Here is a 144,179-nt window from a genome sequence, read left to right on the forward strand (position 1 = left end):
AAATGTAGCAGTGCCCATGGGGGCTTAGCATAAGTCCTGTGACTGTGTAGAGCAGTAGAGGGGGAGAGTGGGGTAGAGAGGAGTGAAGAACAGGTGGGGAGGACATAGGGAGCAGTAGACTCCTGGTCCTAGAGGAAAGGAGAGTGCTAGAACCTGGAGGACCGAACTGTGAGACCAGGAAGTGCTGGCCAGAGAGTAGGACCTGGATCAGATACCAGAACTGAGGGGAGGGGGGAGGGGGTCAAGAGAACGAGCCTCATTTATGAAGTAAGTTTGAGACCAACTTTAGTTTCATGAGAGTAAAAGAAAGGGAATAATGAGGTTTGTGGGTAGTGCCCATATTGGTGGTAAGCCCAGGGGTTGACTTGGTACCCTGGGCACGGACAGCTATGGTGGGTGCAAAGACATTGGAAAAGCCCCAGAACCCTCCGTGCTGAGGTGTCAGCAAATCCTCAGGGGCACTGAAATGTTAATAGGATGCATGCAGAATGTTGGCACCGTTTTGCCTGACTGGTAAAGTTTGGTAACGCGCCTGTAATATCACCACCACTCTGAGACTGAGGCAGAAGGATCTCGAGTTCAAAGCCAGGCTAGGCTACAGGGCAAGGCCTCGACTCCAGAATGAAAGAAGGAACCGAAGAAAGCAGGTATCCGCTCCAGTGGTTCATGCCCACGTCTCAGATCAGGGCAGCAATGTGTTTACCCGAGGGAGCGGCCACAAGGGCACCTTCCACTGAGTCTAGGTGAAGAAAGCAAACAGAACTTTCGTGAGGGAGCAGATGTTGCCTGGGTGTGGGAAAGCAGTGACGTCACAGTAGCAGATCACAAAAAGTCTGGGTGACACTACCTTTGGGATGGGTGAGTTGAAACAGACATGCAGGGGACAGAATGTCACCTCTCATTGTGAAGCCTGTCCCTGAGAGCTGAGGTGGGAGACATTAAAGGGCGCTCCCCATTCTTGCTTTTCCATCTGACATACAGATGATGGGAATGTTTCGGGAGAATTATATACAAAGAAGGAAAACCTTGGGCTGGGAAGATGGCCCAACAGTTAAGAGCACTGACTGCTCTCCCAGCCATCCAGAGTTCAATTTCCAGCCATCACATGGTGGCTCATAACCACTGTAATGGGATCTGATGCCCTCTTCTGTTGTGTCTGAAGACAGCTACATGTACTCATATACATAAAATAAATAAAATCTTTTTTTAAAAAAAGAAGGAAAACATCAATTGAGTATGTAATTACTCTTGTCTTAAACCAACCAAGAATGAAAAGAAGGTCGGTCTTGGGGAGGGGAGAGGATTTTTTTGGCAATGGTAGATTAGAGCTTGGGGCAAATCATCCATATAGATGGGAAAGGGGGAGCAGAAGCAAAGGCCACAGGTGGGTAGAGTTGAGTTGAAGCCTTTCCCACCTGTGGAAGTAGTGCATGGGGACTCGGTGATTTATAAGTGGATTTTGTTTGCTAACTAAGATTCTTAGCTTCATAAAATGCTAAAGTCGGTCCACCTTCTGTAAACTAAGTTTAAAACAATTTAAGTGGTAACATCCTTTTAGGTAATAGGCTTGACTTTCCAAATCCGGGGTCAAATTCTAGAGATTAACTTATTCATCAGTTACTGCTTAACACTCGGAAGCTGGAGAGTAATATTATCCCTGAGTGCATCTTCAAAGACCCACAAGTAAAAAATGTGTTAATTAGTGGGCATTTTTTAAAAGATAGACTTCAATATTGTGTTACATGGTTTTCCTAAATGTCAAGGTGGGGCCCCCATCCTGGGTTATTGTGAGGCATATTTCTGCAGACAAGTCAAGAGAAGTGTTAGCTGGTGGCTGTCTTGCCCTGGGAAGGATGCACATTCTGCAGCTACTAGACCGTTGTCATGCCCTCTCTTGTTTCGTTTTAGTGACAGCTATATTGTGCGTGTCAAGGCTGTGGTTATGACCAGAGATGACTCCAGCGGGGGATGGTTCCCACAGGAAGGAGGCGGGATCAGTCGCGTTGGGGTGTGTAAGGTCATGCACCCTGAAGGCAACGGACGGAGCGGCTTTCTCATCCATGGCGAACGACAGAAAGACAAACTGGTAATGACAGACACACATCGTGGCAGTTAAAATAGCGACGGCTGATTTCTGTACATAGGTTTCAGCCCATTTCCCCTTGATATTTTTAATATGGCCTTCCTTCCCTTCCCAGTCCAGTCTGTTGACCACGTACCATGCAGAGTGCCAGTGGACAAGGGTATTTTTGACCATTTGCCTGCATCTTTGATTAATCAAGGTTATAACGGGTATTTATTTAAAGCAAAAGTATGTTCTGTATTATTACAAGTCCTATAATGACAAACTGTAGAGTCAGGGTAGAAGATAACGTGTGCGAGACTATCACCTCACATTGGCTCTTTCTAAATAAATGTTTGTATGAAAGATACCAGAGCTGGGGCTGGGGAGATGGCCCAGTGCTGTGAGAGTGTCTACAAACCTGAAGAACTGAGTCGGATCCCAGTACCCACGGCCTTTTAACATTAGCACTCTGGGAGACAGGATCACCAGGGCTTAACAAACCCAGTCTTAGCTCCAGGTTCAGTGAGATGCTCCAGGGAATAAGGTGAAAGGTGACAAAGCAGGGTATCTGATGTCTCCCTCTGGCCTCCACTCACAAAGCACACGTACATGACACAAACAGGTACAACCGTCATGTCATAAGCAATTAGTGAAGTGTCCCCGGTAAAGGATTATAAGAGTCAGTAGCAGGACACTTCCGTAAGTAATTGTGCATGCTTGTAGACAAGTGCAGTGGGGGGAAGCGATTCTTACAGACAGCAAGGGCGAGTACCAGAGAGTCTTAGATTATGTTGTGTAGGTTTATGACAAGGAGAAAGGAAAACCATCCAAGTCCAGTTTATTCTTCTTTGGGGGGTGGGGGTGGGGGGAGTACCAGAGCTCAAACCTAGGATTTCATGCATGCTGAACGTGCACTTTAACCCTAACTGCACCCCCAGTGCGAGTTAGCCTAGCTGCCCTTCTTGCTTTACTCTCTTGCTCAGGATTGAACCCAGAGTCTTCACGTGGTGGGCAAGCACTTCCTCTGTAGAGCGCTGCGTGTCCCCGGTCCTAAGCCTCCTTGAGATTGATTACTCTAAACATAATTACTTCCCTTTGGAAGTATATGTTGAGAAACCTACAGTGTCTGAAAATGTGATTGGTGATAGAGGATCTCCCAGAGGAAATGTAGATGGCTCCACGCTCTGTTGCTGTCACATTTGAGACCCTGGAATGTGTGAAGTGTGTATAGATAGGTCTCTTTTTTTTTTTTTTTTCCCCAGCCACTTCTTAGGATTAAAGAAGATTACCAAACAGATAAGACAGAGGGGTTTGTGAATATCACGAATCGAGTAGCTGAAATGGCACTTCACACTTGGTTTGTTTCTAAGAATTCTCTCAGTATAGGCAGCACTATAAAGAAAATGAAGTGGCCAGGTACGGTGGTGCACACCTTTAATACCAGCGCGTGGGAGGCTGAAGCAGGCAGACCCCTAAGTTCAAGGCCATCCCAGCCTGATTTACACGGCAAACTCTAGACCCGTCAGGACTATAGAGTAAGACCCTGTCCCAACAAACCAACACCACCACCCTCATCAATCAATCGATTTATTTTTTTAAAGTAGAGTAACAGCCGTGTGCCTGACACATACCCCTGAGTACAGTGCTGTCCCTTTAGTTAGGTGACGCTCACGAAAAGATTCCTTGTTCTTGGGGACCATGTTGCTACAGCATTACAGATGCCAAAACCAAGACAGAGAGAGGCACACTGCACTCCTGTGCGTTGTGTCATTCCCACATCGTTTATCGGTTTGTCAAGTGCTCCACGTTTCTCTCACAGCCATTTACGTTAAGAACCTTCCCATGTCGCTCACACTTGAGTGGCGTTCTGCTCTTCTCCTTAGTGACCCCGTAGTACTATGCAGACCCATCTAACCGTGTGTTTTTTTTTAAGAACATTCTGTGTCTTTTAAGAAATCATTGCCTGATTTTCACAACCTTTGGTATATGGGATGCTACTAGTGTGTGAGATTTTCCTTTAACATTCTGAGGTAATATATGTAAAATCTCTATCAGTTTGGTAGAATGACGGTGACCTCCTTTGATTACTTGTGGCCTTATATGGTTTCCTGCTTGTTAAAAAAAAATTGTAACAGGCCACCAAGCGTCACGGCCTGAGTTCAGTCCCCAGCACCCACACCGTAGAGGAGAATAGATTCTTGTAGATTGTCCTCCAACCTCCACATGTGTTTAATGACACATGCGTGCAACACACACACACACACAGAGACGCACGCATGTACACATGCACAAGTGCACACACATCAATAAGTGGTTTGGTTCTTTTCATTATGACTGAATTATCTGTCAGTGTCGCTTGCATATTTATCTATTAGCACTTCACTCTTGGTATGTGTGGTATTATAAAGGTATTTATTTTTACCAACATACTAACCGTTGATATATTTTGATAATTTGTCTCTTGGCTTTCACACTTTTGCTGATATTCCTCTCCTACAGAATTTCAGTAGGAATTGTTCCTCTTACCTCCTCCTTGTAGTCTGAGTTACCAGGCTGTCTTTACGTGAAGGGTCCTGTATCCTTAGAGCCGTTTTTCCTGATATTCCTCTGGCTTGATGTAGAAAATGTCATCTTAGAATAGTTCTCATTTCTGGCTTTTTGAGGTAGCCTCTCCTGTAGCCCAAACTGGCTTGGCAGCTAAGGATGACCTTGGATTCCTAATCCTCCTGTCTGCGCCTCCCAGATTCTGGGGTTACAGACACGTGCCACCATACCCAGTTTCTTTTCTTTTTCTTTTTTTTTTTAATTTTTTTTTGAGCCAAAAATTTATTTATTCATTTCTTGCACTTGAAGGATTGACTAATCCTTAACCACTACACGACACACCCAGTTTCAAAACAGCTGTTGAGACTGTCTAACCAAGCCCCTTCCTTTTAAAACTGCATTTATGAACTCGTGTCTTCCCAATGACTTAGACATAGTAAGTACAAATCCACCTTTTTTATCCAAGGGCTGACATGAAAAATGTCAGTTATATTCATACAGCAGAGAGAGAGAGAGAGAGAGAGAGAGAGAGAGAGAGAGAGAGAGAGAGAGAGAGAGAGAGAAAGGGAGAGAAAGGGAGAGAAAGGGGAGGGAGGGAGAGAGAGAGAGAGAGAGAGAGAGAGAGAGAGAGAGAGAAAGGGGAGGGAGGAAAAGAGAGAGAGAGATTGTGAGATTGTCTCTACCTTATGAGGTAGTGCACTGCTTCCTAAGTGGCAGCCAGCGTGGGCCACACTCTGTCACCTCCCATGGAACTGTGGACCAGCCTCTGTTTCTGAGGAATGCCTTCTTCCCACCTTTTGACCCACCTTCAGATTTCTCCATCTCTCCAGCCCTCTCCCTGTTCCCTTGTAAGTGTGTGACTCTGCTTCTGTGCCCTGTGCCCTTGTGTCCCCCCCTGCCCCACCCCCTGCTTGTCCTTCTTCTTCCTAACCCCCCACTTTGTGTTTCCCCCTGATTCCTGCCCCACACCATTTGCAGAGACAGTGGCCTCTCCTTGATCTCCCAGCTTCTGTAAGGCAGTGAGCCTCTGCGGCAGCTCTGAAAGGTAGTGGGTTGTTGAAGGAAGCCCCTTTAAGAGGCGGGGAGAGCGAGGTGAGGGGACTGTGGCTAAGCTCGGATGGAAACTTAGTTTCACACAGCTGGGGTGTGCATGAAGTGCTCTTCTTTTTTCTTCAGTGTTTGTGGAGGGGCTCCGAGGTACTGTGCGTGTTTTAGTTATGCATCGGAGCCTGCGAGCCCATTTAACTGATGTGGCTTCTACATAGATATGTTAACAAGTTAATTAGTCATAGGATTTATGGTAGTAGAGAAAATCAGGTTGTCCAGAGAAATTATATGTAAACTAAAGATTTGCAGCCCTGCCTAGCCAGGCTGACCTCAAACTCTTGGTTGATCCACTTCCCTCTACCTTCCAAGTACTGGGATTAAGGAGAAACTGCACTAAAAAAAGACAGGGGCTCAGGTAGGCCCGGCCGGCCTGGCCTCTTAGGTGCGAGTGACCTTGAATGTTTGATTTTTCTGTTTCCATCCTCCAAGAGTACGAGCTTGCACTGCCGTGCCCACTTTATTTGATGCTGGGGACCCGGGGCTTGTTGGACGGTAGCGAGGCATCCTTCAGCTAAGCTACGCCCTCAGCCCATACCTTTTTTATGCTCCCTTCCATGAAAGCCTGCTATTTAATCCTTCGCCGGAGTGAACGTCTTACACCCAACTCCATACCATCATGAGTTGGTTGCCTGGAGAAGAGAACATGCGGGTTTTCTGGGGTTAGTCCGGTCTTCCGGATGGTGACACGTTTTATCCTACGGTATAAAAGAAAGACATTTCTTTTAGTTTTACTTTCTTTGTGGGTAGAAAGGCACAGAGATTAAGTGACAGCCCCAGCCCTTTCTCCTTTGAGTACATAGCCTTTACTGGCCTTGAACTTACTGTCTTCGTACACCAACTGCCCTAGTGCTAGATTACAGTCATGTGCTACCATAGCTGGTCCACACCCCAGTACATATGTACACATACGAAAACATTCTCTCTCTCTCTCTCTCTCTCTCTCTCTCTCTCTCTCTCTCTCACACACACACACACACACACACACACACACACACACACACACACTATTTAATGGCATTGTGTGTGTGCTCTCACACACACGTGTACATGGTGCATGCACACATGACACACTGCATATTTCAAAGTCAGAGGACATGAGGCTCAGCGGAGAGGACCTGAGTTCAATTCCCAACACCCACATGGCAGTTCATTCCCATGTAACTCCAGTCCCAGAAGATCTGACATGTGGCACCCAGACATACATGCAGACAAAAACACGTGTCCGTGTGAAGTAAAATAATAATAAAAACAAACTCGAAAAACGTTTAACTATTGGCAGGCTGTCCAAAATTCTGACTTTTGTTTTAACTTGCAAGTTCAAATCTTATTAAGGGTGGGAGACTGCAGTTGCTTCCTTGGAGGTGGCAAAGTTATTTTCTCTGCTCGTTTTTCAAGAAGATCTCTGACAAATACTCAATTAATCATCCTTAGTCTGTTGGTTGATCATCTAATAAAAATGGTGATGATTCACTGAGAGAGCAGATACAGCCTGCCTGTAATCACTTGAGACACGGAGGGAACTAGATCACGAGTTTGAGGTTAGTCTTAGCTATTTATGAGATCCAAGGCTATCCTGGACTACATGAGACCCTATCCCAGAAGGGGGCTGGGGCGGGGGTGGTAAGAAGAGAAAGGAAAGGAATTATTTGAAGGTGCTCAGGTCACAGCTAGACATCACATTGCCAGTACGTTGACAGTCGCCCTGCTTCCCTGGTCGGAAGAGGGAAGACTTAGAATCCCCAGCCTCTGCCAGCTGTGGGTCTGTGCAAGCCAGGCCTTCTGCGTCGCTGCTGCCAAAGCAGTGCTACAGAAGGCTGAATGGCGTGTGTGTATATTCCATCATGCCGTGAAATAGAGGATAAAGGGCATTCCTGAGTAAAGAAAACTAGCATTGTGCTCGGTGGTGGCCTTAAGCAGCACCGAGCCACCAGGCTGCCATTTTCACATTGCTGTGCAGTGTTTATACCCCCATCCCACACCCGAAGAAATCTCCACACAGAGAGAAGATGGCAAACATGCTTGTGTGGTACTCTCTCGTTTCAGACTCCCAGAAAGGAGCTGGTGGTCTAGGGAGGCTCCCAGAGCGCCACAGGCCAAACCTGGGGAACTGTTTATGTGTAACAGGATAGATGGTAGTGGTGTTTGTGAAAGGGGTCGTTTCTATGAACCATGGTTGGGTGAATTCACATCTGAGTAGAGGAACACCACACAGCCATTGAACCCCTTATCTCTAAAATATCTATGTTCTTTGTTTGGTTTTTCCTCTCATTTTTTGGTGCTAAAACTCAAATATAGGGCCTTAGGCATATTAAGTGTATGCTTTTGCACTGAGCTGCATAGATACAAACACACACACACACACACACACACACACACACACACACACACACAGACATGACCTTTTAAAAAGTATTTTCTGTTTATGAGTGTTCTGCCATTTGCATGTGTGCCCTGGTAACCAAGGAGGTTAGAAGAGGGTGTCAAGTCCATTAGAAATTGAAGTTATGAGCCACCACGTGGATGCGGGGAGCTGGATAAGGCACACTTTTAGGAAAGACAGAAGACAAGTTGCAGAAGGAAGCACTTATAGGAATGGCTAAACTAAAATACAAACTTCTGTGTGTATGTGACTAAAGCAGGCACAAGAGGCCGGTGAGGTAGGCGACAGGTTTGAGGAGACGCTGGGTAAGGCATGGGAGAAACAGAAGGCTGAGGTCTCTGGCATCCATAGACATTATCCAATTCTAAGGCTGGGGCAGGGGCTCAGCCGGGAGGGTACTCACCTACCATACGCAAAGCTGTGGGTTCCAGCATGTGCATGGCATGAACCAGGCACAGTGTGACACAAGCTGGAACCCCAGCACGCAGGGGGATTTGGAAAGCCATGTTCAACTACATGGAGAGTTCAAAGCTAGTCTGGATGAGAGAGACAGAGACGGTGATAACCAAACAACTAATTTTTTTTTTTTCACTCTGAAAATACGGGAAAAAAACTGAGTCTCTCTATTGGCAAAACCATAAGGTAAAATAGTAATGTTTAGTTCCTAAAATGGATGGCATTTGTTAATTAAAGCCTGGATTACTTGGACTTGCCCAGTGTGGAATGAGGCTGGGCTGGCGTTTAGTCCCTGCGATATTCTTAGGGGAAAATGACCATGATGAGCAGTTAAAATAAGAATTGTGAGGGGCTGTCCCCTTTCAATACTGCGTTATAAAATTAAACTCATTGCTGCTGTTGATAAGCCAATTTGAGTAGCGTTATTAATACAGAGTGAAATTTGCACTGTTCTTTAATCTAGATTTATCCTGATTTACATAAGCCTTTACCCTTGCCCTTCACCTGGCATAGATTAACAAGTTCCACGTGTGTTAATGACGGACTTTGGCAAAACAAGATCCCAAGGCTTAAAACCCAGCGAAATCGCTTTGGTGTTTGTAATAGAGCTATGGGAATGAATACGGTTTGAGACCGTTTCTAATGAGAACATGAAGTTGATATTTGCCCGACTGCAAGGCGTCTCTTCTATGAAATGACATCAGCTCTGGTGCCTGTCAAGCAAGAGCTCTGAATTAGATGGGCATATCTTGCCATCTAATTACGCGATCAAGATTAAACCACAAGACACTATTAGAGAATATTAAACCGAGCGCTGAGTGATTGTGAGTGTGGGGAGAAGAACTGGGTAGGGTATGTCCCGGGGAGGGAGTGTGAGCTATTGATTTTTCCTTCCTTAGTGTTTTCACACCACGTCCCTCTTCTCGTTGCTGACATTGCTGCAGTTCCCATCAGCACTGGGTTTAATACAAAGATCAGAAGCCATTCCTTAGACTCAGTTGTTAGGAGCATGGAATTGTGCTGTTAGTAATAATACCACCAGAGGAGAGCTGCAGGGACTACACACATTGGAGGACACAGGAAATGGGCTTGGTGACTACTGAACGGAGAAACAGGAGGTGAGGATAGCCGGGAGTTCTGAGCCAGCGGGAATGAGCAGACCGGTTGACCTTGCCAAATAGGAGAAAGTCAGGAGAGATGAACTCATTCCCCACTTGTTGTGTTCACTGACACCGGGACAGACACCCACTGGGACCAGGAGGGAAGACAGACATTAGCACAGGCCTCCCAACACTTCAGGGACAGGAAGAAGAGGAGTGGTGTGGGGAGACAGTCAGTGAGCAGCAGGTGTCAGTGGGTCAGTGGGTCAGCGGGTCAGCGGGTCATTTCAGGTGGAAAGGTACACACGTGGAGGCCAGGGTCGGTTGCCATCAGTGATGGTTCTCGATCGGGTTTACAGCAGGCACCATTAACGTCTGTCGCATAAGTAACCAGCCTGTGTTTCAATCCTTTAGGTTGTATTGGAATGCTACGTCAGAAAGGACTTGGTCTACACCAAAGCCAATCCGACGTTTCACCATTGGAAGGTTGATAATAGGAAGTTTGGACTTACTTTCCAAAGCCCTGCGGATGCACGAGCCTTTGACAGGGGCGTGAGAAAAGCCATCGAAGACCTTATAGAAGGTACTGGGTTTGCCACCACTGATGGGGCTGTGGAAACGGTCCAGACTACTTTTCACTCTACTACAGTCTGACATCTTGTATCTATGACTTGTTTGTGGGAGGGGTTGGGGTCATTGGATGACAAAACTTTGCAGACGCCCAGAGTGAGCAGTTGCGGGATGGGGTGTTCAGCTTGAATGGCCTAGCTGGCCGAACTGTGTCCTGAACCATAAGCAAGCAGGCACCTCTGAGTGTCCCCATGGGTGGCCTTCATCCGTTTCACCTCTTCAGTGGAACACGGGGCTCTAGCTGCCTTTGAGATATTTCCTGTTCGGTTTAAGTGGCTGATCTGTAACATGAAAGGTACCCAAACTAAAACACCCATACATGTGCCTTTTTTTTTTTTTTTTTTTTTTTAAATTTTTAAAAGAAATTTAAGCCATGCCTGTGATTTGAATATGTGGGTTTACATAGTAAGAATTACTTGTACACGAACAATAAGTGATAGGATTCTTTTTTCTTTATTTTTAAGACCAATAGGATTCGGGCTGGAGAGATGGTTCGGCCGTTAAAGACTAGGCTCACAACCAAAAATATAAGAACAGTAGGACTCTTGTGCTATTTCAAATTATTATTTAAATTTTAAAATTGGATAAAGCGCTGGGTGCTAGGGCACACATCTGTAATCCCAGCACTCAGTGGGCAGAGACAGGAAGATCTCTGAGTCACAAAGTAAGGTTCTGGGGCAGCCAGGAGCCAGGACTACGTAGACACCCTGTCTCAAAACCGGAATAGGAAAGCGTAACGTGAAACCGAGAGACGACTCACCTGGTCAAAGCAGGATGTGTGAGTCTCACAACTGAATCATCCCTGGAGTCTGCAGAGGAGGGAGGGAGAGCAGGGACTCCCTAACTTGTCCTCTGACCTCCACACGCAGGCACTGTGGCACAGCCAGTCACACCTGTCATCACAAACATGCTAACAATAAATAAAATAGAAGAAAAGTAAAACAGAAAGTGCTTTTAAAATATACTTAACAACAGCCTCCAGCCATTACTAACAGTAATGAATTATTTCGTACAGGGGAAAGATTTTTAAGAGGGAAAGCACCTTGTTACTGAATGGAGAGGTGGCTCAGTGGTTAAAAGCACTCGCTGTTCTTCCAGAGGACCCGGGTTTGATTCCCAGCACCGTTGGTTCATGACCATCTCTTACTCCAGTTTTGGGGGATCGTCTGCCAGCCTCCAGGGACACCAAACACACAGTTAGTGCACAAACATAGATGCACACATACACGCACAAGCTTTAAGAAAATAGTGAAAACACTGTATCATGAAATGGTAATTCAGCCTGTTTTTAACCGTTAGGAGCTATGCAGAGACAACAAGGTCAATCTGCTAAAGGTAGAAAAGGGCTGTTTGTGCCTGGGGGTGCGGGCTCTGTGCAGGCTGTGCCCCATGACCCCAGGCTGGAAGGGCCTTAGGCCACAAACATTCAAAATTTTCTGCACTATTCAGTTACAGATCAGGATTCAAGGTGCAGGGACCCTGAGGCCTGGGGACGCCAGAGTCAGATTTGGAAGAAAGGGTCACCAAAGAAGTTTCCTATGCTTAGGGAATGAGATGTGAGCTAGGAGGATGGTTTAGTGGGTAAAAGTGCTGACCATCAAGCCTGGTGACCTGAGTTTGACTACTGGGATCCACGTAGGAGAAAGGAAGGACCGACCCCACAAGCTGTCCTCTAACCACATGGATGCTGTGTCCTTTTTGTTCTCACGCACCTGTGTATGCACACACAATTTTATCCGGTTTTGTTTTTTTTTTTTTTGTTTTTTGTTTTTTCCCGGAGCTGGGGACCGAACCCAGGGCCTTGCACTTGCTAGGCAAGCGCTCTACCACTGAACTAAAATCCCCAACCCCAATTTTATCCATTTTTATAAAGACTCTCTTTAGCTGTATCTATTGAACTGACCTCTACATTACAGTCTCCTATTAATAGGAGAACAGGGTAGGTATAAATTTTGGATTGACCCCTACATTACTGGTGCCCATTAGTGGGAGAACTGGGGGTTGCTGACCGACTTGCATTCTGGATAAAGAGGTAAGCCAGAACGTGGAATTTGATCACTAGATCATTTCATGGTGTGATTAGCTGCATTTTCTAGCAGAAACCTTAATTTTGACCTGGAAAAGCAAAGCCGGGTGGCTGGGAGCACAACCCGGCTCCCACAGTGTGGCCAGAGACAGTGCAGTGCCTGAATTCAGAACCGGCGTGAGCTAGTCGGTCAGGATGTCCTTATCAGTAGAAACTTCCTTATCAAGGAAGCAAGGCCCAGCTTCTCCTAGGCTTAGCAGGTCTAAGTGAGAGGTCTGTAGCCTTTCCCCTACTCTGCTGCTGGGACCTTCGTCCGGTCGCCTGGCTTCAGCAGAGTGGGAAGGCTCTCCTCAGTTCTCCTCCATTGTGCTTCTTCAGCCTCTGTGTAAACGCTAGGATAACGGGAACCACAGCAGGCAAAGTCCCGTCATGGCTGGAGCCAAGAGGAATGAGTTAGAGCATTGAGTTCCCATGGATTATATGTCGTGGTGAATGGACTGAAAAGTAGTAAGTCTGGGGACAGTTCGGTGGTAGGGAGCCTCTGGGGTCAATCGCTGGTACCGCCTTTTTTTTTTTTTTTTTTTTTTTTGGTTCTTTTTTTTTCAGAGCTGGGAATCAAACCAGGGCCTTGCGCTTAGGCAAGCGCCACCACTGAGCTAAATCCCCAACCCCGTACCACCATCTTTAAAGGCTGTGGATGTGACTGGGGTAGAGGCCCTGCCTAGCATGCATAGCTTCCAGAACAGGAAAACCAACCGCCACACTTAACTGCTTTTTAAACGACTGAGGTCAGGTATCCACGGCTTGACTGATTTCACTGCATCCTCGTCTTTTCAGGTTCGACAACCTCCTCTTCCACGATCCATAACGAAGCTGAGCTCGGAGACGATGACGTTTTTACAGTGAGTTTCCTTCGCCCTTTGGTTCTCGTTAGGTGATGATGGCTCTCGGAGAAGTGGCCCATTGAGCACACTTCCAGTGTGGCGTTTGCTGTGTGGCTGTTATTAGAGACAACTCTGTCGTCCCAGCTTTTCACGTTCTGGTCTTGACCCCCTCGCTCACGCTTGCAGTGATGCAGCCCACCGTGAAGGCCATAAGTGTCCGTCTAAGGGCTCCTGGCCCTCACAGGGCGGGGCATCTCCTCTGGTTTGCCCAGGACAGTCCTGTTGCTGATAGGAAAGCCAAAGAGGGCAGGGGAGGCACGCGCAGCACTAGCGAGAGAGTCAGCATGCTGACGTGGAAGGCACAGTGTCAGGTTAGCGTGTAGATAGCGCTTTGGTTATTGAATGTAACGGGGACAAAACGATCGCTCCACTTCCTTCTCCATGGAGCTCCTGTGCTTCCGAAACATGAGGTTGTTTGCTCATCTACTGGGCTTGGAGCAGTGAGTGGTAAAGAGTGGCATCGTGCCTGTGCATGCACAGCTCTTCGTCCAGTGCTCTAAGTAGAGTATCCTAAGAAGATATGAAGAGAGGGTTGCTCACAGGTCATGGTTATTTACAGGCCATCATAGCAGGGAAAGTCACTGCGGCAGGGGCTTGAGACAGGTCACATGGCATCCGCCATTGAGAAACAGAGGCAGAGAGCCATGGCTTGGCTGACTTCATGCTCTGTTTAGTCCAGGACCCCAGCCTGGGAGTGATGCTGCCCACGGGTCAGATGGATCGTCCCTTCTCATTAATATAATGAAAATAATGCTTCAGAGCACAGCCAGAGGCTAGCCTGAGCTGTATGCTCCTAGGTACAGTCAGTCTCTTACCAGTGTAGTGTATCACTCAGTATATTATATCAGTATATCACCCTAAATTTTTTTTTTGTTATTGTGTTACTCTCTGTGCATGCCATGAAGGTAGGCGTGGGTACCACAGCGTTCTGTGTGTAGTCTGTTCTCTCCCACCACCTTTAGGTGGGGACCGAGGGATCAAACCTCGGTCTCTAGGCTTGCATGACAAGCACTCTATTGGCAGACCGTCATCTCACAGACCGGCATTGAGTAGTCACCATAAGAGTGGCAACATGCACCTATACAAGGGCCCATGTACACACAGAGAAATGTTTTACTGATCCAGTTCAATGTAAATTCTCCTATACTCTTACTGCTCAGTCGGTTTTTACATCTGTATGTTTGTCTGTATACGTGTGTGCGTGCGCACGGACACTGCATGTGTCTGGGTGCCCTTGGATGCCAGAGGAGGGGAATCCTATCTCTTGGAGCTATAGTTACAATGGTTGGCAGCCACCGATGTGGATGCTGGGAACCAGACTCCCAAGAGCGTACTTGCCCACTGAGCCAGCCCTTCTTTATCACACATCCCCCTTTAAAAAATAATAATAAAAAACATCCACAGAGGTAGATAATAGTGTGACCAATCTATTCTGGTCGTAGTCATTATACAGCTTTCCAAACCCACAAAATATGTAACAGCCACACTGGGCCGTAAGGAAAACCGAGATCCGGGGGATAACATGCTGGCATAGTTCACTGACTTTGTAGTTGGGATTTTGTCTTGTTCTTTTGATTCGTTTGTTTGCTTTGAGAAAGGGTTTGACTGTGTACCCCTGGCCAACCTGAAACTTGCTTTGTAGTCTAGGCTGGCCTTGGACTCGTAGAGATCCACCTGCCTCTGCTCTGCCTCCTGGTGCTGGGGTGAGTTGAGGGCGTCAGCACACCTGGACAATTTGTTGATTTTTAACAACGCAGTCTGGTGGGCGACACTGCTAATAGGAGAGGCTGCATAGTATGAGGCAGAGAATACATAGGGAATCTCGGTGCCTGTAAGTCAGTGTTGTTCATAAACCTAAAATGAAACAGGAAATAAAGTTGAGTGATGGTGTTTGAATGTAATAAGGCCTCGTCTACACCACACGATGACAGCACTGAGGTTTCATGATGGCGTCTGGTGTCTCCTTTAATTACCCAGTTGCCCCAAGACTCCCCTTTTGTAAGCTGTTTTTTTTTTTGTCTGTTTTAACTTCACGTTTTCAAATACTGGGAGTAGTTGATTATATTCGATTCCCTGTATTTATTGCTCTGTGGCCATCAGTGGGTCAGACACTGCTTTGGGGACTGTACAGGTGTGTAAGGGAAGGCACCAGTGGTCACAGTCAACAGCAGGGTGTACAGAATTGAGCTTGACCCACAAGAAGCCTAAGAATGGGCAGAGCACAGACCGCGGAAGGGTAGTCCAGTCTACATATAAGTCAAGGCCTCAGAAAACTCCTCACTATGGACCCGTGCCTGAAGAGGACGTCACGGACATCTACACAGGATTCTGGAAAGGGGTCTGGTCTAGGGAGCTCTGGGTACAGAGGGCGAGGCAAGAGTGTGAGCATTGCATGTGGCGCTGACAGGAAATGAACGTGGCAGTCCTTCCTTGGTGCTGCTGGTGGATAAGGCTCTACACAGGCTTCCCCCAGTGCTCGGAGCAAATCCTCTCAGCAGTTGGCAGGTTGTTTACATCTGTTCTTTTGTCACGTTTGGGGAGACGGACGACAGCAGGCAGGTTAAAGGTGGTTTCCTGTGCTCTAGAGCAAACTCTGTAATTTGCAGCTGCTTCCCACCTACCTGCCAAAAGTGATTTATAGGCAGAGGCAAGGCTGGAGAGGGAAGGGTGACAGATGACAGAATCCCGCTCGCTCCGCTTGTCCTTTAAGCTGCAGGGGATTCACACGCTGCTCCCGGGGAAAGACTGACTCTGGAGCAAGACGCCCTTAACAGATTGCATTCCGTGCAGACCCTGTTTATGGGGTCGCTTGCCTCTTTGCAAACACGGGCCTATTTATAACAGGCCGTCTCCATTCCGAGGCCGTCGACTGTGGAAAGACAGGAGGGCGGTAGGAGCTGACGTACCAGATTTCCCATTCACTGCCGAGCCCCCTGTAACTACACATCCTGTCCCAAGACAGCAATGGCGTCTGAAGTGTGAGACAAGGAGACAAGCAGTGTTTTACAGTCCCAGTAGCCAGCCGCTCCCCGGGTGTGTGCAGCGCTCTGAGACTTGTTTTGGAAGACAAGTGGAATTCTTATCAGAAAGGGTGTAAATACCGCTAAGCATCCCCTTCTTCTGATTCTCGGATTTTTTTTTCAGAGGCGACCATGTGTGTTTGGGAAACCCTCAGAGTTATAACTGAAGAGTTTAAGCATTCCCGTTTTCTGTCTCTGCCACCGGGGCCAGAGGTTTCCTTAGTTCTCAGCATTCCTTGGGACATGGGGGGCACAGGATGCTATGGACACTGTGGGTACTTAACGGCACACACTGCTTGACTTATACACTGGGGACACCGTTGGAGTGCCCCCCAACCACCCAAGGGTTCACATGTTACTGCTTAGTCAGCCCCCGGTGTGGCGGTGTTGAGAGTTGGTGGAAGTAGGGCCTGGTAGGAAGCTGCCCTCGGAAGAGATTGATGCTACTCTTGTGAGACCGTGTTGGGTCTCTACCGTTATAGTCTTCGAAGGTGGGGCCCTCACCAGAGCCTACCCAGTGTGGCTCTATGATTTTTTGAACCATGAGTTAAAGAATGCTATACGAAGCAGCCAGCCTCCGGTGCTCTGTTTTAGTAACAGAGAACAGTCACCTACGTAGAATAGACCTAGACAACGGAGCGTACACCTAGCTGCCCAGTGGAATGGTCATATGACCTCGTGGGCTCACAAAGCATTGGCTTGACTTTGCCGGAACACTTTCCCCAACTGTCGTGGTTGTCCTCGGAACCAACGTGTCTTATTCGAGTCTCGGAATGAGAAGCCAGGTTGTCTTTCCTGCAGGAGGATACCTGCTTGTACATAGTGTTGACCTTGGCAATGTGGCTGTCTGTCCCCCCCCCCCAGCCTCCCCTCTATTTCAAGCCTGTGTTCAAACCTGTGCTTGTCCTGCCAGAGGCCTCACCAGAAACGCTTGACTAGCTGCTGCTCTGTCTGTTGTGCTAATTCTGGGGGGGGGGGGGTTTGTTTACAGTGTGGGTCTGTCTGTCTGTCTGTGTCTATGTGTACTTGCAGATGGCAGGAATCAGAGGTAACTTGTGGGACTCAGTTCTTTTCACCATATGTGTTCCGGGGATGCAGCTATGGCATGGAGCACCTTTATGAACTCTATAAAGGATTGAAGACACAGCTCCCTGGTGGAGAAATCACTGGCTTGCGTGAGGGCCTGACTTCTTTCTTTAGCCATGCCACTTCCCAGCTGGGAGACTTGTATTCAGCCGGTTCTGCCAAAGTCACTTTTGTGGCAGCCTGGCCATTCTCCAGGAAGCCTGTGTGAGCTTGGGCTACCAACACTTGAGCTGCAGGAACACACTTACCGGGTTTGCTCTCCAGCTGACTTCCTCCTTGGACCTCTGCAGAGCAGAGCTCAGAGACAAAGGGGTTGAAGCCAGAGAAGAAGAGCTGGGTGATGGGAGGAAATCTGAGAGGTTTTATACGTTACGTTGGTCATGGTGTTTTACCAGAGCTGTAGGACGGTAGCTGATACAGGAGTCAGCACACGGGCCTGACCGTGCAGTGTCTGGGAGGAATGTGGAAGACTTTGGGACTGTGGGCTGGACAGGTTGGTTGGATGCTCGAAGCAAAGCTTTTGGGCCATCCCAGTAAGAGCTTGGAAGACAGCAGTGCCGGGGGCAGTGGAGGCTGTGGAACCTTGGGAGTTGGACTAAGTGCATTTTTACATTATGATATGGCCATGCGTTATGGCCATATCTCCATATGGAGAGGCAGTGGAGTGGACTGGTTTGAATGAGACGTTCCCCCATAAGTCTTGGGCTTTTAAATACTTGGTCCCCAGTAGCTGAGAAGTTTGTAAGTCTTAGGGGGTATGGCTTTGGTGAGGAAGCATGTCACTGGAAACAGGCTCCGAGGTCTTGAGAGCCAGAGTTTCTCTGTTTCCTGCTTTTCAGTTTGAGATGTGAGCTCTCAAGTGTTTGTTTTCTATGATACCTGGTCCTGACGTCCTGTCACAGCAGTAGAGAAGTAGCTAGCTAATCCAGACATTTTACACCTTGTTTCATTTCTTAAAAAGTAACCTCAAAGATTTTAGCCTCGTTTTACAGATGTGAACTGTGGGGAGTAAACAGGCCACCCTGACTAAGATCTTATACCTACTGTCTTAGTTAGGGTTTTATTGCTGTGAACAGACACCATGACCAGGGCAAGTCTTATAAAGGACAACATTTAACTGGGGCTGGCTTACAGGTTCAGAGGTTCAGTCCATTATCATCAAGGAGGGACCATGGCAGAATCCAGGCAGGCATGGTGCAGGAGGAGCTGAGAGTTCTGCATCTTCACCTGAAGGCTGCTAGGAGAAGACTGGCTTCCAGGCAGCTAGGATGAGGGTCTTAAAGTCTATGCCCACAGTGACACACCCACTCCCACAAGGCCACACCTCCTCCTAGTGCCACTCCTTGGCCCAAGCATATATAAACCATCACACCTACTAATTCGCAGAGAGAGCAGCACACCAACCTAGTCTGCCTGAGCAGAAAAGACCCTACTACGCTTAACAGATCCTTCCACTGTGTTTCTGCTGGTCAGCGCCTCATGTGAGGCATACACTTCCCGTTGTTGTATGTCTTTTGTAGGCTCTACGTGTCTTAATTAGACATCTTTATTACCAAATGGGTATTGACACTGTGTCAGTGGTGTGCAAAGGTAAGGTTATTTCTGAAGTTACATGTGCAGGTGACTAGGGCTGTGCCCAGTCCCCAGCCAGGGATATTAATGAATTGACCCTAATCCCGCTGTCTCTGTTGGTTGGTTGGGAAACCTATTAATAAAGCTGCCTCTCTCAAGAGCCTCGGGTCCCAGGCACAAGTAATTAGAACTCCGCTTCTAGCTTCTTGGATACAGAGCCTCTGTTAGTTCACTGAAACCTACCCAAGAGCAAGGCGGATTAGGGACAGCCTTGATGGATGGTCAGGTCTTGATGTTGACGGTAGCACAAGTCACTTGGAATACGTAAGGGTCTTCCCACTTATGTGTGTCCATGCGTGCTTTCTAGGGTACTTTCCCTTCACTCTGGCAGTCATGGGGTGTGCTAGGTGACCCTGTTCCGAGGTGCATGTCCTTGTCACATTGCCACTTGGCAAGGTCCGTCGTCTGATAGACTAGACCGGAAGTAATTTGTGCCTTCGTCGTCTCTAGCCTTGCCTCTGCCCTAGTTTCCTTCCTTCCTACTGCTGTGGTAAATACCATGAGCAAAAAGCACTTGAGAGGACGCAAAGATTTTTACTTGGCTCAAGCTTCCAGATCACAGCCCATCATTGAGGAAAATCAGGGGAGTGCAAGCAAGAATTTGAAGCGGAAACCACGGAGAAGTACCGAAATACCGTCTGCTGGCTTGCTCACAAGCTCACAAGCCCGGGGAACTGGATTGCCCCCAGTGGGTTGAGCCCTCCTCTGCCAGTTAACAATCCCCAACATTGATGACCACAGGCCAGTCTGTTCTGGGCAGTCCCTCAAATGGGGACTTCTTTTTCAGGTGGCTGGCCTGTAACGTTGACAGTTAAAGCTAACCAGTGCCCACCACCCTCGTCAACCTGACACACAAACCTGTCTAAACTGTAACCTTGTCTCAAGATCTTCTTGCGTTTAGGATCACAATATAAAATTCAATACAGCCTTAAATCTAGATTCTCTTAGCTCTGGGATCCTGTAAAACTAAAAATAAGTTTCAGACGTATTCCAAAAGGGAAGAACCAGGGCATGCATTAAAAATGATTAGGTTAAAAATAAATAAATAAAAACCGGCGGTATAAGTGGAAAATCCTGCATCCAGCTTCAGGAACTTAGTCCTCTATGGTCTGCTGGCTCCAACGGGCTCCACTTCTCCAGCTCCGCGGTCAGCAGCCAGCACGGCTTGTCTTAGTTGGCTCCACTGATACCTGCTGCTCTCCTGGAATCTAGTATCCTGGGGTCTCCAAAGCACCTGAGGCCCCACTTTCACCAGTGGCCTCTCCGATGCTTGCCTCAGTTACTCTACGTGACAGCCTCACGCCTTGAGCCCGGTACTACCTAGACAGTGCTCACGTACGGTTTGCCAAGTCGTGCTCCCAAGTACAGAATACAGCCTGCCTCCCGTGGACCAGCTCTGTGGGCACTCGCTCTGAAGACCAGGCTAGCCTTGACCTCAACAGAGATCTGCTGTCTACCTCTGCCTCCCGAGCGCTGGGATTAAAGGAGTGCACCACCAGCACCCAGCTAAGAAATAGTTTTCTCTTGGTAATCGCAGCTGACTTCTCAGCTTGACCTGCCAGCCAGGCAGGCACAGGCTCACCTCAGTGGTGTTGATCTCTTGTTGATCACTGTTGATTCTTGAGCCCCAGATGATTGGCACACATGTATTTTTAGCCAAAGGATGAGAGTAACACCCCCTCTCCCAAGTCTAGATAGTGTCTTTGTTACCCTCTGAAACCCCCAAGGACCAGGACTCCGTTGTCCATGTTTCTCAGAATTCTTAGCTTCCAAGATCCCACAAGAATGACCCATTACATTTTTAGTCCTCACCAGGAAAAGGCGCTTCCAAGATCCCACAAGAATGACCCATTACATTTTTAGTCCTCACCAGGAAAAGGCCAATTCCTGAGGATCAAGGACAGCCAGGGCTGCATAGACAAAACCTGCTGTCTCCAGGAGGAAGTTGGGAGTGGGCTTTTATTTCCGTTTAATATATATCGCTTCGTCATGGTGTCTAGAAGCCAAGGTCACAAATGGATTGGCCCTGCTGAGTCACACCAGAGTGGGCAGTAGGAACACCAGAGTGGTCAAGTATCTAGCCTTCTCCCCTGGCCCAGTACTATTTGACATCTTAGAAAAACCATCTTGTCTTCCCAAGGCCTTGCTGCTGGGCCTCTCCAACCATTGGGCTAACTACCTCAGGTTGAGACAGTCTGGTCATTCTCATGTCTAAGGTAAACTCAAGGTTGGAAAACCAGGCGTGTTGGTTCATAGTCTATAATCCCAGCACTTGAGATGTAAGGTCAGAAAACCAAGCCAGCATAGGGAGAGGGAGGGAAGGGGAACAGAGGCAGAGAGAGAGGGCTCAAAGGTTAAAAGCACCTCCTCCTCCTCCCCCTCCTCCTCCTCCCACTCCCCTCTTTCCACCTCCCCCCCAGCACCAGCTAAGGCTGCTGCCTCAGAACTGCCCGCCTATAAGCTCCAAGGGACCCAGCGCCCTCTGCTGGCCTCTGTGGGCACCTACACTCACATGCACATTATTAAAAATGAAATAAGCTAGGCCCATGGAGGCCAGAAGAGAACATCAGATCCCCCCAGAATTGGAGTAATAGGCAGTAGAAGCTGTGTTGATATGGGTGATAAGACCCTGGGTCTTCCGCAAAAACAGCAAGTGTGCTCAACCCCTGGGCTAGTTCTCCAGCCCCGAGCACACGCCTTTAATCCAGCACCGGCGAGGCAGAGGCAAGTCTGGGCTATGTAATGAGTTCCGGGCCGGCCAGAGCTCTGCAACCAGACCCTGTCTCAAAAATAAATGCATCCTTAAAAGTAAATTACAGGGTTCAGTAGGTCCAGAAAGATGTCTCAGCCAGGAAATAGTGTTCTGATTAGTACTAGCGTGTTAGAACGTGTGTGTGTGTGTGTGTGTGTGTGTGTGTGTGTGAGTTTTCATTACATGTGTGCTCGTGTGCGCTATGGCAAACAAGGTCAAAGGACAAGATTTGGGACTCATTTCTCGGACTGTAGGTTCTAAGAAGTGGCATCTCACGCTCCAGGTATTTTATCTACTCAGCAGGGCTTGTTGGTTTTTGGTTTTTTTCCACGAACCGTTTCTTTATTTGCTTCTCTCCAGACTGCCACAGACAGTTCTTCTAATTCCTCACAGAAGAGGGAGCCGAATACAAGGACAATCTCCTCCCCCACATCGTGCGAGCACCGGAGGATTTATACCCTTGACCCGTACCCCATGGATCTTTACCACCCCGACCAGGTGAGCAGGAAACACAAGGAAAGATGCCTCTGGCCTGGCCTTCTCCCTTCTCCCCAGCCCAAGTCACTTCTGCCCGCCTCCTTTCCCCTTCCCCATGGCACGGGTTCTAGCAGCTTTGCCTCACCCTGTGTGAGCTCTGCCTGGCTTAATCCAAATCACCCCATGAGGGAGGGGGTGAGCATCCCTAGTTAGTTTATCAGTGAGAACTTGACCTGTGGGGTGCCAGGGGAAAGGAGATCCTAGGCAAGAATTCTGCTAGGCTCCCTGTGTTCCTCCCTCCCAGGGGCCTCCTAGCTGTGAACGCACAGGGCCCCAGGCAAAGCTAAAGAATGCTGCACTCCTGCTTGCGCCCCTGGCATGTGTGCTCCAGAACCAGTCTTGCTCAGGGAGATGTAGCTGTGGTCTGAATTCAATAATTCAACAAATATTTACTGAGTGGCTGTTTTTGGAATGAAAAGAAGCAAGCACTGGGCAGGGAGATTTTGTTTTGTGCTGTTGTTGTTGTTGTTGTTGCTGTTTTCAGATGGTTTTACTATGTGCTTTCTAGTATTTTGACATTAAAATGTGCTTTTATTAGCTGGTCATGGTGGCATATTCCTTTAATCCTGACTTTGGGAGGCTAAGGTAGGCCAGCCTGGGCTACATGATGAGCTCCAAGCCAGATTGAACTAAAAGTGAGAGGCCCTGTCTTTTTTTTTTTTTTTTTTTTCTTTTTTTTTTCTTTTCTTTTTTTTTTTTTTTTTTTTTTTTCCGGAGCTGGGGACCGAACCCAGGGCCTTGCACTCGCTAGGCAAGCTCTCTACCTCTGAGCTAAATCCCCAACCCCGAGAGGCCCTGTCTTAACAAACAAAAATTCAGCAACAAAATGCTCATTTTAAAACTAGGCGTGGTAGGACAGGCCTGCAATCCCAGCACTTGGAGGATATTGCTGTGTGATACAAATACCTTTTTTTAAAAAAGCAAGAAAGAAAGGGAGCCAATTGTGGTGGAAAAAGCCAGCAGGCTTAAGGCGCCAGGTCATTTTGTATCTACAGCCTAAGGAATAGTTGTACTCAGATCACCTTTACCTTTCTATACAGTCCCGAGTTCCTGCCTAGGGAATGGTGCCACCCATAGTGGGTGTGGTGTATCTCTCTCCCTAATCAAGATAAACCCATATAAGGCTATCTATCTCTCTGGTGATTCTCACCAAACTGACCTTTGAGATCAACCATCAAGGATGCTTGTAGGAGTCAAATCTGATCAGTATCTGGAACCTTTTTATCTTTTTTTGCATTTGTGCGGCTATTTTTTTTTTTTTAATCAGATTGCAATATCAGTGCAAACTAGTGAACCTCGAATGCTGTTTTCTTTTAAAAATATTTTTCAGGGGGTTGGGGATTTAGCTCAGTGGTAGAGCGCTTGCCTAGGAAGCGCAAGGCCCTGGGTTCGGTCCCCAGCTCCGAAAAAAAGAACCAAAAATATATATATATATATATATATTTTTTTTTTTTTTCAGGGTTGGGGATTGAGCTCAGTGGTAGAGCACTTGCCTGGGTTCGGTCCTCGGCTCCGGAAAGAAAAAATTCACTTTAAAAATATTTTTTCTTTTGTAAAGGGGCCGGGAGGCATCCCTTACGGCAAAGGCGCTTGCCGAGTAATAAGCCTAGAGACCTGAGTTTGATTCCCCAGAACCCACATAAAGGATAGAACAAGAGAACCATCTCCGTAGAGTGGCTCTCTGACCTGTACATGTGTGCTGGGGAATGCACACCCACAAAATAAATAAGCCGAGATGAGGTCTCACTATGTAGCCCCAGCTGTCCTAGAACTCACAGAGATCTGCCTGCCTCTACCTCCCAAGTGCTAGGATCAAAGCCACACGTGGCTCTGATTTTGTTTTTAAGCACCAGAGATTGCTGGGCATTCAGTCCATGCCTTTAATCCCAGCACTTAAGAAGAGACTGATCTCTGGGGTTTAAGACAGCCGGGTTATACAGTGAGACCGCGTCTAAATAAATAAGCAACTGTCATTTGCACGGTGAGTACACCCAATATAAAAACGAGTACAGAACTGCCGGCCCGCTTTTAGAGATCCACACAGCATCTGGGAGCAGCTGACCTGAGAGACAGGAGGTGGGGATTCGAAGTAACGACTCTTTTTCCTCTTCGGGTAGAAAGGTTGGACTTACCAAACTGTACTCCGCTTTGAACCGGGGCTCTCCTGTCGCCCAGGCTGGCAGAGAACTCACTGTGTAGCAGAAGATGACCTTGCTCGCTCCACCTCCCGTGTCCTGGCCGTGGTCTCCGTGCGGGATTTAGGGGGTTCTGAGGACTGATTGACTCCAGGGCTCTATGCTGCTGGGTAAGAATTACCAGCCAGGCTCAAAAGTGCTCGCAAGGCGGGCCGACCATCCTATGTACGCGGCCACTCGGACTGGAGGCTCATAGCTTAGGCAAGCGAGTAGATCTGGCAAGTTTGTTTCGGTTTCCGTCTGTTCCGAAAAAAACGCACTGACGGGAGAGTCCAGGGATCTTTCTTTGCGGCTGTCAGTGGCGCCCCGGGCTGTAACACTGTCTGGTTTTTTTTTTCCCCTGAACAGCGTTTGCCGCGGTCCTACCCCCAGGTCACCTTTCCGGAAGATGATGAAGAGATAGTACGCATCAACCCCCGAGAGAAGATCTGGATGACGGGTTACGAAGATTACCGGCACGCGCCAGTCCGCGGCAAATACTTGGACAGCACCGAGGACGCAGACTCCTACGTGCGCTTCGCCAAGGGTGAAGTCCCCAAACACGAATATACGTATCCCTACGTTGATTCTTCGGACTTTGGCTTCGGCGAGGATCCCAAAGGCAATGTGATCAAGACCCAGCCGCCCAGGGCCAAGTCCCGTCGGCGGAAGGAGAACGGCGAACGGTCGCGGTGCGTGTACTGCAGGGACATGTTCAACCACGAAGAGAACAGAAGGGGCCACTGCCAAGACGCGCCCGACGCCGTGAGAACGTGCATTCGCCGGGTGAGCTGTATGTGGTGCGCGGACAGCATGCTGTACCACTGCATGTCCGACCCCGAGGGAGACTACACCGACCCTTGTTCGTGCGACACAAGCGACGAGAAGTTTTGCCTCCGGTGGATGGCACTAATTGCCTTGTCTTTCTTGGCTCCTTGTATGTGCTGTTACCTGCCCCTCCGGGCCTGCCACCACTGTGGAGTGATGTGCAGGTGCTGTGGTGGGAAGCACAAAGCCGCTGCGTGACTCGGTTTCCTTCCTCTCCCCTTCTCCAGCCACAGCCCCAGGCGTCTCGTCTCCTGCGTACAGCCCCACCCCCGCCCCCATCTTCTCCCTGGCTCCCTTCCAACTCCAAAAGGCAAGGCCAATCAGAGGAGGCCAGGCTCTGGTCCCTTGGTGACATCATTCCAAACCTGGGGTAGCTGCCACCCCCCGTGTCGCAGTGTTCTGAGGAAAGGAGCCTTCGGCATAGACTCGTGTATTTTTCCAGCCTATAATCATGCTGTCTTTCCTGAGTGTTGGTTTCCAGCCCCCTCCTCCCCACCTTTCTGGTTCTGCTGTCTTGGAGGGGTTTATTGATTTCCCCCCAACCACCCACCCCTGCCCCGTGACCTTTTTTTTTTTTCTTTTTCTTTTCTCCCCATTGGGCTTGCCTGTCGCTAACTAGCATAGGTCCCTCAGAGATGTGACCGAATGATGAAGCCATCACCCAGGATGTTGTTATTCGAGGAGATGAGCTAGATAACAAGTCTGTACCATAAAACAATAATACTTTTAACTCCTAAAGCCAAATCTCCCGTGATGCCCAGGGGGTGGGGGGTGGGGGGGCCCTTAATCCGCCATCATCTCTTCCCCGCCCCTCCCCCCAACACGAACCCATTCACTGATTCAAAACAGTCACCTTTTAAATGACTTTTTTGAGCCTTAACTCCAGATTTAACTTGTGAGAATCAAGAACAAATCCCTCAAATTGCTTTGCATCCTCTTGGACCAGGGCTTGCAAGGGGATTTGGGTTTCTATGAGCCTGCCCAGTTTACCCCGTAAAATAGAACTTTTTTAGAATCCCCGTCGCCACTTCTAAAATCCTAGCAATACTTAAGAGTAACACATCAGCGAGATAAGTTTTATTCGTTATTTTACAAACCAAATCGGTTCACGCAATTACAAACCAGTGTCCTGTGAACAAGTTCCAGTTGGAAAACACTAAAGTTGTGGATAGAACCGTAGCCATTCCCTGCCCCCTACACTGTTTTACATTATTCAGGGGGGCATTTTTAAATACCATCGATTCAAAGAGCGGTGGCTTGCTCTTTTTTTTTTAGGCGAATGTTTTTGTTTTGGGGGCTTTTGTTTTTTAGTTTGAGGCTCAATTCTTTATTTATACTTGAAAAAAAAAAAAACAAGGCCATATGTAAAGAAAAAAACCCTTTCAATGCCTAAGTGTCTTTTCTTCCACCACTCCACACCCACACTTGCCACTTGGGGTGCACAGATAAGGGTAGGTCACCAACTGATTATGCCTGTCTCCGAGCCATACAAAAGGCTTCTAATTCTTGGGTGGGGGGGGTATATATATATAAAGGAATAGCCAACTCTTACTGAAAAAAGACAAGCAAAAGTGGTTACCTATACCCAGCATGGTACAATCTGAATTTCATGGGGACTGTAGGGGACAGGCTTGTCACCACTGGCCGTTCTTCCTATAGCGATTAACGGTGGAGGGCCGACTCAGTCCCCTTTAATCCCTAAACCGCCCCCTCCCCCTTATTTTTCCAGTCTGTCAATCACTCTGGGAAAATGCTAGCCATGCATACCTTCCTGGCAATGTTTTCTGCTCGCCTGACAGCCTGCCGTGTTTCTTCAGACGGATCATCGGTGTAGATAGAATCAGCATGCTTCTGCGTTCGTTGGGAGGTGTTTTTCTTTGTTGGGATGACTGGTTGGGGCTGTCGTAGGAAAGGTGCAGGGGGCTGCCATCTCCGCCATTGTGGAGAGAGGGGTCTCCATGCTAGGAGACTCTAGACTGCCTCCAGCCAGCCTCCAGTGCTGTGGAGAGACTGTCCCAGCCTGAGGGACTCTCCTCGGGCCCTCTCACCTCTCTACAAAGCACAACACTAATCTGTTTCCTCAAACCTCTGTTCAAGTGCCCCTATTTATTTTGATAAGAATGCGCATCCCTGTCTGTCGCCCCCCGTGGTGTGGGGCGCATCCCTGTCCAGCGCCCCGCGGTGTAGCGCGCTCTGCCGTGTCCGGCGCCTCGCGGTGTCCCGCGCCTTGCAGTGTCGCCTCTGTCCTCGTTTGTGCTTCCCTCTTCCCTTGCTGGTTCCCACCCTCCTAAGAGTTATGCTAGTGGATCTTACTCCGTGCATCATCGTCTTTTGGTTCGTGAAGGCAGCGGTTAAGGGCACAAAGATAGCCATGGGGACATTTATGTAAATACGTTTAATTGCCACACTGCAGCTGAACGGTGTGTAGTATTTTCCCAGTCAGCTTTGCCATACTGACGTCAATCATTTGAGAGAAATTATTCAGATTTTATTTTTATATCCGTGGTAACAAAACCTAACCAAAAGGTTTCCTGTTGAGAAGTTTCCCTGACTCTTATCCCAAGCTATTCGCTCACATTAACAAATTAAAGTGCCTGAAGCAAAATTCATTTACCTGTACACTAAAACCCCTGTTGTATTGATTTTTTTTTATAATAAGCCTTTTTACCTCTGTAAAAAAATATATATATACAAGTGTATGATGTACATTTTAGTTCTTAACTTTTTTTATGGTTTCTAATATGTATGACCAATGTAGCCATTGCTTTGAAATGTACCATGTAAATATAAACACATCCTATCAGACCATTGGCTTCGGGGCATTTGTCTGTCCTCACACACAGGACGGGATGGGGTTGCCTTCAAAGAAGAACATGAGATGTGGGTCTTTTTTTCTGAGTCCCTTCCCATCTGTGGTTATATTGGTGGGGGAGGGACAAAATGGCCCCTCCCTACACAGGGAGAACACAGTTCCCTCCTAGCCAGTCTTCCCTCAAGCTCTCCTGAGGGAGAGAGGCTGTACTTCCTTTGAGCTGTTTTCCACTGGGCCCAGCTGAAGCCCAGTTGGAGGTGGGGATGGGAGGCCGCTCTCAGAACACAGCGGAAGACTGCACCAGCCCATGGTCCTGGGGCAGCTCCTACCTCACTTCCCCAATGGCTCTTTTGGGTACCAGAAAGCTACAATGGCCTCCCCAGAAGAAAATAAAAATAGGTATTTTGAGGATTACAGAGGAAAAGTGGTTTCTTCATAGAACTTACTGGTGTTCCTTTTTAAAATGAGGTTTACAGAATACCACCATCCCCATCTTATTAGTTTTAACTTTCCCCAGAAAGGAGGGTGTTTTTAAGCCACTAGTAGATATCAAATGCAAGATGGGTGCTCAAAGTTAGGAAACAGGGATCTTTAAGGTTCCTCCAAGAGCTGGTATGGGGGGGCATCCTGAACCCCACTTGACCTACGCCCTTCCCAGTGTTCTACAGTCCTTTCCCCCTTTCTAAGGGAGATGAAATCCTACCACCTTATTTATTTCATTCATGTATTTATTTAGTAAGTTTTATTTTTATTTATATTTGGAGGTTTGGGAGGGGTTGTTTTTGTTTTTTATTTTATATGTTGGTGTAAATATATGCACGTGTCCATGGAAACCAGAAGAGAGTTGATCTGAGATCGCCTGGAGCTGGAATTGTAAGTGGTTGGGAGCCACCCGGGTGCTGGGAATTGAATCCCAGTCCTGCAGACAGGCATGGACACTTAACCACTGAGCCTCCTTTTTTTTTAACCCATTGTCATTTCTGTCCACCCCCTACATCTGTTGAATTTATTCAGTTATATAAAACATGTCCTTTTAAAGTGACTTGGGAATTCTGAGCCTTGAGACAGTGACTGCAGAGCCACTCGGCAGTTAACTCACCACCCTGGGACTCGCCTGCAGTTCTCAGCATCCCCATGGCAACTCATAATCCACAGTTCCAGGCCATCCGTGGGCGCCAGGCACATATCAAGTACACATGCGTACGTACAGGCAGAACACTCATACCCAAAAAAGTAAAAATCTAAAACAAAACAGAAGGGCAACACCAAAAAACCTAACCACCTTAAGTCCAGACAGTAGTGGCTCACGCCTTTAATCCCAAGGCCAGGAGGATCTCCGAGTTCCTAACATCTTCTGCAGAGAAACCTTGTCTCAGAAAAGCAAAAAAAAAAACCAAACCGGGGTTGGGAATTTAGCTCAGTGGTAGAGCACTTGCCTAGCAAGTGCAAGGCCCTGGGTTCGGTCCCCAGCTCCGAAAAAAAGAATTTAAAAAAAAAAAAAAAAAAACCAAACCAACCAACCAGACACCAAAACCCACCTTAAGCAAGATTGCTGACATGTATTTATAATCCTAGCATTTAAAAGTCTGAGATAGGGGGATTGCTTTGACTTCAGTGTCAGCTTGTGCTAAATAGTGAATTCCAGGAGCCTGAGCTAGCGTGTTCAAAAGCTGTCTCTCCGGGAAGGCAACAGATTTGCACAGACTATCGGGTGCCTTCTCATAGGCACAAAAAGACACAAGGGGGGTTGGGGATTTAGCTCAGTGGTAGAGTGCTTGCCTAGCAAGCGCAAGGCCCTGGGTTCGGTCCCCAGCTCCGGAAAAAAAAAAAAAGACACAAGGGGTCCTAACTGACTAGTCACGAGAAGCTTTTCAGTTCTGCACACCTCAGAACAGGACCACTTCTTCCAGGGTTGCCCTTCACACTGATCCGTTCCCTCTGTTTCTGCCCTGGACGTCACACGTGGACAGGCCGCAGGAGTGGCTGCCCAAAGAAAACATGTCCCCTCCTTGTGGAAGACGGGTCGGGTGAGGTGAGATAGGGTGTGAAGGCTGAACTGGACAAGTACAGTAACCCTGCCCTCGGAGGTTCCGTAATGTGATCCGCGGAACCAGATCACTTCCTCAGTTCCTTGTTTGTCCTGGGCGGTGAGGAAAGACGGGTCGCTGAAGTCGCCGTAGGCCGAAGCGTGTGGCAGATAACTTTGTCAATCTATCCACAAATCACCCCATCCTCTTTTTAACCGCCCTTCTCCGTTCGGTTGCGCTTCCTTCCTGACACTTAGGCATATCTTAAGTCAGTGATGTCTGCAGAGGCACGCAGCTCACTGGATTTGGGCCACCAGAATATACAACATGGAAGAAAGCCGGTGACCTCTTGTCAAAGCAGTTCTGTGGAGAGACCTGATACCAGCTCGGAGGAACTTGCCCAAGATGGGGACACAGTATATTCAGGGGACTGTCTTTCTGAACATCCATGGACTCTGGGGTCCACTCCTGGAAGTCAGACCTCCAGTGAATTTGCCACTGCTCCCCTGAATGGTGGACACCCATCCCCAAAATGAGGCCACTCACTTCTGAGGGGAAAGCCCGGGCTCTGAAGCCCTGTTGAAGGGATCTGCAGGACAGTTTGCCGTTTGCCGGGGGAAGGTCTTGTGCAATCAGCCTGAACTACAGGTGTTTCTACCGCAGGCCTTGGGGCTTTCTGGTTGTGAAATGAGACAGTCATCTACCCCGTGCCTGCTGCATCTGCTTTCCCTCCTGGCCATGCTGGAGGTCAAACCTAGGGCCTCATACAGGCCGAGGGCCCACCCTAGCCGCATGTGGGTAGGCCTGAGCCACATCCCTGAAATGCTGGGAGCCCACCTTCCCACAGCGTCAGGCCTCAGCTGCTCTCCACCACCTCTCCAATCTGCACCTTTCATATCTTGCAAACCAACAACCAATGGACGGCACTGACGAGCTCTGAATCCCTCCACCCCACCCCCACCCAGCCTGTGTGCCGACCCTGGAGAAATACCTTCCTGGACATCTGCTTTTGAGGACCGGGGAACCTCTTCAGATTCTTTAAATGAACTTGGATATTCAGTGGGTGTGGTTTTGTTTTCAAGACAGGGCGGTGGTCCTAGAGGAAGCCAGGCCTCCCCTGCTGGGGGTGCTAAGCCCTACAGTAGTTACAGCTGAGCTGCCTTCGACTTGCCCACACCTTTCCTCCAGGAACAATAAATGCTTTGTCCCAAACTCTGGATGTGATGGGCTAGGTGGTTTCTAAAGGGCTTTCTTCCCTTCAGCGCTGAGTCAAAGTTACAGGAACTACTGACTGAAAAGGGGGGGGGGGTCCGCTCAGTGCAAGCCGACTGTAGTGCTTTGGGGCTTAGCTCGGAGGTAGAACTCGGCTGTGTGCATGCGGAACTGGCTTCTTTCCCCAGAACCAAACAGACCACTGCATGGTTTATAATATTTTTATGTGCGCCCACCTTTAATCCCAACCCTTGGGAGGCCGAGGCAGGTGGGTTCCATTGGGTTAAGGCCACCCAGTGCGAGGTCTCACTACATAAGAGCAAGCGAGACTTGTCTCTAAAAGAAAACAGTTCAATTTTTTTTTTTTTATAAATGAGCAAAGTGAGTCTGATAATCAAGGAAGACAGCCGCCAGCGTGTGCTGTGTTGGTAAAACTCAGGCGTTCAAACACATAAGGTGAGTTTGGAAAAACGTGTTTGACCGGTTGCCCAGTAGTTTTTCCTCGTGGTGGATGAACAATGCAGTTAATGACCATTCTCCTGACCTTTGGGCCTGTGATCTCATCTTTGGTCCCAGACCTGCTGTCACTTTGCATGTCAGTGTAAGGCTTGCGGGATATCGGACAGGGACGGTGGAGGGGCGTGTCAACCAAGTGGTAGAAAGAAACGGGAATTTGTCCCGCATGATGGCGTCTCTGCCCAGGCCTTGCTGTAATCTCAGCATTCTGGAGGCAGAGGCTGGGGGATCAGAAGATCAGGGTCATTTGAGGTCACCTTGGGTTACCTTTTTAAAAAAGTGGGGATAGGGGTTGGAGATTTAGCTCACTGGTAGAGCGCTTGCCTAGCAAACACAAGGCCCTGGGTTCGGTCCCCAGCTACGAAAAAAAGAAAAAAAAAAAAAAAAAAAAAAGTGGGGATAGAGGCACAGCTCTGTGGTAGATGAACACTTGTGTGACGGGGACAAGGTGTTTGTGTGTCTGTGTGTAGTATATAAAATAACGGGAAGGAAGTGGACCAACTCTCAGAATAACTACTATTCATTGTGCTCTTGCTTCCGAATGGTCAAAGTATGCACCTATCACGTTAGACCTGGGCAAAAGATCCGTTCAGAACAGAAGACAGAGATCGGATGTGACAAAGTAATACGTTCTCATATACGTGTCTAACCTTTAAGAAATCGTCACTTGCCAGAGTCGCCACCAAAGGCCAAGTGGATGTCTGAGGTCTGAGCTGCTGCCTGGAGCCATGTTGGTGTCCATGGGCTGTGCTGCCACTGGGGTGGGGATGGGGGTGGGGGTGGGGGTGGGGTGGGGTGGGGGTGGGAGGTGGGGTGGAGGTATGTTGATGTCCATGGTCCTTGTTACCAGGGAAGGCCGTGGGACTGTCCGTGCTCTGTGCTGCCACCTAGAGCCACGCTTACGTCCGTGGCCCGTGCGGTAGCCAGAAACCACGTGGGTGTCCATGATCCTTGCTGCTACTGACTGTGAAGGGCAAGGAAGCTTCTTCTGCAGTGTTATCGTTGAGTGCGGACTCACATTTGAGAATGAGAGACTTAGAAAGACGGCTTCTGTGACCACTTCTCTCGCCTACCCCCACGGGCCACCCCAAAAGAAACAGACTGAACTGGAAGCCGTTGAAAGTTGAAAGCCATTGAAATCTGAAAAAGTGTCGATAAAGGGAGGGGGGGGGGGGGAATGTTGGCGGGAAACCAGGAAGGGAATAACAATCGAAATGTAAATAAGAAATATGCAAGTTAATAAAGATGAAAAAAAAAAAAGCGTCGATAAAGAGCCAAGAAGTGTTGGCCTGCGCCTTTAATCCCAGCACTGAGGAGGCAGAGGCAGGCAAGTCTCTGAGTTCACCACCAGCCTGATCTACAGATAGAGTTCTAGGACAGCCAGGGCTACATTGAGACCTGTCTCAGGAAAGAAAAAGAAAAAGAAAAAAAAAAGTGATGCTATTCGGTGAGTCAGGGAGAGATGGCTCAGTGGTTAAGAGCATTGGCTGTAATTCCAGAGGATCTGGGTTCAATTCCAGTAACTCCAGTTCTAGGATATCTGGAATCCCCACACAGACATACATAAAGCAAGAAACATATGCACATAAAATAAATGAATCTAAAAAAAAAACCACAAAAACCAGGCTGTGGTAGAGATGCTGGAGTTGTACCTTTTTCCTGCTGAGGGCTTCTGGCAGGAGTAGGGTCGAGAAGGACTCGGCTTTCTTAAAGGGGCAGACCGCTGGGAGTTTGACCTGCTCTGGTGAGTATATGGGGGACACGAATTGCACTTGGCATTTTTTTCCTTTTCTTCTTTGTTTTGGAGGAGGGAGGGAGGGAGGAAGGGAGGGAGGGAGAGAGAGAGACACAGAGAGAGAGAGAGAGATCCTGGGAGGACTGGGAAGTAGTGTGGTCAGGGTGCATTATGGGAATTATTTCCAAATAATCAAAAAAATATGTTTAAAAAAGAAAAGAAAAGGCTACTAGTAATTGTGAGTTTGACTTAGTACCAAAGAACTAGTCACAAGATTTCGGGAAATTATTAAAATCCTCTTACTAGCCAGGCTTAGTGGCACTCAGAAGGCGGAGGCAAGTAAATGTCTATGATTCCAAGGACTGCCTGATCTACTTAATGAAACCCTGTTGAAAAGGAAAAACAAAAAAGAAATTAAAATGCACACACACACACACACACACACACACACACACACACATCAATCCTCTTACCTTTCCCATAACAGACCAGGCTGAGCTCAGATTTTCAACATGTACATCACGAAAATAACACCATGGAGCCGGAGAGATGGAGGTCAGATCAACAGCTAAGAACACTTAGTCCTCCCGCAGATGACCCAGGGTGGGTTCCCTATACCTATTGATGGTTCACAACCACCTGCAACTATACACACACACACACACACACACACACGAGACAGAGAGAGACAGAGAGAGATTTGTGCACACAAATGAGATACATTTTTAAAAACATATACAGAACACCTTGAATTCCCAAGCACTTATGAGAATCCAGCTCCATTCCATTAAAAATATTTGCAAAGTAAAAGTCTTTTCATTTGGGGCTGCAGAGATGGCTCAGTGGATAAGAACACTGACTGCTCTTCCAGAGGTCCTGAGTTCGATTCCCAGCCATCTGTAATGGGATCTGATGCTCCCTTCTGCTGTGTCTGAAGACAGCGACAGTGTACTCAAATACATAAAATAAAAGTCTTTTCATTTAGACTTCTTTATGCGGGATGGAGCGATGGCTCAGAGGTTGAGAGTACTGGCTGTTCTTCAAGAAGTCCTGGGTTCAATTCCCAGCACCCACATTGCAACTCAACTGTCTGTAATTTCAGGGGATCTCACACCTTATAATGTATATAAAATGAAAATAAAATCATTTAAAACGTTTTTTAAAGTTTTATTTTTGTTGGTTTGGTTTGGGGAGTTAGGGATGGTTCTTTTGCTTTGGAGGATCTTAAGGGGTTTGTTTAGGTTTGGTTTTTGTTTCTGTTTGTTGTTTAGTTTGAGTTTTGGGTTTTTTGTTTGTTTGTTTGTTTTTTGTTTTTGAGACAGGGTGGGGTCTCACTATGGAGCCTTAGTTGGGCTGGCACTTACTATGTAAACCATGCCCAGCCAGTTTTAATTTCTATTTTATTTATTTGTGTGCATTTTATGTGCATTGGTGTTCAGCATGCATGTATCTCCATGCGAGATTGTCAGGTCTTGGAGTTGCAGACAGTTGTGAGCTGCTATGTAGGTGCTGGAATTTGGATCTGGGTCCTCTAGAAGAGCTCCCAGTGTTTTCGACCTCTGAGCCATCTCTTCAAATCTCTAGTTTCTAATGCAGTCACATTAATTGGTACGACCAGGGAAGGCTGGGTGTGGTAGTGCTTGTCTTTAGTTCTAGCTTTCCCAAGGTGGAGGCAGGTGGATCGTGTTGACTCTCTCCTGGTCTACATACAGAGCTCCAGGCCAGCCACAGTGAGACCTTTCCTCAAAAACAAAACAAAACAAGAACAGAATTGTAGGGCTGAAGAGATGGCTCAGTGGTTAAGAGCACTGACTGCTCTTCCAGAGGTCCTGAGTTCAAATCCCAGCAACCACATGGTGGCTCACAACCACCTGTAATGAGATCTGATGCCCTCTTCTGGTGTACCCGAAGAGAGTTACAGTGTACTTATATATAATAAATAAATCTTTAAAAAAAAAAAAAAAAAGGTTGGGGATTTAGCTCAGTGGTAGAGCACTTGCCTAGGAAGCGCAAGGCCCTGGGTTCGGGTCCCCAGCTCGAAAAAAAGAACCAAAAAAAAAAAAAAAAAAAAAAAAGAGTACGGGCTGCTCTTCCATAGGATCTAGGTTTTGTTTTGTTTTGTTTTTTAAATTCTATTAAACATTTTTTCTTTTTTATTGCATAATTTTTTATTTACAGTTCAAATGTCACCCCCTTTCCTGGTTTCCCCTCTGGAAACCCCCATCCCATCCCCAGTCCACTACTTCAATGAGGGTGCTCACCCACCCACCCACTCCCTCCTGCCTCCCCTTCCTAATATTCCCCTACACTGGGGCATCTGGGCCATCGAGCCTTCACAGGACCAAGGGCCTCTCCTCCCATTAATGTCCTACAAGGCCATCCTCTGCTACATATGCAGCAGGAGTCATGGGTCGCTCCGTGTGTACTCTTTGATTGGTGGTTTAGTTCCTGGGAGCTCTGGTGGGTCTGCTTGGTTGAGATTGTTGTTCTACTCATGGGGTTGCAAACCCCTTCAACTTCTTCAGTCCTTTCTCTAACTCCTCCATTGGGAACCCTGTTCTCAGTCCAATGGTTGGCTCTGTATTTGTCAGGCTCTGGCAGAGCCTCTCAGGTGACAGCTACATCAGACTCCTGTCAACATGCACTTCTTGGCATCCCCAATAGTGTTTGGGTTTGGTGGCTGTATATGGGATGGATCCCCAGGTGAGGGAATCTCTGGATGGCCTTCCCTTCGGTCTCTAGTCCACACTTTGTCTCCGTATTTCCTCCTATGAGTATTTTGTTTCCCCTTCTAAGAAGGACTGAAGCATCTACATTTTGGTCTTTCTTCTTCTTGAGCTTCATGTGGTTTGTGAGTTGTATCTTGGGTCTTCTGAGCTTTGAGGATAATATCCACTTATTAGTGAGTGCACACCATGTGTGGTTTTTTGTGACTGGGTTACCTCACTCAGGATATTTTCTAGCTGGATGCATTTGCCTAAGAATTTCATGAAGCCATTGTTTTTGATAGCTGAGTAGTATTCCATTGTGTACCACATTTTCTGTATCCATTCCTCTGCTGGATACCACACAGTTTTTATCACTATTGCTCTGTAATGTAGCTTGAGGTCGAGGATGGCGATTCCCCCAGGAGTTCTCTTGTTGTTGAGAATAGTTTTCACTATCCTGGTTTTTGTTTGTTTGTTTGTTTGTTTGTTTGTTTGTTTTGTTGTTTGGTTGGTTGGGTTTTGGGTTTTTTTGGGGGGGGTGTTATTCCAAATGAATTTGCAAATTACTCTTTCTAACTATGAAGAATTGAGTTGGAATTTTGATGGGGATTGCATTGAATCTGTAGAATGCTTTCTACAAGATGGCCATTTTTATAATATTAATCCTGCCAATCTGTGAGCATGGGAGATCTTTTCACCTTCTGAGATCTTCTTCTATTTATTTCTTCAGAGACTTGAAGTTCTTGTCATACAGATCTTTCACTCGGTTGGTTAGAGTTGCACCCAGGTATTTTATGCTATTTGTGACTATTGTAGAGGGTGTCGTTTCCCTAATTTCTTTCTCAGCCTGTTGTGTAGTGGAAGGCTACTGATTTGTTTGAGTTAATTTTATATCCAGCCACTTTGCTGAAGTTGTTTATCAGCTGAAGGAGTTCTCTGGTAGAACTTTTGGGATTACTTACATATACTATCATATCATCTGCAAATAGTGATATTTTGACTTCTTCCTTTCCAATTTGTATCCCTTTAACCTCCTTTTGTTGTCAAATTGCTCTGGTTAAGACTTTGAGTACTATATTGAATAAGCAGGGAGAGAGTGGGCAACCTTGTCTAGTCCCTGATTTTAGTGGGATTGCTTCAAGTTTCTCTCCATTTAGTTAGATGTCGACTACTGGTTTGCTGTATGATGCTTTTACTATGTTTAGGTATGGACCTTAAATTCCTGATCTCTCTAAGACTTTTAACATGAAGGGGTGTTGCATTTTGTCAAATGCTTTCTCAGCATCTAATGAGATGATGATCATGTGGTTTTTTTTCTTTGAGTTTGTTTATATAGTGGATTATGTTGGTGGATTTCTGTATATTGAATCATCCCTGCATCCCTGGGATGAAGCCTACTTGATCATAGTGGATGATCGTTTTGATGTGTTCTTGGACTCAGTTTTCGAGAATTTTATTGAGTATTTTTGTCTGAAGTTCTCTTTCTTTGTTGGGTCTTTGTGTGATTTAGGTATAAGCATAATTGTGGCTTCATAAAACAAAGTGGGTAGTGTTCCTTCTCTTTCTATTTTGTTTATAGTTTGAAGAGTATTGGTATTAGGTCATCTTTGAAAATCTAATAAAATTCTGCACTAAACCCATCTGGTCTTGGGATTTTTTTGCTTGGGAGACTTTCACTGACTGCTTCTATTTCTTTAGGGGTTATGGGGTTGTTTAGATGGTCTATCTGATCCTGATTTAACTTCGGTAACTGGTATCTGTCTAGAAAATTGTCCATTTCCTCCAGATTTTCCAGTTTTGTTGAATATAGGCTTTTGTAGTAGGATCTGATGATTTTTTTGAATTTCCTCTGTTTCTGTTGTTATGTCTCCCTTTTCATTTCTGATTTTGTTAATTTGTATACTGTCTCTGTGCCCTCTGGTTTGTCTTGCTAAGGATTTATCTATCTTGTTGAGTTTTTCAAAGTACCAGCTCCTGATGTTGTTGATTATATAGTTCTCTTTGTTTCTACTTGGTTGATATCACCCCTGAGTTTGATTATTTCCTGCCTTCTACTCCTCCTGGGTGTATTTGCTTCTTTTTGTTCTAGAGCTTTTAGGTGTGCTGTCAAGCTGCTAGTGTATGCTCTCTCCAGTTCCTTTTTGGAGGCACTCAGAGCTACGAGTTTTCCTCTCAGCACTGCTTTCATTGTGTCCCATAAGTTTGGGTATGTTGTACCTTCATTTTCATCAAATTCTAAAAAGTCTTTAATTTCGTTCTTTATTTCTTCCTTGACCAGGTTATCGTTGAGTAGAGCATTATTCAGCTTCCATATGTATGTGGGCTTTCTGTTGTTTTTGTTGTTATTGAAGACCAGCCTTAGTCCGTGGTGATCTAATAAGATGCAGGAGATTATTTCAATCTTCTTTTATCTTTTGAGGCTAGTTGTGTGACCAATTATATGGTCAATTTTGGAGAAGGTACTATGAGGTGCTGAGAAGAAGGTATATTCTTTTGGTTTAGCATGAAATATTCTATAGATATCTATTAAATCCATTTGGTTCAGAACTTCTGTTAGTTTCTCTAAGTCTCTGTTTCATTTCTGTTTCTATGACCTGTGCATTGTTGAGAGTAGGGTGTTGAAATCTCCTACTCTTATTGTGTGAGGGGCAATGTGTGCTTTGAACTTTAGTAAGGTTTCTTTTATGAATGTGGGTGCTCTTGCATTTGGAGCATTGATATTCAGAATTGAGAGTTCATCTTGGTAGATTTTTTTCCCTTGGCGTGTATGAAGTGTCCTTCCTTAACTTTTTTTTTTAATAACTTTTGGTTGAAAGTTGATTTCAATATTAAAATGGCTACACCAGCTTATTTCTTGGGACCATTTGCTTGGAAATTTTTTTTTCCAGCCTTTTACTCTGAGGCAGTATCTATCTTCGTCACTGAGATGTGTTTCCTGTATGCAGCAAAATGCTGGGTACTGTTTACCTACCCAGTTTGTTAGTCTATGTCTTTTAATTAGGTAATTGAGTCCATTGATGTTAAGAGATATTAAGGAAAAACGATTGTTGCTTCCTATTATTTTTGTTGTTAGAGGTGGAATTATGTTTTTGTGGCTATCTTTTTTGGGTTTGTTGAAAGAAGATTACTTTCTTGCTTTTTCTAGGGTGTAATTTCCCTCCTTGTGTTGGAGTTTTCCATCTATTATCCTTTGTAGGGCTGGATTTGTGTAAAGGTATTGTGTAAATTTGGTTTTGTCATGGAATATCTTGGTTTCTCCATCTATGTTAATTGAGAGTTTTGATGGATACAGTAACCTGGGCTGGCATTTGTGTTCTCTTAGGGTCTGTATGACATCTGTCCAGGTTCTTCCTGCTTTCATAGTCTCTGGTGAGAAGTCTGGTGTAGTTCTGATAGGTCTGCCTTTATATGTTACTTGACCTTTTTCCTTTACTGCTTTTAATATTCTTTCATTGTTTTGTGCATTTGGTGCTTTGATTATTATGTGATGGAAAGAGTTTCTTTTCTGGTCTGGTCTATTTGGAGTTCTGTAGGCTTCTTGTATGTTCATAGACTTCTCTTTCTTTAGGTTAGGGACGTTTTCATCTATAATTTTGTTGAATATATTTACTGGCCCTTTAAGTTGGGAATTTTCACTCTCTTCTATATCTATTATCCTTAGGTTTGATCTTCTCATTGTGCCCTGGATTTCCTGAATGTTTTGGGTTAGGAGCTTTTTGCATTTTGCATTTTCTTTGACGGTTGTGTCAAAGTTTCCTATGGTATCTTCTGCACCTGACATTCTCTCTTCTATCTCTTGTATTCTGTCGGTGATGCTTGCATCTATGACTCCTGATCTCTTTCCTAGGTTTTCTATCTCCAGAGTTGTCACCCTTTGTGATTTCTTTATTGTTTCTATTTCCATTTTTAGATCCTGCATGATTTTGTTCAATTCTTTCACCTGTTTGGCTTTGTTTTCTTGTAACTCTTTAAGGGATTTTTGTGTTTCCTCTTTAAGGGGTTCTACTTTTTCACCTGTGTTGTCCTGTATTTCTTTAATGGAGTTATTTACGTCCTTCCTAAAGTCCTCTATCATCATCATGAAATGTGATTTTATATCTGAATCTTGCTTTTTTTCAATGTGATAGGGGAACTTGCTGTGGTGGGAGAACTGGGTTCTGATGATGCCAAGTAGCCTTGGTTTCTGTTGCTTACGTTCTTGTGCTTGCCTCTCACCATCTTGTTATCTCTAGTGCTACCTGCCCTTGCTGTCTCTGACTGGAGCCTGTCCCTCATGTGATCCTGGTTGTGTCAGAACTCCTCGGAGTCCAGCTGTCTTTGTGATCCTGTGATTCTGGGACCCTATGATCCTGAGATCCTGGGGCTGTCAGAGCTGGGTGTCAAGCCACCTCTGGGATCCTGAAATCCTGGTGTGACCAAGCTCGTGAGATTCTGTTATGTCAGAGCTCCTGGGTGTCAGGTTTTCTCTGAGTGTTGCAGGAGCCAACAGGGAGTCAGAGTCCTGTGTTTGCTCCAGGCACGGGTGCAAGCTGGAAGAAACCTGTGCCTCTGGCTTGGAGGTGGTTTGTTACTGTGGGAGTCCTACTTACTCTGGTTGTTGGGAAAGATGTTGTGGTCTTGAGTGTGTCAGAGCTCCAGTGCTCCTGGGTGTGTCTGACCTCCTGGAAACCGAACTCCCTCTGTGATCCTGTGATCCTGTGATCCTGTGATCACAACTGGGAGTCATGTTCCCTCTGGTTGTTGTATGAGTGGATGCAGAGCCAGCACCCCAGGTCCGCTTCCGGTGCAAGTTCAAACCAGAAGGAATCTGTGCCCCTGGCTGGGTGGGGGTTCCTGCGTCCTTGGATCCCAGGGGTCCCAGATACTCCAGGTGTTGGGGCAGTAGTTGTGACCTCCTCGCCTGTGATCTTGTATTAGAGCACCTGGGAGTTGGGCTTCCTCTGTGTATTGTGGGACTGGGTGTGCAGGATCTAGGTTTAAATCTCAGCACTCAGGGTGACTCTGAATGGGCTGTAACTCCAATTCCAGGGGATCTGATACCCTCTTCTGGAGCCCTTGGGCAATGTATACATATGGTATCCACACATGTAAGCAAGCCACCACACACATAAAATAATAAAATGTAAATTATAAAATATCTGTGTGTGCCTACACAAGAGCTTTTGGAACTTTTAATAACTTTTAGGAATATAAAAATAAATTGTAAACAAAAAATGTTTGTGATCATTTCCAGCCCCTTTCTTTTCTTTTTTTTTCTTGGTGTGTGTGTGTGTGTGTGTGTGTGTGTGTGTGTGTGTCCCTCCAGAATTTGACATTAGGTGTCAATTTCTCTCTACCACACCCCTTTTTGAAAAGTTATTTCCGTGATCCTAGAGCTCATCTCTTAGCCAATGAGCATCAGCCATCCACCTGTCTCCCGGGCCCCCTAACTTCCTGCTCCCAAGGCTTTTTATGTGGGTTCTGGGGATCTGAATTCAGGACTTCCTGTTTTCAGGGCAAGCACTTTACTTCCAGAGAACAATCCCCTCCACCTTCATCTTTTTTTTTTCCCCCTTTTTTCATCCTTTTAGGAGACAGGGTCACCTGTAGCCCAGATTAGCCTTGAATTCCTTATGTAGCCAAGAAGGGGTTTGAGCCCCTAATCCTCCTGCCTCAGTCTCCCAAATGCTGGGATTACAGACAGGTGGTTCTGCATTCAGTCAGTTCTGCTCTTTGCTGTCTTGGCATGGAGAGTGGCTTTGCCTCCTCTGGTTCTCGTTACTTTGTATCCACTTCTGCTCTCTGTATCTTATCTCAGACGGTTAGTTCTTTGTTCTAAGTCCACCGAGTTCCGGTCCAGCATCACGCAGCTGTCACAACGGGTTATCTGAACCCAGCATCTAGTTCATTCAGGGAGATGTGTGACTTCCGGGGCTTGAGGACAGCTCTGCTATCTTTCTGCTGGCCCTTTGTTGGTGTTTTTCCATTGCATAGGGACCCATGTGGCTCAGCCTTGGTCATCAGACAAGGCAAATGTGAATGGGTGCCTGCCTGCAGCTCCTTTGTGTAGATTTATGCCTGCTTAGTTTTGATGTTCATGCCTGGGACTGTTACCAGGATATTTCTGAGTCAGCCAACAGTTGGATCTGCCGCCCAGCTCTTGGGATCCTTAAGGCAGAGCATTCCGTATAGCTCCTGTCCTGTTTGAGCAGCTGCCTTCCACACCCTAACCTCTCTTCCCTGTCTTTCGCTTCTTTTGGCAACCAAACATCTTGAGGAGCTGACACGTGCTCAAAGCTAGCTCTCTGAGGGAAGGGTGGGGGGATCGGTATATGGCTCTGTTGGTAAAGTGTGCGCTTAACACTGGGTTTGATCCTTAGCACCACGACCAACGAGTGAAAACACCAGGAGAAAATAATTTCTACCCAGGAGGAAGATGGTCATCAACCAAGGGATTGGGTGAAATGAAACTGGTCCTTTCACCCCCGGGCCCATCTGGCTCAGAGGGGCTGCAGGAATGGCAGGAAATCTAAGACTGTTCTCCTGCATGAATCCCAGGACAATCCGGTAAATGGATGTCCTGCCAGGATGCCGGCTCCTGACCTGTCTTTGCTTGAGGGCTGTTGCCAGGTCTCTGGTTCCTGTGAGATGCCTGGCAGTCTGACAGGCGTACCCTGAGCTGTATCGGGTGCATCTTGCCCTGCATCCACACTCCTCTGGGAGCCCTTGGGATTGATATTTGTGGCTTGATGCAAAAGTCAACCCACGTAGTTTCCCTCTTTGTCAGGCTTGGATAATAACTACCTCCGTCTCATGCTTGCCACGCTCCTACGGTAACTATGGTTGCCTTTTGGGTAGCTTCCAAAAAACCCTTCTCCCTGCCAAAAGAAAGAAAATCGATCCTGTCTGCCCAGCCTTAAAAGCTGACAATTACAGCATCACAAAACCATCCTGTTCAATGCAGCGACAGAGAAAGGACAGTCAGGGCCCTGGGCAACTGGTCCTTCTTAGTCTCCTTATCTGGGCCCAGGAAGTGTGGTGTGGCTCCTACATGATGCTTTTTAGTGACTGTCTTTGCTTCCACACCAGCCTAGGGCCCTTTTGAAAGTGCATCACTGTAGCCAGAGCCCGGAGACTTACATAGCGGGGTCTTCCAGTCCGCAAGCCTAATGCGCACCTGTGTACATATGTCTCGCCTCCTTGGATGCATACATGCCCCGAAAACCCATTCATCAGCTTCTGAGTTTGTTTTGCAGAAAGCAGGCAACCGTGAAGGAGGCCTGAGTCAGAGCACCGGGCCTGGCTATCCGCTGCCACCGCCTCCTGTCACAGCAGGTTTGACAGGGAGGGGAGCAGACGGGAGGGAAGCAGTGGGTTTTCAGCTGGTGTTTTTGATTTCACAGGGAGGGAGAAGAAGGTGGGGGGCGGGGAGAGATCTAAGGTGCACATGTAAAATGACACTCAATAAGAATACATTTGCAGAGATTCACGTGTTCTGCATGACTCATCCCTCTCTAGAAGACAGACTGCTTTGCACTTACCCCTCATCCTCTGGTATTTTGGAAGTCCCCCCTTCCCCCAAATGCTGGGAAGAGACAAGGCCGGTGTTTCTCACCGACCTTCCTCAGGAGAGCTATGTCTGAACGTTCAAGCATTTGCTTCATCTCCTCCCATCCGACAGGGTGATTTTCCATTTCTCTACGAAGAAGTGGGTCAGTTGCACTATGGGCACAAAGGCCACGGCGTAGAAAGGAAAGAAACCCATGCTCTCTGGAGTCTGACCTGAGCCTAGAAATCTGGATTGGCAGGGCTCACTAAGGGCGCCTGAGGCAGCCTCAGACAGAGTTTGTATCAGCGAGGATGGTGGCCAGGCCAGGAAGAGGAGTCTTTGTAGGATGCAGCCTTCCCAACTTCCTACACACCAGGCGTTGCTCTGAGACAGATGCGTACTTTGGCAGGGGCCACCAGGCATCTGCCCAGAGCGGGGAGTCTCCAGGAGCTGACTGACCTTTGGGCTCTAGTGTGGCCCACGGTTAGAGAACATACAGAGAGTTGCAGTCTCTCAGGCGGTGTTGATCCCTTGCTGCCAGAGCCATGAGGTCTGCTCCCTAGGGAATCACTCACATTTCTTCATTTGTTTTAGGAGATGGAGGACGGCCTTGTTTCCTACGCTCACAGGCAGGCACACGGTATGTTCACTGCCTCCTATTTAAAAACACAGAGCTCTGAGGCTTCGAAGATAACTCTGTGGGTAAGAGCAGTTGGGAGGCAAGCCTGAGGACCTGGATTCAAATCCCAAGAACCCACCTAAAAAGGCAGGCATGGCTGCAAATGCTTACAGGATCAGTGAGAACTTCAGTCCCAAAAGAGTAAGCCGGGGAGCGGTACTGTGGGCACAGCTAATGTCCCGTGTGTGTGTGTGTGTGTGTGTGTGTGTGTGTGTGTGTGTGTGTGTGTGTGTGTGTGCATGTGTGCATGTGTGCATGCATGTGTGTTGCATGCGTGTGTGCTGAAAAGCGTGTATATGCACGTGCGTGTGTGCATGCATGTGCGTGTGTGTATGCATGTGCGCGTGTGTGCGCGTGCGTGTGTGCATGCGTGTGCATGCGTGTGTGTGCATGCGTGTGTGTATGCATGTGCGCGTGTGTGCGCGCGTGCGTGTGTGCATGCATGTGTGTGCACACGTGCGTGTGTATGTGTGCACGCGCGCGTGCGCGCATGCGGAGGCTGAGGAAGGAAGATCACTTAAGTCCTAGATCTGTCTGGACTACACAGTAAGACCTTGGCTCAGAAAGCATTAAAAAAAAAAAAATGAAGAAGGCATAAATCTGCCTCTGCGATTCAGAACTTTCCTTTCCGGAAGCCGGGTTTAGCGTTGGAGAACCACACCGCATCTAATACCGAAATTCCCAGGCCTGCTGCGGGCCGTGCTTCCCGCTTCGGGGAGCAGTTGCCGGAATATTTGCCTTCTGATAATTTATGGTACTTATGCACAGCTTGTATCTGGGAGGTTTTTGTGATTTATTTTATAAGACGGCTAAGAAAGAAAAGAAACATACTTTACAGTCAAATCTGCCCAGAAGCCCCTAAATGTTATTTTGGTCCCCAAAGCTATTAACAGTTTCCGACAACCCTGCATGCACGCCATGCCTGATGCGCCCCTCCTCTGGTTCCACCAGCCTCAGCACACAGCAGACTTGACGCTCAGGTCTCAGACCACAGGCCCCTCCCCCAGTCTCTCATTTGACCAACCCTGGCCCGTGGTGAGTCACTGGTGCCAGTATACGATCCACCCAGGCCCTCCCAAGCCACTCCAGGTGAAAGCAGGCTGGCTCGCTCAGTACTGCAGGCTGACCGACAGCTGGCACGCAGGGACTGGGACTCCACAAGCCAGGCCTTGTACGCGGGAGGCAGAGACAGGCAGATCTCTTGAGTTTGAGGCCAGCCTGGGCTAGAGAGTGAGTTCCAATCCAGGACAGCCAGGGCTACACAGAGAAACCTTATTGGGGTGCAGAACGGGGCAGGGAGGCACTTGTCTGCTGGTTGGCTTCTACCCTCTCTCTGAGCCCGGCGGGCAGCTCGGGACCTCCTGAAGCCATGGGACCTGCAGGAGAAGATATAAGCTGCAGCTGGGCAGATGTGCGTGCTGCCACCCAGCGGGGAGATCCCGAGGGGGAAGATCCAGCTACCCCCATTCCAGCCCTGCCTAGCTACTTGGTTGCTCTGGGTCCAATCGCATCTCCTTTAGTGGCCGTGCTGACTCAGCAGGCATGACTGTGTCCTTTCTAGTTTCTGAATGATGTCATGATGTGATGGTGCAGCTGGGGGAGGGACCCTGCTCTCTGTGTCCTTGCTTCTACTCACACCTGTCCCTAGGGTGCTGGGTAGTGCTAACACCTTGACTGCCAAGTACGCTGCTCAACTAATTAATAAATCAAGTAGTTAATTACGTGCATTAGTGTCCTGCCTCCATGCATGTCTGTGTAAGGTTGTCAGATCCCTTGCAAACGGAGTTGCAAACAGTTGCGTTTTGCTGGGTATTGAACCCAGGTCCTCAGAGCTCTTAACCACTGAGCCACCTCTCCAGCCCTCCCTAGAGGCAGGAGAATCAGGAGTTCGAGGTTATTCTCAACTTCATAGTGACTTTGAGACCAGCCTGGACTAAATAAGGAACTGCCTCAAAACAAAAAGACAGTGTCACTCCCCAATCTGCGTAGGGACATCTCCCTGAAGATGCTCCAAACAACGCTGTTACTAATAGCAACAGAAAGTCCTAAAGGTACCTAAGGTGTGATGGGCTACGGCAGTTGACGGTTCACACTCGTAATCCCAGCACTCGAGGGGCAGAGGTGGATGTGCGTTGCCCACTGAGCGTCTGCAATCCGTTCCTAGCATCCACTAAGCCGTTTTTGATTGAGCCCAAAACTCGCTGCACACTCGACCCCCCGCCCGGATAGCTGATGAATGGTTAGGCATGTTCCCTGAGCAGTCGGGAGCAGCTTTAATATTTCATCACCGGGCTGCATCTCAGGGAAGGCACTCCTTTACGGCTTCTTCCTGTGCCCCACTCAGCCTGCTATTAACAGTCCCCAAAGCCTTCTTAAAACACGCGCTGCTCCACATGATTTCCCAAAACTGCTCCGTGTGGGGGTGGCGGTGTGGGTGGACGGGGTGAGCATCATTATCTCCCGGAGCCTCCATGGAGGATGCTAAGGAAGAGAGGCTCCTCCTACCCACGGGGAGGAACAGATTTCTAAAAGCCATTCTGAGTCTGGCAGGGATTCAGTTACTCCCGCTCTGCCTTGCTAAGTACTTCCACGTAGCAGAGCCAACCGACCCTGGCAGGAGCGTTACACACCCAGAGGACAACGCTTGTGTGCAGCGGTCACTGTGGCATTCCTGGAGGTGGCCTAGGTTCTCCTGCAGCTCGGTTACTATTACCTAGTTTCAAGATTATTTCTTAATATATATATATATATTATATATATATAATATATATATTGTGACTATATATATATAGTGTGTGTGTGTGCGTGTGTGTATTACATGTGAGCCTGATGCTCTAGGGCAGGAGAGGGCAGCAGAGCCCATGCAACTGGGGTTACAGATGGCTGTGAGCTACCATGTGGGTGCTGGGAATTGAACTCATGTCAAAGACGCGAGCAACAAATGTTCTATCTAAACCACTGAGCCTTCTCTCCACCCCTTTCTCCTTCTCATTCCCTCAAACCACACTGGTCTCCTGATTCTTCAGACACGTTCCTGCCTCAGGACCTTTGCACTTACCGTTCCCTCCATCTGAAATACACTGCCCCTCAATCTCTGTGCGGCTTCCTCCCTGACTTCCTCCAAGTCCCTTTTGTCTCGTGTGTGTGTGTGTGTGTGTGTGTGTGTGTGTGTGTGTGTGTGTGTGTGTGTGTGTTCCCACATTAAGTACAGGTGCATTCAGAGAAGGCCAAAGACACTGGAACTCCCTAGAGCTGGAGATCACAAGTTGATACAAGTTATCTGATTTGGGTGCTGGAAATTGAACTCTGGTCTTCTCAAAGAGCGTGACATATTCTTAACTACCAGCCCTTACTTTTTAGTTACATGTGTATGTGTGTGTTTGTACACATGAGTGCAGGTGCCCACCAAGGCCGGAAGAGGGCATTGGATCCCCCCGGGTGGAGTTAGGGGTGGTTGTGAGCCACCTGCGGTTGGTTCTGGGAACCGAACTTAGGTCAGGTCCTCTGCGGGAGCAGAATGTGCTCTTAATTGCTGAGCCCTCTCTCCCTCTCCCTTCCACGCTGCTTTTCAAAGTCTCTGGTGAGTCCTTTCTGTGGGGCTTGGGTTTCCAGAGCTTTGTGGGTGAAGGTAGCTTTCTTGCTGGCAGGGACACTCTCTGAGCAGACTCGAGGGAAGACTCAGGGAGACCCTGCTGCTGTGGCAGCCTGAGGACCGAGGGAGGACTTTACTCTGTGGGAGTGCCCCGATGGCTCCCTGTAGCATGGTCAGGCTTCTGTCCAGGGGCTCATCCTCCTCTAACCCCTGCAGCCCCTAGACATCCTCTGATGGCTGACACGTGTCTTACGGGGAGGTAGATGGCGAGTTCCTGAACAACAGCTGCGGATGACTCGACCTGGCAGAGCCTTGCTCTGTGCTGCAGATGCTGGAGCATAGCCTCCCTGTGACAGAGATTGGGGAGGCGTTCTTTGTGAGGGCGATGGTAGCCTAGGTCTAGGTGGGAGAGCTGCTACAGTTCACAGAGAGAGAGAGAGAGAGAGAGAGAGAGAGAGAGAGAGAGAGAGAGAGAGAGAGAGAGAGAGAGAGAGAGAGAGAGATCCATGATGCATTTATAGCCATCAAAAGACAATTTCTAGTTGGGTCCCTTCTTTTACCACATGGGTCCCAGCGCTTGAACTTAAGCTGTCAGGTTTGCAGCAAGCATCCTTAGCTGCTGAGCCATCTCTCTAGTCCCTTAGGGTTTGCCCTTCCTTCCCCTCTCCTTCTTCCTGCCTTTCCTTTCCCTTTTCTCCTTTTTCTTGCTTGAGACAGGATCTCTCTAAGCAGCCCAAGTAACCTGAGACTCTGCAGCCCTCTGGCTTCAGCCTCTGAAGAACTGAGCTTACAAAGTGCTCTTGTGACTCAGAAGGAAGGAAGAAAGGAAGGAGGTGGGAGGGAGGGACAGAGGGAGGAAAGAAGAAAGGGAAGAAGGGAAGGAGGGGGCCAGCATGTCCGCCCCGGAAGCAGCAGTTCCAGCTGAGTTCCTCCCTAGCTGTGCCACTTTACAGAAATAACCCAACCTCTCTGTTGGACGCAGGGCTCATGCCTGTAGCCCAGCGCCTAGGAGCCTGAGGTAAGAGAATCGGCACCATTTGGATACCAGCCCCACGGTGAGGCCCCGGGACAGTTTTTATTGCTGCAGCTACTAACTAAACCCTGGGTGGCTGACCCTGGAGTCTGACCTACTTATCCTTGTCGAAAGTCTAATCCTCCAAGGCTGAGAAGGAGCCTCATGCTCGGGGGTGTGTGTGTGCGCGTGCGTGTGTGTGTGTGCAAGAAGCTGCTATTCGGGACCCACCCATTTCTCCACCAAGCAGATGTGGTTGTTGGAAGCCAAGGCTTGGGGGCCCACAGCAGGAAGGAGATTGAGCTGAGAAGCTGGGGTCCTGAAGAGGGGGACGAGGGGCTGGCTGACTGCACAGAGCCTGCCCTGGCCTGCTGGTGTGGAGTAAGTTGGCTCTAAGAATGGTTGTGCTACAGAGCGAAGGATGGGACCCTGACCAGGAGGAGATTGGGCAGGAGCTGTGCTTGCACAATATTGCTTTGGGAGCCTGGGTGGGCGGCTGCCCTGACCTGCCTTGCTCAAGGATCCCAGACCAATGGCAGTCACACACACCCCCGCCAGGCAGCCCCCAGAGGACCCCTCCCTAGTCAGGTTCCATTTTGACATAATGGAGTCCATCTGTGGATTTATTCACGGGGAAAAAAGGGGGAGCATAGCTCGTGTGGGGACACCTGCAAGGCACTTTGCACATCTAGTGTTTTGTGTACCGGAAGGGGACGTTCAGCAACTCACAGAGACGGTATGGTTGTGCCACCAACCACACAGCAGGATCAGCGATGGAACCCCCATGCTGAAGCTCGCTCCCACCTGTCCGCTCCTTCCGTTTCCGTTTTTTCCACTCTGGAATTTTCCGTTCCATTTGTTGAATGCCACTTGTAAGGAGGCTGCCTGGTGCGTCTCGATCAGGAATGTGCTAAATGGCACTCTGTACAAGCTGGCTTCTCCCACATTTTGGTCCCATCAAATGCCACGCCTTCCTGTAATTATGAGACATTCTTCTCCGGATATTTGTGGCGGGGCAGGAAGCCCTTAGTGCAGCTGTGCCCCCGTAGGTTAGGAACTGTAGTGTGGTGAGATCCAGGGCCGGCGCTGTCATAAACAGACCCTATGGAAACCTTAGAGCCTCTCACATGCCTGAACATGAACACGGAAGGGAAAAGAACGTGAAATAACCAGCCGCAGCGCAAATATCACCAAAGGCAGCTAGAACGAGCACCGCACTTCAGATACCCCGGACGGGTCTTCCCCACGCATCAAGGGGTAGAACATATATCTAAGGACAGTTTCTATTTACATATACATTCTGTGGCTATGGCAGAAGTGGGAAATCCAAAATCTACCCCAACCACGTCCTTTTATTTTGACCCCGCCCCCAGGTTGGGGATGGAAACCCCGTCTCAGGCAAGCATCGCTGAGCTGTGTTCCCTGCCTCCCATTTTGTCGTTCCAGTGGCTTATAGCATATTAATATTTATAATAAATACTTTGTAAACGCCCCTTAACATCTCACAGGAAACACATAGATTATATGACCTATATATACACATCTAAAACTTCTTGTGTGTGTTGCGGGGTAGGGGGGCGTGGTGGTACATCCGGGTGGACCTCTGAGCTTGAGGCCAGCCTGCTCTACAGAGTGAGTTCCAGGGTAGCCAGGGCTACACAGAGAAACCCCGTGTCGAAAATCAAAACAAAGCAAAAATTTCATGGTTCTTAAGCCAGAGCTTCTCAAGCCTGGCATGGGTGTTTGGGGACTGTGCAATGAATCACTGTGATCATTAGTGCTGTGGGCTCTCGAGATGCCAGCAACATCTGCCTCTAGGCGTGGCAAGAAAGAATGTCTCCAGAGACTGCCAAATGTCCAAGGCTTAGGCTAAGAGGTGAGCGGGCTGAGTGCACTGCAGTCCACGGGTTGTCACATCGACTCCACACGCACACCAGTTTCACTTATATCTGGCAGGGCTTTGGGTCATAGGATGGTGGAGAGAGAATACTGTCTGGAATCTGGAACTGAGGTGAGACTTGGCACCACTGCTGAGGGTGCCGGTGAAGACAGGCTCACCCTAGCTTTGCATGGGGTACAGAGGCCCTGGACCACTAGATTTTTGGCACTTTGGTCTGGTCCCTTCTCTCCAAGCTAACCAACCAAGCAGGGGCCTCCCTGCCACTTTGACTTAGTCCCCTGGTCAATCAGAGTGGTGAAAAGCAATAGGTTAACTGCTTTGTTTTATTTATTTATTTATTTATTTATTTATTTATTTATTTATTTATCGGAGCTGAGGACTGAACCCAGGGCCTTGCGCTTGTTAGGCAAGCGCTCTACCACTGAGCTGAATCCTCAACCCCAACTGCTTTGTTTTAGAGTCTCGATCGCCAACACACCTCCTTCACAAGGGGCCTCTGCCAAAGAGGGATGCTACTTCCTGTCTTAGAAACTCCATCCACAGCCAGCCTGTTGGTTGCAGGTCAGAGAGCAAGTGGGGTTAGGAGAAAGGGAGAGGCTGATTGGGGTGCCTTCGTGTGCAGCCTCCAAAATCCTGCAGGGTCCTGAGGCCCGTGAATACTGTCAGTTCACCATCAGCAGGGAATGACGGTAGAAAGCCTAGGTGCTGTAAACATATGTTAGTGTGAACAAGGTGAGCAGTGGGCAGGAGACAGCGGGCCCCCTTTACTGAACGAACACGTCAATAAATAAACCCGTGGCAATGGTATCAAAAGCAGGATGTTTGAGAAGCAAAGAGCAGGACCTGAAGCCCACAGTCCTTACTCTGTCCCAGGACCCCTAGATGTGACTGGGACCCTGAAGTTATCTCCTATCCTCCTCATATGCCCAGTGTGGCCCTAATTCCTACCTGGGTCCCAGGTGGACACAAGTGTACCCTGCTCTCTCCTGACTCTGGTCTCTAACCACTGCTAGAGTGTTTTTTAGCCTCCCAAACCCAAACCGAACCAAACCAGATGGAACTTAACCCCAGCCCCAGTTCTCGGTGTGATCCAGAGGCATGGACAGCACAGAATGATGAGCAGGGGAGACAGCAGCTGTCTTGGGCCTCAGGGCACTCGGGTGGGGTGGGGCGGAGCCAGCCCAGCCGAGATTGGCAGCAGCAAGGTCTCTCTAGTTCCACATAGTAGTAACCATAGTTCCACACAGCCAAAGGCCTGGCTGAGAAGGGAATGGGCCTCTGACTCTGCCAGAGCTCTTCCTGTTAGTCGTCAACCCCAGGCTTCCGGCCATCCCCCTCGTGGGTAGTTCAATGTCCTCTCTGGGTCACACGGCACTCGGTAGTGGGGTGCACTCATACGTACCCACACGCTTGCCCGCGCGTTCGACACACACACACACACACACACACACACACACACACACACACAAGCAGTTCTTCTCAAACACTCCAACTCAAGAAAGTAAGTTCTAAAAGTGGAGTTAATCTCAGAGAGAGGTGGCGATGTCACAACATTAGAAGGTTTTCCTGTGGATGGATCATTTCATATGCCTTCTTAGAGACCTACATTTTCTTAAAGGTGTTCAGGGAAGCATAGAGCCTCCAATCAGTGTGGAATACCTCTCTTCTGGGGACAGATATCCTGGTCGTCCCATCTGTGGGCGCTAGTTTCTTCCCTTTACTCCCGTTACCTTTGGACAGGGTAGAACCCTCCGAGAGGACAATGTGTGAAAAAGTGTAGGCTGTAAGTCCAGGACTTCTGGATGGCAAACACCACATCTCACGGGAACTTTTACTCTCCTCGCCAATCACAGCTCAGGGCCCGGAACCTGGAAGGGCGGATCTCAATGGTGCTGCCATTATGCAGCTCCTACTGAGCCTTCCTGGTCAGGTAGCAGGCTCTTTCTTTTATGGCCTTGACACTCTCAAACTCGGAGGAGTGGAAATCATAACCCTCCTTCCGCAGTAGAGGCGGAGGAAGCACGAGGCATCTCCGCCAGCAATATCGATGCGCATGATGAAGCGAGGCATGGCGCAAAGCCTTCATACATCCGGACCGCGTGGGTCACAGCGACCCCAGAATCCCGCGGTGCCGCCTGTGGCATAAAGCTTGCATGAAGATGAAGAGAGCTGGCATGCCGAAGATCTCGGAGAAAACTTCAGCAGCTTGCTCCAGAGTTTTCCCGAGGGTTTAAAGGTGCAGCAGTCAGGAACACGGGATGCTCCTCTAAGAAAGTCTGCAGCCGGTCCTTCGAATAGACATATTGCCAAATGCGCTCTACGTCGTTCCAGTCCTTGACGAGGCCATGATCCATGGGGTAGCGGATTGACACCAGTGCTCCTCAGCTTTGGAGCTAATAAACACGACACCTTCGAGGGCTCCTGCCATGACACAAACACATTTGGCTCTGCCCACATAGTTTGGAAAGCCATATCTGAGGATCGGATCACCAGCGAAATCAGCTTTGACTACATTGGATCCGTCGATGACCCCAACAGGCTGGTTGTGGATCACATAGGACTCCATGGCAGAGGAATCTTTCTTCTGAGGAAGAAACTGCCAGCTTAGTCTGCTCTCCACGTAGTATTTTAGACCACAGCTGACCACAGGAAACCGAAGCCATGAGTACGGAAGGACTACCATTATTAGAGAAATAAGAAACCACTTTAGAAAGAGAAAACAGGCTGGAGCGATGGCTCAGCGGTTAAGAGCACTGACTGCTCTTCCAGAGGTCCTGAGTTCAATTCCCAGCAACCACATGGTGGCTCCCAACCATTTATACTGGGATCTGATGCCCTCTTCTGGTGTGTCTGGAGAGAATGACAGTGTACTCACATATATAAAATATAAATTAATCAATTTTAAAATGAGAAAACTACAGGATGGTGTGCACACACCTTTAATCGCAGCACTAGGGGATTCTAGGGAGCTCCAGGATAGTTAGGGCCACACAGAAAAACCCTGTCTTGGCAAACCAAATAAAAGAAAAGAGGAAAACTATGGACAAAGCTGGGGTGAGCCAGGCTTTGAAGTCCTAGCACCAGGGTCCTTGCTTCGCTATTTTGTGACCTAGGAGTGTTCCGCTAGTGTCTGGGGAAATGATTTGATGGTTAAGAGCACTTGGTGCTCTTCCAGAGGACCTGGGCTCAGCTCCCAAAATGAATGGCTCACAGCTGCCTGGAACCCCAGCTCTAGGGGATCTGATGCCCTCTTCTCACCCACCCTCCACATGGCATACAGACATAAATAAAATTAAAAATTGTCACACTGGCGGAAATCTCTAGCATTTAGAACTTGAGGGTGGGTGTGGTGGCACAGGCCAACAACCCTGGCACCTGGCAGGGAAGATCATGAATTTGAGGCTGGGCTACATAATGATACTCTCTCAATTAAAAGAAAGAACTTGGAGACACAGTCTGTGAGCGATGAAGGCTGAGGATGAGACAGGAGCCAGGCAGTGTCAAAACCCTCTCGAAAAGGAACTTAAATGGCACTGGAAGGGAATCAACAATTGGAAAAACCAACCATGTGCCGGACAAATTCTCAGAACCTAGAATTCTTTTTAATGTGAACAAGGGTTTGTCTGTGTATATTTATATGCTCCATGTGCATGCAGTGCCCAGGAAGGCCAGAAGAGGGCACCAGATCCCCTAGAACTAGCCTATGAATAGTACAATCTAGATTTCCTATGTTGCACAGTTAAGTACATATGCAATTACAGAATATATGTGTGTGTGTAATATATAATATATGTAACATATATTACATATGAAATTATAAAAGCCTTGATGAAATTATTTTATGTCTGCTCACTCATATTTATTTCAAATTCTGCTCAAAGAAACTTCAAATCTCTGGTTCTCTTTTCATCGGGCTGTTGCTGCCCTGCTGTACTGTAATCCAAGAAGGATTACTTCTTGGGAAAGTTTGCAATCAGAAATGTTGAAGACACAGTGTAAGCAACCAGCTGCACTGTGGAAGTGAGTTACTCCATTGATTGTCTCTTTCATCAGGGTCTCTATAAGAGGCGTTGTTCTAAATTACAGGCTTTTTTAAAAGTGCCTTCCTGCAACCTTCAGAACTGTGTTCTCAGTGTTGCTGACTTACAGCTCTGGTGAACTTAGTCTAGGGGACAGTTGAAAGTGACACGTGGTGTGCCTATATGCATAGATTTGGGGAAGCTAGGAGGACTGCCTTGAAGTTCCAGGCTGGCCTGATCTATCTAGCAATACACCGATGAGGCTAAGTCACACACTATAAGACACTGAGCAGCTTCCCTGTTTTTAATTATATATTATTACATCTTGTGGTCTCACTAGGTAGCCCTGGCTGTCCTAAAACTCACCAGGTAGGCCAGGCTGGTTTGAACCTCAGAGACCACCTTCCTCTCCCTTCTCAGTGACAGGATTAAAGGCACCAGCACCAGCCCAGAGCCTTCCCTGTCCTTGATGCCAAGGGTAAATGGTGTCACCAACCTGTCAACTTCCAAAATGTGACCTCTGGGCCACCATAGATCTTGTATGACCATATCCTACTCATGACCAATCACGCTGTCAGTCTTTTGGGTGGACACCGACTGAGGTCCTCACGCAGGCTGGGGTTTGGAGCATGGCAGAGGGGTTCTAGGACCTCAACTACTACTTTTCCATTTCTAACCCTTCTGTGCAATTCTGACTTAGCAGAATTTAGTGACCTCCTCAGAGTGTAGCACGGAAAGGTATTGAGTTCCCTCAGACTTCACAGTTACCCTGTGAGGCAGAAGATAGATAGTATTAGACCTAAATATATATGAGCAAACTGGGCTGCATCTGGGGATGTTGCCTAGAGCAGTTGCCTAGCATGGGGATGGTCTAGGGTGTTACCCCCAGCACTTCCCTACCAAGTGGTCTAACTCTAAAATACTCAACCCCTAACATTTTAATAAAAATCTCTCTCTCTCTCTCTCTCTCTCTCTCTCTCTCTCTCTCTCTCTCTCTCTCTGACACACACACATACACGGTGAGGGGGGAGGGAGGGAGGGATGGAGGGAGGGAGAGAGAGAGAGAGAGAGAGAGAGAGAGAGAGAGAGAGAGAGATTTTATAATATGTTAATATGTTAGGGGCTGAGTATCTTAGTGTTAAAACACTTGTCTAACATGCACAAGGCTCTCAACTCAATCTCCAGCATTGTAAAATGTTATTCAGACCAGAGTTTATTTACATGCACATTCGGCCCCGGCCACATCTGCCCCACAGCCCTGAACATTTGGAGCAAATAAACAGTTGTTTAGAAATTTGTTTTAAAGGCTGTGAAACATCCAACTGTGAAAGAATTGTTGGGGTAAATTTGCCATGTACAGACTAGCAAACAGATCTCATCTAGAGTGTTACCTTAGCTGACTGTCAGGGACTGCCTCAGGTAAAGACTTTTAAGGCAAATCCATGACAGTCAGGATCTCCCTGATGAGTTAGAAGGAGAACATGAGATGGTCCCATTTTATGAATTTATTGTCCCTAGGCTGGAAGTTGTACACTTAAAAGAGATTTCAAAAATGGAAATGAAGGCAGAAAGAAATTCTCTGTGGTGCTCATACACAGCTGTGTCGCCGAGGATGACATTTGTCAATACACATGTGCCTGAGGTCCCAGCACTGGGGAGACTGAGATAGGAAAATCTGGAGTTCAAGGTCATCCCCAGCTACATAGTGAAGTGGAGGGCAGCCTGGGCTAGACAAGACCTAGTCATTCACAAAAACAAACAGCGGGGGGTTGGGGACTTAGCTCAGTGGTAGAGCGCTTGCCTAGCAAGTGCAAGGCCCTGGGTTCGGTCCCCAGCTCCGAAAAAAAGAAAAAAGAAAAAAGAAAAAACAAACAAACAAACAAACAGCGGGGCTGGCTCAGCAGTTAAGAGAACTGACTGTTCTTCCAGGGGTCCTGAAGCAACCACGTGGTGGCTCACAATCATCTGTAATGGGATCTGATGCCCTCTTCTGGTGTGTCTGAAGGCAGAGACAGTGTACTTATATATAATAAATAAATAAATCTAAAAGAAAATCAACAATGCAACCAATCTGAGTCCTAAATTTACAGAAAACTCACCTCCTCAGACTACCCTTCTCATGTGACCACAGAAAGTCTGAGGTGGGAAGGACCCCGGAAATGATTTGCATGTGTTCACTTTAGAAAAAAAACGGGAACAGAAACAAAAAGGAATTTCTGGCGGCGAATTCTAAGTTCACCAGAAAAGCCGGTTCTTCAGAATATTCCATTCTCAGACCCACAGGAACCCAGACGGACATTTAAATTATTCGGGCTGTGGCTTTCCCATTTGGCTTGCAGGAGAATCATCTGGGAAACTTTAGAAAACTCAGAACGTCACTGTCTGGGTTTTGATTCAAGTGATCTGGGGTAGGCCCAGAAATTGTGATGTTGCACACCTCCCCAATTTCCCTAGGGGTTCTGATACATTGATTAAATTGAGAGCTACAGAGTTGGTCAAAGCCTGTCATTTAACAGATTTAAGAAAATGAAGGCTTACAGCGGATGGATGTTTTCCCAGAGACATAGTTACTTGGCATATTCTGTCTCATATGGGGTGATGCCAAACCCCTATGTCCATGGGAGTGGCAGCATTGGAGTCCCCACTTAGGTGGCCTCAGTTTCTGTCCCTGTGGCCTTATCTTGATGCGGCCATTTTGCTGCTTCTCTACCCTTGATGTTTCCAGAGGGCCCTGACTGATATCTCTGGGCCATTAGTGCATTATATGGTTTTTGTACCCCATGCCATGGGGTGCACGCTCTATGATCTGCTTATCCTCACTGGCCCTCTGTGGCACTGTCAGCGACGGTGGGAGATTAACAACCGGGTCCTCAGCTGTAAAGCAACCTGACAAGGGAGGTGGAGAATGTGAAGCTTGGCTTGGGGAATGCCGTACACTATCCTCCCAGCAAATGGAAGCCCAACTTATTTATGGATGAGGACAAGTGCCCTGAGAAGTCGGTAGCTTGCCTTAGGCCCTGCAGCTAGGTAATGGCCATGTGAGGAATGTTCAAGCCAGTTCTTGTCCCCATCCTCTGCAGCGACTCCATTAAGGTGTCATGCCCAGTCTCTTGAAGGACAAGCCAGCCTGGCAGATGGCTGGCTAGTAACCAGAAAAAAGCAGAGGTCATAGGGTTGGGGATTTTGCTCAGGGGTGGAGTGCTTGCCTACCAACGCAAGGCCCTGGGGTCGGTCCCCAGCTCCCAAAAAAAAAAAAAAAAAAAAAAAAAAAAAAAAAGCAGAGGTCATGCAGTGGGGACACCTGAGTCCACACTGAACATTACCAGATGCCTGTCCAGATGACTGGTGTAGTCTTCCAGTCAGAGATGCTAACCCAAGTCTGAGGCATGCAAACAGAGGACAGTGTCCTGTTCTCCATCATGTGAGTGTGACAGAAGACAGAAAGAAGCGATGATGTCACTCTGTGGGAGCACCCATGTCACTTGTCACCATGCTTGAGGCGTGTGCCCCAAAAAAGGCGTGTGCGAAAAAGCTGTCGTGCTCGTGTCCACGGGTGAAGCACATACATACGTGAGGTAAATGATTTTGTTGTTGTTTGGCTTTCTGAGTCAGGGTTTCTCTGTGTAATAGCCCTGGCTGGCCTCAAACCACCTGCCCTTGCCTCCTGAGTGCTGGGATTAAAGGTGTGTGACTCTGTAACGAGCTGCTTCTAGGCCTAGAATTAACCTTTAAAAAGTGTGTAGTTTTCCAAGCCACCCTTGTCTTCAAAAGTTCTAGGCTGGTCAGGAATACACAGTGAGCTCATGAATGGTGGACGGCGGGGGAGGGTAAATGGGAAAAGGGGCAACTGTTCCAAGCACCTGGTAACCCGTTCAAAGCTCAGGAATGTGGGTCAATGCCACAGCTAGAATGGCTGTGTGTACCATTTCCCAGAAGGTGCTCTGTGTAGTGGTGGTGGCCCTGAGGCAGAGTAGGAGGAACAGGCGGGCAGTGGGGAGATCCCTTGTCTAGATGGAATATATGAGATCTCCGCCCTTCTCATTTCTAGGAAGTCGAGGCTGCAGTTTCCATATGCGGGCCACAGAGCACACCAGGACACGGCACCTTGCTGAGATGCATGGGAAACCCTGTGCAGTCAAAGCTGCCTAATCCCCTCGGACGCCCGGCAGGGCGATTCTCCACCCCTACTAACGTCTATATAAAAGCAGATTTTAGGTGTTGCCAGCTGAGCACTGCTGAAGGAAGACGACAGCGCTTCAGCCCTCGCAGGCTCTCTTCAGCCCTCGAAGGCTCTCTTCAGCCCTCGAAGGCTCTCTGACAAACGAGGTCTTACGTCTCTACCACCGCATCTACCTTGGGAAGTGCAGCCTGAGAGCTTTACACAGCCCAGCTCGAAGCTTTCAGGCAAGCTATGTCTCGTGAAAACCACCACAGGGTAAGATAAAGTGTGTAGTAGGAAAAAACAAACAAACAAACAAACAAACATAAAAAAAAGCCTTTCCTTCCTAAGTCTATTTAACTAACATACATGAAATTTCAAATGTGTTTACTTTGTATAAAATGAAACTAACATTGATGTTGTGGTTTGCCCTGGAGTTACCTGTATTTCGATGCTAATTCCACTGCCCCAAGGACAGCTGCATAGACACTCACTCAGGACTCAGGTGACTTCACCAGAACCTTCTCCCCATTGAATTTGTAAAATACAGGTGAGGACAGGAACAGGATAGAAGGAGGCCTGTCATTGGAGGAGAAGGGAGGATGGTTGAGAGAAGAGTTTGAAGGAAGAGAGAAGAGACAGGAGGGAGGGAGAGTAGCCGATAGACAACATGGAAGGTGATGTTGATTCTGCTCTGTGTATTACAGGTTGTTACTAATGTTCTTTTTTTTTTTTTTTTTTTTTTTTTTTTCGAGCTGGGGACCGAACCAGGGCCTTGCGCTTAGCAAAAGCACTCTACCACTGAGCTAAACCAAGGGATGGATGGTACTGGGCTTTGTATGTTTAGGTGGGCAATTATATCTTACCAATTGGGTCAAAGGTTATTGTGTTGTGTGTTCGTTCATGTAGATTTAAGTGTAATGGAGTGTGGGGCGGCTGGTCTGGGCCACCATGGAGTTGGGACGTGTGTTTCTGGCATGGAAACCTGCCTTGGGAACTAGATAGGTAGAGAGATTGCTGCCAGGCTCAGAGAGAAGCCTTTGGCAGTGTGATATGGGATTGGAGCAAAGCGGGTGAGAGGCTTTGCTGACTGAGAATTAAGATATTCATGGGCTGGAGAGATGGCTCAGCGGTTAAGAGCACTGACTGCTCTTCTAGAGGTCATGAGTTCAAATCCCAGCAACCACATGGTGGCTCAGAACCATCTGTAATGGGATCTGATGCCCTCTTCTGGTGTGTCTGAAGACAGTGACAGTGTACTCGTCATATATAAAATGAATAAATAAAATCTTTAAAAAAAAAAAAAAAGATATTCAGCAGATATCTAGGGGCACTGCAGTGCCGGACCTAGAGCGGCTTAAAAGACAGCATTTTAATTTTTTATATTTTTACAACAACACATTGACAAGAACTGATTCTTGTTTTTTTGTTTGTCTGTTTTTAAACAGGGTTTCTCTGTGTAGCTTTGGCTATCCTGGAACTCACTCTGTAGACCAGGCTGGCCCAAACTCATAGAGAGACCCACCTGTTTCTGCCTCCTAAGTGGGGAACTCCTGCTTTTATATTTTTGGTTGTGAGCCTAGCCTTTAACGGCTGAGCCATCTCTCCAGCCCCTCCTGCTTTTAAAGATGTATGTTTGATTCAGTCACCCAAATGATGTCACCTACGTCAAAAACATCTTAGGGTGTGGTGTGCTCGCCTGTGATCCCAGCACTTGGGAGGTAGAGGCAGGAAGATGAGGAGTTCAACATCAGCCTGAGCTAATAAGCTGTGCCTCAAGCAAACAAACACGGGATGGGGATAGGCTCAGCAAGGTTGTCAATGTCACACAAGCCTGAGGACCAGAGTCCCAGACTCACCCAAGGGTGAAGAGAAGACCAGCTTCACAAAGCTGTCCTCTAGCCTCCGTGCACACTGTAAGACCACCCTACATCATAGATACACACAATAAAGCTTTTAGGTATTAGGAAGGCTCGCCTTCTTAAAATGGTTTTTATTTATTGAGACCAGGTAGCCCCAGCTGGCCTCAGTGTTACAGGGATCTGCCAGCCTCTGCCCAGGTACTGTGACGTACCCGTCTTTTGAGTTTGGCAATCCGAACCCTGGTGACTGTCATATTACAAACGCAGATGCCAAGTATGGCGGTACAAACCTGTGCTACCCACAGCCAGGGACCAAGGCAGGAGAAAAGGAGACAGACAGAGAGACAAGAGCTTATAGCTCAAATAGTACAAGATCAGGAAGCCCTGGGTTCAATCTCCAGAACCACAAAAACAAATACTAGGGCCAAGGAGTTCGACCCAGGGACCCACATGGTGGGAGAGAAGCAGCTTCTGCTAGTTACCCTCTGCCAGGCGCATCACAGAGTCTATACACACTCAAAATGGGTAAGTAAGTCCAGCCAATGTTTTTTAAAAGTGAGTTGAAATGAGAAAATCCAGTAACGCTAAACTAGCACCTTGCTCAAGAGATCGCACCTTTTGCACTTTTCAAAAATCAGCACGTTCACTAGTTTAGACGTAACAGTTCGAATTGTTGGCACACACATCAGAGCTGGCATTTTACAGATGGGAAGCCATGGAAAGGCTCAGAGCCGGGACTCTTCTCCTACCCCATCCAGTCTTCAGGGCTTTCCTCTTCCCAAGTCTGTATCAGTCCTGGGGCCTATCCCGAGCCTGCCTCTCATCGGGGCCCCAGGAGCAGCTTTAGTCTTCTGTGTACCTTAATTTGACTCAGTGTCTACTGAGCTCAGGCCTGAGGTGGTGGCGCCCCCAGGACCAGCTGAAGGGCACACTGGTGTGAAGCACCTCACAGGAGCTCGCTCTTCTGTTTTCAGTACGCCCAGCCATGGAGAACATGAAATGGATTCTCTGAGGACAAGCAGGCGACCTCCTGGGCACAGGCATTGAGAGCCAGGAGGCCACCACGTTGAGTCCTTAGAATGCATGGCCTTGTTTTATGAGTTGTTCATTCTCGTCTGAGGCCCTGGATTTATATCAGAACATGAAAAATGAGCCCCAGGCTTCTGTACACTTTCCACTCACAACAGGAAGCTAAGTTAGAGAAAGCATGGTGGCTGAGTTAGCAGCAGCCACCAGAGTCCTGATGGCCACCCGAGAAGAACACTTGAGGAGAAACCAAGAACTTGCTTGTGTCTGTGGCACTCACTGAGGTTGGTGTCTTAGTTAAGGTTCCTGCTGCTGTGAAGAAAGATCATGACCAAAAGCAACTTGGGGAGGCGAGGGTTACTTCATGAACTTCAAAAGCGGTGAGGGAAGGAACTCACACAGAGCAGGAACCTGGAGGCAGGAGCTAATGCAGGAGTTATGGAGGGTGCTGTCTCCTGGCTTGCTCAGCTTGCTTGCTTGATTTCTCTCTTTTTGTTGTTGGGTTTTGTTTCTTTGTTTCTTTGTTCGTTTGTTTTAGATAGGGCTCCGTGCTGCCTTTGTGGGGATTTCCCATTACAAGGCATCTAACAGAGGCCTCCTAACCCTGCAAGAGAACACTGCCCTGTGGGAAACAGGAACCACTTCTATGCAGAGTGTCTGTGTTACTTACTGCACGGTTGATTTCAAGCTCCCGGACATTTTCCCTCATCTCCACGCTGTGAAGAGAGATACTGGTTTAAATGGCTGTGTTACTTACAAGAACTGAGATCTGGGTCTGCTGTCCCTGCAGCAGAAGGACATGATTAGTAGTTGGCCTATCTCTAAAAGCCCTGAGGACAGAGGGCAGGAAGGAAGGAAGGATGTGTATGATAAACAGAATCAAGCAAACCCAAAAATAAGCATCGAGAGCACTTCCGATACCCAGGCGTCTGTAAGGCTGCAGCTCCTGGGAGAGCTGCCGGTTACTACCTGGATTAAACGTTTCAAAGGCAATGGGAAAAAGCAGCTGGGGGTGGGGGTAAGGCTTGGTTTGAGTCCCGGAAACAGATTGCTCTTAGATTCTTCAATATTCAGACACTGTTTAAAAATGCAGATGTAAAGTAAGAGCTGGGCAAGGTGGCACATACACCATCAGCCCCAGACAGAAGGACCTCTATGCATTCAAAGCCAACCTGGTCTACACAGTGAGTTCCAGACCAGCCAAGGCTACAGACTGAGACAATTTCTCAAACAAACAAATAAAAACAAGGACAAACAAAACAAGTTTGAGTACTTGGTGCTCAATAAATGTGACCATCACAACTGTCTATCACCTTCCATTGTTCTTGGCTACCTCCAGTATGCTGACCTCTGGTGGCTGTCCTAAAAATTCAAGATGTACTCTTGCCTCCAAAAGGCAGTAAATCAAGAGAGGAGAATCATTCCTCCAAAGGTATTTGAAACAAAAGTGCTTCAGACAGATGAGACTAGAAGTGCAGAACTATACAATTACAGGATTCTGACAAAAGCTATGTTCCCAAGCACAGTAGGCCCGCCAAGCACACAGTAGGCTCTCTGGAGAGCTCAGAGAGTCCTCTGAGTCTTGCTGGATGAGTATTAGGAGTAAAGTCTTTTGCCTTCATTCTTTTATAAAACTCCCAATTAAGCAAAGCCAATGGCTGGTTACAATAAACCAAAATGTTATCATGGAGTCAGCAGCTAAAAATTCTTACAAAATCACCCTCATTTTCGACCCATGACCTTCTGACTACTAAACTCCGTCTGAGGCTGCTGCCTCTATTTCTAAAAGCTTGTGTTGGAACGGTCACCCCAAGAGATCCTCAGGTACCTCCGAATGAGGGGCGGAGCCTGAATCCCACTGGACACATGAGAGAGGATGGCATGTGGGAGAGACCCTTTATGGGGACACCTTCAGAAATCCAAGATGGCTGGGTAAATGCTTTCCTCATTTCCCTTCCATAAATCAGTGGATGTTCTTGGCAGCCCCGCTCCTCTGCAGGGGCAGGAGGTGAAGCTGTGAGTCCAGGGGAGGGTTCCCCCCCTCCTCTTCCTCTTCCTCTTCCTCCTCCTCCTCCTCCCCCTCCCCCCTCCTCCTCCCCCCTAATCCTGCCTGCCTGCCTGCTCTCCTGCCCTGCAGATGTGGTTCATCCCTTCGGCCTCAAAGCCCACTCTTTTAGCAGACGGCTCCCGATCTGAAGGAATTGGCGTATCCGGGAGAAGAGCAGTAACGGAGGTGGTAGGAAACCCTCCTCCTGATGTAAAGCCATCCCGCGTGCCAAACTGATTCTCTGAGATGCTGCTTAGCTGCATTTTAACCCAGCTGTCCCGGAGCTGGAGAACGGCTGAGGCTTTGCCATCTGGGCCACATTTAAGTTTTTTAGTCACTGCCTTGGGGGTGGAAGTGGCCAGAAAAGCACATGAATTCAAGCCTCTCTGGATTCTTTAAATGTGGGGATTTCATTTCTCTAACCACTCCTTTCAGTCGTTCAACAAAACCACGATGCAACGAAGCGAGGAAAACCTCCATTCCCAAGGCTCCCTGTTCCCAAGGCCTTTTCACTGTCTCACACCGCAAACCTGACCTTTGTTTGTATTAAACAGGAGAGAAGGATTTAAAAAAAAATCAACTCCTCTGGGATTGTAGTACTGATCAAAACTAAAGAAACATGGTGTCATCACACCCTTTGATGAATAGTAACAGCCAAACATGTGACCATCTATAATCCCAGGATTCAGGAGATGAAGCAGGAGGATCACCACGAGTCAGAAGCCAACATAGGCTAAATACAGACATGCTGTTTCAAAAGAAAAAAGAGAAAGAAGAGAGGGTTGGAGAGATGGCTCAGTGGTTAGGGGCGCTTGCTGCTCTTTTAGAGAAGCCGAGTTCAGTTCCCAGCACTTACAACAGGCAGCTTTCAACTCCAGCTCCAGGAGATACAATGCCCTCTTCGCTTCAGAGGTCACCCACACTGTGGCATAAAACACACACACACACACACACACACACACACACACACACACACACACACACACACACACGTGGAGAACCACACATACAACCACATGTAAAAATAAATTAAAAAAAAAGAGTATTATAAAAAAGGAATAGCTTAAATCAGACAGGTTTACCTTTACACCTGTCCCTTATGCGTTTCAAAGGTCCGAGTCAACGCCATCACCCACATGTACATTATGATCTGTCATTCACTTGACTTCGGAGGTTATCACTAAAACTGGTGATGCACCAGACCTTAGGTTTGATCTCTAGTCCTGCATAATTACGTAGACAAAATCAACACGTGGACTGATAGGAACAGATGAACACTCACTTTGGACAGATTTCAGGACATATGAACTTTTCATTCACTTAATTATGTATGCAGTGCTCTAGAGATCCCAGTAGAGTTGTGAGCCACCATGTGGGTGCTGAGATTTGAACTCAGAACCTCTGGAAGAGCAGTTAGTGCTCTTAACCACTGAGCCATCTCCCCAGCCTGGGAAATTACTTCTTACCCAGAGAAGCCATTAAATTGTTCTTCAGGGAGGAGTCTGACACTGCAAGCGGACACCTTGCCCACGTGTGTGGTTACAGCTGGTTACTCTTCATACTCATTTAATGACTAATATACACGAAATACAGTAAATACATGTTTTTCACTGTGGCGGTTTGAAAACACTTGGCCCAGGGCGTGGCACCTATGTTAGGAGGTGTGGCCCTTGTTGGAGGAACTGTGTCAACTATGGGGGTGGGCTTTGAGATTCTCCTCCTGGCTGCCTGAAGTCAGGCTTCTGTTTGCCTTTGGAACAAGATGTAGACCTCTCAGTTCCTCTGCGCCATGACTGCATGCATGCTACCCTGCTTCCCGCCTTCCAACCTCTGAACTGTAAGCCAGCGGCGACTGAAGCTGCCCTTCATAGCGCTGCCTCGGCCATGGTGTCTGTTCACAGAATGGGAAGCCAAGGCAGGACCCCAGCAGTTTCTCAGACGACAATGTGGCTGCATCTGAGACTTCTATAGCTGGAGCCAGCTAACGAGACCCAGAAATGTGTACTGACACAGAGGTTTTTCTTTTTAAAAATTACTTATTTATGCATATGAGTGCTCTCTCTGCATGTACAACTAACTGCATGCCAGAAGAGGGCACCAGAACTCATGACAGTTATAAGTCACCGTGTGGTTGCTGGGACTTAAACTCAGGACTTCTGGAAGAGCAGCTGGTGCTCTTAACTGTTGAGCCATCGTTTCGGCCCCATAGAGAGGTTTTTCTTACTATTCCCTTAACAACGCACTATTGGCAAAGGATTTTCAGTGCATTAGTAGATCTGTGCAGACACTGCAACATCTATGTAACAGGTTGAGCCTCTGTGTGTATGGAGCTAACCACTGACATACGGGCAACCCACTAGTGGCTAGGGGGAACACCCCTCGAGAAAACTGACCCTCCCTCCTTCAGCAGCCATGAATTTCAGTAGTTGTTCTGCTAGGGGTGGCTTCTGCCAGGGCTGGGCGTGGAATGACCGCCACCACTGCTCCAGCTGCACCTCCAGCCATTCTGACTCCATCTTCAAATACTAAGCTGTACGGGCATGATGCTAACTGTCTTATTTTTTATGTTTATGAAATAGACTCTTAACACTGCAGTCCAGCTGGCCCTGCCCTTTGGTCTAACAATGCAGGCGGCAGAGTGGGACCCCTATCTGCACGTACTATATACACTCATCCCATTCCAGTATAGCAACCTTGAGCAAACTAAGACACCCTGCACATACACACCTGCACCAGCTCTCTATACACCCCACTCTTAGATACATTATCTGAACGTATACCCAATATATCAGGTATGAGATATATATGAGGGCCGATCCGACCTGAGCTGGTCTGGGGTTTAAGCACAGTAAGGGGAGCAGTGAATTTTTAGGGAGAATCTCATTTACCATTATACACCTTCGTGTAGCTGGACACCAACTGTTTAAATTAAGTAGATTATGGGAAGGAATATGCGTAGTAGAGAAAGTTGTGACTTAATCTGTGAAGGTAGAAAGCCAACCAAACTATGTCACATCACAACCAAACTTCTCTTGAGCCCAGAAAGGGAAGCCCCAAATGCTTGGGGAGCAAAGTACTTTCTCATGCATGTGTCCCTCTGCTACAGTACATTATAAGTGCTTTGCTCTGAATAAAGTAAAAAGCCATCCTAGAAGGACCTAGGAAGTCAGTACAGCCAAGGGAAGCATAAACTCTAAGTCTAGCTCAAGAGGTTTCAGAGGAAAACAATATTTTATATTTTTTTAAATTAAAAATATATAGTTTTTCGAGACAGGGTCTTTTTGTGTTGCCCAGGTTGATCTTGAACTCAGAGAGCCGCCTGCCTCTGCCTCCCAAGTTCTGGAATTAAAGCCATGGGCTACATGAAGGAGTCTGCCTGAGGCCCACCCGACAAGTGTTGAGTTACTATCACTGACAGAGGAGCATTAGGGCAGCCCAGTAATACTCCGTGTCCCATGGTTACCAGTGATCACTACTGCAGGTCCACTGTAGATGATGAGGGAAAAAAGGAGAAACGTAATGTCAGAGCCAAGCCATGGGCTCAAGCCTGATGATAAATGGAATGTTGGGGAGAGGTGGCCTCAGGGCAAGACCCCATCCGGCGAGGCTTCCAAGGTGGAGAGTAGAACTCATGTGGCAAAGAAAATTATCAACAAGTCAGAGCTTACGCAAACCCAAGTCTTGGAGGCCGTGGTGGTCCAGCCCCAGCAGGCAGCAAAACCTGGCCGCTTTGGCCACACGTTTCTGGATTTCAGGATTCAGGAGGAGAGTTGTGGAATCGTACTTTGTGGTTGAAAGGCACGGGAGCCAGGCCTGTGTGTGGCCGGGGAGTCCCTACATGGAGGGCCGTCACTGCGTGAAGATCTGAGGATGACGTCTGGGTTGTGTTGGAGACGCCATAGTCGTGGGATACCTGCTGAGGAGAGCTGCAGACAGGGAGTGGAGCCAACACGAGAGAAGTGCGTTGTGCGTCGTCCGCAAAGCTGGAGTCACCTAATAAGCATCTAACGTCAGACATGGGCTTAACGATTCGGCATCTGCTTGATTGAGGTCCGGTTACTTCCTCACTAGGATTCCTTTCCTCCCTTTTGGAATGATAACATATATTCTGTGTGTGTGCTGTGTGTCGGAAGTACATGATCTGCTTTTTGATTTTATAGGGGGTTATAGTTGGGAGGAAGACTGCCTTGAGTCTTGCCTACAAGCTTATGGAGGCCAGGGAGCAGACTGTGGTGGTATGAATGAGAACGGGCCCAGAGACTCATATATTTAAATGCTTGGTCACCAATTAGCAGTATTGTTTGGGAAGGATTAGGAGGTGTGGCCTTAGTGGAGGTAGTGTGTCACTTGGGACGGTGAGCTTTGAGGTTTCAAAAACCCAGACTAGGCCATTTTTCTCCACCTGCCTGTGGATCAGGATGTAAGCTCTCAGCCCCACGTCTGCCTGCTGTCAGTCATGCTTCCTGCCGTGATGTTTATGAACTAATAAGCCCCTGAAACCAGGCCAACCCCCAATTAAATGCTTTCTTTTATAAGAGTTGCTTTGGTCGTTCTGTCTCTTTACAGCAACAGAACATTAAGACAGAGACTTTGTCTTAAAATAAATTAATTAAAAATTAGCAGGATTTAATGAACTCAATTGTACAGCAAAGTTTACACGTAGAGAAAAAAAACCGAGTACAGCAACGTTATAAAATGGCAGGAACATTCTCTGTCACCCAGGGACAAGATACCACCATGGTATTCTGGCAACTCAAGAGACGCGGGAAAGCACCAGATGCAACCCTCAGGATGTCTGAGGGGATCTGGCCATGGAAGGACAATGGGCTTGAGCATGCAGTTTATACAGAAGACAAGCTCACTGCTGTCCATTCTCTAGTCCTCATTCTCAGGGCCAACGGAACACACAGAAACAAACAAAACAAAACAAAAAAACCATGCACCCACACAAGAGATGATTTAGGAGCTAAGAGCACTAACTGCTCTTTCAGAGGACCAGGGCTCAATTCCCAGCAGCCATGTGGTGGCTCAGAACCATCTGTAACTCCAATCTCAGGGAGATCTATTACCCTTTTCTGGTCTCCGAGTGCACCACACACACACACACACACACACACACACACACACACACACACACTGTGCATAGACATACACGCAGCCAAAATCCCCACACATATAAAATGAAAAAAAGAAAAGAAAAAAGAAAACGAAAAACAAAACAATATGCCTAAATATCCTTGTGCAGATCAGCCACAATGTCCATAAAGAATCATTTCTAGAAGTGATTTTGAAAAAGTGCCCTGTAATCTCGTAGGAAATAAACAATCTCTTAGAAGAAAACAAAACACATTCTACTTTTTTTTTTTTCTTTTTGGAGCTGGGTATCGAACCCAGAGCCTTACGCTTGCTAGGCAAGCGCTCTACCACTGAGCTAAATCCCGACAAAACACATTCTAATGTAGCTCTAATATAATTTCTTATATCTAAAAACCCTACTAGAAGGGATGGGTGTGGTGGTGCACACCTTTAAGCCCAGCACTCCAGAGGCAGAGGCAGGTAGAGATCTCTGTTTGGGACTAGCCAAGACTACAAAGAGAGACCCCAAAACAGATAGGTCATAATAGTAAATAAAACCTCAGTAGAACAGAGTTTTGCCCCCAACAAACACTAAACCAGAGCTGGGCACTGTCGTGCACATCTAACATCCCAGTACTCTGGAAGGTAGAAGCAGGAGAATCAAGAGTTCAAGTTCTCCTTGGCTATACAGCTAGTTCAGATCACCTGGTTATAGTCCCGTTTCTTCTGTCTACTCCACAGAGGATAAACAACAGCAACAGCACCTTGATAATCTTAAACTAACTGGTTTAAAGTTCTAAACCCATCTTACAGAGCAAAACTGAAAATGCAAGTAAAAATATCAAAATTAAAGAGAAAAACTACTCAAAGAAAAAACAAAGACAAAATTCAAATTACTTTGTAAATTTAATTTATTTTCTTAATCAAAAAGAAGTGTATTGTGTTAAATTTAGAATGTTTAGCTTTCCATTGCTTTCCAGTACTTGCCGGATAGAAGCTAACAGCACTCAGAACTGGGGAGTTAACACCCAATACCACATTTTCTAAGACGTTCCTCAAGGCATTGGTGATTGTAATTTAAAAATAAAGGAATTTTAATTAGCATTGGAAATCTAAGTGACGATGGGTTTCAAGAGCTAAAAATCAGATCTTTTAAAAAAGGCTTTGTTTTATTTTGAAGGACTCAAACCTGAAGGACGCCTCCAATAGAATACAGTATGTCCCAACTCCCAAATTAGTAAATTCATCATTTCACCTTAGAGTAGGAGAACTATAAAATGGAATCTCTAAATTATTACATATATAAATACATCATTTTAACAGTCATGTTTGCTAGCAGAATTATGAAATAAAAACAAATTCTACATTCAAGGTACAAAGAATAATGTTCTTTCACTGTTTTATTCGATTCCATCCTGTTCTTCCTTGTTTTCCACCCCTTATTTAAAGCCATGGTCAAAGCCAAGAGTTGATCATTTTCTACACTCAATAGACCTTGGTACCAGTCCTATATACAGCATGTGTCCTGTAATGGGCCAGGACTCCCAAGACTGGAGAATTTGACAGCATGATTTAGGTGTGCTTAGGAGTTCCGTGACTCTGAGTCTCGCACCCAACGCCGAGCAGCCGGCACCGGCAGGCTATTGTGTGTACTGAGCATGTCCAGCATGCACACAGACTTCTCCTATTTGTTCAAATTGAGGTAAAAATACTTAATATCACAGAAGCTGCATTATTAAGACAAACTTCCTTTTGCTGCTGATTTTATATGAACTAATTATAAAGTTACCTAAAAAAAAAATTCATTAAAAATTCTGATTTTAAGCATCCAAAAACAAAGAAAAAGGAAAAAAGCCTCCTTTCAAATTCATCATTAGTAAAGAATATTCTGAAACGAAGGAAAATATTTCTCTCAGAATCATCATTTTGTATTTTCTGTGATACAGCTTCTCATTCATTTTTCAGTGTTAGGTAGACCTCACACCTGGGTACCCTCCGACTGTCTCTGAGTTGACAGACAATACCAACAGGACTCATGAATAGGGTTTCCTGACAGGTCTGCACTCTTCCTGCAAGAACAAGAGAGGGCTGGGGAAAGGCCTCCATGACTGACCAGACATAGGTGACTACTGGTAAATTTTCTATTGTGGTTGTTGTTGCTAAAATTGTAGTCCCAGGTCTCATGAAAACACAACACAACACAGCTGGCACCAAGTCCCAGTGTCAATGCTAACACAGCAATTATGATTAACTCGGCCACGACTGACTTCTCTGTACAGCTGCTTTTGTCAAGAAGCACTGATCAGGAACAGAAACGTGAAGCTTTCAAGAATGGAACTTGGTATCATTACCTCAATGCTTCCAGCAAAAACAGCATTTAGAAAATGCTGGCCCTTGAGCAATTTTCTATCTGCAATTTGACCTAGCAAAAGCTTTTTCACTGGTAGTCTAGGAAATATACTCCCAGCTGATAGGCTTACTTAAAGAGCAAACATCCCCTAAGCCTCTAGGCTTGCTTTTATCCTGTCACATGGAAACAGTCCCAGGCAGACCGAAAGAAGAGACCCTACCAAGTCCAAGTATGGTAAATGAGGTTCATTCATCTTTTGTACCCAGAAGCAGAAACCTCAAAAATCACAATAGAAAGACCACCCATTTGTTTCATCACATAAAAACCTGCCCCAAACACCTTAGTTCTGAGCTGAATATTTCCCTAAGATGTTAATCAGAGACGCTTCAGGTACTAAAAAGGGGCAGCAGGTAACTGCTGAAAGCTAACACTACAGAGGAAAGGCCCTCAAGGGCTAGGGCTGCCCACCCATCCCTCACCACCCCCACCCAGACTATGTAAGAGCTCCTGGGAAAGTTTTTTATGCTAATAAAGACATACCACCTACAGCGCTAAAACTAAATCTAGCAGCGTTAGAGCAATGAAGCAAAGACTGGAAGCCTGAAGAATATCTCAATGCCTACACAGAAAGGAACGAAGCAGCAGCAACCCTTTGCCCTCAGTTAGGTCTGCAGAGAACCGGCTGCCTTAAACAACCAGGTTTACCCATATTAACAAGAATTCAGCAAAGCTTCCCCAAGACAGAGAAAAAAACTTGACCTTTCTGTCAAAAGGAACAGAGAGGCCTCCTTCAGTCCTGGAGTTGAATGAGTTTAAAGATTGGCATTAAAGAATTTTTTTTTTAAAAAGGGAAAAAGAAAAAGCATTAGAGGCGTGATGGGGACAAGCCTGCTATTTTATCGAACAGTCACACCGAGTTTCTCCAGCACACGGACACCCTTTTCTTGGTACTCTTGTCTGGTCATCCAGAAGTTGTCTTTGTCTTTCATGATGTCTGCTAGGACTGCTCCACCCAAGAATACCATGTGCTTCCTGCGAGGCGGGTCTTCAATGCGGATCTTAAATTTCTAAAGAAGAAAGAACAATGAGGCCATGTGTGTATAATGCTTGTTTCAGGAAGAACTCTGTATATGCATTGTTGAGTCTCTCCACAATCAGCAATCTACACAGTCAACAGGAGAGGGGCCTGCCCTCAGGCACCCAGCAACTGCTCACATCACAACCTGAGACAGGTGTGAGCTGTGTATAAGAGGACTTGTCTGGGGTTGGGGATTTAGCTCAGCGGTAGAGCGCTTGCCTAGGAAGCGCAAGGCCCAGGGTTCGGTCCCCAGCTCCGAAAAAAAAGAAAAAAAAAAAGAGGACTTGTCTGCCAATCCACCTCTCTCTGTGCTGGCTGGTTTTGTGTGTCAACTTGACACAAGCAGGAGTTCTCACAGAGAAAGGAGCCTTCCTTGAGGAAATGCCCCCATGAGATCCAGCTGTAAGGCATTTTCTCAATTAGTGATCAAGGGGGGAGGACCCAGCCCATTGTGGGTGGTGCCATCCCTGGGCTGGTGGTCTTGAGTTCTATAAGAAAGCAAGCTGAGCAAGCCAGTAACCAACATCTCTCCATGGCCTCTGCATCAGCTCCTGCTTCCTGACCTGCTTGAGTTCCAGTCCTGACTTCCTTTGGTGATGAACAGCAGTGTGGAAGAAAGCTGATTCACCCCTTCCTCCCCAACTTGCTTCTTAGTTTTATGTTTGTGCTGTTTGTGCAGGAACAGAAGCCCTGACTGAGACTCTCTGCTCTCTGTGGGTGCCCCTCCCCAACTCCTCTCCCTGCCCTCATGGCCCTGCGCCCATCTGTCACCTGTCTGCAAGTCCACTTGCCCGCCTCCACCCCGTCCCAGGTCCTTATTCTCTCCCTTCCTTAAACAAACCTCTTTTATACAAGGTCTGTTAGTTACGTGGTGTAGTTTCCTAGGGGCACCCCTCTCGCTGCATCATCTCTCATAACATCTGGTACCTCAGACACAGAGACATTCAGTAATTCCTCTCAAGCTCATGATCAGGAGACAGAGTCTTATGTCATACCTGCTATCCTGATTTGAAGAGCTGCACAACCAAGCGTGTGCTAAAGCCCAAGGGCCAGAAGCAAGGCTTTCTGCTGTCCCTGAGCAGTGCTCTTCAGGCCTCACCCCACCACGACGCTAGTGCAGCACGTAAAACTGACACGGTTGTCTAGTCTGGTTGGGTGTTTGTGTCAACCTGACACAAACTAACGTTAGGAGGGGTGGAGGTGGGGATCAAATGAGAAAATGCCTTCGTAACCTGGCTGTAGGCAACCCTGTGGGCCAGTTTCTTAACTAATGACTGATGGGGCTGGGGGTGCAAGCAAGTGTGGGGGGGGGTAGTCTATCATGTGCGTGGGCCCCCGGGGCTACTGGTTCTGTGTCCTATAAGAAAAACACACTGAGCAAGCCAGTGAGCAGCACTCCTCCAGCCTCTGCATCAGCTCCCACCTCTACTTCTCATAAAGCTAAGCTAGGTCTGAAGTTTTAATTACGGTGCCCTAAAGAGCCACAAAACAAGTGCTCCTAACCTGTAAGCCCCTCCCCTGAGGACGTATTTTCTGAAATGCTGGAGGCCACTGTGTATGTAGGATAACAAGCCCCTTGCTCTCACCTTCCTAAATGAGTGCGTGCGTGCGTGTGTGTGTGTGTGTGTATATGGGTGGGGGTAGGAATGGGGGGTGAGGTACACAGGCAACAAATACATCAGGATATATGCCTGCCCCTGACTGGATGTAGGCAGGAGGCACACAGGCAGGAAGTATATCATATATATGACATATATCATATTGTCATATGTATACACACACACACACATATATATACACACACACACACACATATATATATATATATATACACACACACACACATATACACATACAACACACACACACACACACACACACACACACACACACACATACATATATATATATAAATAAACAATATGCTTGCCCGATTGGACCTGGTGAGAAATACTTGGCTTTATGGTTTTGCCTTTAAGCCTCTGTGATTCATTACCATTTTTTGGGAACAGGCCAGAGTCCCTCATTCTGGCCAGTATTTAATTAAAGCTTGTTTCAAATATGGCTCAGAACTGTGGTAGTGGTCATATTCTCACCTGGTAGGATTAACAGCGTCTCTCAATAGACTGATTCAGGGCATGTTCACCAAATACTCTTTCCTCTCCACGTGCTTTGGTCATGTCTTTATGGTAGCAATAGTGACCCTGAGACAGGACTGAACTCGAGTTCATTCACATCTATTCATGTGGCTTACACCTGAGCTCCACCCAGACCTCCAGCTCTTTTCTTATATGCAAAACTCATGTTCTGGGGTTGGGGATTTAGCTAAGTGGTAGAGTGCTTGCCTAGCAAGCGCAAGGCCCTGGGTTCGGTCCCCAGCTCCGAAAAAAAGAAAGAAGAAAACAAAAACAAAAACTCATGTTCTATGGTCTTAAATTCAAACGGAAATGTACTCAAAACAAGTAAGTCAGATTGTCCTAGAATTCATTATCCAGACCAGGCTGGCCTTGAACTCAGAGACTCTACCTACCGGATGAGACTCTAACTCTCCCACCTCTGGAGTGCTGAGACTGAAGGAGTGAACGACCACCCACCCAGCTGCTGTGGTCCATTTTCAATATGAGGCATTAAAGCTCATCAGAGTTACAGATAAGTGAATGAAAAAAAAAAATACAGCAAAGGATGTGACTGGCCCTGGCTTTCAGCATCAGATGAATTAAAGACATAAAAAGGGAAGTACGGACTGCTCCTAGATACGGTGAGGAGGTGGTTTACTGTAGGTAAAAGGGAGGACATAGTCAGAGGCAGAGACATCTGGGAGAGTCTGGAGTGGACAAGGTCCTGAGTCAGGCACTGTGAGGCAAGGGGGAGGGGAGAGGAGAGCCCAAACAAGAGACCAGGCCAGGAAGGGAGGGCAGACAGGAGCATGGAGTGGGGATGTTGGGTAGGACTGACCCTCAGAGGAAAGCTTTGTGCTGTAACCGTACCATTGTACATGACTGAGGCGATGAGAACTCTGACAAGCTAAGAGTAAGGCTGGAGCACAGTCACAGGTTAAACACCAAGGCAGGAGTGACAGTGAGGCTCTTCAGTCCTATCTCCTGGGGGCAGAGGCGGGCGGAGCTATTTATGCTCTAAGTCCCAAGGCAGCCACTACATAGGAAGGAAGGAAGGAAGGAAGGAAGGAAGGAAGGAAGGAAGGAAGGAAGGAAGGAAGGAAGGAAGGAAAAAGCTGCCCAAAAAAGGACATTTCCTCTCCCTTCTCCCCATAGCACGAGCAGATTCTTCCCAAGCACCGCCTGCCGACTGCTTAATAGTCTGGGCTGGAGTCACTATTGCTGATGCCAAGAAGTGCTTGCTGACAGGAGCCTCATATGGATGTCTGAGAGGCTCTGCCAGAGCCTTACTGATACAGATGAAAATGCTTGCAGCAAACCATCAGACTGAACACGGGGACCTCCCCCAATGGAGGAGTTAGAGAAAGGACTGAAGGAGCTGAAGGGGTTTGCAACCCCATAGGAAGAACAACAATATCAACCAAGCAGACACCCTAGAGCTCACAGGGACTAAACCACCAATCAAAGAGTACACACAGAGGGACCCATGACTCCTGCCGCATATGTAGCAGAGGATGGCATCAATAGGAGGAGAGGCCCTTGGTCCTGTGAAGGCTTGATGAAGGATGTTGAGGTGGGAGTGGGTAGGTGGGAGCATCTTCATAGAAGAGGAAGAGGGGGATGGAACAAGGGGAAAGGGGATAACATTTGAAATGTAAATACATAAAATATCCAATAGGGAAAAGAAAGAAAAAAAAAAAGTGTGGGTTGGGGGAATGGGTAGGAGGGAGCTGAGATGGCTCAGTGGTTAAAAGCACTCACTGTTTTTTTGAGGTCCTGAGTTCAATTGCCAGTAACCACATGGTGGCTCACAGCCATCTGTAATGGAACCCAATGTTCTCTTCTGGTGTGTCTGACGATAGCTACAGTGTACTCAAACATAAAATAAAAATCTTAAAAAAAAAAAAAAAAAAAAAAAAAAAAGCCCAGGCTGCTCACTACAGATTACCAAGGACACTGGACTCAGTCACCTGTATTCCTTCAACACAGTGGTAACCTCGTAGGTAGGAACACTACCCCAGGACAATTTCCAGTGAGCCCTGTAAGTCTTCAAGAGGCTAACTGCACAGAAATCTGTTAGAAGACCTCTTGCTCCCTCTAGTGGTTGTCAAGATCCAAAGGCTACTTCACAGGGCTTTAAAAGATACTTACCGAAAGTTTCTCCACATCTCCTTTCAGAACTCGTTCTAGGTAAAGCTGTTTAAGCTCTCGTTCCAACCTCGACGGCAGGCCAGGATACATGGTAGAACCTCCAGAAAGCACAATGTGCTTGTAAAATTCAGATCTAGGAGACAGAGTGGGTGTTTAGTTTCAGATTATGAAAATGGTACTCTTTTTTCTTTTTTTAATTTTGGGCTGCAGATGAGGCTTAGCAGAGCACTTGCCCAGGAAGCACAAAGCCCTGGGCTCCACAGCAGCACCACACACGCCAGATGTCTACAAAGTGGAGAAAGGAAGATCGGAAGTTCAAGTCTCTGCTAAATTAGAAGTACCACGACATGGAGGGAGGAAAATCAGCCACACCACCTATCACGTAAATTAAATGGCAATAAGCGCCTGCCCAACAGATAACCAACAGCAAACCACAGGCTCTGCCCTGAGCTGCAGCACGGAACTGAATGTGGGGGGAGACTGCAGAACAGCAGAAGGCTCTCTACTGACAACGGCCAAAACAACGCAAACACAGACATGCAATGGGTCAGCGGTGTGCGTCCGTGGCACGCCTGCCCACATTTCCCCATGCAACGTCTCTGTGGCCTCGTTCCGAACACAGTCAGTCCTCTGTGCGGTGTTCATGCAGCCATGCCATGCCGCCCCTGAGCTCACCCAAGACTGTGGCATGTTAGAAAGCTGGTACTGTACGTACAGCTTTCTGCTCTTACGAAAACATGAGAGTGAACAAAGACATTTTTCTACCATCGACTCTCGGCACAGTGAGTATGAAATCAATACATTTTTAACCGGCACTTGAGAGACAGAGGCCAGCCTGGTCTCCATAGTGAGTTTCAGGATAGCCAAGGCTACACAGACAAACCCTGTCTCAAAAAAAAAAAAACAAAAAAAACCAAAAAAACAAAAACAAACTAATATTTGAATTCCTAATTTTTGAGTCTCATTTAAAAAAAAAAATCCGTAAGTGAATTCTGAGTCTCCAATAATTTCTGAAACGGCCTAAAACATATCTGTGCCATTTTGTTCAGCTGTTTTTGCAGCACTGAGGTTTGAGGCTAGTGGCTCACACGAGCTGGCTAAGTATTCTGCCTGAGAGAGCCTCATCTCTGTTGTGTTTTGAGACAGGATCTCACTATGCAGCCTTAGGTGGCCTGAAACTTGCTATGTAGGCTGTGCTGGCCTCAAACTCAGATCTGTCTCCCAAGTGCAGGGATTAAAGACATTTGCCACCGTATCTGGCTAGCACTAATAATTAGAAAATCAAAACACTGACCAACTAAAGTCAGTCAGTCAGTCAGAGTCTTCATCTGGACTATCAAATACTCAGCCAAGATTTCTTCTTTTGATGTATGTGGACAAGGTTGAAAACCAAAATCTAGGTCTTACACACACAAGGCCAGTGCTCTACCACTAAGCTACATCCCAACCCAAGAGTTCTCCCTTTCTTCCTTCTGATACAAGGTCTCATGCAGTCCAGGACTGACTTCTATATAGCTATGGTTGGCCTTAAATAGGTGTGAACCACCATACCCAGTTTAAGATTTAATTATTTTTAAAAAAGATTTATTTTTATTTAATGTGTTTTTCTTGCATTATTGTGTACGTCATGTGTGCCTGGTGCCTAATGAGGTCAGAAGAGGGTTCCAGATTCTTTGGTACTGGAGTTACAGATTGTGGTAAGCTATCATGTGGGTATAGAAATCAAATCTGGATCCTCTGCAAGAGCAGCAAACACTGGTAACCACTGAGTCATTTCTCTATCCCCAAGACTTAATTCTTTATGTAAAACCAAATAAACCCATTCATTTCATTAGTATGGAATTTGTTTTCATTTTTAATACATATATAATATATATATCTTCATGATTATCAGTAAATATTTGCCTATGCTGAGAATTATGTAAAAATTTTTCAGCTAAAAAGTATTCATAGCCAGGTAAAGTGGTATATGCCTTTATTTCCAGCACTTAGAAGACAGAGGCAGGTGGATCTCTTAAGAGAGGTCAGCCTGGTCTACATAGCGAGTTTCAGGCCACCCAAGGCTATATAGTGAAATCAACTCCTTTCCTCAAAGGGTATATATAATAGCTATTCTTGGTTGTCAACTTGACTACGTCAAGAATTAACTAAACCCCAAAAACAGTGGGGTACATCTGTGAGGGGTCTTTTCTTAATTTGAAATTGGAAGACCTATTTCTAATCCAGATCTTTTAGATGGGAAGACTCACCTTTAGTGTGGGCCACACCCTGTCTGCTCCAAGGCTATATAAGAGCATGGAAGGAGGAGGCTCCCTCTTTGCCTGCTTGCTCTCCCCTCACTAACAAGTCCATTCCTTCACTGGCACTGGAGCCTACATCTTTGAGATTTCAGCTTATCCTGAAAACCAGTCAGGACATCCAACCTCGTGGACTGGATTCTTGAACTAGAAGGCAGCCACTGTTAGATTAGCTAAACCACAGCTTATAAGTCGTTCTAATAAATCCTGTGTGTGTGTTTGTGTGTGTGAATATATATACATATTCATGAATATATACATATACATATTCATTCTATAAGTTTTGTTACTCTAGAGAATCCTGACTAACATAGGGGTATCATAAGTGAAAAGTTTAAGGAACCCTGACATAAATTATGGTCACCATTACAGAAAACAGTATAGAAACACTCTCCAAAACTAAAGATGGAACTATCAAACAATTCAGCAATCCATCACTAAATACATATCTCAAAGAATAAAAAAAAATTTGATATACACAGTAAAATGTAATTCTCTCTTAAAAAAAGGAAACCTTATAATTTGTAGCGATGAAGACAGGCCTGGAATAAATTGTGTTAGATGAAGCCAGGCCGAGTCTGACAGTGAATTCAGCAGCAGAGAATAGAATGATGGGACACTGAGCTGGTGACTGAATCGAGGAGGTGCTAATCAAAAGATATGCAATTTCAGTTAGATAGGAGTCCTATCACACAACACAGATTCCGTTTGAAAAGATACTGTATATCTGAAAAGCACTGAGTTTGAGGCCAGCCTGGTCTAAAGTGCAAGTTCCAGGACAGCCAGGGCTATATACAGAGAAACCCTACCTTAAAACACAAACAAACCAAAAGCAAAACAAACATTTTGTTCTTATTTTAAACCACGTCTAGATGTGTGTGTCTGCACATCAACCCCGTGTGCATGAACGCAGGTTCCCACAGAGGCCAGCGCTGTGAGTTACAGACGCACGGCTGTGAGCTTCTGACATGGGTGCTAGGAGCGGAGCTCAGGTCCTCCAGACAAACAGCAAATGCTCTCAGCTGCTGAGCCGTCTCTGAGCCCGTCCATGTTTTATAAATGACTTGGAAATGCTGTCTACAGTACCTGGTATCAATGTCGGCTGCCTGGATTGTGTTAAAAAGCAATTCAGCAACACCAACCCCCTCAACATTGATCAAATGAGGCTGAAATAAAGCTTCTGGTGCTTCAAATCTTTCTCCTCCAACCTTAATAATACGTCCATCTGGAAGCTACAAACAAAATTATCAGGTGTTAGTCAGCAAAACCACAACTTCCCAGCATTCTCTACACAGTGATTCTTTAAACACATCTGTTCTGTAATCAAAATTATTTAAAAGCAATAAAAGTTCCTAAAGTTTTCTGAGGTGAAACAAAATAACTCAGATGATGATGTTAGCATTGTACTCTGTTGTTTATTTTTCTAATAGCTGCAATGCAGTCAAGAAGAGACAACATCTCAACAAAGCAGAAAACAAAAAATGGCTCCCCAGAATTATCCTTTGATCTACACGCGTGCATATACACACTTTCTTAAAACCAACCAACCAAGCAACAGCAACAGCAGCTGGGCTGGTGTATAGCCTGCAATGCCAACTCTTGAGGCAAGAGGATCATGAATTCAACGCCAGCTTGACTGTTACATATTGAGACATTATCTCAAAACAAAAATCTTAAGAACACTGATTTAGAATAATTTTCATGCTACTATGTCTTAAATAACTAAGCGCTAAGTATAACTTTAACTTAAGCGCAGACTTGGACAGTTCAACGTTTTACCATGACTTATGCCTGCTTCCCTCTGGTCTACACGGTCTGTTTACTGCCTCAGACTTAGAGATGTTCCTGCATCTGGCTCCAAGCGCTGAGACTGCAGGAGGCCCACCATGCCTGCTGTCACTGAGCCTGGGGCTAAGCTATATACACAGGGGGGCCTCCAACTCAGTGATGCTTCAGCCCCACATCAAATTTACTCACGTCACAGGTGGGCACCACCATGTCTGGCTTTTGGGTTTTTGTGGGGGTGTTGGAGAGGGTGAAGGTAGGGTTAAGATGGCCTGGTTATTTGTCCAGGCTGAGCTTGAACTAATTCAATGACTCCCCTATCTTAACCAAGGTCCAACACAAGGTCAAGTCTTGTGTGTGTGTGTGTGTGTGTGTGTGTGTGTGTGTGTGTGTGTGTGTGACTATGGAACGCCTCAGGAATCTGTGTCATCCTTGCACAGGGCTAACCTTATCTACTTCGTTCCAAGTTTAGTGTATGTGCTGCCACAGTAGGCACACAAATCAAGTCTGACATTGCCAGTTCTCGCGGGCTGGCTTCATGCTACTTCCTTCAAAGCAATTAAGACTGAACATTAGGATCATAAACCACCAGGACAAATCTAGAGGTTGCTGGAGGTTATAAAGTACATTTTTATTGTACCCTTCAAACAGCACCCTTTTTTGTGGAGGGCAGGGGTGAGATAGGGGTCTCTTTATCTTGGCTGGCCTGGGACTTGTGATAGAGACTAGGCTGGCCTCAAGCTCAGGGATCCCCCTGCCTCTGCTTCCAAGATGGGAATTAAAGGCATGGTCTCTGACAATATTTTCATCCGTTTTTGACTTTTAAGACAGCTATTTACCCTTAGCTGGCCTAGAACTCATGGAACTCATCATACCAAGCTAGTCTGGGTTATTTTGGAGGCCCTGGGAGGTTGGTCTCATTACTTCTTGCTACTTCACTGATACTGTGGCACTTCTCGCCCCAGTATTCCGAGTGCCTCTATTACAGCATGTGCCACTGTTCAAATTGACCATGGAGACTGGCGCAGACTGGGTGACACTCCTTCCCTCTTGCTCTCTTCAATACCCCTTCCAGATTCAGCTTTACTCCCTTTGAGATCTTATATGGGGCCTCAGCTCCTCTGATTGTATTAGATGATGTTACTGAACCAACATGTCATAGTAATAATGATTTGTATGCCAGGCTAAAAGACCTACAGGTGATACAGAAAGAAATCTGCTCACAGCTGACAGCAGCCTATGCCCCGGGGACCCCTGAGACATTTCATCAGTTCCAGGTCAGAGACTGCAGCTACACTGAGCCCAGACACTCGAGCCTCACTAGAAAGGACCGTACCTGGTGCTACTGACCACCCTGATAGCCATCAAGTCTCAGCCCTCACCAGCACCACCATGCCCAGCACAAGTGTTCTTAAGCCCTGTGATCCAAGTTGTCACCAATCACAAATTTGTGCAACATAATGGATTTTAAAGTAACTCTGAAACCAGCCTGGGTTCTAACCCAGCTTGGGCTACAGCAAGACTCTGTCTGAGGGGAAAAAAAAAAAAAAAAAATCAAAGCATAAATATTTCCCAAAAATACATTGCTTAGATGATTAGCTCCATGACACTACAAAACCCTGAGGTCCAGGCGGAAATGATGCAGGACTGCAATCCCACCATTTGGGAGGCAGAGGCAGGAGGGAGACTCTGTCTCAGAATAGTGCAACAGTCTGAGGAACAGGTACACCACATTTTCACAAAGAGCTGGAAAGTCACGCAGCAAAGGAATATTAATGACCTCCATGATGTCTGACCATTATAATTGTGTTCTATTTTTAGAACTCTTAAGCAATATCACAGAGAAATAACACTATACAAAACATGTTGAGATATATTCTGAAGATGCTAGAATCTTAAATATAACCTCCAGTTCTAATTATATTCCAATTTAATTCTTGCTTTAGTTTGCAATACATGACCTCCCTAATAACTAGATCACAGAAGCTTAACATAGCAGGAGATATTGAAAAATCATATATAAACATATTACGGTAACTCAAACCAACAGTACCCACGTTAGGGTTGAGTACACATGAGACCCTCGGTATAATAATATAAATAAAATATAATATAATAAATAAAATGTAATAATATAAAAAAAGGTGTGTGAACAAACAAGCCAAAACTCTGGAGTCCTTCAGTGACATTAGTACCACAGATGTCCCAGTGTATGTTACATAGGATACTTACAGTGTATGACTCAACTAGCACTGTGGTCTCTAAGGCCAGCTTCTGCTCTTGCTCAATATTGTAACCCACATAACAAAGTTTTTCTTTAATCATGCGAACTGTCTCAAAGTCAGCAGAATGGTTGAAGGCGTATCCTCGCAACAGCAGCAGCTGGTACATTAAAAAAAAAAGTAAATTAATAATCTATGAGAATGAGTTTCACTGAACAAAAGTTAGTCCCCTGGGGGATAAAGTGGCTCGGACAGTAAGAAGCACTTGCTATTCATATCCATGACAGACAACTTCAGCTCAGTGCCTGGAACCCACAGCAAAGCCAGTAATGGTATACTGGGTGTCTGCGTGTGGGTACGTGCCTGAGAGGTGCAGGGGGAGGCAGCAGATCCCATGGGAGTCACAGGGAGTGGTGAGCTGGCCACGACGGGAACCAAGGTGTTTCTCTGCAAGGGCAGTATGTGCACTTGATCACTCTAAGTCAGTAAACAAACTAAAGGAAAAAACCTGGCTTTTATGATATTTTCCTCTCACTTACCTTGATAAGATACCTGGTAATATCCCTCCCAGCAATATCCAGCCTCCTTGTAAGGTGAGGGAGGGAAAAGCCTTCATATACTGGGCAAATGTGAGTGACACCATCTCCAGAGTCCACTACCACACCAGTCAGTAAACCTGCACAAGAACAGAAGGTTTGAGTTAATTCAGAAAAATCAAAGAGAGAAAGTTTCAAAGGTAGTAGAGATGCCACCCCCAGAAAAGTGGCCCGTAAGGCTTGGAGCCAGCACTTCCTTTATTCTTAATTCTATGAGTGTGGGCAATTTGCATCCACGCATATAGATGTACACCATGGGCACATCTGGTGCCGTGGACCCCCTGGAACCAGAGTTAGACGGTTGTGAGCAGCCATGTGGGTGCTGGGGATTGAACCTGGGTCCTCTGGAAGAGCACTCAATCTCCTAACCGTTGAGCCACCTCTCTAACCCCGCTTCTTGTTTGGTTTTTCTCAAGACAGATCTCTTTATGTAGTCCTGGCTGTTCTGGAGCTCACTATATAGACCAGACTGGCCTCATACTCACAGAGATCCCCCTGCCTCTGAGCACTGGGACTAAAGGTGTGCGCCACTAGGCCCAACTTCAGCACTGATCCCAGCCGGAAGCATTTGCTCCCTGATGGTTTGCTTTACAGTCTCCTTACAGTGGAGGGGGGGAGCGTGCATGCCATTTGACGCATGTGAAGTCAGAGGACAACATGGGGGGAGTGGAGGCGTTGGCTCTCTCCTAACATGTGTGGCCAGGGGATGAACTCAGGTGTCAGGCCTGGTGCCAAGTGGCATTACCCAAACATCTTGCCCTGGTGTTTTTCTTGTGAGGTTTTTAGTTCAATCGTGTGCTTCTTTAAGAGCTTGGGAAGAAAGACCTGCTACAGTTTCCTTTCCAACTTAATTACCGGATGCCCTTAAGTGAAAGTTTCTAAAGTATAATCATTAATTTATGGAACCGTAGAAGGATTTTAATGCAGCTACATGGCTACTCTGGCTGGAATACAGACAAGTCCTTAGCATACACCTTTAATCCTAATGAAGGGAAAGTTAGTTTATAGAAGGAAGCACCCATGTTTGAAAGTGATGCCTAATTGAGCGGCAAACTGACGAATCAGAGAAAGACTTGGCAGAACAGGGTATGCCCCACCAGGAGGTAGTCTGACCAGCCCAGTTTACATAGACAGGTTGGGGAGAGAGAACAAGGTAGACATAAGAGAGACAGAACTAGCCAGAGAATGACAAGAAGTCAGAAGATTAGATCAGACTGCCAAAGTTAGTCTGAGAATGATTCAGTCAGAAGCAGAGAGCAGAAGCACGTTTGAATTAGTGAGCTTGGTGAGGAGTTTGAGCCAAGTTGAACCTGCTGGCCAGAGCTCAGAAAGAACTATTAAAAGGTGAGCTTATTCAGCAGCAAGTCTCAGAGGCTGAAAACATTCTAGGCTTAGATTAGATTGTATGGAGGCTAGAAGCTTCCAGGACTAGGCCTAGGTCAGAAGGGAGAGGCAGTTAAACCCCAGCAACAATTACTACGGGAGATTAAAAGTTACCTTTACAGGAAACAGCTTTGAAAAATGACTACACAGTTACAAGACTGCACGTGAATCTGCTAGAACCATCCTGTCAGGGCTGGTGCTCAGACCTGAAACCCAGCTCTCAGAAGGCTTGTGATTGAAGGACCAAAAACTCTAGGTCACCTATCTTAAAACCCCCAAAACAAGGCCACCAACAGAGTAACTCTACCCCTCACTCTTCCTCATCTACAGGATGGCTAGAGTTCCTGGACAGTCAGAGCTACACAGTCATCACCATCTCAAAACAAAAGAAAAAATACCATCAACAACAACAAAAACCTCGAGGTGACATGTGAGCCCGGTGGGTCCCCAGCCAGAGCCTGTGAGGAACAGCAATGACTATAAAGAACGAGGGAGCTGCTGTTTCCTGTTTCCACTGCAAGGATTTGTTTATTTTTGTTCTTATTAAGGCAAGCGATCGTAACCACACCGCCTCAGCAGCCTGAGCAATGGGGCGAGAATGGACTCATCGGGTGTGCAATGTCTGGCCTGTGCTACTGAGAGCAGAAGCAGGGGTTGGTGAGTGGCTGTGAGGGAGAAGTCACACTTGCACAGCAAGCCTGGGGAAGTGAGCTCAAGCGCTGGAACTCATGTAGAGGTGGCAGGAGAGAACCAATTCCACAAAGTTGTCCCGATGGCTAAATGTACACATGGTATTGACATCACTTCCCAACCACAAATATTGCTACTATTAAAAAATGTTAAATATATAGTTATTTTAAATATATAATTTTTTTTGTGTGTGTGTGTGTGTGTGTGTGTGTGTGTATACACACACCCGCCATAGCCACAAAAGTGCATGCAGTTTAGGCAACTTTGAGCCACCCAACATGGGATGGGTGCTGGGGACTGAACTCAGGATCTCTGGAACAGTGCTCTTAAGCACTGAGTCATCTCTCCAACCTGTGGTGTTGTTGTTGTTGTTGTAGTAGTAGTAGTAGTAGTAGTAGTAGTAGTAGTAGTAGTAGTAGTAGTAGTAGTAATATTATTATTATTTGTTTTTTACGAGAAAGGGTTTTTCTGTGTATCCCTGGTTCTGTCTCCTGAGTGCTAGAATTAAAGGTGTGTGCCGCTACAGCATAAAAAAAGTTTGAAAAAAGCCAAAAGTCAATTCCGAGGGAACACAGCTTTCTAGCTGGCATACTGGAAAAAGTCTGTAATCCCAGCACTTGGAAGACAAAATGACAAGTTCTAGGTCAGGTTGGCACACACTTCTAGTCCAGCACTTTGGAGACAGAGGCAAGCACGACTACCCTGGTCTACACAGCAAGGTCCAGGAGAGTCCTGGCTACATACGGTGAGAGCCCAAGTCATCCTGGGTTATACTGGGAGTTGAAGGCCAGCCAGGGCTACATGAGACACTTCTAAGAACTCACAGTAAAACAATTTACACACATGTAGAGAGCAGAGGACAACTTTGTAGAGTCAGATCTCTTTCCACCCTTATGTAGGAACCAGAGAATCAAACTTCTTTACCCAGGGAGCCATTTGGCACACCCATTATAACGCACATTTTTTAAACCAAAATATACATTTTATTATTTTTGCATCTCTAAATAGTCTCTCTCCCTTTCATTTTCTTTTAACATAAATTTGCCTATGGACATATCACTGTAAACATGCTTAGTCTCATTTTCTTATATAAATTCACATGTTTATCTCTGACAACATTCCCATTTTAAGTTGTTACAATTTGTTTTTCCCTGATTAATGCTATAGCCCCAAAAACTATTATACTGCTATCTTTCAATCTTAATCTTCCAAGGAAGACTGTCTGGTTATGTGTGTCCTCAGGTACCTGCAGAGGACTGAGGGTTGGTACCGGCTGTCTTCCTCAGTAGTTCTCCACCTTACTATAATCTTGAACGATTTGCGTGTTTATTTCTCTCTGTCTGTGCATCTGTATGCATCAGGTAAGTATCCTCTTGTATCTCTCTCTCTACTTATTCCTTTGAGAGGGCTTCTTCTTGAATTGACTGGCGTTTCCTCTAGTAATGTGGAAGCCAGCAAGCCCTAGCAATCCTCCTGCCTTCACATCTATCAGAGCTGTGTTTTACACAGGTACTGATGTCTGACATCATGTTCTTGCAACTACACAGTTTTAACCACTGAGCAAACTCTCTAGCACTTACTTTTTCTTTAAATAGGGACTCTTACTGAACATGTGAGCTCACCAAGCAGGACAGACTACCTGGCCAGCAAACCCCCATCTTGACCTCCTGAATACTGGGATTACTGGCATGTGTGGCTATGCACAACTTTTATGTGGGTGCTGGTGATCTCGACTAAGGTCCTCAAGCTTTAAGGGCTGGCATATATCTACTGTGCTATCTCCCCAGCCCTGAAGACTTCCTATTGGAAAAAGTCATCATTTCTAATACCATACCCTTTTATCACTGGACTGTCTGTCTGAAAGTCCTGTCTGCCCTTTCATCTGTGTCTTCTCTAACCACTCGAACCTCCACCCGAGATTTCCCAATTGCAATTAATCTCTTCTACCCACTCAGACTTGACCATGGAGATAGACACCCCTTCCTAAAACACCAGGTCACTTCTTATTCAAAAAATTTCTACAATGGCTGTTGTTCGTGTTAAAATGTCTTTTCATCATGTATTTGTATGTGTTTGTGTGAGCATGTGTGTGCACAGGAGTACAGTGCCTATGGAGCCTAGAAGGGGGCACCCAGTGTCCTGGAGCTGGAGTTGCAAGCTGTCTGACCTGGGAGCTGGGAACTGAAACCAGGTCCTTTGCAGGAGCAGCAAGTACTCTTAACCATAAAGACATCTAACTTGCTTTTTCTGAAAACATTAGCCAATAAGTTAGGAAGAAGCATGGCTTGTAGTTATTTCATTAATTTTACTGGGCTATTGCTTCTTAAAATTAAGGAGTCAACAGTTCCATAAAATGGCCAAATATAGCCTGGTGGTGGCGGTGCACACCCTAATCCCAGCACTCGGGAGATAGAGGCAGGAAGGTCTCTGAGTTTGAGGCCAGCAGATCTACAGGTTGAGGTCCAGAAAAAAAAAAAAAAAAAAAAAACCATCTTGACCCCCCCCCAACCTCACTCAAAATACAGGCAATTAAAAGAGGCTGTCTCTTCAGCTGTCAGAGATTAATTTATAAATGTTGTAGGAAACTACATTAGCGTCAGTCTTCTTAACTCTGGTAGGGTAGCACTTACTGCTCCTGAGGGCTGCACAGGGCCCAGGACTACCGTGCAGCTCACCAATGCCCGTGACTCCAGCACTAGGGGAGCTGGCGCTGCCTTCCAGCCTGAGCGCCAAGCTCACACACATACATCCGTGCAAACAATGACACACGTAAGATAACTTCCTTACCCAATATGGAACTGTCATTACAGGTTCAAGCTTAGACCTTTTAAACTTTCCAAAACTGATGTTTATGAAAGTATTTATTCAGGTTAATACACTTTTAACTTTACTTTGTGTGCATGGGTCTTGTTTGCGTGTCTGTGCACTACTTGTGTGCCTGGCCTGTGGAGACCAGAAGTGGCCATCAGATCCTGAAACTAGAGTTCATATGGCTCTGTGCCACCACATAAATGCTGGGAATTTAACTCAAACCCTCTGGGAAATCAAATCCCACTGAAGTTCTATTTAAAATGAAGTATGGTAGAAGAAAGGAGGAAGGAAAAAATGAAGCCTGTGGTATGGCTCAGGGCTGTAAGTGCTGCCCGCCAAACCTGATGACCTGAGTGTGACCTCTGGGACTCCCATGGGAGAGAGAACGGACTCCTCCAAGTTGTCCACTATCAACACAGATTTTCAAGAAGTAAAATTATCCAGATGTGGACTTACCTAGACAAACATTTTTCTCTCTCTTGACAGAACATGTGTTTTTTTTCCTTCAAGTGAAAAATTACAGCTAGACTATTATCACCTTAAGAGCAAAGAAACTATATCTCACTGATAGAAACATTTTCTATATCAAATGCAATGTAAGACATATTACAGTTGGTAACTAAATATAGCTTTAAAAATTAATTTCCATCAGGAATGCTGGCACATAACTTTAGTTCCAGGACTCAGGAGGCAAAAGCAGGTGGATGTCTGTGAGTTCAAGCCAGCCTAGTCTATACAGCAAGTTTCAGGATAGCCAGGGCTTTATAATGACCCTGGATCCCATCTTAAACAACAACTCCCACCCGAAAAGAAACTTCAAAATTAATTTCCTGGGGCTGGAGAGATGGTTCAGCAGTTAGGAGCACTGTAGAGGGCCTGCATGCACTCTGTTCCCAGCACCCACATGACAGTTTTCAATAATCTATAAACTCCAGTTCCAGAGGATCTGACACCTCTTCTGATCTTTGCAGACTCCTGAATGTGACATGGGGTGTGTGTGTGTGTGTGTGTGTGTGTGTGTGTGTGTGTGTGTGTGTGTGTGTGTGTGCGCGCGCGCGCGCGTGCGCGCGCAAAACAAGTAAACATTAAAAACTTTCTTCAAGTGCTTTCTAAATACCTATATTAATACTATAATTTAAAACAAAAGACAAAACAATACAGTCAGGCATAATGATGAGGCTAAGGCAGGATATCATCTATGAGTTTTAGACTAGCCTGGTCTACACAGTGAGTTCCAGATGGCCAAGGCTATATTGTAAGACTCTCTGTCTCAAAAAAAGATAAATAGGGCTAGAAAGATGGCTCAGTGGTTAAGAGCACTAATTGTTCTTCTAGAGGTCCTGAGTTCAAATCCTAGTAACCACATGGTGGCTCAAGTAATGAGATCTAATGCTCTTTTCTGGTATGTCTGAAGACAGCTACAGTGTACTGGTATATAATAAATAAATCTTAAAAAAAAATAAAGTATGCATTTTTACTAATCTACATGTAAAATTATGGAGCTCATAATGAAAATTGATCTCCTAAAGTTATGAAAGAACCACTTGAAACATAAGAATGCAATCCTTACCAGCATGTGCCCCACACTGGAAGACTGAGAATTCAGCTATTTCCTCCTTTAGACTCTTTGGTATGCTAACTCAAAATTATGTTCCTGAATCTTTTCAGTTAAGAAGTTTCTTGAGGGTTAGAGAGATTGTTTCAGTGGTTAAGAGCACTGACTGCCCTTTCAGAGATCCTGAGTTCAATTCCCAGCAACCACAGGGTGGCTCATAATTATCTGTAATGGGAATCTGATGCACTCTTCTGGTGTGTCTGAAGGCAGCAACAGTGTACTCACATACATGAAATAAATAAATCTTAAAAAAAAAAAAAAATAGAAGTTTTTGAGGTACCTTTTTACTTCAAATGCTAAAGATTCTTTTGAACATACTGAAAGCCCTATAAATTGTCATCTATGTTCTGTTGAATTTATGAGATTATCAAAATCCAAAGAGCTCTTCCCATGTGGGAAATACTTGTTCTCAATAGACAGGGAGGGAGACTGGCAAGATGGCTCACCAGGTAAAGATGTCTGCCATGCCTGATGGTTTGACTTTGATACCTTGGACCTACATAGCGTAAGAAATCTATTCCTTCAAGTTGTCCTCTTGCTTACATAGAGATGCAGATGTCCGCTCACATGAGCGTACACACACACACACACACACACACACACACACACACACATAAATAAACTGGGGGCTGGAGAAATGGCTCAGTAGCTGACAGCACTTGATACTCTTGCAAAGAAGCCAGAGTCCGGTGCCCAGTACCCACATCAGGTGACTCACAACTGCTTCCAGGTTCCAGCTCCAAAGCTCTCCCTGACCTCTTCAGGCACATGTGCAGACACACAAACTCATAGAAATAAAACAAAGGACAGTGCGGGCAGCTGCCTAAACATGACTGGACAAGGATAGCACCAAGACACATGCTAATGTGTAAAATATATGAGACTTCATTTCCAGACAAAGAACTACCAGAAACTACAGAATGATGTACCGCTGAAGTGGTCAGCCATAGAAACATACATACAAGTGACAAATACAGATTTTGCAAATTCTATTTATATATATCTAGGAACACACACACAAAACAACAATAATTAAAGAAAAAGAACAATAATTAAAGAAAAAGAGGTCAGCAGAGCAGTTGTGGTACATACCTTTGATTCCAGCCCTTAGGAGGCAGAACTTCTAAGTTTGAGGCCAGCCTGGTCTACAGAGTGAGTTCCAGGACAGCCAATGGTACACAGAGAAATGCTGTTTTGAGAGAGAGAGAGAGAGAGAGAGAGAGAGAGAGAGAGAGAGAGAGAGAGAGAGAGAGAGAGAGAGAGAAAGGAAGGAAGAAAGAGGGGCAGGGGGGAGGGAAGGAGGCGGGGGGGGAAGGGGGAGACTATGGATCTGAGAAACAAAAGGGAATATATGGGAACAGTTGGAGGAGGAAAAGGAAGGAGAAATGATATAACTATTTCAAAAATTGAAGAGATTAAAAAGAGAAAGGCAGTTTCTTTCATTAAGACTGATTCATAAACTAGGAATATATTCTAAAATAACTTACTGTGCACTTGACTGGTACATGTGCTTTCGTTTTATACCCTTAGGGTTCACTATGGAGCACTAGCTGGCCTACAACTCACTGTATAGACGAGGTTCACTGGAACTCTCGGCCCTCTACATGCCTTTGCCTCCCTTGCCTTCCTCCCAACTGCTAGATGAGCAGTAAGATTTTTTGTGATGTCTTAGTTGGTTACTACTGCTGTGATGGAACACCACGACCAAAGACAACTTCGAGAGAAAAGGGTTTATTTGGTTCATCATCAAAGAAGGTAAGGACAGGAACTCAAATGGCCAGGGACCTGGAGGTAGAAGCCCATGTAGAGATTATGGAAGAATGCTGCTTACTGACTTGCTCCCTCCTCCTTCTCTTCCCCCTCTCTTCCTTCTTTGTGTAGCCCTGGCTGTCCTGGAACTCATTCTGTAGACCAGGATGGTCTCAAACTCAAGAGATCCATCAACCTCTGCCCAGAGGGTTGAGATTAAAGGCATGCAAAAAAAAAAAAAAAAAAAAAAAAAAAAGAGAGAGAGAGATTAAAGGCATGCACGACCGCCCATTCTTTTTTTTTTTTTTTTTTTTTTTTGTCACACATCTGCCTTTATTGTAAACAGCAGGTGGGACATGTAGCAATGGTAAAAAGTTAATTTACAAAAGCAGAGGCTCGGTGAGCTGCCTGGTGGGTACCTTGGAGACTCATACGTAGATGCCAACCCAGAGCAGGAGGAAGAGAACTCCAAAGCCCATGAAGAGTGAGGCCATCAAGGAAATGAGGAGCTCTTTGTAAATATCACAAGTGAGAGCCCAGGACCACCAGCCTAGCTTGGCACCACACACAATGGGCCGCCACCCAACCCCAGTCAATCACTAATTTGAAAGTTCCCTTCAGGTTCTGCCTCTAGCCCCATCTCACAGAAGCATTACTTCCCCCACCCCACCCCCACTCACCACCACCACCACACACACCCACACCCACACACACCCAGGATTTCTCTTTGGAGCCCTGGCTGTCCTAGAACTCCCTCTGTAGACCAGGCTGGCCTTGAACTCAAAGATCCACCTGCTTCTGCCTCCTGAGAGCTGGGATTAAAGGGTGGGTCACCACATTTTCTTAACCGAGGTTCCCTCATGTGTCAAGCTGACATAAAACTATCCAGCACACTAATTCTTTGAAATTTTTAAAGCAAGCAAACCAACCAACAACAACAACAACAACAACAACAACAACAACAACACCAAGCCAATTCTGAAGACAAATTCTGTTTATTCTCAATAAAGGTTTTACTTTAATTTGCTTATTCTTATTTTGTGTATGGAGGTGTTGCCTGCATGTGTGTTTGTGTAGTACATGCCTGCAAGTGCCCAAGGAGGCCAGAAGAGGACATCAGAACTAGAATTACAGACAGTTGTGAGCCACCATGAGGTGCTAGGAATTGAACCTGGGTCATCTGGAAGAAAAGCCAGTGCTCCTAATTGGTAAGGCATCTCTAGTCCCTCTTAGTGTATAAAATTTTGAAATGGTTTAACAGGAAAAAAAATACACTAATTTTTTAAAAACCCAATGTTACTTTCGGCATCGATGAAGCAAGTGAAGTGAATGTAAATGGCACTTTTATGACAGATGACAAAACTTGTAACCATGGGCAGGTAGGTGGCTCAGTAGGGAAAGCGCTTGCTACACAAGCATGGAGACTTCAGTCTGGATCCCCAACCAACATCCACAGGAAAACCAGGCATAGCAACACAGGCCAGTAGTTTCCGCACTGCAAAGTGGTGACAGGAGGATCCTGGAGGCTTATGACTAGGCATCCTAGTCAACCAGTGAACTCCAGGTCAACTAACAAGAGAAGCTGCTTCAAAAGATGTGGAGAATAAGGAAGACACTGGTATCAACCTCTGGCTTCTCCAAGTATGCATCCCTGCACAGACATGACGGACACACACAACTGTAAAGTCTTAAAGTGGGATCGTAGCAAAGTAATGGGCTTTTCAGGTTTTTGTTTGTTTGATTAAACTTTATTTACTTTAATCTTATCTGTAATAGTGTTTATCTGAATGTGTGTCTTTGCACCAAGTGCATGACGTGCTTGGAGGCCAGAAAAGGGCCTTGGAACTCTGGAACTGGAGCCACAGATGGCTGTGAGCCTCCATGTATCTATCCACACAGAAAAGCCTGAGCCCTCCCTTCACAAGAACATCTCTTAAGCACTGAGTCAACTCTCCAGCTCCCTAGTAATGGACTTTGGTGACAAATTAAGTTTCTGTGGCATATAGTATTTGCTGAATTAATTTTCCTAACAGTTAAGCTTTACTTACCTTGAGCATACAAAGTCAGAACTGCTTGGATGGCTACATATACACCAGAAAACTGGTAAGTTTCAAACATTACCTGAAAGCAGAAAGAGAAGAAAAATGGAGGTGGTTTATATAGAAGTCTATTTGCATTCATATATTTCCTTCATGCTCAAATGCAGATTCGTTGGTTGATTAAGGCGCCACCAAAGGACCCTGAACATCCACGCTAACCAGTTCCTTTCGCCCCTATAAAGCCTACCTCTAACTCCAGTTACTAGGGCAGAATCTTGGTAATCACATATAAACATGTGAGCTGAATCTCAAATCACTTCTAAGTGCTACAAAGATTTCTGAATATAGTATAGTCAGTGGCTAATCAGTATGAAAGGAAGTTTCACACAAAATCTCGTAAACTGACATTACTAAAAACAAAACAAACCCAAAACAACACACACCTGCCTGGGACCAGCAAGATGACTCAGCCAGTAGAGGCGCTTGCCACCAAGTCTAATGGCCCGAGTTTGAGCCCTAGGACATACATGGTGGAAAGAGAAAACATTCTCACGGGTGTCCTTTTACCTGCCACTCATGCGTGCTTGTGCACTCTCACACAGACACACAGGAAAAGGGTCAATGTAAAAAGAAATCAGATTAAAGAAGTAAAAAGACATATCTTCTTAGGACCGGAGAAATGGCTCAGCAGCTTAAAGTTCAATCTCCAGAACTCACACGGTAGAAGGAAAAACTTACTCCCCATAAACATCCATACGTGGATGCGCAAGTGTGCAATACACATGAGCACACACCAAATAAATAATGAAGAAAAAAGAAAAGGAGAGAAATATCTGCTTATTTCCCCCAAGCAGGGTCAAAACTGGCTCTACTCCCCACCCCCCTGGCAATTAAAAACAAATAATAAAAGAAATAGGATTGGGATGTAATTCAAGAGAAGAGCTCTTTCTAGCTTGAATTAGACTCTGGGTATGATTCCCTAGCAGTGGGAGGGATGGATGGATGGATGGCGGGTGATGGATGGGTGGGTGGGTGGGTGGATGGGTGGATGGATGGCCGGCCAGGTGTTGGATGGATGGATGGATGGATGGAGGGAGGATGGATGGAGGGATGGGGTGAGATGGATGGATGGATGGATGGATGGATGGATGGATGGATGGATGGATGGATAGGATGGGTGGATGGATGGATGGATGGATGGATGGATGGATGGATGGATGGATGGATGGATAGATGGATGGATGGATAGATGGATGGGTGATGGATGGATAGATGGATGATGGGTGATGGATGGATGGATGGATAGCTGGGTGATGGATGGATGGGTGGATGGATAGATGGATGGATGGGTGATGGATGGATGGATGGATGGATGGTAAAACGAGGTAAAGACAAACATAAAATGCTAAGTAACTGAGATGCCGAGGCAACTCAGTTGCCCAGACCCCTGCCTCTACTTGAGCCCAGGCCGTAACTCCACTTCACACTCAACTACACTGGATGCAAGAGGTGTTTTCTTGTGTCCTCTCTGGTCACACCGTGCTCATTCTCTGCATCCAGGTCAACTGAGAAAAATCTTGAATGATGTCTTTTGTTCATCCACTGTAAGCACTCCTTGACTGGTAGGGTAATCACTGAATATCCAGATTTGATAACTGATTGCAATGAGAACTATACAGAACTTCAAGTTGACAACTTTGGAATACCTCTTCATCAGTTAACCTGACCTTCTAACACACTACTCCAGCATCCATTTAATAAGGAAGCTGCTGCTGTGTAGGTATACATCAACAAAATGAAAAGTCCTCCAAATCCGTTATTAAGTGAAGAATTCAGCTCCCCTTCTGCCCTGACCTCAACAGCCTTCGTTCTCTTCTGCAGGTCCTGCCCTCTCTGCCCCACCTTCCTACCACTGTCTCCTCTCACTGCTTTGGTGAAAAGTACCCTCCATATGCCAAAGACTTTTAAGTTTTTATCTTGAATTCCACACTATTTTCCTGAACTCTTTACACACACACTCTTACACAAAATTGTCATTTCTACGCAGATGTTTAATAAGGACTCAAACTTGAACATACCTAAAATAAACTCTTCCTGATCACTGCCCGTAAATCCTATAATCCTATTCTGCTATTCTCAGCTCTTTCCTCATCCCTCTAACTACTCAAGCCAAAACTTCCCCAAGTGCCCCCCTCTATTACCTGTATTTAAACTGTAAGAAAATCCTTCAAAGTAAACTAACGATCTGGTACTTCTCGCATGTCTACTGCTATTCCTGACCCTACCCATCATTATCTTTCCTATAAACACTGTCAAAGTCTCTCAACTGGTGTCTCTTCTGCTGTCTCTCTGCGGCATGCTCACAACTCTGCAGTCAGAGACCTGTAAACCTGAGCAGACCTCTCCGTGCTGCAGCACCCATTGCCCCTCAGCACAGGCCAGCTCCCTACAGACACAGGCAAGGAAGGTGGTACTACCACTTACTCTAGCTTGTTTCTTCAGCCATCTCCTTCCCCATCCCCTCCAGCCACAGCAGTCACTTACTTGCCTGCTCTCAATGTACAGATGCCACACTGGCTGGTCTCTCTGCCTTGGAATGTTCTTTCCCCTACTGTCCTCAGTTTCCTTAGCCTGTCTTTATTAAACAGCACTGTCACGCAAAGACTTCATTCACCACCACAACTTCTCACTCCCTAACTTCACTATTTTTCCATTAGAACTATTGCTTTCTAATAAACTACTTAACTCAATCACTTAATTTTGGGAGAGGAGAGTATTCTCCTCTGCTAGCACATACATGTTCACTGTCCCTTATCCAAAATATTGGGGACCAGAGAGATTACTGATTTTAGATTTTGTAATATTTGCCTATTTACCAGGTGAGTTCCCTTATCCAAAACTCCAAAATCTACAATGTTCCAAACTTCAAAGTTTCAGTGTATCATTGACATGATCAAAACATTTCAGATTTCAGATTAGTAACCCTTATCCTATAGTAAGTGCAAAATAATCAGGATCTAGGGCGAAACAATTGCTTTACTTATCCCTTGCAGCCGAAGCAGCAAGAAGGAAAAAAAACTGACTTAACATTCTATCACAGAGATACACATGGATATCATCTCAGCCATCAAAGACTGACCTCAACGATCTTCTCTCTGTTTTTGGTTGGGTTCATGGGGGGTTCTGTCAGTAAGATTTTGCAGTTTCTGGTGTCTATACTGAGCTTCTCTGGCCCGAAGGTGTAGTCCCACAGGTGCTTCATATCGTCCCAGTTGCGCACGATGCCGTTCTCCATCGGGTAGTTCACTTCCAACATGGAGCGCAGCTCACTTGCCTCATCGCCAACCATGAGATCCTACAAGGGGAGAGGGAGGGGCTTTAAGATGGCCAGAGTTTTACATAGAGAAAACTCAGGAATGACTGAATTTTAAATTTTCTGGAACTTGCAGATCAAGTTTTTTATTCCAAAGTTAAAAATCTTTTCTTTCAAGAAGAGCTTACTAAGTTTAATCAATATTTGATATAGTATGTGTTTAAATCAATAAATTGACCTTACCTTTTAATACATGTTTCCAAAAGAAGAGCATTAGCACAAATAAAACCCACATTTGCACATTGTGAAGGGTCTGAATGGTTTCATCTGTTTCTTTTGCTCACATGTTCAAAAAATAAGTCCTGTGACATGTGAGATAGCACATCAGGGGAAACTTGAGAAATGCTCAATGCACACAAGCACATTTCTTTTCTATCAAAATGATTGACATGAATGTAGATGCAAAATCATAATGATTCTTCATCCCTCTGTAACAACGCATCATACACATATACACACACCCACCAACAGACTTCACAAATGTCTATATGTGTATGAATTAAAACAGCTCCTTTAAAGTTATCTCAAAGGACACATCTTTAATTGTGAAGTATGATATTCAAAATCAATGCTATCTTTCATAAAGCACAATACTTACAACCATTCTCCAATGAGGGCATATTTAAAGTGACCCGCATTTTAAAAAATAATCAAACTTTGTATGCATAACAAGGCAAGCAATATTCTATATTTAAATATTTTAGAAATAGACCTATGTTGATGAATCAATTTAGAAATTAGTACCAGAAATAGCTACTATTTGGTGTACAGTAACAGGTTCAAATTATGGGGAGATAAAGAAAAGCAACCACAAAACCAGCATGAGAAGATGTAAACGAAACTTTAAAAAAATTATGAACTTTAGAGGTGGGGATATTATTTTAGTGGTAAGAGTGCTTGCTTTAGCAAGTGTATAAGGCCCTGGGTTCAATCTGTAGCACTGGGGAAAAGGAGAAATCAGAACTAGAAATGTCCCAGAAAAGTAATTTTAATCTTTTAAACCAGGATGGGGAGCCTATTAAAAGCCAGATTTCTGGAAAATACACTAATGGCAAAAGGAAAGCAGAGTTCACTATAACTTTCTGTTGCAACTAATTCCTTATAAAGTCAATTCCCCAAAACCAACACTCTTAGCTGCTCAGACTTTCCGAGAAGAAAAGGCAAAGCTAGAAAGATCTCTACTGTGAACGCTGGATAAAAGCATGCTTGGTGATGTTCACTAGTATCTGTAACTTACAAAACAAATCAAAACAAACAAAAACCAAGGCATTTTGATGGAAGAGTAGTATGTAGTCACCCAGAATAATAAATGTTTTGTTTTTGAGATAGGGTCCGTCTATGTAGCCCTGGCTCTCCTGGAACACTCCATGTAGACCAGGCTAGCCTCAAACACACAGAGATCTGCTTGCCTCTGCCTCCCAAGTGTTAGGATTAAAGGTGTGCCTTTCTAAGCCACTACACTTGGCTTAGAATAATAAATATTAATACTGGAATCTAGATGACAGGTATATGGAGGGGTCTGTAAAACCTGTTTAACATAGCTATATGTGGTAAAGATTTCTTAATAAAAAAATAGGGAAGAAATCTATATGCTACTTTGTATCAAAATTACAGTTATGAAGTAGCAAAATAATTTTATGTTGGGGGGGTCACTGAAAATGAGGAGCTGTATATATTGAAGGGTCATGGTGTTAGGAAGGTTGAGAACCACTGTTTTAAACCCTCCAACAGGCCAGAGGTGTCGCAGTTGGTACAGTGCTTGCCTAGCATGCATGAAACCCCCGTCCCATCCTAAACTCAGGCGTGATGGCACACTGCAATCTTAGAACTTGGGAGTTAGAGGCAAGAGGATCAAAAGTAGAAGGCCAGCTTGAGATACATGAAATTCTGTCAAAAACAAACAAAGCCCAAGCAATGACTACGAGGTATGGTGTGGCAGGCACACAATGGCCTAGGGTAGGAAAATGAAGAATGCCTAAGAGGTCAAGCTCAGCTCGGGTTACACAGGGAGACCACAGATCAAAACACTAAACAGCCAGGAGTTGGTACAGGCTTGTAATCTCAGCACTCAAGAGATAGAGGCAGAAAGGTCAAACGCTCAACACTAACGCTATCCTAGGCTCCACAAGAAGACTGATGCCAGCCTTTTTTCTGCAGAAAACAAAACAAAACAAAACAAAAACAAAACAAAAAGTCCAACAACCAATCAAACAAAACCTACATCTAAACTCTTCCCTAGAACCTGTCAACTTTCGAATGTCCCTCCTCACCTTGGAACCAAGCAGGACATGTTCAGAGCAGCCTTGAGTCTTCACTGTTTCCCACCACTGGACATCAGGACTAAACCTCATCCACTACTTGAAAACTCAGTGACCAAGACACTGCTCTAAAGTCATGTATACAGTTAAGAGTATATTTGCCAAGAATGATTTTGAACAATGTCACTCTGAACTAGAAAATAGAAAAAAAATTGAAGCTTTAAACCACAATTCTATCCCTACAAGGAAACTATGAAACCAGGGAAAAGCTGACAGGAGTGCAGGTTATAGAGTAAGGTTGTCTCAAAGGATGTTCTTTCTCTCCACCCAACAGACTGAGAACTTTATTTTTATACCAAAAGACAAATACACTTACAATACCAATTAGACATTTTTTCTGATTTTAAAAAACTTTAAAATTATGCCTATACTATTCTAACTACATCTGAAAAACTTTAGTATCTAAGACAAATGCATGCTCTTTTATTCAGAAAAAAATTAAGAATTTAAAAGACTAACACGGAAAAGTGTAATAACACGTTAATGTCTGAGATAGTTCCAGCAAGGCTCTGCTTGCTTGCTTGCTTGCTTGTTTTAAAAAGGGGAGGATCTACATAATGGTATTTGTGTGCATGTGTGTGTGTTTACGGGGGTGTGTCCTTTTACCTGTAGGAAAGCTGATAGGTATGTTTTTTTTTAATTTATTCTCAGATAATATCAAATGTATTCATCAGTAAAGATGACATGGAATCAGATTTTCTTCTGTTACTTTTTTCATTTATGATTCATTTGCACATTAAATTTTTACTCAGTTTACCAAATACATTATGATACTGTACTGGCTGCAAATGTATGCACTCAGTATGATAGGCAATATATAACATCAATCAATAAACTGAGTCTCCAATATAACAAATTCCCCCCATTTTCTGTCTATATGACATAGCTACTTCATTTCTGTATTATGCACACCACATTCCATTTTAATTATAACATTCATCTACAAAAAAATAAGGAAAACAATTCAAAACTATGTTAGTAATTAGTTCTTGTTTGGTTCATTGTATGCAATCAGGAAAGTATAAGACTTTATTAGTTGCTACCAAACTGAAGAAATGAAAAGGGTTAAAAATTAAAGTACTAAGACAAAAATAAGGATTTCCCCCCTCCCCACACTAAAAGGACACAAACCGACAACTACTGTCCCACCAAGCAGAGTGGAAAACAAACAGAGAGCATGTGTGTAACCTCACTTACCATCTTTTTGTTATTCTACTTCAACAGGTCAAGAAAGGTGAAGAGAGAGAAGGTAGAACGAGAGTCAGAAAAGGCCTACATAAAATGCTCACTGAAATGTTTAAACACACAAGCAACAGAGACAAATTAGGCTAAGGTCAGATGCAGTACCACTGTAACTTATGGTGTTAATTATCAGGGCCAAACGAATATGGACAGTAATTACTCCTAACTGAAAATTAACTAAAAGATTTAAATTTCCATAGTCTTAGTCAACTATCACATTTTAGCTAACAAGACATACAAACATAAGTCAATTTTCTATGCACAGGAACTCCAAAATGTCAAACTTTAGTTTATTATTGAATTTAAGAACTTCAATTAAGAAAATACATGGTAACAGCAAAGGCCTAGGTCTGTCAGAGTTAGTTCAGGAGTGTTTATCTAAACCCTAGCATTCATGGAAAAGGAAAGGGATTTAACTTAAAAGGCTTAAAAGAGCAGAGTGAAAAGAACTAAAGTAATAAAACACAGACTGAGACACTGTATCAGCAACGATACTGGGGAGTCCCTGGGAAATGTCTCCCAAGAAAACTGTTGATTTCTATTACTTGGCCTTAAAAAGCAAGAAGCAGGTGTGAAGAAATGTGTCGCTTTTTTCATGTTAGAAAATAAAAATAGCTATATGTTGTAGTTCTCTGAACCTTAAAAATGTTATCATCCATAAAAATGTTTAAAAGCCAGATACTAAATTAGTAAATGAGATGTATTGCTGCCACTCAGTTTCCTTCATCACATTACTAGCTACGTTTCAAATTGAAGTTCTTTCAAGACAGAATATGACAGGTGTACTAAGACAGGCCTTTAATCCTCCACTTGGAGGCAGAGACAGGCTCTCTGCGAGTTCAAGGCCAGACTAGGCTACATAGTGAGACCTTGTCTCCAAGAAAAGAAAAGATAAAATTCAGTCAGAATAAAAATTTATGAAAAGAGAAAAAGGAATCCAGCAAAATTTCCCTTGAGGCCTTTTCTTAAATATCTTATACTGAGCAAACCATTTAATTTTTGAAACTCACCAAAGGGCAGAATTCACTTTAAGGTTTTTAGAAACAAGCACAGAACCTCAGTTTCCGTGTTTATTTTTATTCATCATGTACCCGTTCTCTAACTCCCTAACAGAGACCTAGAGCACAGAAATTTCTATCAGCAATTACCACCAACTCTCGCCTTCCTTAGCGCCTCAAAGAAATGTCCCAAGATGTACACCCTAAGTCTTGCCAAAGACTGTCCCAGCAGGACCAACAATGTTAACTACCCACAAAACAAACAGAACAAAACAAAAAACCCCATTTATTAAAAAAAAAGTTCCTAAACTCCAAACTGTGTTTCTGTAACTTGAACCCTGGCCACCTTCAGAATTTAAAGTCAATTGGTGATCTCTAAATTACTCTATTTCTTAGGAAATAATGTGATTCCTGCTTGAATTGTAGTTCTGTGGGAGAAAAATGTGTTGAGTCTCTCGTGTAAAGTACTTAGGCTAATGGCAACTCGCCCCGTCTTCCGTCGTAAGACCAACAGCAAGAGACCAAATAAAGACTGGCTTCCTCCAGCATGTCAGGAAAACCCAACTGTGAGGACAGAAGAGGAGCCAGGGTCCAGACCTCTGTGTTTTCCTATCTCACGCTATAGAAAGAGGAGGGCCAGCCTATGACAACATGGAGAGAAAGCCTCAAGTCTCAGAGACACTAAGACACTAACAACTGCAAAACATAAAACTGCCAGGCTGATTTTTTTTTCAAATTAAACTATGCAAGAAGACTTTATGGCACTAATATGTATCAATTTTGTACCTAATTTTAAAAACCTACAATTTATACTCCATATAATAATGGTTACCATGCTATACATAAGTGAAAAAGATAAAGATCACTTCAGGACCTTTTCTCCTTTGTTGAGGAGTTACTGTATATTAAAATTATGAGACGGTCTGACCCCCACCTTTGCTTTTCCTGACATTGTACTTTACTTAATTCAAAGATCACCTCACACACCCTCATGGAGGGTTAGCAATGAATAAAACATTACCTTGATTTCAATGTTTCCCACTTTGGTGGTTGATCTGATAATAGGTCTTCCAACCAAAGCTGGGAAGATGTGTTCTGGAAAGTTAGAGCCTGCATATCCACACTTCACAAACTGGAAGGAAACAGAGAAAGCAGGTTAGTATCCAAGCATTTACTACAGTTATTTAAAAACAGTATCAGAAAACATCACTATGTTTTCAAACCATCCAAAGCCGTCTCCCATTCTAGTCCTAGTACCATCTCTTTTAAGTTCTCCCAGGTACCAAGCTTTCAGAGTGTATGTTAGTCAGGGCTTCTACTGCTGAGATGGACATCACGACCAAACCAATTTTGGGAGGAAAACGCTTATTTGGCTTACAGCTGTACATCATAGTTCATCGCTGAAGGAAGTCAGGACAGAAACTCGAACAGGAGGCAGGAGCTGATGCGGGGGCCGTGGAGGGTGCTGCTTACTGGCTTGCTCCTCATGGCTTGCTCAGCCTGCTGTCTTATGGAACCCAGGACCATCAGCCTAGGGATGGCATTGCCCATAATGGAGTGGACCCTCCGCCATCAATCACTAATTAAGAAAATACCCTACAGCCTTGCCTACCTCACCTTACAGAGGCATTTTCTCCATTGAGGTTTCCTCCTCTCAAGCCAAAATAAGCCCTTCCTCTTCTAAGTTTGTGTCAAGCTGACATAAACTGGCCAGCAGAGCTCAGGTTAGTTTCAGGGTGACTGCTTCCTTCATGCCCAAGTGTTCCCAGAGGGAAGGCTGTTTGAGCAGGAAGCTGAGCTGAGTGAGTGGTTCATGCCCTTCCTCTTCTAAGTTACTTTGATGAGGAACTGATCCAATGACCAGAAAAATAGCTAATACACAGAAAGATGCTGTATCAAGAAAGAAAATCCTGGGGTTGGGGATTTAGCTCAGTGGTAGAGCGCTTGCCTAGCAAACGCAAGGCCCTGGGTTCGGTCCCCAGCTCCGAAAAATAGAAAAAAAAAAAAAAAGAAAATCCTGCCAAAGCCTCCACAATATTAATAAGGTCTTTCTCCAATGCACACTAAGTTATGGCTTTTGTGTTTAATGAGAATGCCTACATCAGAGTTTGACATATAAGATGAGCATATTAGGGGGTTGGGGATTTGGCTCAGTGGTAGAGTGCTTGCCTAGCAAGCGCAAGGCCCTGGGTTCGGTCCCCAGCACCGAAAAAAAAAAAAAAAAGAAAAAAAAAGATGAGCATATTAAGGGCTGGAGAGATGGCTCAGCAGTTAAGAGCACCCGACTGCTCTTCCAGAGGTCCTGAGTTCAATTCCCAGCAACCACATGGTGGCTCACAACCATCTGTAAAGAGATCTGATGCCCTCTTCTGGTGTATCTGAAGACAGCTACAGTGTACTTATATATAATAAATAAATAAACCTTAAAAAAAAAAGATGAGCATATTAATAACTGATTGGTAGTATTAAAACGAATTGTTAATTTACAAGCATGAGATTATGATAATTTTAAAATATAGAGCTGGTAGGTTCCTTATTCATGGACTTAACTAATCATGGATCAAAATACCTGAAGCAGGGTCAATGTGATGTCTTAGGAGGTAAAGGCATTTGCTGCCCAACCCAACAACCTGAATTGAATCTTAAAGACTCACCCTGGAAGCAAAGAATCAGCTCCCACAAAGCTGTCCTTTGTCCTCTACACATATACTGTGGCACGTGCAAGCCTACCCATTCACCAATAAGTGGAGTAAAATATAGTTAAATCCTATCTGAAAATACCTTTCACCTTACCATTATTCCCTCAACACTAGAAAATAACTATTTATATGACATTTACTTTGTATTAGGACTGTGTGTGATGGTACAGTCCCGTAATCCTAGCACTCTGACGGTGGTTGGTAGAACAGAAGTGCAAGGCCAGCCTTAGCTGCCCAAATATATAGGAGTTTGAGGCCAGCCTGGACTACATGAGACCCTGTCTCAAAATCATAAATAACTACAACAGTATTGAGTTAGGTAATAGACTAAGGCAATATACAGATATTATGTACCTTATGAACAGCTACGAGTGTGTGTGTGTGTGTGTGTGTGTGTGTGTGTGTAAAAAGAGACAAATGCACAGGGGAATGGAATGAAATCAATTCCCTAAAGAAAACATCTATTTTTCTGTGGCACCAGGGATCATAAACTCTTAGAAGAACTAAAGTGAAGAACAGTACTTAGAGATATAAACACTGGTAATAATACAAAGGGATGACAAAAAGCCAAGCTGGTGACAAAAGCTGAGGCAAGAGGATTGTGTACAAGTCCAAGGGCAGTCTGTCCTATATCATGAGACTCTTGACTCAAGCACACCAAAGAAACTCTAAACAGAAAATATTATATTGGTATTTATTCGCTGTATATAATAATGAGTCCACAGAGACATCTACCACATTCTCCATCCATACCCTCCCCCTTTCCCTTCCTCCTGCTACTGCCTTCTGTGGGCTCAGGGTTTCACTTCTCCTTTCATGACATGTAAGAAAGTGATTTGTATATCTATAAAAAACTTAATGGAAGCATGGCACTTGTCTTGACTCTGGCCTTTTTAATTAACATGATCTCTAGCTGCATCACCTTCCTGCAAATGACAGTTCATTCCTTTTTAGGGCTGAAATCCTACTCTACAGAACATCCTGTCAACTCATCTGTTGGCTACTATGAACAGTGCAGCAGTAATCAGTTACTTATCTGAAGGACGCTGTCTTCTGGATGAATCCTCAGGGCAATATAATTGTCGTTTGATTGTTTACTTCTAGTTTTATCTTTTGAAAACAAGTGTATGCAAGTGCTGATGTGCACACATGTAGACACTACAGGGTAACTTCCCATGTCATCCTCAGACCTCCTATAGGGTCATTGGCTGTGACTTACTGACTGGACTGGACTGGACTGGCTGGTCAGGGGATACCCTGTCTCTACCTCTGCAGTACTGAGATTACAACTCCAAGTCATCGTTTTTTACATGGGTCCTAGGGATTGAGCTCAGGTTCTCAGGCTTCTAGGAAATATACTTTACCAATAAATCTATCTCTTCAGCTACTATGCATCTGTAGTCTTCTGAAAAACCTTATCAATTTCCACAGTGACTCAACAAGTCTACATTCCCACTGGCAGAATATAAGGGTTCTCTTCTTCAAATGTGGATATTAGTTATACACACACTTGTAGGTTGGGAAGATGGCTCAGAGGGTGAGGGCACTGGCTAATAACCTGCCTGAATTCATTTAATTCCTGGGACACACAGGGTGGAAGGAGAGAACCAAGTCTTGCATGTCGTCCTACGGCCTCCACAAACCCATGTAATGTGAGTTTATATCAATCCTGCCAAAATACAAACAGCTTCACTGTCTCTACAGCAGCCCTTTTGGAAATGATGATGAATTACTTCTATTATAAATAGCCTCCCTAGAACATTCTGCTATCTAGAATTCTGTCTTCTTAAACAGAACTTCTAAAAATGTTAAAATTGTATTTAAAGGTAATTATGAAAAATGTCTGAAACTCAAAATTTCGAAATGCTTTGTTCTAAACTCACAAAGCTTAATTAATCCTGGTTAGTTCACTGCGTAGCTACCAAAGCTGGGGGGTGGGAGGCAGCAGTTTTAGATATAGCCACACATTTATAAAAGCATATTATATAAGTTGGTATGATGAAGCCTGTTTATAATCCCAGCCCTTAAAAGGACCAGCCTGAGCTACACATGAGTACCATGCCAACCAAAGCTTCATGCACAGTTTAGACTTTTGTCTTTTTTTTTAAAGATTAATTTATTTTGTGTATATGAGTACACTATAGCTCATCTTTAGAATGTTTTGGTTGTCTTCAGACACACCAGAAGAGGGCATCAAATCCCATTACAGACGGTTAGGAACCACCATGTGGTTGCTGGGATTTCAACTCGGGTCTCTGGAAGAGCAGTCAGTGCTCTTAACCGCTGAGCCATCTCTCCAGCCCTAGACTTTCGTCTTAAATAAAAGTGCAATATAATCTTTCTTGGGTTACCTCTGGAGGCACAAGTCAGTGTGGTCTAAGGGCATATGTAATCAGATACCCTACTTGTTCAGTTGATAAGTGTTTCAGAAGTGAAATCAAGAGTATATGCAACATCCTAAAGGGATGTTTAACAGAATTCAGGAACACTAGTTCATATTCCCACAATGTCTTCTTAAATATTTGATTGATGTGACCTAAAGAGACTTGGGGGAACAATTACCACAGAGGAAAGGAATAGCATCTGGCTGGGTGTGGCAGCTCATGATTGTGGTTCTCTGTCTCTGGAGGAGGCTGAGGCAGAAAGACTGCAGGTTCAAGGCCAACTCAAGCTATCAAAACCCAAAACAAAACAAATATACAAAATTTATCACCCTTCTCCAAAACCATAACACTTCTATTTCTCACGTCAAAACCCAGCTTACTTGATAACTTGAAACAATACAGAAATAGAGGAAATATTCCCATCATATCTCTACCATAGACATATTTTAATACAAAATCTGTCGGATCACCAACCCACTGTCATAATTTCCACATACATTCTGTTTTTTTTTTGTTTTGTTTTGTTTTGTTTTTTTTAGGAGCTGGGGACCGAACCCAGGGCCTTGTGCTTGCTAGGCAAGCGCTCTACCACTGAGCTAAATCCCCAACCCCATACATTCTGAATATATAAAATTAAATATTATTTAAATACAGAAATCTTATGGTTAACTTTAAAGAAGGCCAGACAAAACTGCAGGCCTTTAAAGCCAACACTGGGGGAGCAAAATCTTCGTTCAAGCCAACATGGGCTAATCAAAACAGCAAAAAACCCTCAGAAATGAACAGATATAGACATTAGGCAAGTCAAAAGTGCCATTTCTCAGGACGAGATGCTCACTTATATAAACGGTCTCAAAGAAAATTAGAACTGGTTTCCCTCAGTGGTACAGCGCTTGCTTTCCATACACAGGGCAGTGGGTTGGAATGACAGCACTTCCAAAACACAAAAAACCAAAAACCTGCTACAAGTTTAACAAACATTTTCTGTGTAACAAATGTAACTGGATAACTTTGTTACATGAGAAATCAGAAGTTTAAGAGGGGAGAGGGGCCTTGCTAAGAGTAACCCTAATGAGGGAGGAGACAGCTAAAGTTGACAGGTCTGTCATTTACACATATACACGACAGCAAAGAAAAGGGTCCCGTAAATGTCTTTTGATTACAATTGTGCAGGTGGGTAGTTCCTATCTTAAAACTCTTCTTAGAAGCTAGAGTTAAGAGCACTGGCTGCTTTTCCAGAGGACCTGGGTTCAATTCCCAGCACACACATGGCACCTCGCACCTGTGGCTGACTCTAGTTCTAGGAAATCTGATGCCTTCCTCTGGCCTCCATGGCACAGGCATGTAGGAGACACACTTTTTAATAAACATAATTTTAAAAAATATATATTTTTGAATTTAACCTACATTTTTAGAAACTGTGTGTTTGCAGGCACACACACTTGAGCTCCCTGACACATTGTCTCCCTCCACTATGTGGGTCTCAGTAATCAAACTCAGGTTGTCAGGATTGGTGACAAGCACCTTCACCTGCTGATCAGCTCAAGGGCCCTTAATGTTCTTGAGCATATTTTAAGTGGAAAAAAATGTTTTCCAAGTACATCAGAAGACAACTGAAATCACTGAAGCCACAGGAATGAATAATTATAAACCACTATCACTGCTTTACTGAAAACAGGAGGGAGGGGTTTAGACTTTTCACATGAAATCTACTATCAGTAGAAAAAGGAAGTAATAGTTAAAACTACTCCTGGGGGGGAATGTAGCTCAGGTAGCAGAGTGCTGACCTATCTTGCACTGAACCTTGAGTTTGTTCTCCAACACTCATAAACCAAACATGGTGGGCGGCACACAAGAGGTAGAGGCTGGAGGATCAGAAGTTCAAGTCTATTCTTGGCTAATATGGCAAATTGGAGGCTAGCGCAGACTCTAGACACTTGTTTTAAAAGCCAACATCAAAAAAAACCTATTCACTCTGCCTAAGCAGCAGTTTGGTGGAAGCAGATGCTGTCTTAGAATCCAACACCAGCATTTCTGTAAGGAATCCAGAGAGTCCACCAGAACAGTATACACCATGCTATCACACATTATTTCAAATCTGAATGCATTAGGATCCAATACTATTAAAACAATTCAATTCAACAATGTAAAATTAATAGACAATAGTCCTTCAAACACTCCAAAAAATTTAAAAGAGCCATAACAAAATACAAAGAAGATATTCTTTTCTAGGCTACTCTTGTGTTATCATTTTAATCACTGAAATTCCTCCTGCATGTCAATCATTTTAAGACTGGTGACTTAGCTCTCTTACTGTGTGCAACAGGCTGTGTTCAAGAAACAGATTTTACCATATATAGCTTCTTCCTTGTAGCACTGTGGTTTGAGCAGGCTCCCTACTTCCTACTGAGTCATCAAATGGTAAGAGGTACAATCTTCCTTAAGACAAAAAAAAAAGGAACAAAAGACCTGTCTATATTCAATATCACAGAAACTTTTTCCTTAAGTAGGACTCAAAACTTTCATTTTATTTATAAATCTTTTATTCATTTCTTGAGAATTTTGCACATTTCTGACTCCCAACTCATCCCCAGACCCACCCCTTCCCTTCCCACTCAACTGCCTTTTGTCTCCATCAAGGCTAGTATATCCAAAAATTCTTGAGTGAGCAGCCTTCCTTGGGAGTATGGGAAGCTGACTTATCAGGGGCTGTATTAGGGAAAATGGTCTGTCTGTATCTCTCCCTGCACTCCCAGCAGCTAAAAATTCCCCATAGCTCCTTGGCTGGGGTGGAACTTCGCCAAACTCCCCTCCATGCCGGAACTTGCTCTGGCTTGGGTTTGCACTGTCTTGTATATGTTGTCATACTGTTGAGGTCCTATTCGTCCCACAGCACAGTTTCCTTGTGGTAACCCCCTGCCTTGGGTGCTAACATTCTTTCCATCACCTCTTGTGCAATGATCCCTGAACCTCTGAGAATGTCACTATGTAGACCAGGCTACCCTGGAATCGGTGGTGATCCTCATGCTTTAGTCTCCCACGTGCTGAAGGAGCACCAAGCAGGATTTTCTATCTTTTGAGACAAGGCCTCACACAGCCCAGGCTGGTCTGTAATTCCAATGCATCTGCCTCTCCGCCCCGAGCATGGGGATGATAGGTATGCCCCACCACACACTCACTGAGATTCATTTTTAATTTTTATTCTTAAAGATTTATTCATGTATGAGTGCTCTATCTGCATGTACACCGTCATGTCAGAAGAGGGCATCTGATCCCATTACAAATGGTTGTGAGCCACCAGGAGCTGGGGATTGAACTCAGGACCTCTGGAAAAGCAGACAGTACTCTTAACTCCTAAGCTCTCTCTCCAGCTCCTCGATGAGATTTTTAAACTCCCGTTTGAGCTTACTCACTTTGTGTTCTTTCACTTAATAACTGGTGGTGCTTGTACTTCAGCTTCATAGTGACCCATTTTTATTTGAGGCCAATAGTTATGGTTGTTCTGTTAGACCAATGTGTTCCACACGGTGGAACTCAAATTGTTTTTACTTAATACTCCTAAATTCAACATATAAGCTAGCAGAAGCATAATAAGACAGACCATAATCAACTACAAACATGCATTTTAAATGAAAGGTTCTTTTAGCATCATAAATGTCTATATATAATCACTAAACTTTATAAGCATCGTGTCAGCAACATGAGAAATCTGCGTTTTGTTGGTCAAGGAAGTCATTCTTGGTGAATTCATATTGAAGTTTGGTAATACTATATATTAACACCAGGAATGTGGACTCAATTCAAAAGGAATCAAAATTCACAGCTAAGAGGTATCCAGACTTTTTGTCTAAATGGCCACTTTCAGAAGCCCTATTTTAGAAAAGAGGTTTCCTTCTCTGAGCCAAGGATCTAGTTGTAGATAATAGGAAAATAGAGGTCAAGCATCTAAGTGATCAAAAGAACATTTAAAACCTTGACTTCTAAGGTTGGAGAGCTGTGGTTAAGAGCATTTGCTTTTGCAAAGGATCCAGGTTCCAGTCCCAGTGCCCACATGGTATCTCAAAATCATCTGTAAGTCCAGTACCAGGGGATCCAACCCCCTTGGCCACCACGCACATATATGATGCACATACATATATGTAGGCAAAACATCTATACACATACAAATATAACAAATCCTTACTTTTTTTTCTTTAATTTTAACTTCTCAGGGGTGGGGATACACCTCAGAAAGAACATTTATCTCACAAGTCCTTGGATTCAATCACTTTCATCATTAAAAGCAAACAAACCTCCTCGAACAGCCCACATTTTAAAATCTAAAGTATACAAAAGATAAATGAAACCACCATTTGATTAAGGACTTAAGGTACTTCTGTATGCACCTCTCATGTGCAGAAATTACAGGTATGTACACTTGACAGGGTAGGGGTAGGGATGGACCCTCTGTTTCTCAAACATCAGGCCAGCACTCTACTAAATGAGCTACACCTCCAGCCCCCGTTATGTGTGTGACTAGATGGTACGTATATGAGGATCCCTGGGTGAGCGTGTGGGAGAATGCATGCTATGGAGCGTGCACTTCTGGAAATCAGAGGGCAACTTCAAGTGCTGGTCCTCATCCTTCACTTTGTCTTTTGCTGTCCACTGCTGCATACAGTTTCAGCTAGCCCAAAAGCTCTCTGAGGCTCTCCTTTGTGTCTCGGGCCTTGTGGTGGAAGCACTGCTGTTACAATCCCAGCTCCATGTGGTTTCTGGGGACTTATCCACTGAGCCCTTTCCCCAAACCCTTTTCTATTATTTTTTTTTTTAAAACTCGAATCATAATGTCTTCTCTAATATTTAATTGTAAAGACATCATTATAACCTCAGGTCCCTAAGTAAAACTGAGATGACTTTAGAAGAATAAGCAGTTAGGGAACAAAACAGAATCTAAGGAGCTACTAGTCCTCAAGTTTTCTTAAGGGACATCACAATATTCCTAACTGTGTTATGATTTAAATCGGAGCTATCTATGTCTTGTTTTTTTTTGTTTTTTTTTCAGAGCTGAGGACCGAACCCAGGGCCTTGCGCTTGCTAGGCAAGCACTCTACCACTGAGCTAAATCCCCAACCCCGGAGCTATCTATGAATATGAGGATATGACTATTTCATTCACAGCCAAACATATCTACAAAAAAAAAAAAAAAAGTGAATAGAGCTTTTAAGTAACTACAAAAATAATACCAAATACAAAACTTTTTGTTTGAATTAGCTCCTTTCACTTATGCCATAGTAGCTTATCTTTGTCCTAAGAAACGGGATTTTTAAAAGAAAAAGAAAGAGATGGAGTCTCACTATGCAGCTATGGGGATTTGCCTGTCTCTGCCTCCCAAATGTTGGCATAAAAGGAGTACGCCAGGACTTCAGCTTTTAAAAATACTTTTAAAACTTATTGCTTTTTAAAATATTTTTAGGACTTATTGCTATTTTAAGTTTATGTGTGTTTACTTGGAATGTTTGTAGATGTACCACATGTATGCCTACTATCCACAGAGGCCAGAAGAGGACACTGAGTACCCTTGAACTAGAATTACAGATAGGTGTGAGTTGCCACACAGATGCTAGGACTCAAACTTGGGTTCTCAGCAAGAGTAACAAGGGCTCTTAACTGTTGAGTAATCCCTTTGGTAGTAAGATGGTATTTTTTTTTTAAATAAGCACTTTTATAAGACTTTTTAGAAAAGTTTAAACATTTATAATTTAGTTTGAATATAATGTAACAATACATGCTTTGCTTTAAAAAAATCTTTTTCCTGATAATTTAGAAGCTTTATAAAATTCTACATAGTTTTCCTCACTGCTTTATCCTTTATCTCAAAAAATATGAGATGCATTTTCTGTATCCCTACATGAAGTCTGCAACATAAGTATCTTTAACGAGCACATAAATGGGGTTGCTTGAAAACTTTTAAGTTACTGTGGTCTGTTACCACAGCAGTGGTATGGATGCCCCCTTTGTACTCTGTTACCTATGCTATTCAAGCCCAGTTTTAGCTTAAATGGAGCTAGAACAATAATTGTCAAAGTTTGTGATCAATTCAACCAAGGGCACTCTAGTGGCAGTGAATACCAGCTCCTTTCCCTTTTTAACAACCTGGCTTCAAAGAGATAATTCAAGTAAAATCTATTTTAATTTGTGTGTCATCTTTGTGGCAGAGAGGAGAAAAGTCGCAAAATGTTGCAACGCTAAAATAGAAATCACTGAAGAAGTCATTCAAAAGAAACATTTGCACCTTCAAAACTGGAACCTTGAGGCTCCAAACTCATTTTTAATTGGGAATAGAAAGAAACCAGTTGCAAATAGTTTTCCGATTCTGAGCTTTAGTCTGATTTTGACAATTTTAGCATCTTTAAGACTGAAGTCTCGATCTAGTACTGATCCAACTAGAATTAACGACTTGAGAGGCCCTAGGTCTCCTAAGTCTTCCCACAGACGAGGGTCTATGAGGGGCTGCATGCAAGCCAAGAGGTGAAGCAGAAGTCGCCGACCATCCCCCTCTCTCAAAACCACAGACGACAGGGACAGCCCACACACTCTCCTGGGGCAGCCTCGAAGCCCAGAGCTAGGGCCGCGGCCCAGGGCCTGACAGCACTTCCTCTTTTCTCTGCGGAACCCGTTTCCTGCCTCGCATTCGGCATCTTCAGCTACACAGGAAGAGGAAGGCCGCTAGGTCTTGTATGGACGGACAGAGGCGAGGCTCGGAAATGGAGACCTCCTCGCCACCTAGACCTACATCTCGGGACGCGGGCGGATGCTCGGGAGCGAGTGGGGACCGGTTTCGCCGCCTTCGGGTGCACTGCGGGGTAGCTTAGCTCCGGGACACCGGCTCAGGACCGGCCGGCGCCCCCCGAACGTCCTCCCGCGAGCCCGCGTCCCTCGAGAGCCCGCCCGCGCGCCTGCCCGCGCCCCCGCAGCCGAAGGGCCCGCGCGCACCCCGCACACACACGCGGCCGCCCCGCCGGGTCTTACCCCAGTGCCGTTGTCGCACACCACCACCTTCCTGCCCTGGCTGTCCATGGTTCGCCCTGGTGAGCCGCCGCCCGGCCTGGCCTGCTTCCTCCTCCACACGGCCCCGCCCTCGGCCAGCCGCTCCGCCCAAACCGGAAGTCCCCGCCCGGCAGCCGCTCCAAGAGGGAGGTACAGAGAAAAAGCAGAGCGGGGACTGGCAGCCGAGAAGGCCAATGAGAGTTGCCCGGTGTGGGCGCGCCCTCTCGCCTCGCTCTGCTTCCGGCGCTGCGCAAGGCTGGTGGGGCGGCGGCTCTGACCCAGGTGTCTCGGGACTTAGGGCGCGGCCCGGACGGCTGTGCGGGAGGCAGGCAGGTGAAGGCCGGCGAGAGAGCGGCGCAGCGGCAGTGGAGAAGGGTGGAGCAGCGGGCTGGGAAGACCGAAAGCCACCTGGAGGTCCCGAGGCATGATGTGTCATTGCTCCTAGATCTAGATGGATACACCTACACCAGTTTAAAACCTCCGGTTTATTTCACACCTCCAGTTGCAGCCCCAGGAGCCCGGCGGGATGCTTTCGTTTCTTTCTGCTTCACCACTTCCCCCTTTGACAGGAACTCGCTATGTTGCCAAATGCCGCCCTCAAAATTGAGATCCTCCGTAGCGTCCCTTAATCCCAGCACTCAGGAGGACTATAGCAATTGAGGCCAGCCTGGTCTACGTGGAGTTCCAGCCCAGCCAGGACCATACAGTGAAACCCTAAGTCTTTGATTTAGCGGGTGGTGATGCACTCGCTTTCAATCCCAGCACACAAGTAGAGGCAGTTGGATTTCGGTGAATTCCAGGTCAGCCTGGTCTATTTACCGAGCTAGTTCTAGGACAGCCAAGGCTACACAAAGAAACACCAAACAAAACCCTTTCCTTTAGTTTAGCTCTGTTTTCTGAGACAGGGTAGCATTGTCTATCCTTGTGTTAAAACTGAGAGTCGCAGATTTAAAAGACCAAATCCATGATTGTCCAATTAGAGCAAGCTAATTTTGGGATGCACCCAGACTGGCCAGTCAACTGTGTCACCGCTGTCGGCCTCTTGAGGTCCGTTTTATAGTAGAGACATGGAAGGATTGTTAGATACAATTGTTAGAAAGATACAATGAAAGGGAAGGATCAATGGGAAGGATATATATGTCATGTAAATCCCAAGTTTAGCTAGGTTGAAAAGTTGTTTTACAGTTTGCGTCAGATCTAAGAAGCAGAAACCTATTCTTAATTACAAAGAGAAACCTTAGCTTGCAAAGACCTTAACACAGGACAACCTATTCTTAACCATCTTACTGTGAACAGAAACTTTAACTTGCAAGTGTTACAGGTTAACTTCAAAGTGTTCTCAACACCTGGCTGACAGGAGAGCTCTTACTCCGACCCAGCTGTGGCATCTTTATGATGATTTTGCACACAGCCAAGCAGTTAGTGGTACCCAGTAGTTAGTAAATTACAAGATGGTAGTGTATCCTATTTAATTAAACTTTAGGCCTAGCACTCCCTTAGACTTCTAGGTAAAATATGAAAGATACCCTTACCTAATCTTACTGGTAAAACTTGGCAAATTTCAGTTTTGTTACATATGTTACTACTTAAACTCAAGTACTCATTGTTGATGCTTAGTGTCTGTTTCCAAGTTTAATATTTTGTCATTGGGCCAGCAAGATGGCTTAGCAGGTAAAGTTGCCTGCTTGGTAACCTGAGGTCAATCCCTTGGCCTCACAAGATATCATATAATGTATAATATATAGTCTATATATTGCTCTCGAGGCTTTCTAATTCAAAAATATGCACAGAGTGACATTGTATAAGTTTTATTATCTAATGCTGCTGCTACAATGAAATATATATTATTCATGTAACATATAAAAGTAAACATCCAGTGTAACAGATATGGGATAAAACATGCCTAAGGGATACATTTCACAACACAATGTTTATTGCTCTTAGAATTTGACTTAAGTAGATAGCTTTTCAGTGACTGTCTTGTTTAGTTTGTCCTGGTTTGTTTTTAAATTAAGTAAATTTGTATTTTTTTATATTATTAAAGGAGGAATAGGTATGTGTGACAACAGTATCCAATATTAAAATATAAGCTTCTAATCACCAAAACTAAGGCCTCGACTAGAGCAACAGCAAAATTCAAGAATCCTTCTGATGCCTCAAGTGACATTTAATACAACTGCTTATAGTCACAAGTAAGTATCTTTGGCCTAAATACAAACTGCTACAGCTCCAATGTGGTGATTAGAATCTGGATGTTAAGATTCTAATAATTTGCTATTGAAAAAAGAAGAACCGAGCCAGGGTTGTGGCTCTGATGTAAAATGTTTGCCTACCATGCATTGAGCCCTGGGTTCCACCCCCAGCCACAAAGCCATTCAGATATCCCAGCAGGGAGTTGGAGGCAGAAGGAGGAGAGAACAAACACAAGGCCTGTGGGGGCAGAGACAAATTTAAATCTCTAATGGAGAATTAAAAAGAGACTTTCTGTGACCAAGCCTCCCACAGCAGTGTGTGGGTTGTGTTTTCACAAGCTGCTTCGGGCCTTGAAATCTAGCAAATAATTCAATGTGAGCCTGGGTTGATAAGACTGGGCTCAGGCCTACTTTGCAGCGAGAGAGGTCTCAGGTCTTTTCTATCTACTTTCCCCTCAGAGTCCTCTTCTCTTTTTTCTTTTTTCTCTCTCTTTTTCTTTTTCTTTTCCTGAGGCAACTCTCACTCATGTCGCAGCCTGGCCTCCATATACAGCGTGGCCTTTCAGCCCCACACTCTTTTTTTTTTTTTCCCCAGAGCTGCGGACTGAACCCAGGGCCTTGCGCTTGCTAGGCAAGCGCTCTACCACTGAGCTAAATCCCCAACCCCTTAGCCTCACACTCTTAAATTTGAGGATTTCAGGCACTAGTCACCACACCAGGCCTCCCTTGTGGCCCTTTTTCTTTCTTTGTAAGATTTACTTAGTTTTATTTTTATGTATGTGTCTGTATATATGTGAAAGTGTATATGTGCAGGTACCTATGGAGGCCAGGAGTGGGCTTTGGATGCCTTGGAGCAGGAGTTACAGGTGTTTTTTTTTTTTTAAGTTACAGGTGTTGGGATCTAAAACTGGTCCTCTGATAGACGGGAAAGTGCTCTTTGCTAAGGCTCCCCTCTCGTAGACTTCTTATCTGTATTAATGGTTAATATTGATGTGAATTTGATTATGTCTACAATCACCTAAGAGACACGCATACCTGTGAGGGATTATCAGGTGAACCTCTGGGCATTCCTGTGAGGATTATCTTGCTGAGGTTAATTGAGATAGGAAGATCCACCCTAAAAACAGTCTTAAAAAGAATGTGGTGCCATTCTCTACACTATGTTTGCCGTGAGGTGGTGAGGTGGCATGAGCGTGGGGGTGATGCCCTCTGCCCCTCACCCTTCACCACCTGCAGCAGTTGGGAGAACTGGCCCCAGGGTTACTCAAGAGAGTAAGAGAGCTGGCCCTGCCCCTCACCAGCTGCAGCACTAGGGAGAGCAGACCCTGCACATCAATCACCTGGGTAGCACAACAGAGCTGACTCTGGTAGCAAGGGGGAGCCACCCCACAGGGCCTTGAGAGCCAGAGAGCTGACCCTGCCCCTTGTTGGCTGCAACATTGAGTGAACTAGCAGGGGCAGTGCTGAGAGTTTGCCTGGATGGTGCAGGAGTAGGGGGTCAGCTACCAGCCAGGCCCAGATCTAGGGCTCTGAGTTGGCCCACCTCAAAATCTACCCCATCTATGAGCTGTTGGAGCGTGTGAAAGGGCCAGTCCCACAGATCCAAAGCTGTAGCTCTCCATGTCAATGGGCAAAAACAGGATATCAGAGAGGATTCCTGGTAAGGATCCAGTATCGATGGTCCAGCAGAAGTCAGAGGCCTTGAACCACACCAATGACTCATGGCAATGAACATTCGCAAGTAAAGATATGTGGACCAAAGGGTGTACTGTGTGACACACTGTGACACACGACAGCTTCCAGAACAAGATGTTTCCTATGCTTTATTTTGTTTATTTTTCTCCCCACCCCCTGTTTTGTTTATTTTTTATTTTTGTTTGTTATTTTCTTTTGGGGGTAGGTTGCAAGGACAGAGGGCAGATACGAAGGGGTGTGGAGACAAGTGGGATTGGGGTGCATGATGTGAAACTCATAAAGAACCAAAGTTAAAAAAAAAATAAATACACCTAAAAGTTTTTGACAAAAAAAGAAGAAAAAAGAGGAAGAGGAGGAGGAGGAGGAGGAGGAGGAGGAGGAAGAAGAGGAGGAGGAGGTATTACCAACAATCTCTGTTTCCTGACTTCGGATGCAGCGTCTCCCCTATAATGCACTGGACCCTTGGACTAAGAGCCAGTACACACGTAAACTGCGGTCCTCACAATATCACAATATTGTATCACAGCAACAGGGAAAGATAATGGGCCACAGGGGTCGGCGGAGATTTCTAACTATGACAACCCTCCAAAATTATCTGCATCATGATTTATAACAGCAGCAAACTTACAGTTATTAAGTGGCAACAAAGATAATTTATTGTTGGGGATCACCACAACATGAACTGTATTAAAGTGTCACAGCATTAAGGAGGCTGAGAGCCACTGCTAAAATGCAACATTTCAATTTAGCCCGGTGGAGCCGACACGGCGATTCCTTACCGGATTTTGGCTACTAAAACTCCTGACAGGAAGAGCACACTCCCACCCGTGTGGAGATGACTGTCTGATATGTGCCTCCAGTACCAGAATGACGAATAACATTGTCATAGGTAATCCGACCTCCTTCCGGGATGTTATAACGCAAACATTACCACTTTTTGTGATGCCGGGGGAATCAAACCAGGCGAGTCTCCAATACTGAGTTGTCAGCCACATTGTCAGCCATCAACTTGCTCGTTTTATATTCTAAGCCTATTTTATTTCTAATTCCGTGTGTAGTGGGAGGAGTACAAGGGTTAGTGCAGTGCCCTTGGAGTCCAGAAGGAAGCAGGACAAACTCTGATATCCCTCAGCTTTCTTGTTTTATAGATGGGTACATTGACAGGGTTGAAGTGGAAACTTACGGGTTCTTTGGAAAGTCATTTGTCTTGGATGGTGTTTTGCTAGGGCAAAACATGTGAAAGAACGTTTTGCAGAAGCAGACACAGATGAAAGGACGTTCTGCTAAAGGAAGCACGTGAAAGAACAAGTGATGTAGGGCTCTTCACTAACAACAGGCATGTATTCAGCCTTTCACTGCATAGTTGAGCTCCATTTGTTGGGACGCCATAGAAAGAAATGAACCAGAAAACTTCTGATGGTGTGCTGCAGCTTCTGGCTGCCACGGACCCAGGCTGATTGGCAGAGTGATATCAGCTGAGACAGACTCACTTGCAGAGGCAAGACGTGGTAAGGCAAGACCCATGGAGGACACATGATGTTTGGAGGGAGTATAAATAGAACTGGACAGCCAGTGACAGAGGCTGAACTAGGCTTGCTCATAGAACTAGCTGTGCGACGCTTGTTGGTCTTGTGTCTTTGCTGATCTTCACTTCACTTCACTGAGACACAGCCGAGAACTGTTGGCCCTGGTCCCCCCTGCTGACTTGAGCCAAGGCTGAGGCCTGGCTGTTTCTGCTAGGTAGTGCCACCACTGTTGATCTGTGTTTGCTATCCCAACTCTACAGAACTAGACTTTTGACATATCCATGATGTGTTTTCAAGTGGATTGAGCTGCTGCTGCTGACCTGTGAACCGAGCCATTGATTTCTTGACAGTACAGATAGAATTTGCTCCAAAGAACCATTTCTAAACAGGTCCACTCCCCCACCACCATCCTTTCTTTTCTATTACCCCGGTGGGTGGTAGGCTACAAGGGAGGTTAAAGTGTTTAAGAACCCATCATTAAAAGTAGGCTTTGGGGCTGGAGAGATGGCTCAGAGGTTAAGAGCACTGTCTGCTCTTCCAGAGGTCCTGAGTTCAATTCCCAGCAACCACATGGTGGCTCACAACCATCTATAATCAGGTCTGGTGCCCTCTTCTGGCCTGCAGGCATACATGCAGGCAGAAAGCTGTATGATGTATAAATAAATGTTTAAAAAAAAAAAGTAGGCTTTGAAAAAATTAAAGTTATACGTGGTAATTTTTTTTTTTCTGAGACGGGGTTTCTCTGTACCCCTCACTGCCCTGGAACTTGCTCTATAGACCAGACTGGCCTCAAACTCACAGAGATCTGCCTGACTCTGCCTCTCAAGTGCTGGGATTAAAGGTGTGCTACCACCATGCAGCAGGACACAATGACTTTAAATGACAGAATAAGAACCTAGAGTTGAACAACATGGAATTGATTGCAGGGGTCCGTTTATACATGGAGTTCTTCTTTGAGGTTTACATTTGAAAAAAGACCTCAAGGATAAATCACGTAGCCTGAAAATATCCCCCCAACATAAAGACACCTTACATGTCATGGATGCATAAAGTACAGGTAGACAGTCTATTTTGTCATTGTCCACTATAAACAGAAATCTCCGATCAAATGCAGTTAAAATCCAGACTGGAGAGACAGACAGCTCAGCAGGTAAAGGTGCCAGCCACCAAGCCTGCTGACCTGAGCTGAGGACTCACATGGTCAAGGGACAAAGCTGACTCATGGGAACCGTCCTCGCAAAATTACGTGCCCTCGGTTACCCTGAAATAAATTTGTGTTTTCTTTGAACATCTGTTTAAGACGTTTCATCTCCTAACATCCAGTTGCCACAGGGGTTGGCATTTAGCTCAGTGGTGGATCCTAGCTTGCCTAGTGTGCACAATAGAAGAAGACACAGGAATACTCACACACACATTCAGCCCAAGTAGAGAAGGGCCAGCAGGATGGCTCATGGAAGAGCTGAGAGGTGATTCAGTGATTCAGAGCCCTGACTGCTCTTCCACAGGACTGAAGTTCAAATCCTGGCACCCCAGGGAGCTCACAACCATCTGTAACTCCAGGCCCAGGGGATCTGCTGTCCTCTTCTGGCCTCGCTGGTCATCAGGCCCACAAGTGATACACAGATGTCCATGCAGGCAGAACACCCACACACATAACCTTAAAAAAAAAGATGTCACAGTGAGTAACAGCACTGCTAGCCTTGTAAGCTTGGCAACCTGAGTTCAAACCCCAGAACCTCCGTAAGAACAGGAGAGAGCTGACTCCACACAGTTCACCTCTGACCTCCCCACCCATGCCACGTCCATTCACACATAGCACACAGACGCACGAAGGCACAACGTCATCTGTAGCAGTGTTTTTTTTTTTTAAATGATAAATCCCAGTGGTGCATTCCATGCTACCCTCCTCAGTGTTCTGGTTTCCCGAGGAAAAGACACACACACACAACCTTTATATTTTGATATTCCTTAAGCAGGACAATATCTGGGCCACTTGTTAACCTCCGCGTGGTTAATCCACCTCCCTCCCCATAATCCTGAGTTATCACTTACTAAATTCTGTATTCTGCCTTGGCTGCCCTAGATCCGGTTGGGCAGCCCCATGGGCTGCACTCTCCCAGCTCCTTCACATGGCGGCTGTCTCCCTGTCCTCCACTCTTCTCAGACATGGCCTCTCTCCTCTCCTTCTCTTTCTCCTGGCCCGGCCCATCTCCTTCTCCTTCCTAGTCTCTGTTCCAAGCCCAGGAATCCTGAAGTCCCGCATCTGTATGCCCTGTCCAGCCATTGGCTGCCAGCATCTTTATTTACGAATCAGAACCAACCGGGGCAGGGTCCCTCCTTGCAGACTCTCTCATACGAACAAAATGGGGACCCAAATTAACACAAGAATGCAAGCAGCCAACATCATCCTCATCATCATCACTTAACACGTTAAAGTTCCTCTTTAAAAAAAAAAATGCTAAGTGGGGTTGGGAATTTAGCTCAGTGGTAGAGCACTTGCCTAGCAAGCCCTGGGTTCTGTCCCCAGCTCCGGGGAAAAAAAAAAAAAAGCTAAGTGATTTACTCTTTGGTTAATATTTATTGTTATAACATTAACATAGGAAAATTATTTGTCAAGCATCACATCTTGGGGACTTTAAAGACAACAGTTTTCTGGAAATTTACTGGTGCTGACTGTACCCTCTCTTCTTTCCCTTTCTGCACCTTTGTGCAAATTTTGCTAGTATTGTGTTTCCTGTACTTAGAGATAATTCAAATGGTTTGTCTTTGTCTTAGTTTCTTTTCCTGCTGCTGTGATAAAAATATTCTGGGGCCGGGTGGTGCTGTTTAAGGGGAAAGGGCTTAGGTCCAGCCTCGACACAGGATCGGAGTTCTCAACTGGAAGCAGGGATATCTGGAAGGCGCATAATAAATGCACACAGACTGCTTTTCAGGTATAAACTGACAGGCAATTTTTCAAGGCTTAAAGTTACTCTCTCCCTCTCTCTCTCTCTCTCTCTCTCTCACACACACACACACACACACACTCTTCACACACACCTCACATTCTCCCACCGCCTCTCTCTTTCTCTCTCATATTCTCTCCATTCATTCTCTACTCACCTCATACACATCTCACTTTCTCCTCACTCGCTCTCGCTCTCTCTCTCTTCTTGCTCTCCACTTGCCCTTCACACGCTCTCTCTTGCTCTCTCGCATTTTTCTTGCCCCACTCTTTTGTCGATTCTCCAAAAGCAGTTAGAAAAGAAGACATTGTATAATCATTGCCAAATCAAATTCAAAAGAATAAACACATCCCACAAAGAACTAAGAATTACAATTGTTCCCCAAAGTTTCAAGCTTCCCCTATTCCCAGGCCTTTGGCCAAAATAATAATTGCAAACTTATCATTATTTAAACTTTAACTTTTGACTTATTATACCTCAGAGCTCTGAGGTCAGCTACTTGCATTCTCCTGGGAAGCTCTAATGATAAATGACATGGGCAAAGCTGCCAGGCAGTGGCCAGAAAGAATCAAGTTAACCCTTAGCTCAGTGGTTCCACTAGCTTTCTGTTCCTTGCACACAATGACTCTCGTAAGAGTCCCAGTGTTTTGACTTAGTTTTACTAGTATATAATTTTATATATTCTATACTTCCTTATCCAGGAACTACTCTCAAATGTTATGCAAAACTTATTTCATAACTTCGATAATATTTCCTTTCTTGGAGTCCCAATGTTGGCTCTAATTCATTTTCTAATAATTTCTTCAAACTTTCTTTGCAAGTGAAGCATTAATCTGGAACTACCATTGTGCAGTTATTACATTGTTTCCAAGATGAGAACACACAGCATGCACCTGGGCCATTAGGGCTGTGCTGTGCTGTGCCCCTTTGCATCAATTTCCAATTGTTTAAGAATCATTACATCAAGGAACATCTAGTTTCACCAAATTCACCAGAGCAGAAGGAGAAACAAGTAGGAAAGTCAGATATAATAGAATAATTATGTACACCAATGCCAACCGAAAGGCAGTCACGCATAAATGAAATCTATACAGCTGTTGTCCAGGGCTAAGGTTAGGAGAAAGGGAACAACTGTTTTTTAGAACGAGCTGCTGTGGGCTTCTGAGATGTCTCCATAACTGCCTGCTGCTGGCAGTCCCTGCCATGGTCTGCTGTCCCCAGCAGCTTACCATAGTTCTAGGTTACAGTCATCATGGTTGGGGGAGGTGTCAAGAGCTTGAAGCAGTTGGTTGCACATGGTCTTGCTTCAGTGTGGATTAACCTGTGCACACTGTTCACTGAGCTCACCCTCTCTCATCCTGGTACGACCTGGATTATCTACTGAGGAGTGGTGCTGCTCAGAGTGGGCATTTCCTCCCACTAGTCAAGATAATCGCCCAGGGACATCCTCATAGTCAGCCGAAACTAGACCATCGTCCATTGAGATGACCTTCCCGGGGATTCTAAACTGTTTCTGGTTGACAGAACTAAACAGAGCGCCCTCCCTATCGTCAGACCCCACATGCACAGATCCACCAACCGCAGAGGAAAATGTGCAGAAAGGCTACTCAGATGGTTTAGTGGGTACAAACGCTTGCTTTTCTTGAAGAGAACCACGTGGTGGCTCACTGCTGTCTGCAACTCCAGTTCTGGGCAATCCGATGCCCTCTTCTGACCTGTGTGGGTACCAGTCATATCCATACACACAGGCAAAAGACTCATACACATAAAGAAAATAAATAACTCAAAAAGTTTTTTTAAAAAAATACTGTAGAAAATATGTGTGTGTATTGAAAATGGATGACTTTATAGCCATAATTTTCTCACGGAGTAATGACTATTAATATTTACAGTGTATTAAATGTAGAATAGAAATGATTTAAAGTAGGTAGGGTTATGCCTCAGATGGCAGTGTAGACTGGATGAAGCCGTGGGTGAGACCCTTCTTTAGCCTTTCTCTTGCTGTGAAGAGACACAGTGGCCACAGCAATCCTCACAGAAGAACGTTTATTTGGGGCTGGCGTACAGTTTCAGAGGTTAGTCCATTATTATTGTAGTTGGAGACGTGGTAGTATGCAGGTGGACATGGTGCTGGAGCAGGCACTGAGAGTTCTACGTCTTGATCCAAAGGCAGCAGCAGGAGACTGTGTACCACACTGGGTGTAGCTTGAGCATACGAGATCTCAAAGCCCGCCCCCACAGTGACTCACTTCCTCCAACAAGGCCACACCTCCTAATAGTACCACTCCCTGTGGGCCGAGCATTTAAACACATGAGTCTATGTGGGCCATTCCTATTCTAACCACCATAGATCCCTAATATAGCATAAACTAGATATGATGGCGCTCATCTGTAGTTCCATCTCATGAGAGTGGAGGCAGGAGGACGGACCAGAAGTTGAAAGTCATTCTCTTATACATAAGAAATCCAAGGCCCACCTAGGCTAGAAACCCCTTCCTCTCCTCTCCTCTCCCCTCCCCTCCCCCCCCCCCCCCTCCCCCCTCCTCCCCCCCCCCCCCCCCCCCCCCCCCCCCCCCCCCCCCCCCCCCCCTCCCCCCCCCCCCCCCCCCCCCCCCCCTCCCTCCCTCCTCCCTCCCCCCCTCTCCTCCCCTCCCCCTCCCCCTCCCTCTCTCTCTCTCTCTCTCTCTCTCTCTCTCTCACACACACACACACACACACACACACAGAGTCTATCTGGGAGTATATGGGTAAGCCATATGCAAATGCTATCCCATTTTAGCTAAATAACTTAGGTGACTGTGAATCTAGTGTTTGTGGTGGCTTGAATGAAAATGTGAATGCTCGTTCTCCAGTTGGTAGACTGTTTAGGAAGGATTAGGAGATTGTGGTCTTGCTGTAGGAGGGTCACTGTGGGTGGCTTTTGAGGTTTCAAAAGCCCGTGTCTAGCCACACTCTCTCTTTGCCTCCAATTAAATGCTTTCTATAAGAACTGCCTTGGTCACAGCGTCTCTTCACAGCATTAGAGCAGTAACAGGGCCCACGTGAGGATATTTTAACAAAAGAGGCTTAACGAGAACACTTAAAATCCAGTCTTTTAGCAAAGATGGCACTGATTATTTTTAACTACAGTTACCACATTTCACAGTAGATCTTTGGCTCTATCTCTCCTACCTAACCAAGATGGTATATATCTTGTGATTAATATTTCCCTGGTTCCCCTTTCACCCCTGGAACAGGCTATTCTCTACTATCGAGATGGAATTTTAATTTTTTATTACATTTTATTCATTTATTATATAGGTAGGGGTGGGCAGGATTCCTGTCAGGAGGAGGTTTCTATCTAAGGGTTTTATTAACTTTAGGGAGTTGCTGGGTCGAGGCCCGGGTTGGGGTGTGTGTGTGTTGGGGGGGGGTGACCTGGTTGGTCCAATTGATCCCCAGAGGGTGTTCATGTACCTCTCCATCCCGGTGTCTGCACGGAGTTTGGAGCACAGCTTCCAGGGCTAGTGAGGACCTGATGCACAGACCTTCCAGGCAGCTGTGCTCACTAAGTTACTGTGTAAAGGAGAAAGAAGATTAAAAAACAAAACAAAACAAACCAGGAGCCCAGAGCACAGCCCAGTGCATTTAAACATTCTCACGTTCCTGGCCCGTGACTAGGGCCCAACTTCTGATGGAAACAACCTTCTCGGCTTCTGGCCAGGACTGAGTGATTACCAAGGACGAGAGGTGGAACTGCTCCTTTGCCAGTGGCTCCCCCAATGGCCTGGCCACATTCTGTCTCCTGTTCTCATCACACTGACAAGTCCAGCCTACTGTACTAAGTAAACTTTTCTATTGCTGTGCTAAAACACCATGGCCAAGGCAACTTCTAGAATAAAGGTCTTCTTTGTTTGGGGTTAAGGTTCCAGAGCAATCACAGTCGGTGATGGTGAGAGGCGATAGCAGGGGGCTGGACCAGCTGAGTGCTCACAACTGGAACCACAGACTGGAAGCAGAGAGAGTACACTAGCTAGTGTACTAGCACAGTTTGGACACCTCAAAGCAGGCCCTCACTGACATACTTCCTCAGCAAGGTTATACCTCCCAAGACTTGCCAAACAGGGTCGCCTTTGGGGACCGAATATTCAAATGCCTGAGATTATGGGAGGCTCTCATTCGAATCACCACACCTACTCCGGAGGCTGAGGCAGGAAGAGGACTTAATTGCACAAGTTCAGAGTTAACGGTTGCTGTCTCAGAAATAAATAAAGTCAGGTAGCTGAAAGACCCCTGGAGCGGGGAGACCCTCACTCAAGTCTCGGGATGACACGACCCCCCAAGAACTCACACAAGACCATCCTTGCTGTAATCACATGAGGTTTATCGATAGGAACCAGTGCACTGGGGTTGAGACTCGTATCCCACGCAGGGGCAATGGAGTTCGACCCTGAGAGGCTGGGAGAAAGGATATTTAAAGGAAGAAGCCACAACCCAAGGGGGCAGGGGTGGTATCATTGGAAAATCACAAGAATACCAGTGAAAAATCACAAGGAGAAACTCGCTGTTTCTCAAGATTGTTCAGCTTTATGGTTCGCTAGCTCCTGGGAGAAGCTGCTTGAACCAGCAGATGTAATTACCTATTCTATAGCCCTAGGAGGGGCTTCCTGGAACATACAATTCTAGGGCCTAACCGGTTTTCTTCCTGAACCTTTGTCTAGTGGGGGAGGCAACCTTAAAACTTTTACCTTTCATAACTATCTCTAAACCACTCAGTGTGGAGAGGGCACTGCAGCTCAGATACTTGGCTGGTCCTGGTGGCAGTTGCCAGAAAGAAGGCACATGGGGCTGGAACCAGGGAGAATCAGGGATGGCCAGGCATAAAGGTGCACACCCTTAATCCCAGCACTCGAGAGGCAAGAGACAGGAGGATCTCTGAGTTAGAATCTTACCTGGCTACATAGTGAGTCCCAGGCTAATTGGGGCTTTTTTTTTTTTTTTTTTTTAAGATTTATTTTATTTATATGAGTACATGGTAGCTGTCTTCAGGCACCAGAAGAGGGCACCAGATCCCATTGCAGATGGTTGTGAGCCACCATGTAGTTGCTGGGATTTGAACTCAGGACTTTTGGAAGAACAGCCAGTACTTTTAACCACTGAGCCATCTCTCCAGTCCCCCTAGTTGGGGCTTTTTGTAGTGAGACCCTGTATAGGCAGAAAAGGCAGATGGAGGAAGGGAGGGAAAGAGGGGAAAGGGGAGGGGAGGAAATCCTGGGTGCATGAGGCCTGAGTATGTGTTGTTGACCTTACAGAGCCATGCCAAGAACCATAGCCTCAGACCCATAGGGAAGTGGAAAAGCTTCTTGAGTCTCTGAATTTGAGGCTCAGAGGAATGGTATTTTAGGGTTCTATTGCTATGAAGAGGCACCACAGCCAAGGCAACTCTTATGAAAGAAATTGGGAGCCAGAGGTTTAGTCTATAACCATCAGGGTGGGGAGCATGGTGGCAGGCAGGCAGCCATGGTACTGGGGAAGTAGTGAAGAGCTACATCCTGATCCACAGGCAGCAGCGGGAGGGGAAAAAGAACTAGGCCTAGCATGGGCTTTCAGAATTTCAAAGCCCACACTTCCTCCAATCCTTCTAATCCGGTCAAAGACTTCTACTCCTTGGTGACTAAGTATTCAAATATGGGTTTAAGGGGCCATTCTTAACCAACAGATGACAAAGCCTTCCTCTGGTCCACACGTGGATGTGGATAGTGCAGAAAGGAAACATCCTCCATTCAGATGCTACAGCCTAAAGACTGCTATCCTATGGAGACTGCTCCTACGAAGAGATTAGCTCCTACCAAGACAAGCTAACCGTGTCTCCTTGATCTAGCTGTGCACCATAAACCCTGCCTCCCCTTTACTTCCTCATTCAACTCTGTATACTAAACGTGCTGAGCTTCCAGACTGCTGAGGCTTCTCCGCCAGAGAGCGGAGTCTATCTGATCCCCGCTTTTCTGTGTTTATTTTTCTTCATTCCCTCCCTGCCCAAGTCAGGACAAGTTCCTGGATCCATGTAAGGAATTAGCAAGTAAGCAAGCAAGGAATCAGAGCGCTATTCTCATAGAAGGGAAAACAGAGGGCTAAACAATCAAAAAAAAAGTCAGGAATGGTGGTCCTCTTAGGGTTTTGATTGCTTCAATAAAGCACCTTGGCCAAACTCTCTGGGAGGTGGTGGGGCACTCGGGAGGCAGAGGCAGGTGGATCCCTGAATTTGAGGCCAACCTGGTCTACAGAGTGAGTCCAGGACAGCCAAGGTTTTTTTTGTTTTTTGTTTTTTTTTTTAATACACCGTCTCAAAACAAACTAAAAATCAAACATCAAGAACTAAACAATAACAATAATAAAACCCAATCAATGCAACTTAAGGAAGACAGGTTTATTGCAGTGTGGACCTCTCAGGTCACACTCCATCACGGAGAGAAGTCAGACCAGGAACTGGTAGGTAGGAACTGAAGCAAGAAGCCATGACGGAATGCTGTTTACTGGCTTGCTGCTCATGACTTTCTCAGCCCGTTTTGTTTTGTTTTTCCTTTTCTTTTTTTTGGAGCTGGGGACCGAGCACTTGGTGGGCGGAGACTGGTGGGTCTCTTAGGAGTTCCAGGCTAGCTTCTGTGTGTGAGGAAGCATCGGAGGAAACCAATAGATGGCCGCTCCAGTAGAGGGGAAAGTTTGGTTTGGTTTGGATTGGTTTACTTTTCTGAGACAGAGTTTCTTTGTATAGCACTGACTGGCTACAACGCAGAGTCTTGCCTGCCTCTGCGTAGGCGTGTGGCTAGTGGGGATGTGGGGGTTGGGAGGAAGGAAGAAAGATTTTTTCTTTTCTTTTTTTTTTTTTTTCTTTTCTTTTTTTTCAAGTTGGGGACTGAACCCAGGGCCTTGCGCTTGCATAGGCAAGTGCTCTACCACTGAGCTAAATCCCCAACCCCAAGATTTTCTTTTTTAAAAAATATTATTTATTTTATGTATGTGAGTGCACTGTCACTATCTTCAGACACACCAGAAGGGGCATCGGATCCCACGTGGAGGCTGGGAATTGAACTCAGAACCTCTGGAAGAGCAGCCAGTGTTCTTAATCTCTAAGCCATCTCTCTAGCCCCAAGAAAGATTTTCATTATGGGTAGGAGAGAGAAAATATCCAGAGGGATCTGGCAAAGTCTAGGGCAGAAAGAAAACTGGGTATGGCCAGGCTGGGGGAGTGTGAGAGGACGGTGGAAAGAGCTGGAAACAGATACTAGCAAGACAGCAAGGGGGGCAACAGAGAGAACAGTTGGACTGTGAGCTCAAGAGTTTACAGGAGGGCGGTTAGGGCATAGGGAGGGGTGAGGAGGGCTAGGAGATGAGGGTGGGGCTTTGAAATGTATAGCAAGTATTTGTGAATGGGGCTGAGGAGCCTGGAGGCCAATAAAACCACATGTACGTGTCCAGTGGCGAGCCATGTCCCTTCTGCCAGAGGCAAGGAAAACTACTCCTATTTCACAAGTTCCCAAGAAACGTGTGGCTTTTATCTAACAGCCAGAAATCCTTCTATGGTCCACTTTGAACTCATTTCTGGGTATGGACTGCCGGAGACCTAGCAGATTTATCTCACCGGGGAAAATGCAGGATGCCACCACAGTGCAGCCACTGGGTATTCTTTAAGACGTTTTATAACATTAAAAAAGTTTTTATATATTAAAGAAAAGATTTGATTTACTCCTATGGGCCTATGTATTGGGGGCTTTCCACGGAGATCTCTGGCCCGGCCAGGTGCGAGGGTTCAGGCGAAGGAGAAAGAACTCGAGCAGGGAGGGGAAATTGTCTCTACCACCTCCATTGCTGGCGCTGCTCCACCTCAGTCTGCCACTGCCGCTTCAGTTGCTCCAAGACGTCAGCAGGGGGCTGACTAGCCAGCGAGGGGCGCAGGGAAGCCTCTGGCGGGCGATTTCGGGAGAGTAGATCTCTTCCCCAAGAGGCGGTGTTGCAGTTCCTGCAGGATAGGATTCTTGTGTACAGTTTTGGGGTGGGTCAGGGTCTGACTGTAGGTAGTTCCTGTTGGCTTGCTGTGAGAGCTTGGGGATACCTCATCTACATGTGGGAGGGCTTGGGGTGCTGCTCCTATGTGACTGATGGTCACAAACCTCTCTATAAGAGGCTGGGTGTGGGGTTGGGGTTGTAGCTGTGGGACCCGAGACTGGTTTCCTGGGAGTTTAGGGAACTGCCTACTGTTCCTTAGGGTCACTGGGGTTTCAAACCTCAGCTCAACTGGGAACTAGGATACCTTTCACAGCCCACCACCCGACACACTCCCTTAACTAAAGATCCAGAAAAAGAAATTTTCGGAATAGCTAAATCTCAGCCACACGGAAATGTCCACTCTGGATTGGGCTCTAGATCTCTGGATTGGCAACTCCTAGACTATTCACGGAAGCCAAGGGAATTGCATATCATTTAGGGAACTCCCTAAATCTTCTCCCGTAACAATTGAGAACTGAGAGGAGGCCCTCTCAGGAAAGCTGTGGCACGCACTTCCACAGAAGCTTGATGTCTGGATGCTAGGAAATGAGACGACAGCAGTTGATAACCACTGTGAGACAGCTCCGTCCTACATGTCAGCGCTGGAAAGCCGTTAGCGCACAGTTATTGCTAAATCGCTTAACGCTAGACAAGAATTTCAGAACTTCCATCCTTTCAATCCAACCAAGAGTGTGACCAAAATCTCACATATTTGGGGGCTAGAGAGATGGCTCAGTAGCCAGGCATACTTGTTCTTCTTCCACAGGACCCAATTTGAATTTCAGTACCCATATGACAAGCTCGCAAGAACCCTTAACTCCAGTACCAAGGATCCAATGTCCTCTTCTGGCCTCTGTAGGTACTGGGCGCACAGGAACACATCCACGCATGCAGGTAAAACACTAAGGCATTTTTCTTTTTTCTTTTTTCTTTCTTTCTTTCTTCTTCTTCTTCTTCTTCTTTTCTTCTTCTTCTTCTTCTTCTTCTTCTTCTTCTTCTTCTTCTTCTTCTTCTTCTTCTTCCTCCTCCTCCCCCTCCTCCTCCTTTTTCCTCCTCCTCCTCCCCTCCTCCTCCTCCCCCATCCCCCCCCCCTCCCCTCCCCTCCTCCTCCTCCTCCTCCTCCTCCTCCTCCTTCTTCTGTTATATCAAAATGTGTTTATTGGGAAGGTTCCCACTCATCTTGAATCAGGGGCTTTCAGTGCTGCTTCCTCCTGAAGGAGCATCCTTCTGTCAGCCTTGCTTTTCCACCTGTAGGCTGACAGAGTACAATGGAGTAGCCAAAACACAAGACTACCGTTTGTGCATGGCTAAAGCCCGTGGTGATTTTATAGCATCCTGGGCATTTCACATCCATAAAGTAGGAATTGGGGCTCTGCACCAGACGCTTTTTCTTGTGTTTCCTCTTCTCCTCTTCTGGAGAGGGATGAAGGAGATCCTTTGCGAGAGGCATGTTCTCGTAGGGAAGTCGTCACCGCCGGAAAGCGCATATTTCTTAAAAATTAAAAATCAAAGTGTTGGGCTGGAGAGATGGCTCAGTGGTTAAGAGCACTGATTGCTCTTGCTAAGGTCCTGAGTTCAATTCCCAGCAAACATATGGTGGCTCACAACCTCTGTAATGGGATCCATTGCCCTCTTCTGGTGTGTCTGAGGACAGTGACAGTGCACTCACATATATAGAATAAATAAATACAATCTTAAAAAAAAAATCAAAGCGTTGCCAGCCATGGTAACACATGCCTCTAATCTCTGTTTCTTTGAGGCTGAAATACAGGGCCATCCTGGGCTACACAGGAAGTGTCTGTAGCCTGGCATCTGAATTTTACTTAATTTTTTTTAAGTATCAGAGGTGAGGTATTTTGCTCCGTGGTAGAGTACATGCTCATCACCAATAATAATAATAATAATAATAATAATAATAATAATAATAATAATAATAGGTAAGCTTGGTACAGTCAAGCCCTAGCTCTTGGGAGGGAAAGACAGGTGGATGTCTGTAGGTTTGAGGCCCCGGTCTACAGGCATCGGGACTACAGAGTGAGACCCTGTCTCAAAGACAACCACACAGAGAAATCATGTCTCAAAAAACCCCAATAATAATGATAATGAAGATTTGAGAGGACCTAACTCACTCCATTTTAGAATAGGCCTTAAGCTTCAGTTTCCCAAAGAAGCAAGCAAGGCTTCTCAAAACAAAGACAAAACAAACAAATGGAAAACCAAACCCATAGACAATGGGTCATTAATAAGCAATAACTCTACCATCTAGCTGAGAGAGATAGTCAGCTCAAGGACTAAGACAGTCCCTGGACTTTCTCTAAGGTCTGACCAAAAACGGTTAAGCGAATATAGCAATCAGTTATCTGGTCATCATCATTTTCTATGAATGGCTGACCCCTGCCTGCTGGTTGATTCTGCAGAGTAAACACTCTTGGTTTTTGTGTACTATTTGAATCTGGGGTTTTTCTTCAGCAACTCAGATGTTGATGACGATGATGACGACTTTTTTAAAGATTTGTTTTATTTATATGAATACACCATAGCTGTCTCCAGACACACCAGAAGAGGGCACCAAATACATCTCGTTACAGATGGTTGTGACCCACCATGTGGTTGCTGGGATTTGAACTCAGGACCTCTGGAAGAGCACTCAGTGCTCCTAACCGCTGAGCCATCTCTCCAGTCCTGATGATGACTCTTTAAACAAAGTTTTCTGGCACGAGTTCTGAGTTCTAGAATATAGTATGAAAAAGAAGACTTAGGTACCATGTGTGGTGGAGCCCTCAGGAGGCAGAAGCTGGTGGGTCTCTGTGAGTTTGAGATCAACCTGTTCTACATAGTAGTCCCAAGCTAGTCAGGGCCCCACAGCGAGATTCTTCTCAGCAAAGCAAACAAACAGGGCCTGAAGAGATGTCCCAGCAGCTAAGAGCCCGTGCTGGTTTTCCAGAGGACTCAAGTTTGGTTCCCAGAACCCATATCAGGCAGCTCGGAACTGCCTGCAACTGCAGCTAAGGAGAGTCTGATGCTCTACTTCAGACGCCAAGGGCACCTGTACTCACCCACAGGTACACATATACCTAAAAATGAAATAAAGATATTTAAGAGGAAAAGAAAAAGAACTCTTGAGTACTTGTGTCCCTAGAGGACCGAGAGAAATGAGCTTTCAAAGGCTGAGGAGATGGCTCAGTGGTTAAGAGCACTAGTTCTTTTTTTTTGTTTGTTTGTTTTTTTTAGATTTATTTATTTATTTTGTATATGAGTACACTGTAGCTGTCTTCAGACACACCAGAAGAGGGCATCGGATTCCATTACGGGTGGTTGTGAGCCACCATGTGGTTGCTGGGATTTGAACTCAGGACAAGAGCACTAGTTCTTACAGAGGATCCAGGTTCAATTCCCAGCAACCACAGGGCCACTCACAATTATCCATAATTCTAATAACAGAGGATCTGATGCTCTCTTCTGATCTCGGGTCCCTGGCATTCACATGGTGCTCAGACATGCACGCAATCAAAACACTCATATGCTTTAAATCAGTGCTTCAGTTTATTGTATGTATGTATGTATGTATGTATGTATGTATGAATTTTTGTTTTTTTCCAAGACTGGTTTGCTCTGACTGTCCTGGATCTCACTCTGTGGAGCAGGCTGACCTCGAACTCACAGAGATCCACCTGCATGTGCCTCCCAAGGGTTGGGATTAAAGATGTGCTCTACCATGCCTGGGAAAATTTTAAAAATTTAAAAAGACTTATATAAACAGGTCTTTATCATTATCTGGAGGTTTCAGCCTTTAGTAGCCCAAGTTTATGAAAGGAGAGACAGAACTTCTTTTTATAAACTTAGAAAACCTAAAATCTGCCGGGCATGGTGTTGTCTGACAAGATTCTTCCTGGGGAGACGAAACAACACATACATCTACTCAGCCCAGATAAGGACCAAAGTATAGATACCATCAAAGTCCAACCTGGTGAGCCAATGGGATTCTGTGGTGCTACTTACTGGAATATAGGTGAAGGGTCATTAACAGGAGCAGCAATGACAGCTCAATGACAGCTGCATCACCAAAGCCCAACATAGGTGGCAGCTTACAAAATCTGGAAACCCATGCATGTTGCACATCTTGTAGGCAGCTCAGCAGGCTGAAGAGTATCTTTCCAAGTGACTCAGTTAGTCTAGGCAGCTCTGCTGGTTTCTGCTTCTTCCAGGAAGCCACTCTAGTCTCGAGTATTTGCAGTTTAGCTTCTCTGAGATTCTTCTTTGCATCTTGCCTTGGCTAAGAGTGACTCCCAACAGTCTTTATTGCTTACTCTTGGGAGAGAGGGACCTAGTAAATCTGGTCAGTTTCAGGGACTTCCTGAAGCTATCTGGAGTAGTTTATATTCTGTCTTATAGAGCTTTCCTGACTGACAGAATGTTTAAACCTGGTAGGAAACTGCTATGCAACACGTGGTGGCATACATATGCCGCCAGAATACTCAAGTAGCAGAGACAAAGATCTACAAGTTCAAGGCCAGCCCAGGCTACACAGTGAGTTCCAAGCCATCTCGGGCTACATAAGAAGACCTGACCTTAGCCGGGCAGTGTGGATCAGGAATATAATACTAGTGTTTAGGAGATGAGGGCAAGAGGATCATGAGTTCAAGGTTATCCTTGGCTATATGGCAAGTTTAGGGCCATCCTTGGCTATAGATGAACTTGTCTCAGAAAACAAAGCAGCTGGTGTTATGGCCTGTGCGTGTAAAACCCTAGCACTTGGGCAGTAGAGGCTGGATGATCAGAAGTTTGTGGACAAAAAAAAAGTCAACGAAACGATTCTTTTTTTTTTAAAGATTTATTCATTTATTATATATAAGTACACTGTAGCTGTCTTCAGACACACCAGAAGAGGGCATCGGATCTCTTTACAGATGGTTGTGAGTCACCATGTGGTTGCTGGGAATTGAATTTCAAGACCTCTGGAAGAGCAGTCGGGGCTCTTAACCACTGAGCCATCTCTCCAGCCCAATGAAACGATCCTTTTTTTTTTTTTTTTTAATTCTTTTTTTCGGAACTGGGGACCGAACCCAGGGCCTTGCGCTTGCTAGGCAAGTGCTCTACCACTGAGCTAAATCCCCAACCCCACGAAACGATTCTTAATGATATTCTCCTATTCTTATAGATTGGTGCCTCACATAGTTGTCATCAGAGAGGCTTCACCCAGCAAGCAATGGCCCCAAATGCAGAGACCTACAGCCAAACATTCTGCAGAGCTCAGAGAATCCCAGGGAAGAGGGGCGAGATGTTCAAGAATGTCTTTGTTTACATAAAGAGTTTTGAGGACAGCCTTAGCTGCAGGAAAGTTTGTCTCAAAAGACAGAGTAAAGACCAAAATAACTCCTTCCAAATCTACTGATTCTTTTTTTTTTTTTTTTTTTCCAGGCTGGGGACCGAACCCAGGGCCTTGGGCTTGTTAGGCAAGCGCTCTACCACTGAGCTAAGTCCCCAACCCCCCAAATCTACTGATTCTTACTTTGCTCAAAGCAGGATTCCTAGATACAAGCCCCCCTAACTGCACTAGACCACTCTTTTAATTCAAGTCGTAGAGACTGTAATGTAAAGGATAGCTCATTGGTACGGCGTGGGGTTAAGGAGTCGACTTTGGGCCTGAGCAACAGGAAGTTCCATAGAGCCAAAGTAAGCATGTCTCTAGGAGGGACGGTTTCAGGGGGTAAGGCTTATCGAGAATGTTTTAGTAATTAAAGGGTTAAGATGGCTGCCTCAACCATAACTCACAGGGTTGCCCTAACTTGAACCTTCTTCTTCTCCTCTGCTCAGGCCCTGTTTCAGGGTGGAGAGTCACTCAAGAGCCAGGTGAGGTGGGTGGGGTTCGCTCTCTGTGGTGTGGCATTGCTGTGGTCTCTTCCTGTTCCCTACCCCATCTCAGGTTCCTCTTCCAGGACAGGGTGGGAAGGACTTAGGAACCAGTGCCTGTGTAGTCGCCCTCTCTGGGGCTGGCCTGTGTAGCTCAGACATTCCTGTGCTGGGCCCCCAGGGAGACAGCTCTGCAGACTGTGGACCAGCCCCTCCATCGAATGTCGTCTTTGATTGTTCCTTGTCATTTTTTTCTTGACACTCAGGATTCCAAGGCTTCTTCAGGGATGGGCCAAAGAAGGGTCTAGGAGCCATACTGGTCTATAAGAAGCCTGTGTGTTCCTGACCTTGGAGGAAGTGGAGTGCTGTTTAGCACGCTCTGTTCACTCCATTTTATTAGCCACTTTAGCCTGGAGAATATTTCAAACCTGGGGTCACACTCATTTCCATGGTACTGAAGCTTCAAGAGCTTGGTGAAGTCTCTGAGTAACTCTTTTGAAACCCTTTCTGGGGCTGGAGAGGTGGCTCAGCAGTTAGAAAGCAGTGACTAGGGGCTGGGATTTAGCTCAGTGGTAGAGCGCTTGCCTAGGAAGTGCAAGCCCTGGGTTGGGTCCCAGCTCCCAAAAAAAAAAAAAAAAAAAAAAGGCATTAACTGGTCTTTCTGAAGTCCTGAGTTCAATTTCCAGCAACCACATGGTGGCTCACAACCATCTGTAATGGGTTCGGGTGTGTCTGAAGATAGCTACAGTGTGCGTATATATATATCAAATAAACAAATCTTTTAAAAAAAGAGTTATAATTTTATCCATGAATTTTGCTTAGATTTTAGCCTGTAGCACTGTCTGAAATTATGTCTTTTATTTTGTAACCTCTCTCTCTCAATGTTAAGCAACTTGAGTTTGATTTTGAGACTATAACTAGTTTTTTAACCCCATCAGAAACCTGAGAATGAATTAAATATTGTCTGATATATAGAAAGGACCAAATATAGCTTCTAAAACTTAAACAATTATAGAGACAGCTGACTACCTGAACAGCCCTTAATTTTTATAATGTTGGAGCATTAGCCTTTTGGTCCAAGATCATCTGACAAACCTTTGCAAAGCAGGGTTATGAAGGACTGTTTTATCCTGTCTTGGCAGAACTATCAGTCAACTATTTTGTATAGTGTGTCTTTTTTTTTTCTTTCTTTCTTTTTTTTAGACAGTATTTTGTCTGTAAAGAAATGGTAATTTCTTCTCCATGGCTACCTTGCTACAATAAGCAACCTTGCCTGGAGTTAACAATGCTCAATTTTTCTTTGAAGGAGAATGGGGAAGCTGTCAGGAATAGACATGTCTCATGGTCAAATGGTCCTTAATAATGAAATAACATTAAACGTTATATTTTGTGGATTTTTGATGTTTTTGAAGACCATCTAAGTAAAGTACCTTGGAATTATTAAACCTTAACTACTCTTAGCTATTTTTGTTTGAGCAAACTGTGAAAACACTTCATTATAATTCAATCATAATCTAACATAACCATGAGCTTATCTGGCCCTTAACTCGTGTTACTTGATCATTTCTTAAATAGTTTGTAAAACAGCTACTAGAAGGACTGGGTCTAATCCTCGTATTTTTAAATGAGTTGTATAGGCACAATGCCTATCTAAGAGTAACAATATTAATTTTAAATTTCATATTAACATATAGATTTATATCAATGAAAACCTAAAATCTGTATCAATATAAATTCTGTACCAATCTAAGAAATTGTATATTTAATTTGCATCAATTATAAAGATTTCATCTGGGGTTGGGGATTTAGCTCAGTGGTAGAGCGCTTGCCTAGGAAGCGCAAGGCCCTGGGTTCGGTCCCCAGCTCCGAAAAAAAGAACCAAAATAAATAAATAAATAAATAAATAAATATTTCATCAACTGAGATTATGGCTACACAATTCCTTGTCTAAGAATGAAATTAGTAATCCATCCCATATATTTTCTTCTTGTTAAAAATTATGATCATTTCCAAATTAGACCTTAAAATGACAACCTATGTATAATTTGTAAAAATAACCATTACCAGACACCCAAACCCAAGGAATTGGGCTGATGACTTTCCATAGCTTTTTACTGCTGAATATGGGTGATGAGAAATTCTCTAAAGGGGTGGGAAGGGGTAGGAAAGTTAGAAAAACTGGTTAGACTTAGATGGTAAGGCCAGCTTTACCATCTGTTATCCAGTCTCTGTTTATTTGGAAGGTTCATAGCTTGACTGAAGTTCTGACTGGATCTGTCTGAAAGGTTGGATGAAGCAAGATGACTTGAAATCAGCAGCAGTCTTAAAGCTGTCCTGGAAGCGAGTCTCTGGACAGCATCAGGAAGCAGGGAGCTGGAACTGCAGGTCAGTTTAGCATCCCAGCAGATGAATCTTGTCAGAGCTGTATGCTCTGCTTTGGTTGTGAATCTCACAACCAGAGTTTTGGTACCATTAAGATTTTTGAATGCGGGGTTGGGGATTTAGCTCAGTGGTAGAGCACTTGCCTAGCAAGCTCAAGGCCCTGGGTTCAGTTCTCAGCTCCGAAAAAAAAAAGAAAAAAAAAAAAGAAAAAAAAAAAAAAAAAAAAAAAAAAAAAGGTGAAAGACAATGAGCAATTTTTGAATGGGACATTTTGCCATGGGATGGTATGATGAATCATCTGTCTTGTTGATTTTTTTTGAATTTTTATAGTTCTTAGGGTCTCCTGTCACATCTAATTGTTTGTCAAACAAAATGTAGAAAAGACAGTTGTCCTTGGCCCAGTAACCAGGAATTTGAACAATGAACTTCCCAGAGGAATTCTTTAATTTCATAACTCATTTTGATAACAAACAATGATGGCAAATCAAGCAATGAATAACCAATGAGGCAGTGGTGAAACTCCTTGCCTTCATGAGATCAAGGCCTGAATTATTTATATAATGTAAACTTAAATCCCCTTCTGATTACTGCATAAACCTATTTTCAGGCTCTATTTTTGTCATACCAGGCAAAGAAATCCCAGAAATTAGGGGTTGGGGATTTAGCTCAGTGGTAGAGCACTTGCCTAGCAAGCGCAAGGCCCTGGGTTTGGCCCCCAGCTCCGAAAAAAAAAAACCAAAAAAAAAAAAAAAAACCCAGAAATCTCATGAGTAGACCATGTTCAAAGATCCCAAGGAACTGTCCTGGCAAGACTTTTATGCATCTTTACAGCGTTTATTTATTTAATATCTCTAACTCTTATCTTTTGTAGAACTTAATATTTGCTGTGTCTACCCACTGACCCTCTGCCTCTCATCTTAAGCTATTTGTATTACTTCCAACCCATAGGACAAAATCTCCACGTGGCTCGGGTAAAATCCGTATTTCCTTCTATCCCTAAAAAAATAATTAAGACAGGCTGGAGAGATGGCTTGGTGGTTAAACACTGACTGCAGGGTTGGGATTTGGCTCCGGTGTAGAGCGCCCTACAAAGCCGCATGGGCCTAGGTTCGGTCCCCAGCTGGGGGGGGGAAGACTGACTGCTCTTCCAGAGTAACCTGAGGTCTAAATCCTCCCAGCAACCACATGGTGTCTATAGCCATCTGTAATGAGATCCATGCCCCTTCTGGCCTGTAGCTGTACATGCAGATATTAAATTAAAGTTATTAAATATTAAAAAAATAATTAAGACAAATTTTAAAACTTTATCCTTTGATTACCTGCTTATAGGAAGCAGGTAGCTTTTATTGTTTGTCTCTCACTGCCTTCCTCCTAGTAGTGGCCTGACTGCTGCCAGTGTGTGCCCAGCCTCTTGCCCCAAGGCCGCTCTGATGGCATTGGCTGTATTCCTTTGTTCTGGTTTTTCATGCTTGGAGCTCTGGCTCAGCTCCCAGTTTGCTGGAAACCAATTCCCCCTCTTCTGAGGCGATACTGTAGAGGCATTAAATTCGCCACCACTATATTAAGCGCTGGCTTCCACTGGTGCCCCCGTGGAAGCCAGGTCAGTCAAGATGGCGCTAGCCTTTGCCGCCGCTAGCCCGGGTTCCTATGGGGAGATTTACTGTGTGCGCATGTGCAAGAGTGCCTTCTTGCCAGGTCTTTGCCCCATTTTCCGGGATCGACCTGATGAGGTCATGAGTAAGCAACCAATCAGGTGTGGGTGCGAACGGGGGATAAATAGGCGCGCCTGGCGGCGCAAGAGGGGCTTCCACCATGAGAGAGAGAATAGACAGAATAAAAGTCACTCATAGAAAATTTTATGTCTCGCGTGCTCCTTGCCGTCGTATGGAAGTCGTATGTGGGGACACTTGGTGCCAAGAAACCCTGGATAAAAACATGTCAAAAGCACTGGAAGCCTCCATTTCGTGGGGAGAATTCAAAACTGTGGTGAGGTGGAGCCCTGAGAGACCATGGCTGGCCCTTGATCCGGCTCCAGCTCAGTCCCTTGCCGACGCAGGAAGCCGCTAGAGATTGTTGGCAACCTCAGGCTTTTTATTGACCTTTGAGTTTCTAGCTAACATAAAAGCGTCCCGAGGTTAAGGGAGACTACCTAAAGTAGGCTCATGGAGGAGGCGTTAGGGGAGGAAAAGATGGTCGAAAACAGGGGGTAGTGAAAATTTACTTGAGAAAGGAAGCTGATCGATCTCAAGTAGCAGTCCCTCCAATTGGGGGGTGAAATATTGGGAAAGAATGCCCGGAAGAGAAGGGAGGAGGTAAAAGGAACACAGTATGTTGGCAGAAAACTTGTCTTGAATTGCTTTATAAAAGGTGTACTTAAGCTCCGCGCCGGCTCTGGGAAACGCCAAGCGTCGATGGCGCTGGGATTCCGATAGCTTTACAGAGTCATGCTGATCATTTGATCGTAGGCAGACAGCCTGAAAATTTATTCGGGAGAATCAAATAAAGGACATCTCCGTGTGCCGTGCACAGCCTGAGTGGGTTGGTGTAATTCTGTGCCATTAAAAAATATTCAGGGCTGTGTTTCACCTTACCATTGGCAAATGTCGTGCCCGCTCAGATAATATATCTTAGTATCTTACCCCAGGAATTGGGTTTCCAACACGTTGGTGGACTAGATCCAGGAATTGAGACAATCCATCGCCCATATCAACTCCACCTCGAAAGTGGATAGTCACCGTGGACACCATCTGGTTTTTCCTCTTTGTCTATTATTGTTTGTCTCTGGTTCAGGATGTCTCATGTCCTGTCAGTTTTATGTCTGTGATTTTGTTCTCGTTGTTTACAAATGTTTTCGTTTCGTATTCAAAAGAAAAAATGGTAAAAACTTATCTGCAGTTGTCAAAACACCTTGACAGTTTTAACTCGTTCAAGGAACAAATGAATAGAAAAACAATTTCAATCAGGTCTTTAAAGCCCCTATGCCTGGGAGCCAGGTGTCATAGATTAAGCTGGAGGAGCGGCTTAGAAGCTGGCTAGCCATCTACACGAGCTGAGATCTTAAAGTACATGACTTCTCAGCTTTTTTACAAGAGTTGATAGCTGTTTCTCTTTAGAAAATCCCTGACTGGTTAATTGACTCAACAGGTGACAGGGTGCGTCCCTAAAATCATAAAAAATTAAAAATGGTGTTTTATATATATTAAGATATGTAGCCACTTCAATTTTGTTTCTCATTGGTTTTTAAAATGTATAAATATGCTCTGCTTGCCTTGGTTGTGGACTATTGAAAACTTTCAGGTTATTGAACATGGTTAAAAAGGTATAATATTGGTAACAGAAAGTTGGCTTAAAAACTATAATTTAGATAAAGTAATTCTAGATACCGGACATTTGGGCCACCCTAGTGAGACAAGTCTAAATTAGAAATTAATGTTTATGAAATTCTTATGCTGAAACCAGGCTTCTAAAAAAGAATTTGGGACATTGTCTCGAAGGTATTGGAGACCACCCCATTATGCGTTCTAATGTAGAATTGATAGTCAAATTTACAACATAATAGATAGACTGTGTAAGTGCCTTGGAGACTAGATTGTTGGGGATTGACTTTTTACTTTTTCCATAGGTGTAGCTTGCCCTGAAGTTATCTGTATTCTAATGCTAATTTCACTGCCCGAGAACAGCTGCCTAGTCCACATACTAAAACTCAGGTGACCTGTGGTGGTGGTCTGCTGTTACAAGGAGAATTTAAGATTGTGATTTAGGATTGCCAGTGTGTTACTGGACTAACTCAGAATTTATTTATAATTGAGAAAAAATCAAACAGGTAGAGATTGTATTGGATAGAGATTGTTTTGCAGGATTTATAAAGGATTGATGAGGTTTTAGAACTTGAGAACATTACAGCCAAGATTTTACCCGCTTCTGCCATTTCAAGATAGATTTAGAGGATTGTTTTACACAGTTTGTTTATATCCTGGCATTGTGAGTTTTTTTTTTTTATTTTTGTGAGCTTGCTTATAATTTAGAAAGAGCCCATAGAGTGATATATCATTAAAAGTGGCTAACAGCCTTATATTTATATAATTTTATTTGCTTCTTCACCGTAAGAGTTAGAACATTAAATCTTTCAGTATATATAGAAATTTTTTACTACAAACATTTGCTCTCCAGAATGAGCTTTAATATTTGGGAGTGGCTGTTTGCACTACTCCAAAAAAAAAATATTTACTAATGTTAAGCTTCTAGGATGTTAATTGGCTGGCACCTCACTTACCAGAGGGCTTAGGTCTTTATTATACATTATTGGGAGATAAAGCTCAGCTGTTTTAGTACAGAGTTGTGGACTGGAGTCATAGAAGTATTTTTAATAAGAAACCTAGTAAAAATTATCTTTGTTTTCCAAACAACGGTTAATTGTGGTTATTACAAAATACTGATATTTGGCCCTATCCACTTATACAAATTTTTCAGACAAATTGATAATTTACTCTTTACACGCTTTTGTACTTCCTACATATTTTGCATACAACCCATAGAAATCACAACACACTGTATTTATAGATGGTTCATCTAATGAAAGGCTACAGGCATGATTAGATCACTTGTTTATTCTCTTCTCTTGAGTTTCTGGGTTACTTCAGCACAGATTATTAATTTCCATGCTTTAAAGCCGCTGTTTTTTAAAATGTTAAAATCAAAAGCTTTCAAAACTCATATACTGATAGCGCTAATGTGTGACTTGTGGTTTTACAATTGATTAAAAGGTTTTATCTTTTTTAGATACTACTAGCCCTCCGATTTTACAATTACTTAATGCTTTATTAGAGACAGGTTTTTCTACTTAAATCAGTGAGTGAGTTCAGTAAATTGTCTGACAACTCACTGTCCTTTTTCAGTTATATGGCTCCGAACAACTAAACAAAAACCATAGACCAGCTCTTTAAAAATAGTATAGAGTTGATAACACCCTCATGAAAAGAGAAGACTCGTTTGCTTACTTTTCAACGTAGCCTCACCCTGCCAACTCAGATTTCAAAATAAGGCTAAATCCTGGACCTTTATTTACAGGAGTTTGACATTTCTAATTAATGCTTATGTTTAGGTAAATAAAGATTTGTGAGGGTGCTGAGAGATGGTTAGTGGTTAAGAACACTAAATACTGTTCCTTTGAGGACATGAAGAACTCAAACTGGATTTGTTTAGACTCCTTTAACTTAGGAGGATAGATACTAGACAGATTAGGCCTCATATAAGAAAAATTAGTTGAAAAATCTCATTCTTTATATATCCAAAATAATATCACTGAAACAATAATTTAGTATACAAGTCAAATTATAAATAGTGCTCAGTCCCTCAATTTAATCCTCGAGACTTATCTTAATAAACAATATTTAAATAATTTTTAATAAATAAATAAGGGAGATATCCGAATATAATAATACCCTTTTTAT

The 144,179-nt window shown here is 45.3% G+C and overlaps 3 protein-coding genes and 1 pseudogene across 4 annotated transcripts in view; 1 reads left to right on the plus strand and 3 right to left on the minus strand.

Moving 5' to 3' along the window:
• Window positions 1-26,053, plus strand: part of Spred2 (sprouty related EVH1 domain containing 2) — a 106,691-nt gene extending 80,638 nt beyond the window's left edge. For both annotated transcript variants that reach the window (XM_032915993.1, XM_032915994.1), the window contains exons 2-6: window positions 1,909-2,086; window positions 10,067-10,235; window positions 13,146-13,210; window positions 22,103-22,240; window positions 24,823-26,053. In XM_032915993.1, the coding sequence (XP_032771884.1) occupies window positions 1,909-2,086; window positions 10,067-10,235; window positions 13,146-13,210; window positions 22,103-22,240; window positions 24,823-25,479 (1,207 nt within the window). In that variant the 3' untranslated portion in view covers window positions 25,480-26,053. The remainder of the gene's footprint in view (window positions 1-1,908; window positions 2,087-10,066; window positions 10,236-13,145; window positions 13,211-22,102; window positions 22,241-24,822) is intronic.
• Window positions 26,054-52,555: 26,502 nt separating this feature from the next.
• LOC116911934 lies at window positions 52,556-53,568 on the minus strand (annotated as a pseudogene).
• A 16,516-nt stretch (window positions 53,569-70,084) lies between these two features.
• On the minus strand, window positions 70,085-114,232 carry Actr2 (actin related protein 2). The gene is made up of 9 exons (XM_032915825.1): window positions 114,100-114,232; window positions 103,027-103,137; window positions 97,214-97,429; window positions 94,084-94,156; window positions 83,731-83,867; window positions 83,202-83,351; window positions 80,271-80,416; window positions 76,888-77,020; window positions 70,085-72,608 (listed from the first exon to the last, which is right to left on the minus strand). The coding sequence occupies exons 1-9, from the start codon at window positions 114,145-114,147 to the stop codon at window positions 72,438-72,440; spliced, it is 1,185 nt and encodes a 394-aa protein (XP_032771716.1). The 5' UTR covers window positions 114,148-114,232; the 3' UTR covers window positions 70,085-72,437.
• A 17,438-nt stretch (window positions 114,233-131,670) lies between these two features.
• On the minus strand, window positions 131,671-131,963 carry LOC116912579 (40S ribosomal protein S27-like). The gene has a single exon (XM_032916696.1). The coding sequence runs from the start codon at window positions 131,945-131,947 to the stop codon at window positions 131,693-131,695; it is 255 nt and encodes an 84-aa protein (XP_032772587.1). The 5' UTR covers window positions 131,948-131,963; the 3' UTR covers window positions 131,671-131,692.
• Between the last annotated feature and the right edge of the window lie 12,216 nt (window positions 131,964-144,179).

Source organism: Rattus rattus, chromosome 11 (genome assembly GCF_011064425.1).
Source record: "Rattus rattus isolate New Zealand chromosome 11, Rrattus_CSIRO_v1, whole genome shotgun sequence".
Classification (NCBI taxonomy): domain Eukaryota; kingdom Metazoa; phylum Chordata; class Mammalia; order Rodentia; family Muridae; genus Rattus; species Rattus rattus.

Excerpts from the sequence above, each read along its gene's own strand:
- LOC116912579 (XM_032916696.1), bottom strand. The coding sequence starts at position 131,947 with ATGCCTCTCGCAAAGGATCTCCTTCATCCCTCTCCAGAAGAGGAGAAG.
- Actr2 (XM_032915825.1), bottom strand. The coding sequence starts at position 114,147 with ATGGACAGCCAGGGCAGGAAGGTGGTGGTGTGCGACAACGGCACTGGG. Across the intron at positions 97,430-103,026 it reads TGGGAAACATTGAAATCAAG|GATCTCATGGTTGGCGATGA; the intron begins GTAATGTTTTAT and ends CTCCCCTTGTAG. Across the intron at positions 77,021-80,270 it reads GCAGCCGACATTGATACCAG|ATCTGAATTTTACAAGCACA; the intron begins GTACTGTAGACA and ends TCTGTCTCCTAG.